Source organism: Lissotriton helveticus, chromosome 7 (assembly GCF_964261635.1).
Source record: "Lissotriton helveticus chromosome 7, aLisHel1.1, whole genome shotgun sequence".
Taxonomy (NCBI): Eukaryota; Metazoa; Chordata; class Amphibia; order Caudata; family Salamandridae; genus Lissotriton; species Lissotriton helveticus.
In genome coordinates this window covers 368,858,024-369,002,202 of record NC_136068.1, presented here as the reverse complement: position 1 = coordinate 369,002,202, position 144,179 = coordinate 368,858,024, and positions in this window count along the sequence as shown.

Here is a 144,179-nt window from a genome sequence, read left to right as displayed (position 1 = left end):
AGAAACAGAACATTCATGCTAGACGGGCTGCGTGAATTGAAACATTTGATGACTTTAAAAATGTGCTAGAGGAAGAAGATGACAAAAAGGTCATGAATTATTTGAAACATTTTACAGGTGATGGAGTGAAAGAAGTGTTAAAGAAAATCTCACATACTGATGTAAAATTGTACCAAAAGGTAAAAGAAGTGTTGAGGAAAGTTCAATCCAATGCTGAATTTCAACAATGCAAGGTATATTTTCAACCAAGCACAACAGATTAGTGAAATAATAGATGAGTTTGTTGAAAGACTCAATGCACTCATTAAACATTGTATGTTTTGTAACTTCACCGACGAAAAAGCCATGTGCCTCAGAGTCATTGATGGTTGCCTTTCAGATTAACACAGTCTATAGAAAATGCTGATGGGTGCTGGAGCAGAAGAACAAGCAAATCAACAAGCTGCTGACATAGAATAGAAACAGCACAAAATGAATCTGCATTGACTGTGAAAAGCAAGCACAAGCATAAACAAGATGCATGTAAGTCGATGGCTTCAAGGAAAACAGAGCTATGCTTCCAGACTAAGGTTGTGGGAAAGAGAACCAGTTCATAGCTATGTGCCAAGCTAATGAAAAATCGAGTGCGTCATGAGGGCAAGAAAGGATGGATGCGAGAAAAGTTCAGAAGCATTCTCGCCACATACCTAAAGCAAAGAAACGACATCAGCTGAAACTAGAAGAAAGCAGGCAAGATCAATCATCTTCAGACTCACTGTACAAAAGTTGTTTGATGTCACTATTGAGTACTAGAGTAGAATATGGGTGATATCTACCAAAGGATGGCATGCACATGTGGGGTAAGCTGTCTGCATACATCACAGTTCAAAGAAAACTCACCTAACAAAGCGACAAACTTAATTTGGACACTGTTCCAAAATCACACAGAAAGTGAACGGTCCCCCAACAGCATTCATCCAGATAGTGGTGCATAAATTAACATCAGGCCTGTGGAAAAGTTTAACAACCTATCCCCAGTATCTCACCTCATGACGGAAACCATGAATGTATATACATGGGCAGTTTCTGAGCCATTGCCAAGCTAATGGTCATTCACGGCGACAATGTGACACAAAAAGACATCATTGCAAGCTACCATTCATGTTCTATAAACGACTTCATCTAGCACCTGTTTGCTCAGTTTTGCCACTGCTGCTGACATAGGGTTGATATCCCTCAACTACAACCTCCGTGCTCTGTCTGAGATCAAGAGCCTATTCTTGAGATTTTTCCATGTCCTGGGAAACCTCAAGAAAATAAAAGTACAGGTTCATATTAATGAGGACATTCCTCCTATAACTCAACGATACCCTAGACCTGCTTTTCAGCTACAAGAATCTGCAGTGAAAGAGTTGGAAGCACTTTTAAAACAAGACCTCATTGAACGCTCCACAGACCTCACACCATGGATTTCGCCCATAGTAGTAGTATCGAAAAAGGACAGTAGCGGAGCACTGCACATTTGTGTTGATGTGCCCAAAGCAAACACAGCAATTGAGAGGGAAAGGCACCCCATTCCACACATAGCGGATATGATCATGCAATTGAAAGGAGCAAAATGTGTTTTCCTGCCTTGACCTGAATACAGGATTTCATCAACTTGATTTGGAGAAGGACTGCAGGTGCATTACTACCTTTGTGACTCATGTTGGTTTGTTCAGAGAAAAGAGACTGACTTTTGGAGTGTCTTCTGCAATTGAGATTTTTCAGAATATTATTTACTGAGCAAACCAACCTGTTACACATGCTTTCAATTATAGTGAAGTCATACTGGTCTTTGGGAAGACACAGAAAGAAAACGACAAGGACCATGCCAGTAACTTGCTGGTGTAGGTGTCCCACTGACCCCTAATGGGAGTTTCACAAAACCAAACTCTTTTCTAAAAATAGAATTTTTCAAAATGCAGCAGAGACATTTTATCTTAAATCAAAATGTTAATTCATCCACTAACAGATCACCAATAAGCTACATTCATATTATTACTAGCACTGATGTTAAGACATATTATAAAAAGTAATCGCTTATATCTCGCAATTGCCTGAAAGAGCCATCTACCCACTGATTTCACCATTGTCATCTCTTTCCCAGTTCTGCCAAATGTTCTTAAACCTCTTATTTGCACCCACTCTTTTAGCATACAAAGTTTCATGCCTGCTAACCTTACACATTTTGTTACACCACTGATCCACAGTTGGAATAGCTACCAACTTCCAATTTGATCAAATTAATAACTTTGCCAATAAAATAGCTCAGAAACAAACTAGTTTTGCTCTGTGGAGAAATTATTTGAGGCTGATGGTGAAAGGAAAAGGGCCCCAAGCAGATTTGGAGTGATTTTTCCCCCTCCGATTCTCAATTTCATTGGATATATTTGTCCAGAATATAAGCATCTGGGACAAGTAAATATTGTATGGAGCCAAACCCCAGGTACCAACCTAAATCTAAAACATCTCGTTTAAACCCACTGTACATCTTCTTGATTTTTTCTGGTGCATAATATATCATCAATATACAATCCAATACCATTATCTTAAAATTAGTTGCACAATTAGCATTCCTGCTAAACTGATATTAATACCATTGCACTAAAGTTGTTACACAACCTGTAGTACAGGCTATTTTATTAATATGGTCAGATGGTAACTTCCAACCTATATTCAGAGGTAAAACTCGATACCAATGTTCAACTCCTGAACGACGGGAGATAAGAAAGGCCTAACAAATCTCATCCATTATTTCATATGTCCACTGAGTAGCAGGAGAAAGCGTGCTGTATTCGGGTATAGCTAAAGAAGAGTGTGGGGTTAATCAATGGCTTCTCCTGCCTTAATGTGGCCATGAAATAAATTGATTGATGTGGAAATAATCCTTAAACCTCTGAAAGTTCGCAGTCGCACAATGGCTAAGTATGGACTGACCGAGGTTTAACAACAGCCCTGAACAGGAGTTGAGTTTTATTTGTGGGTGCAGACAAGGAAGTTAGTATTTTTGCCAAAAAAGATTAAAGCGGTCAGCCACAATTCAGGGGTCTTATATCACGTTATTTTTAGTCATCTTGGAATCTGTAAAAAGGAGACAGGGTAAATTCTGGATACTCTTAGCATATTGTGCAATTTAAGGTTCACCGAAATACCTGAAGGGCATAAAAACGGACAGATCACTGCTAGTCTATTTTCAGATCTTGTACTTAAACATGTCTATCCAGGAGGTTCCGGCTAAAAAAATTAAAATCCCACTAATAGGCGGACACATGGTGTTTCTGTCGTCCAATCTCCTAACGTCAAATATCCACGGATGATACTTGTCAACTTTGGGGACTACTGGAGCAAGAAACGTATTATTTCCCATTCTATAAAAGACAAACTTTATCGGATTCCAGGGGACTTTTCCTTTAAGATCTTTTTCGATATGTCGGCATTTTCCGCGCATCACCCGAAAGAATTTAGAAACCTGATTAGCAACTTTCAGAATATTGGTGCACCAGCAGACACAAAATTAAATGTTATTTTTACGGGATGTCACAGATTTTCCATTTTGTGGACAAGCACAAGACTTCTTGCATTTAATTCAGGAGATGGGTGGGAAGGACGGAAAGGATGGAAGTGGTAGTGCAGGTGGCAGTAACCATTAGCTAAGTCTAAAGAAAAAAGCAATACGTATGATGTCTATTTTGGTGCATAGGAGTAGCTCCCTTTCACTAACCCAACAGGGTTAGGAGTGAAGAGATTCTATACTAGTTTTTTTTCACTTAGTATTGCTATTGCTATTGCCATTGCTATGTACAATTCCTATTCAGTCTCATAACAAACTTAAAATCACCTCCTGTAATCTGAATGGTATAAAAATAGATTACAATTTTAGGGTATACTAGCTTGGCTTAAATCTTTGGAGGCAGATGTGATTTTCATGCAAGAGATGTACTTGAAATAGAAAGCTGCCAGCCTTGTATGCCAGCATATATTCAACATTCGTACTCGCCTAATCTAATGCTTCACACCATGGGGTAGCAGTACTGATCACAGGCACAGTCCAATCTGAAATCATTGGACTAGTGCGAGACCTGGGTGCCAGGTGGATTTGGGTAAAACCCAGCTCGTAATCAAGTTTATATTTAGTAAATTACTATGGACCCATTGAGGTCTTGCCTCTTCCATACAAGATCTTAATTCCTTATTACATCATGCGATGGGCCATTTTATAATAGGGGGACATTTCAAACTAATTCAGAACTTGTCCCACAGCATATCTCCCTTGAATAAGTATCAGAATAAAGCCAAATAAATGTGTGCCCTTCAAGCCTTAACGGATGATTATGCTCTCATTGACACTTGACGGTCGCACCATGTATTAGCGTGACAATAAACATGTTATTCTTAATTATACAGCACTGCTTTACAGATAGACTTTATTTAATATCCCATGCAATCTTACGGGCAAATGATACAATAATAACTAATGCATTTTCTGACCATTTTTAAATCTGTCCAGGCATTGCATTGGTATCACCATTGTCCCAAAGGTCAAGATGGAACTTTAACAAAGCACTATTTACAGATGACTCCTGGGTTAAGCAGGCAAGGAGTAGTTTAGAGGAATTCTTAAACCTTAATTTAGGCTCAGCCTCTGATTTTACAGTATGTGAAGTCTTAAAAGTGCCTTTTAGAAATCAGGGTATATCTTTACAGGCTTCCCAAAGACTAGCGGAAAACACACAGGTACTAAAGTTCATAGCCGATTTGATGAAGCCACAAAAGTGCATGCGCAGGCCCCCAATGAGAGTACACAGATAGCCTTAGCTCAAGCTAAATATCATTTTCGGATATTTTTTATCGCCAAAGGAATAGTGAGTCATACTTCATATCTTGAGAAAAGATGTGAGGAAAATGAATTTATGGGTAAATATTTGGCATGGTCAACCAAACGGAGAGCCAATCCTAATACTATTAAAGCAAGTTGTGATCCTTTGACCAATGCAATTCAATCACAGTCTTTACTGTAGCTCAGACACTTGGAGATCAGTATGCTAAACAGTGGCGGCTCCTCCGCTAAGGCAGAGGAGTGTTGCCTCACTACTCTGCAGCAGTAGAAGAAAGGAAAAATAAAATGTTAATACCGTAATGGAGTTAGCATTTTATTCAGTCCTCCTGCTGCGGCAACTTTGCGTGAGGGGGCGGGGCAGGTCTGCAGAGCAGGGGAGGAGTGGTAGAACCCTTCAAAGGCTGCAATGACTGTTTGGCTGGCCCCCTCTGGCTGCCCAAAACAGTCATGCACACCACTTTCCCTGTTTTCCATGCAGGCTGCATTACAGCTTGCGTGGAGAACATTCTCACCCCTCCAGTCCCTGGCTGAGCGCCGTGTCACAGTGCTCAGACCAATCACAACACTGCATTGCAGCATTGTGATTGGTCTGGGGAGCCTGGCTCTGCTTCCTGTTCCTGGAGTCAGACGGAGGAGTGTTTTTTATTTCATTTAATTTTTTACATTGCAACCCGCGTGTACCCCCACCGGCGCCTGCACTGCCATCCGCGTGCTGTGCTGACTGCCACTGATGATACATTATACTCTGAATCTCAAAACTGTTCTCCTGAGTTTATTGAAGAATGGTTAAAAGATGTCAAGGTACCAACATTGACATCAGAACAAGTCAAATCCATAACCACTTAAATAACGCTGGCAGAAGTAAAGCAGGTGATAAAGTAATTGCCTAATGCCAACGCTAGCATTAAGGATGGTATACCTGTGGCGATATACAATATGTTTTTCTCGCAATTAGCTCCATTCTTTGTTTGCCTACCTATACCTAGCTCCTTTACCAAATCAATCGGGGTCAGTTTTTTAAAGAAAGGTAAATCAGAGATGGATCATAATTCATACCGTCCCATAAGTCTCCAAAGCAGCAATTATAAGCTGTTCACTAATATTATTGCAAACAGGATATCATTTACAGCACGGTCAGTTATTCATATTGACCAAAGCGGTTGCCTTTCTGGGCTGAATATCTACTCAAACACAAACTTTTTGGTGCAGGTGATAGATTTTTTTATCCAACAAGGGTACTAAGGCTGTCGATATAATGTTCAATGCAGAAAAAGCCTTTGATTTTGAAGAATGCAAAGTTTCATATGCATTCTTCCATAAATTCACATTTCCGCCAAGATTTATGCAACTGTTGAAAGCATTATACTCTGGTGCCAAAGCCAGTTTAATCATTAGTAATATTTTGCTTGGGGTGATACCTGTCTGATGGGACATTCATCAGGGGTACCCAATGTCTCCTATATTGTTTGCACTATTTATAGAGCTATTAGCCCGCCTGTTTTGGGAGCACCAGAGCTCAAATTATATGTGGATGATATGGTACAATATCTAGCCACAGATATGGTGAATATTCAGTAAACCTTTGACTAAAATGGCCAAATTTACAGCAATAGGCGGCTAAAAAATTAACCAGGCACAATCGGAAGCCTTATTCTTTAACTGTCTCTCAGATATTCTTCCATCCATTATGAATACAACATTCAAGGCAGGGCGTCCAATTCAAAATGTGGGTGTTAGGGTGAATTATTTGCTCTCAATTATGCTTCCTTATTAACCAAAATTTGCGTACTAATTAAACAATGGGAAAGACTCCACCTCACGTTTATAGAACGGATGTCTCCTATTAAAATGAACATGTTGCCTCTGTTTTAGTTTGCTTTGTCTAAAGTACTGATTAAAATACCTAAATCTGTTTTTGAAGCCATTGATTCAGAATTGTGCGCTTTTATTTGGGAAAAACAACCATGCGCAAAATTTTGGATTCTTCCATTAACGCACGAAGAAGGTGGCTTGGTGCTCCCTCACTTTAAAAGTTATTATAAAGCTGCTTTTTTTAATTGGCTGGTGTCTGCATCCAGTCAGTCACTTAGTGGTGATAATTACTACTTGAACACAAATCCAAACCTATTTTTTTTTTAGGAAATATTCCCTGCTGGGGTAATGACTCCGGCCTCAGACAAGGTGCAAGCACTGTCATCTACTTGCCCTCCCCATATAATGTTACTATGCTGAGATCCTACCTAGGCATGGACAGTTATTGCTCAAGATACATTTGTAATAGTTTTACATTGAGGCCCCCGTTGAGAGTCTTCACAAAGCAAAATGTAGCATTTCAGGGGTCTTCGGAATCCAACCAGAGCTTCAAGGACAATAAACATGCAATTGAGAATGCAACTGAAATGGTCTACCAAAACTACTGTCAATGCAAGCCTGGTCTGGCTAGGGGCAATTTTTGCTCTACACAATGGTCTTCTGAAGGCTCAGAGACCCATTGTAGCCTATGCCAGTCGAAGCCTATCTGAAACGAAGGAGACTCTGGCTGTGTTGTGGGCCTGCAAAAATGCTCATATATTCCTTGTAGTAAGTTCCCTTCAGGGCCCACTTGGTTCTCCCTTATTTTAGCCTAACTGCACGTTTTATGCCACTTTTGCTTTGCACAGTCACACATAGCATGTTTATTTTGTAGTATGATAGTTTTTTCTAGAAATATGCTGTTCATGTTATTATTCAGTTCTTCCTCTTGTGATTGACTCTGAACATTGTGTACAAGGTCAAACAATATTGTTCCCTGTTTTATTATGATCGGTCAGCAACATCTTCTAACGTTTAGACACAACACCGAGGCAAAGCTGCTGTTTTCCAACACAACACTTTTTGTCATATAAACAGAGACTTGCTTTTTGGAAAACAGAGAGGAGGATTCTTGCAGAGGGATAGGTCATGGAATGGGCACCCCAGCCTTGCACAAACTGAGTTTACACTTGCGATGCAGACCACCTAAGTACAAAATGGCAGTTATAGGGGCTGTTTCTAATCCCAGAGAACAGTGATATATTCTTCTGCTCAAGTAGTGAGGGTCTGCTTAGACAAATATATCATTTGCAATGATAGGACTTTTCATTGTACCCAGTTTTCTCATAATGTTAATTACTTTGCTAAGTTGCATATGTTTTCTAATTGCAGCACAGTTGCTCGTAATAGAGCACAATAGTCTCAATAAATATTGTAAGCTTTCCTCATATCTTTTTTTTTGTTTATTATGGGCATGCCTGAGTGGGAAGTGAAAGGTGATGATCTGTTTCCACAGTTTCCTTGTGTTGTGTTCTAGGTTGCCAATTCATCTTTTACTCTGGGAAGGTTAGGAAGACAGTTGGGGCACCATGAGTTAGTCGGATTTGGGCCCATAGGTACTGATGTGGTATGGTGACTCAGTTCGTACATTCTGATGTGCTGTGATCCCAGGCACAGTTCTGTTTCTGAAGATAATCCCTGCAACATGGCAATGTCACTGTTAGTCTGGTACTTATTTAACTGGCATCCTGAGTAGTGCTGGTGCATGTTCATAACAACCCGTACACCTACCACCGGAGACGTTTGTGATGTTACGGATTAATCCTACACAGTATTTTAAGGAGCACCTCATTTTTTCAAACTTGAAATTTAAAAAGGATTACCTACATTTGTGTTAGCCCTTTGTTTCCATTGCTCTTCTGTTCATAGCGCAGGGACAGCATGTCCCTATTGAAGACAATTTCATATCTTCTGTCCATACGCATTTAGCTTTGCATGGACTTTCTAATGCAGTGTGTAACTTTATTTTTGTGTTTGAGGCCCAGGATGTCTATTGCTTTGAAGTCTTTTGAATTAATTTCCAGTCTGTTGATGCTAAAAACAAATACATTTAAAGAATACACAACTGCTAACCCACCACAACAATACAGAGCATACATGCTCCTGGAAATACCACTATCACATTGGGAACATCAAGCTTGGTTCCTCAGTGCCTTTCCACATGTACTTACACCCACACACACATGCCCCCTTAGTAATGAAGAAAGCCACCCAGCCAGCAATAGCTGCTTATACACCATTCCCTAACTTAGCGAATTTCAATGCTCAAGAGCTACAACAATTAAACATTTGTGTATTTAGACTACGTAGAGCCTTGACTCCATATGTTGCATGGACCTTGTTGGCTGTTCCAGCAAGAGTTGGCCTGCCAGGACACGCCCAGTTGCTTGCAGTGCCTACCATAAGTCTGGTAATTGTTCACTCAACTATAGGCAAAATACCCATTAATCGTGAGGAAATTCAATTTTGGATCACCCAAAAATTTGACCAAATTGAAGCCGTATTTTCCCTTATAGGACCACAAAACAAGCACAGAATATTGGCTATATGCTTACCCAATGGAATACAGTCTATACCATATGTCATGCAACTCCGTCAATGGCAATCTTGCCGCAGGAGTTAAAACAAATTGTAAACAAACACGGGCAACTGTTGACCTGGATTTGGGACTGAAACTATGAAAAATGTTCACGTGGAGTTCGTAATGATTCTGTCTAACATTAAAGGCGAAGCTGCTTCTCTGGCTAAACGCCAGCAGCTCGCAATTGTCGCACAAGCTGACCTAGAATGTGAGCTACCTATAATTTTTTCAGATGTCTATACTTCATTAGAATGAAATTAATTTAGGAATCAGACTTACTAAACCACCACATGGCAAACTTAGTTCTACAAAGAATCCAAGCAGAACCCTGAATTTGTTAAAAAAAACAATGGGCCATATCTAAACAAAAACAAAAAGGTAAACCTCAAGGAGGTTCTCCACCACTGGGGCCCTCTGAGAGGGGGCCATAATTTGCGTGATCACATACAAATCAAGGCTCCAGACAGGTATCAGATTTCTGATACTTTTTTTTTGCAGAGTTTTATATAGCGCAAACTAGACCCGAACCAGGTATCAGAGTGCTTACATAGCACCAGTTACGTTACATGAGGACGGACACACATTCATTTTAGGCACGGGGAGATTAAGTGATTTGCCCAGAATCACAGGAGGTTTTTGGCGTCGTTACTGAGACTCAAACCCAGATCCCCAGGTCCTAGGTCGAGCGCCCTAGCCGTTAGGCCAACTCCTCTCCCCATTCCTTTCAGGACTCAACTGACAAACAATATGAGAGAGGAAGAAGTTCTGATTGCAGACAAGAAGTGTATGTCAAACCAAAGAAGGAGTCACAATGCTCATCTGATGTAAAGATAAACAAGGAGGAAAAACCTCCTCAGTTTAGTATTAAATCTCTTCATTGGCTTTTTAGAACACATACACTAACAGCTCTTGACCATATGGCCCCATCCTCTCATTACACTGTAAAATAGTAAGCTCAGACAATAAAAGGAACAGAGCCATGTCTTGCTGTAAAGCCAGCTCGACGGCTGGACATGCTGTAGCTGCAAACAAACTTTATCAAAAACAAAGAAAGTAAAAAACCACTCAAAACCCTCCATCCCTACCCCACCCCCCCCCCCACCTCCCATCCACCACCTCCTCAGTTTAAAACCAATTTCAGAAAAGGAAAGTTGCAGGTATAACCACAAACTGTGCCACAAACACTGAGAACTCTCCTCCTGAACAGGAGTTAGGCATTGGCTCTCCTTTACAGAGCATTAGATGTCACAATAGTGTGCTGGAATCTCCAGGAGTTTCTGGCAGCGAGAGCAACTGATAATTTTACTACAGTTGAAACTCCAGATAGGGGCATAGCCCCTCCACACAGATTATTTGATTTTTACATTCAAATTGAGGGTGCCATACAGTGCACCTTTTAACTAATATTGTGGGAAGTTTTGACATTGTCCTATGACTTCCTATTAGAGGAGGTCAATTGGCTCCCGCCGTAGGTTCAAACATCCTCACATATTGACCCTTCATTTTCTGTGCTTGTCCCTGTTGAAGTCAATCAAACCTAAGCAGCAGAAATGCCTCATGCACAGGCCCTTGCTTTGCATTGCAATCATGTTGGCTGGGGTAAGGGCTCTCCTTATCATATAATTCCCATACAGGTCAGTTCACAAGTGCAACCACAATACCCTATCAAACGAGATGCTAAAGCACCTGTTAGATAAATACTCTCCCAATTGGAGTACTGAAGAGTAATTGACCCCTGTGTCTCTCAAATTAAAAATCCTATTTTCCTGTTTTGAAAGCATCCGTGGTCCATGCAGGTATCAGCGGTGGGCAGTGGGGCCAAGTGGTGGGGATTTCGAGGGACAATGCAGAGGGAATAATAAACAAATAATAAATGTTCCCCCTGCATCGTCCCTCGAAATCCCCGGACGCAGCCCAACTGCTATTACCTGCACAGACTGTGGCTGTTGCATAGTCTTAGATTGCAGATGTTTAAACACAATGAGAAGTGGTAAATTAGCAGTGATAAGTAGGAGCCTGATACTAGTAATAGTGCCACAAACACAAAAAAATGTTCAGCCAAGGCCTCAATAAATTATTCCCTTACTTAAACTTGGGTATCTGGCAGAGAGCAGGCAGGCTCAACTTAGGAGACAGGTGTGCAAAGCATATAAAAACACCAATGCTTTAAGTAAGTAAGACACAATATGAAATATAAATTCCACTCCAATTTATACACATAGTTTATATTTTTATGAACAAATGGTCACCAAAATGAAAATAATTCAATGTAGGGAACTGGAGATATTAATTGTTAAAGAGTTAATACTTTCTAGTAGTTAAAAGCGCAAAGTGCCACTTTGGGACATCTGGGCATTCTTGATTGGGACAAAGTCAACATTTGAGGCCAACCGCGATGGAGCCCTGGTCAGATACACTAAGGAGAAGGCCTCAGTCAAAATTGTACCTTCTCACTTAGAAACTTTTCAGAGCTTTTTCTCTCATCATCTAGCAAGACACTTCCACAGGCAGGATCCACATCAACGTGGTCAGCTTGGCTCAGTGTGATGCTCTAGGCAACTCTTAGAAGTCTCGTCAATGGCTGGAGCTCTGAAGCTTTCATCGAAACGAAAATGAAATCTGCTCCGCGGTTTGACGTTTAACGTTGGCACCTTGACTCTCTACCGGTCAACTTATGGAGCTTTTTACTAAAGTTGCTCCAAACCTCTCCAAACTTCTGGAACGTTTGCCTGAAATTCCTCTTTTGAGTTCAAAGTGTCCAAAACACCATTCCAAGGATCTAGTTGCTCTGAGATGGTCCCTGATATGTGTGGACTAAATTTCCCACAATGCACCTGTTCAATCATTAAATGTCCACTGAATGCACTCCAGATGGGTCCTTCTTGATTGGCACATTGCAGGTGGAGCTCTGTTAACTAGTTGCTTTTAAGGAGTTCACTCCGTAATCATTGTGAAACCAGTCAGAGTCCTCAGGAATGTGCAACAGTTGCAGACCTTCAGAATGTAATCTGTTGGGTGCAGATCAGGGTTCCAGCATGGCAGTCCTTCTTTACCTTGTTGTTTCAGACTGGGATTTGAGTTGCTGGCCAACATTCCCATATTTATTCACAGTTCCTGGGTGTCAAGAAGGGGTGTATCCCAGACCAATGGGGTGCTGGGTGCCACCCTCAGGTATGAGCACTTCCTCCAAAGTATGGTATATTCTTGACCCAGAATACACACATTTTCTAAAATCCTAAATCTTAGAACTCTCTCCTGGAGGTTAAAATCTGGCTAAGCCATCTAACTGGTGTGGCTAAGTTTCGCAAACACTCCCCTGCCAGCCCCTTCTGCTAATCTATTTAAATGGGCTCCTGCCTGGCTGTGGGTGCCAGATATAAGAGCAAGCTTGTGCTGCTCTAAACTGTCTTTGAAGACCAGATTGGCTACTCCACCACATTCTGCCTTTTGCTCTGCAGCTTGCTGTTCTACTCTCAAAAGAAATCCTCTGTTTCTATTCAGGCCACTTCCTGCATCATTAAGACAGCTTGGCTCAGGCAGTCAGATGCTGGTCAATCAGTGAAGGGCTGCTGGAAGGTTGGTTTTTGGCTTACAGAAAAGAAAGTTCTATAACTTATTATCTATGATAGTTATAACAAATCTAACGGTGGCAAGTTGTTGGATTTATGCTATAATTTTGACACTTTAAAGTATAATTTTCGCTCCCTCCTTTCAATAGTTGCACTTAAATAACATATTTCCATGTTAGCCTAGGGAGCTATTGTGCTACAATGGGGAAAAACACATTTGGCAGTTTTTAACTCACCAGGGCAAACACAATATTTTGTATAATGTCCCTGCTTATGGTTACAAGGCACCCCACCCTTGGGGCACCTAAAGGAGACCTTAAGGGTGACTTATATGTAAATATGCGGCAGTTTGAGACTTTAGAAATACCTTTTTTTTTAAAGTCAAATTTGGACATCAATTTCATGTAAAGACAGCCTGAAAAGCGGGCCTGTCTTTAAAATGACAGCAGGCGGCACAGTAGTGCACACTTAACACATTAGGTTTACTGGGCCTCCAGGCCTACATGCCCTATTATATACTAGGGACCACAGCTAGGCTGTCAGTCCCAATTGTAATTAAACTTAATTACCATATACATTGCAATCGAAGCACTGGCCCAAGGTCTGGTAAACAGAGTCCAGGGCGAGTCAGATACCACCAGTATCAATTAAAAAAAGTTGATGATCTTGTCAAAAAGGATGACTTTCTCACACAAACTCTCCCTAAACGACAATTGATGGGACCTAACTTACCTAGTCCCCATCAGCTAAGTGGAAAAACCTGGAGGTCCATTTGCTTTAGCATGTGCAGTCACAGTAAAGTCCATTCCCTGTAGGGAATTAGACCACCTCAACAGTTTAAGCCACCCCCTCATCTGCATGAGCCAGTTTTAGAGGTCTGTGCTCAGTTTGAACATGAGTGGTCTCAAATTCTTCAGTGACCAAACCACAGCAAAGGCTTCCCATTCAATGGCACTCCATCTTTGTTCTCTGTGGACAAGTCACCTGCTGAGGAAGGCACCTGGCTGATCAAGGCCTACTTCATTTACTTGTGCCAACACTTCCCCATTCCTTTGTTCTGATGCATATATCTGAACCACAAAAGTCCTTTGTGTAGTTAGAGGCCAGTAACACTGGTGCTAAACACATAGCATCTTTCAGAGTGCCAAAGGCCTTCTGACACTCTGTAGTCCAATTGACTTTCTTAGGTTGCTTTATAGGAGTGAGTTCTGCTAGGGGAGCCACAATGGTCCCATAGTTTTGAAACAGTCTTCTATAATATCTAATTAGACCAAGAAATGCCCTGACCTATGTTTGGGTTGTAAGAGCTGCCCAATCCAAGATAGCTGGAGAGTTTATACATGGCCTCCACCTACAAGGTGACCCACGTACACCACTGAACTCTGTCCTATTTAGCACTTACTGGCCTTAGTAGTCTGGCATGCCTGTACCACCAGTATCGACCACAAAATGGGGGTGACCAGTGCAAAAAGGATGGTCCCATAGTTTTGAAACAGTCTTCTATAATATCTAGTTAGACCAAGGAATGCCCTGACCTATGTTTGGGTTGTACGGGCTGCCCAATCCAAGATAGCTGGAGAGGTTATACATTGCCTCCACCTACAAGGTGGCCCAGGTACACCACTGAACTCTTCCCTATTTGGCACTTGCTGGCCTTAATAGTATGGCATGCCTGTACCACCAGTACCAACAACAAAATGGGGGTGACCAGTGAAAAAAGGATTACTTTCTCACAAACAGTAATACACCTTTACAATACAAAATACACATAGTATGACACTCATTAATAATACGGTCCATAAAAAAAATACAAAACAACCTTGTATATTTCTAATATTTTTTTTTGCCATATTCTAATGCCTGAAAGCAGAGATTGGATAGCCTTCCCGGCACTTGACTTTCAACGTAATTTTGCATGACTAGCCGCAGGATATAAAAACAGCCCAGGACTGTTTGCTGCCCATATAGTGTCAATTTTACTTGATTTTGATCCATATGCATTGTCCTATGTAGATGATATCTACCAGACAGACGACAAGTTGCACCCCAAATTAACCAGAATAGATTGCATAATATTGGGATTTGCTGAGATTAGCTATAAATTAAATTTTAAGAACTCTAATGTAGCATTTCTAAGTGTCATTTTCTTTGGATATGAACTGATTGATGAGGGGAAGAGTCTTGTCCCTCACTTTTTGAAGAAATGTGCACAACTGCAACCTCTTCAAACTTAAAAAAAGCAATCCCTATTAGGAGTTCTAATTTTGGCAGAACTTGCATTCATGATTATGCACAAAGTACTATATCACATTATGAATTAATATACCCTAATTTGTCCAGTTTCTGGTGGACATCAAAACGTACAGATTGCCTTAGATCCTTACAATCGGACTTACTGCAACATGTCATTTACATACATATGTAAACATCAAAAATGTATTCATCCATGTCATAGCAGGTGCAATTGGATTTACTTATATGATCTTTAACACAGGTGAAACAGTGCCAATTGCATATAAATTGCATTTATATTCCAGTGTGGGAATGCATTTTGCATCAACTGAAAAAAACTGACTGAAGTGAAGATGGCCATTCTTAAAGAGCGCCTACTTGCACAAAGGAAATGCATATATGTAATTACTCCTATTGCAGTCTTAGAGGCTGTCACAAAAGCTAGCATTCCTAATGCTACAACCCTCCATCCTAGATGGATACATTATACAATATCCTTAAAAGCTGGTGATGTAGACTTTGTCTTTGACCCTTCTTTACAGACACAATAGTTTCTCCAATATGAGCATGTCTAGCCCATGCCCAGCACTGTTTTACCTCTTGAACAGTATAAATATATTATTTACACTGACGGTTTAGCCCAGCCTGCTACAGCCACCGAGTCACAATATTCGTCGGTATGCGTCACTGTTCTTGGTGTAATGATGGATGGAAAATTCCAACTACAAAAAACTCACACCCTGTCATTAGGGGACTGTACTGTGCAGTTGGCTGAACTGAAAGCTTCGCTTCTTGCACTAGAACCTACAGATCCTAAATTCCCCACATTTATAATGTGCGATTCATATAACTGTGTACAGTTCTTTAATGATAATTTACATTATTGGCACCAAAATGCATTCAAAGATGCTGAAGGCAACGCAATCAGGCATACAACGCTTTGTGTGAAAGTAGTGGCCCTAGAGACAGGTTGCTACTGACTCAGGTTATTCATAGGTTCAGTCATCAGTGTGTGAGAACACACAGTGTAGGGAATACTCTGGCTGATGAAGCGGCCAAATCTGCACTTTCATCTGCTACTGTTGCTGCAGTTTCTCATTCTAGAATGAGGATAGATAATGACATTTTGTCTGTCGCTAATGCTGCCATTAATGCTATCAAAGACAATACCCCTTTACCTAAGGCTTTTTAATCCAAATAATACCACTTAACATACTGTAACAACCAACATCAGTATTCAGAAAACAGTGAGCACACAAGAAGATGTCCAGATACCAGATGTGGATTTCTTAAGAGGATTTCTCTTTATTGTGTTTTTTCATAAAAACAGAAGACCATAGCAAACGCATTTCATCTCACGAGGAGACTTCTTCAGGGCTTCATGGAGTGAAAAAAGTGTATTTATAAGGACGTTGTAGATTTCAACCAGATATCTGAGAATCCAAGTTTCCGAAGACTTTTATATAGAAGACATTATCAGTAATGGCTTGGTGGCCTGTAGCATGTGTGCTTCTCAAATTCAAATTGTGAACAAAACATTCCTTTTGTAACTATTCCAGGGGTTGGTGATTGTTTGATTCCGAACCAAGACCACAGACTAGCTTTAGTGATAGCTGCTCATGAAGGTGTTGCTCCTGCACATGCAGGTGCGGTGACCACATTCTTGTTGCTACAGCAAAGTTATTGGATAGATGGCCTTACATCAACAGGCCCAAAAATATGTCCTTTGTTGTGACATTTGTCAACATATTAAAGCTTCCATCATGCCACGTCTACCACTGGCACACCTCTTGTTTCCCAACAAGCCTTTCTGCGGCATTTACTTGTACTTACTTGCATTACTGTGGCCTTCTTTTTCTGACACTGCCTTTAAATTTATGTTAGTTGCGGTTGATTCTTGCTCCAGGTTCCTCTGCGATTGGCCATGGCATTCGGCTGATGCTTGCACTGTTATTGAATTATGCAAGTCTTTTTTAGAACATATGCATTCACTCCAATCCACTCAAACCAGGGACCGGCATTCGCTTCAAAAGCATATCGAGATACTATGGCTTTCCTGGGTATAGAGGTGCATTCTTCTTCTACTGATTGAACCGAGGTCAATTCCATTGTGGAGAGCATGAACAGTGACTTAAAGCATTCCTTAACAACTAGAGCATTAGGCGCAGGACGTAGCTGGATCCATCACCCACATGCGGTACAAGAAGACATTTACAATACCCCTTAAAAATCTCTGGGTGGATGGACCCCATAAGAGGTCCATTTTAGCATTAAAATGTGCAGTCCAGACATTGTGGAGGCAGCTACACCCTTTGACATAAACATCTGTGACAACCAATCCAGGTGAGGAGGTGTGCCTCTGCAGAAATCGATGAGAAACCAGAACCTTCCAGCTGAATTTCACAAGTCGGTGAGAAGGTAGTGGTAAACAAAGAGTTTGGCCCACCATCCTAAGCAACGGTGCCAGTCCATTGCCATTAAAGGTACAAGAACTGTAATCTTGCCAAGGCTTCCTGGTTCTAAAGACAATTGCTTTCTCTCCATTTGTCACACCAAGTTACATCATGTGGCTAATTCTAAACAGTAGACCATGAGGAGTCCTTGGTAGCTCCATAACTCCAATCTTTACAATAAACAAAATTCCTCTGCAGCTAGAGAGCACCACCAACGTTGTTTCTCCCCTAGCTGGGGGAGTGGAGAATGAGCTTCAGTAACTTCCAAATCACGCTACAGCTTCTAGCCACATGACTGAAGTGAGTACTGTACTTTCTTCTGCTTCTACTACAGCTGATGCCATTTCTATTAATCCCCCTCTTTTGATTTTTCCTGTCACTGTTAAAAAAAACGTCTTCTGGGTATTATGTGGGTCCAGATGACTTTTCTTCTGACTCTTCTGATAGTTCCTTGGCTTTGCTATTTCTATAGATTGTATTGGTGAATGTTTTCTTTTTGCTTATTAATGGCCATTACCTTCCAAAACACTCTGCCACAGAACTGTTTGACGAGGTGTTGACACCTCATTCATCTTCAAATAAGCTAAAATAAGTCTTGTCCCTAGTGAACATTTCAGCCGTTCCAGTAATTGATAGAATTGTTTGGTAGAAAAAACCTTAAGATATATTCGGGCCTACAGACATTATGCAGGTATCTTCTGTATTTAGGGTTTCTATGGGTGATGTAATTTGACCTGATGATTAAGCTGGTATAATTCTGTTTTTGAGTCAGAGGATCTATACTTAAATTCTGCTAGTTATGGTTAAATGTCCCCTTACCTTCATTATGGCCATCACTTTTTGCATATGGCTAGTGTTCGAAACATACTTTTTAATTAAATGATATTGCCCCACTCCCCCAGAAGAGAGCTAAAAAACATATAGAGATAAATTCACATTTTTTTCTGGATATGATGCCTCCGATCCACAATTATATTATTTCAAGCTAGTCCTTACACCAACAAAGAAACATATGCTTACACATACTTAGCTAATTTGCATCCCAATTAGCTGTTAAAGGCTAGGATTATTGGAAGGATAACATTGACATGAAATCCATTTAGGGTATCAAAGCTTGGCAAGTTCAGGATATGGACACCTTGTTCTAAACCACTCTAATTCCAACCAAATGGTTTTTCTCAATTATACAGTTCAGCAGACCATGGGTCTAAAACAGGTACAAATTTAAGATATGAATGCACCAAAAGGTCCCTCAATTTCTCGATATGACAATCGGCAACATTTGACAAATTATCCGGAATTAACAAAATAGTATTTTGCAAAATGGTACATTAAACTCTACACTTTCAGGTCATCAGGAGTGGTTATTGTGTCCCTGTTAGAAATAAGGGCCTCTAGTTGACAGATGAAGGTCCCTTTGTCCAAGTATGGACCCTTTTTCCTAGTCAGGGTAAGGGAGTTACACCCCTAAAATAACCCTTGCTCAACCCTTTGGTAGCTTGGCACAAGCAGTCAGGCTTATCTCAGAGGCAGTGTGCAAAGTATTTGCACATAACCAATAGTAATCCACTAGCAACAATAGAAACTGACACCACACCAGTTTAGAAAAGTATTCAATACTTTTATCTATCAAAAACAAGACCAAAATGATAAATATCCAAAAGGCAGTTGCTTAAAAATATGCACTTTGCAACAATACAAAATATAAAAATGGAGTTCCTTGAAGTCTGTAGCTCTGTCCGGTGCTAAAGCAGTACTGAAAACAGGATCCAATAGTTCTGCCTGACCGCGACGGTTGGGGGTGTCAGCGGACTCGTAACAGTACCTTTTGTGTTGCGAGCGACACATTGGTGTGGGCCAGTCAGGGCAACCATTGCGGTTGCAATGCGAAATGTCACGGTGCGGCGTGCGGTACCCTCAAGTCACAGTGCAGTCTGCGGCTCGGTAACGGTCGTACAGTGGTGTAGGTGAGACCAGGGCTGTGGTGCGGAGTGAAGGCAGTGCTTGTTGCAATCCTGACAGATCGCAGTGCAGGCGACAGAGCCAGTTGCAGGGAGCTGGCATTGGTAAGTCTGGACTGTGGTGTGGGACGGTGCGGTGCATCATGAGATTTACAAGCCATGCTCCCAAGCCACGATGCGGTCACAGAATTCGCGGGCAGTGTGCAACGACAGTGTTGGTAAGACCAGGATAGCAAAGTGAAACGAGGTGGTACGGAGTGCAGTGTCCACAGGTCATGGTGCAAGCAGCGACTCGGTGGTGGCGGAGATGGTGGTGGTTGTGGTGCGAGATGCAGGCAGTGCTGGTGACAGACTCGGTGTTGGAGTCTGCTGCTTTCTCCCCCTCTGTGGCAACTGAAACCATGGTTCCAGAAGGGGTACCCAGAGGTCGGTTAAGTCTTTGTGGTCACTGAGACTTCTGAAGAGGAGGCAAGCTCAGTATCAAGCAATTGGAGATACTCCGCACACGCAAAGAAAGTTCAGTCCAGTCCTTTCATTGCCCAAGGCAGAAGCAGCAACTGCAGGCCAACCCATTAGAGCAACCACACAGCAAAGGGGCAGTACTTTCCTAGCAGTTCTTCCAGCCCTTCTTCTTGGCAGGTTTCTTGATTCCAGTGAGTTCTAAAGTTCTGAGGTTTGGGCCCCAATATTTATAGTCGATTTCCCTTTGTTCCCTCAGGCAGAGAGACTCTGGGCTCAGTCCAAACTAGTTCCGTCCTCTCTGGCCCAGCTTCCCAGCAGGAGGTGGAGGCAGCGTTGTGTGAGGCAGACCAGGCCAATTCAGGTGCAAGAAAATCTCCTCCCACTTCTCTAAATGTGGCTCGGGTCTATTCAGCCCAGCTCTGACTCATCCAGGAAAGGCAAGAAACACCTCAACCCACAGAGTGGCTGTATACAGTGAATGCACATCCCCAGCTCCTGTCGCTGCAAAGCCAGACAGTCAAGCCACAAAACCAGCAGCGGCACACATGGATGGCTAAGCAAGAAAACTCCAACTTTCTAATAATGGCATTTTCAAACACAGACCATGAAAATCATCTTTACTAAAAGATGCATTGTTACATTCTAAGTCCAGGCATAACAAACTTAATTTCCCTATCTTGTCCTAATAGAAGATATGCTTATAAAGTGTTATAAGCAACCTCCCATTCTATCCTATGGGACAGGTAGCCTTGCCGAGGTGCGAAACGAATTACACTGTAATTCACGACCAGGACATGTCATACACACCAGTACATGTCCTACCTTTAACATACATGACACCCTGCCCACAGGGGTACCTTGGGCCTACCTAAGGGGTGACTTACATGGAAGAAAAGGGAGGATTAGGACCTGGCAAGTAATGCACTTGCCAGGTAGACATGGCTGTTACAAACGATGCGCAGACACTCCAGTGGCATGTCTGAGAACCTTTTTCAGGGCTGCTTGTGTGGGTGGCACAATCAGTGTTGCAGGCCTACTAGCAGCATTTAATTTACAGGCCCAGGCACTCTCAGTGCACTTTACTAGGGCCTTACTAGTGAACCAAATATTCCAATCATGGAAACACCAATCCATAACACAATTTACAACAGGAGCACTTGCACTTTAGCACTGAACAGCAGTGAGAAAGTGTGCAGAGACATGAAACCAGCAAAAACAGTAAAAAACGGGAGGTTAGAAAGCAAAAAGCCAGGGGAAACACATCAAAAGATGCCAGGTCTAACAGTTCAGGAGACACAAAAAGTTGCTATGCTTGTTTTCTTTATTTCTACACTGGGGTTTGAGGTAAGGAGACCGAACTCCTGCTATTCCCACTCTCAGCATTCAGGTATTGTTACCACCTATTCAGTGGGGAAATTGTGCCAACAATGAATGGGATATTCCACACTGTCTGCAGTAAAACATTATCTTCTCCTCCTATTGGAAAACATGGACCTATCTGATTTCTTGTTGCTGCATTCCAAAAGATTTATTTATGCCAAATATAAGGAAATTTAGAAATTATCACAAATGGATGCTGTTGCATGTTTGAGACAAATTGATCCAGATAATTTGGATAAAGTGCTCGCTAATGTTGATAATAGTATTAATATATTGTCTTCACAACTTTACAATTAGAATGCCATTGTGTCATCTGTTTCTGATATCATGCAAAGTGACGTGTCTTCATTGTATCATGGGCAAAGTCAGTTTAGAGCTATCATTTAGTTAAGCTGGACACTTCAAATTCTTAAGAATGGGCAAGTCCTTCAGCGTTACCTTAATTCTTTACAGCTATTCTTACATTTTTATTTCCATTAATTCCCTGTTGAAATGTGTGGGCTCCTCTTGAGCAGCCTTTCGGCATGTGTGTTCTGATCCTGTCTGATCGATTGAAGAATTTTGAGAAAGAGGATGAATCAAATTGGCCTGACGAACTCCTTATAGGGGATGAAACGTGTTTGCTGGTTTTTTTTTAAGTGTGATGAAATTGGATACTTAATAAAAAGAAATGTATGGAAAAAGACACCAACGTCTGGAAATTAATTGAAAAATGAAATATAGAAAGTAATTGAAAACCAAAGAATGATTACAGATCCATGCAATTTAAATTGGAAACTTCAGTGTGAACAAGGAAATTAGGTTGCCCTCCTAATATTGTGAAAATATCGCAATAGACACATGATTGATCAGTGAATGCTGAAAGGTTTTGAGACACAGACGCAGCTAGGAAAAAGAAGAGGAAAACGTATGCATACCAGAGTCGCCATGCCCAACATTGGGTATTGGTTAAACAGAAACAAAGATGGCAAACAGACACTCCTTTTGCCACTGATCCTTTAGAGGTTGTGGCTTGCAAGGGACAAATGGTGAGAGCACATCGTCCTGGACAATCCATCACTCCAGACACATCACATTTTAAACACCTACCGGTATACCTGTCAACTACTGAAACCACTTGTGAGGCGACTGTTCCAACAGGTTTGGCTAAAGCGTCTGAGCCTATGTCTCCCCCCCCACAGCCCCAGGGACCACCACCTCCCTGGGGCTAAGTTGTATGTTGGAGGGGGGTCATGCTGTCCCCCTCATGGAGGCATACATGGCCCTGGGGATGCCATCCCCAGGGCTGTCCTGCTATGTCCCGGTGTGCACACCCCGGGACATTGCCTACAGGCTCCCCCCATGGTCCCCAACAAAAGTGACTGCGTGTCCTGGTGGGCCAAGGGCACTCAGAACGGAGTCTGTGCCCTTGAGATTGGGTCCCCAGGACCAAATTTAGACCAGGGAGGGGGCGCAATCCCCCAGCCCATCTCTTAATGACTGGATCCCAGGGGACTGTGTCTCTGGGGCTGATATTGGCCTAGGGAGGGAGCCAAACAGCCCCCTCCCCTATATTTAAAAACAAATTAAAGAAAAGGCTGGGTCCACCACCAATCAATAAGGCCTGACCCCGGCAGTTGTGGTCCATCGACTCAAAATTGGTCCAGGGAAGGGGGTGGCCACGTGGCCTCAATTTCCTAATAAAACAAAAAACTAAGCACAAAAAATACCACCTGGAGATGTTGCTGGAAGCTCTGCTCCTTTCGCTACCACTCTGCAAAGGGCCTCCTGGTGCACTACTGGTTGGGGTATGAAGTTACCTTTGCTGCTAATGGTCCTTGGAGGCCAGGAAACCCTCCTGTTATGTCCAGTAAGTCCCACACAGTTGAATTGCTGAGAGGTCCTTTGAGGCCACGCCCCCTTTTTCCATTAGTGTGCAAATGCGCCTTCTGGTGCACTACTGGTGCATGATGTTTACTTTACTCCTGAGGGTCCTTGGGGGAAAACTATCCCGCCTGTTACTCCAGTAGGTCCCACACAGATGGATTGCTAGAAGGTTGTTGTAGGCCATGCCCCCTTCCTCCACCACTCTGCACATGCACCTCCTGGCGCACTACTGGTTGGGTGAAGAAGTCCACTTAAATCCTTAGGCCCCAGGAGGCAAGGGAATGTCATACCCCCATCAGAAGTGCACCAAGAGGTGTGTTTGCAGAGTGGTGAAGAAAGGTGGTGCAGCCTCAATCACCTCTCAGCAATCCCACTGTGTGGGACTTACTGGAGGTAACATGAGGTCTTGTTGGCCCCTGAGGACCCTTAGCAGCCAAGGGGATTTCATCCCCCAACGAGTGGCACACCAGGAGGCCCAATTGCAGAGTGGTGGAGTAAGGGGGTAGGGCCTGCTGGGTCGTGTCAGTAGCATTTTCTTTTTTGTTTAAATTATAAAGGAAGGAAAGTCATTTTTCATAAAACATCGGAAAGGGGCCCTGGGTACCCTATCCCCTTGGGCTTGGTCACAATACTGGGTGCCCTAGTCCCACCCAGGGTACCCAGTCATTTTTGAAGGAACCGCAGTGGGAGCCTGAAGGCCCCATGACCCCTGATGGCTCCCTAAATCCTGCAGGAGCCAGCATAGGCTTTTGGACAGAGGGAGCTGCTGAACATGCAGTTCTGCTCTGCTTTGTGCAAGTGAGAGCATTTTATAGTGCTTCCACTAAGCCATAGCAAGCCACAATGTCCCGGTGGAGGGCACCCCGGGACATTGCAGGATTTGGCCTGGGGGGTGGTGGTGGTGTTCTGGGTCAATATTGGCTCCAGGATATAGGCGGCAGCACTCCATTTTTTTATTTAACCCTCAGGAGGTGGTGGTCCCTGGGGCTGTGGGGAAGGAGCATGGCCCCCCACATTCTTCCTGGTTAAAGCCCCGGGTAGGTGGCAGTCCCCAAGGCTAAGGAGGTCTGCACACTTTTCAAATTTAAACTCCCAGGGAGGTGGTGTCCCCAAGGCTGCTGGAGGGTAGCACGCCCCCCTAAACTCAATATAAAGGCTGAAAGGGGTCCGCATGACCCCCCACATTTTTTAAATGAAAGCCCCAAATAGGTGATGGCCTCAGTGCTGCAGGGGAGTACTTGAGACCCCCAGCATTCTTTTAGCATCAAATCCTAGGGAGGTGGCAGTTCCCAGGGCGTCCAGGAGGCTCCCCAATTATAATTAAAAAATGTGCCCGGGAGGTGGTGGTCCCTAGGCCAATATTCAGCCACAGGAAAGGGAGCCTCTGCACCCCCCTCCATTTTTAAAGAAATCCCCAAAGGCCCTGGCCCATCCACAGGGAGGATAATGAACAAAGTGGGGGAGCCCAATCTTCTTTTTTTCATTTTTGGCCGTGTCCGCAGTTCCTGCCAAACATTTTTTTGTAATGCTTTTTAGTGGACTGTAGGGTTAGGGGGTCAGGGTGTTTTTACCCTACCCACTTTTCAATCATTTTACACTTTTTATGGGACTCAGATCAACTGAGTCCCAAGATGGCTGCCAATACATCCTGGTTCAAACGTTGGCAGCCAATCAAATTTCAGTAGCATATCAGTTGGATTTTGGGCTAATAGATATCTTTAATTTTTAAACCTAAAAGTTTCAGAAACTAGTTAACGAATTTACACCAAATTAAAAAAAACACGCTTTCTGGACCAACATATAGCTCTCTGCGATTCAAAAAAATTGAAAAATCCCCTATAGACATAACATGGGAAAAACACATTTTGGAACGCCCCCCTTTTTACCCGGTCTCCTCTTGACAGATCACCTCGAAACTTTCAACATAGCTGCTGAAGCAAAAATTGGATTTTTTTTCAATTCCATGAAGATTCGTCAAGCGGCGCCAAAGATATTGGTAAAACAAAAAACACTTTTCATATGGAAACTTTGGACCTTACTATAATTACCTACTGGTGCCTACTGGTGCCTGCCAGTAGGATATATAGCCACAATGAATGCACTAATCACTGTGGACCTTTTTATAAATGATGGCGAGTTTGCGGCACCCACTCTGGGTTAATACTGGCAACTACTAAAACCACAAGTCCCATACTGCATAGGCGCTACCAAGCGGATCGTGACTACTTAAGACACGTGAGCAGGAGACTGTGAGGCAAGCCGGAAATGAACCGCAATCGGCCACAACACCCAAGAAGAAGGAGCGGACAGCTATGAAACGCGTCGGTGAAAGGCTGTTAATCACGGATGAAATGCTACCTTCAAAAAAGCAATAAAGGATGCGTGCATACCTGCTGTTGTGGAGTGCTTCTTTGCTGCAGAGCATCTTGGAACACAAAAATAACGCGACGGCTTCGGTCGCGAAAGGAGCACCGCCCAGCTAATTAGGAAGGAGTTTTGGAGGAGTGGGACTTTTTCAGCAGGAACCTTTCCAGTTGTAAAGACGGCGCAGCAGCGCTTTACACTATGAAGGCAGCAGATCATACCGGGGCACACTGGAGTGCCTTAAAGCCACAATGAATGCACTAATCACTGTGGACCTTTTTATAAATGATGGCGAGTTTGCGGCACCCACTGTGGGTTAATACTGGCAACTACTAAAACCACAAGTCCCATACTGCATAGGAGCTACCAAGCGGATCGTGACTACTTAAGACACGTGAGCAGGAGACTGTGAGGCAAGCCGGAAATGAACCGCAATCGGCCACAACACCCAAGAAGAAGGAGCGGACAGCTCTGAAACGCGTCGGTGAAAGGCTGTTAATCACGGATGAAATGCTACCTTCAAAAAAGCAATAAAGGATGCGTGCATACCTGCTGTTGTGGAGTGCTTCTTTGCTGCAGAGCATCTTGGAACACACACACATATATATATATATATATATATATATATATATATATATATATATATATATATATATATATATATATATATATATATATATATATATATATATATATATATATATATATATATATATATATATATATAAATGTATATATAACGGTAGGAGCTCTCTTGGCAGGTGAACATATAGTGCATCTCCTACACTACAGCCGCTTCAAGGACCCAAAGAAATAGCCTCGGATTAGGGTGGCGGTCCCCTTATATATATATATATATATATATATATATATATATATATATATATATATTAACTCTGGGTGTAGTTGACATAGTCGCGCTACGTGAAGCTATGCAAAGATGTTCTTGCACTGCGTGAGCTACGTGTAGCTTCGTGAGCATGCGTAGTTGGTTGTCGCGATGCGTTTTTCTTGTTCGGGAGCGCGTTGTGCGTGTTCGGAGCGCTGTCTGCGTGCTCGGGGATAGTATCTTGCAAACTTACCATTGCGGTCGCCTATGGGCGCGGCCATCTAGTTTTTCAATTGTCCCGCCCGCTCACAATGTCTTATATCTTGTTCCGGGTCGCGTATAGCATGTTCGCAATGCGCATGTCATGTTCGGGAACGCGATTTACTTGTTTGCGGCGATTACTGTGTGCTCACAGGGAAATATAGCGCAAACTTACTCACGCGGTCCCGATGGGCGCAGCTATCTTGTTTTTCACTCTATGCTATGGTTCTATGCCTAGTTTTCTATCCTTAGTTTTTTACACTGTTTTTCTGGCTTTTTTTATTTATCATCTATCTCTCTCTGTCCCTAAGTTAATATTTTGCATTATATTTCAACTTTTACTGTGTTTTTTTACTTTTCTACTGTTTTATATTAATTCTTTCCTTAAGCTCCTACTTCTTCCCCCTAACTTTATTTTTTCCTTCTAACTTTTCTTTTCCGCCTCCTACACACCCCAGAACCATGGCGAAGGGTAGCAGCAGCACTAGCATTGGCTCCAAGGGCAAGGTGTCTACGCCCAAGAGCCACCTGCCTTGCGGCAGAATGCACCCTGCAGGGGTGCAGGCCTGGCAGCTTTTTGGCAAGGCGGAGGTGGCCGCTCTTGTTTTTTTTATCCAGCGCCACCTCCCCTTGACCTTGGCAGCAGGCGGCAGACCAGGCTCCGGGTACCCTACACAGGAGCGTCACCGTCGGTGGGCAAAGGTGCGCTGGGCAGTGTTTCGCTGCTCAGGGGTCTGGCGCATCCATAACCAGCTGGCCCACCAGTGGTCAGACATTCTGGACTGGGAGCAGGACCTGTTGGTCGTGGGACTTGGTGAGTAGCTAATATATTAATATATAGTAGTATAAGTATTGTGTATAATTTTTTGACGAATACGAAGATTACTGTTGCTTTCATTTACATTGCAGTTAAATTACCTTTCAAAATCTTCTGTGATTGTAGGACACAGGTGCTCGGCGCTACACTTACTTGTTTGCAACTTTGCGCTAGCTTGGGACGATTAATGTAAGAGTTTACTTTAGAGAACTGAAGTTAGGTAATGCTATTGCTAGAGCGAATCGTGTCCTTCCATTGTCCTCCTGTGAAATAGTGGTGGATGGATACTAGGTTTAGTTAGTATTAGTTCAAAAAAATGTTACAGTCTGCGTGACGCCTCCTCTGTCACTGAGTGCTGCTTACCCCAGTCCTCCATAGAACCTTTTGTAGTTTATTTAGTGAGTGGTAGGCTTAGCAGTGTCAGTCAGTAGCAGAACAACATCAGACGCAACCAACCAACAATTTGGTGTATGCACACATTTATGCATGTGTCCTCCATCTCATCTATGCATTTTTGAAGGCAAAATAAATGGAAATGCAGACTTTACTGAACAATTGGCCCATCTGGAATAGGTGGTCTAGGCTTTGTTAGTATTCTGGAATCAGAATGTTTATGGAACATTGGATTAGTGTTCATGAATAAGTACACAGTCTGTGAATACTGCAAGCCAGTAGTCGATCTGATTAGATAGGTCAATTTTATTGCAATTGTTGTTACCTAAAATGAGCTTTTAAAAAAAAATGATTTATTTGTTCACAGCGCTCATTAATGATTGTCTCTTTCTTTATTATATCGTACATGATCAGCAACACCCAGGGGCAAGACGACGGAGTCCGAGTCGGCAGGACAACCACCAGAGGACCGCTGATCTACCGAGGGCCCTGCTGCTGGCCCCAGTAAGTCCTCCAGTGGTTAATATTATCAATTATATTTCCCTAACTTTTACTGCACCTTATTTTTTCCGAACTATTCATTATGGTTCCACTTCCTAATTCTATTTTTTATAAAAGCTTCTTTGACCTTGACTATCTGTTTCCAAATTCTGGTCAACAAGAGAATCACCTTCCGTCTCCTCACCCACGCACACAAAGCCCTACACAACCAAGGCCCAGGATACCTCAACAGCCGCCTCAACTTCTACGCCCCCACACGCCAGCTTCGATCGACCGGCCACGCCCTCGCCTCCGTCCCCCGCATCCGAAGAGCCACCACGGGAGAAAGATCCTTCTCCTACCTGGCCGCCAAGACTTGGAACTCCCTCCCGACCCACCTCTGCCTGACCCAGGACCACCTTGCCTTCAGGAAGCAGCTCAAGACCTGGCTGTTCGAGCAGTAGCGGACCCCCCTTCCCCTAGCGCCTTGAGACCCTCCGGGTGAGTAGTGCGCTATATAAATGCTTTGATTGATTGATTGATTGATTGATTGATTGGTCATCCCTGCCTCTAAGTTCCTTCTAACTGCCTCTGTTATGACTCTCTGTATTACTACTATTAGTCTGTCTGTAGCTAAGCTTGACCAGTTGGCCACTTTTTATTTAAGTTTTTCTTTTGAATAAAACTCAGATTGACCAATAGTTCTAGCCACTGGGTCCTGTCCTTTGGGTTGTCCTCTTTAATCTTGATGCTTTGACAATTTCCACCAACCAATTGCCTAACCAGATATTTGACTAGTATTTTTGTTAGGCTAGTACATACTATTACTGTTGTGGGGGTTCTGCACAGCCACATACAGAAAATAGGATGTTGGTGATGGAAGGTTGAACCTTAATCACTCCTCAGTCAGAACCCACAATCCCCTGATCGACGAGCTATAGTGTCTCATTAGACCTCAACTCCCACACGAAGATACCCAATGATTACACAACCCAGAACATAACACCCTTTCACTCACTCACTCACTCGTGTAAGTCCACCCCACCACACCAAATACCACAGAGTCTATGTGTAAGTTCAAAATGTTTATTTATTTTCAAATAACAAGCTCTGTACGTTGTTGTATGAAATTACTATAGCCAGCTCCAACAGCAAAATGCATAAGATTAAAACAGTAAACATTTGTTACAAGTGCATGATAGAAGGCAAAAGATCTGTGTGAATTCTGGGAGACCCCTCACTGTAGAACATAGAAATACTGTTTACATGCATCATAAGCTCTGCAAATCTCTGGTTTGTAGAAGGGAATCTTCCGCCTAATATGAGAAAAATGGTGCACGTTAGACAGTATTATGCAATTATTCAAGCATTTTGCAGTCATGCCACAAAGTGTAACATGTTATGGCTTAGCAATATGGACTAACTGAACTCCATGAAAAAAGTGGCTTATTTTTCGACCTCTTGTACACAACACTCATGTGGCCTCAAAGGTGTCTTACTGCACAACAAGCTGTGAGGGAACATGCGCAAAAGAGTAGACATGAATCTAAAATGGTTACATGGCTCAGGCTAAATTTCCAAAGAGTAGAGTAGGACTAAAGATGACCCTAGGGACCATAACACTACTAATATCTACTGACTCTACTCTAGTACCCGATTTGGACTAGTGATGATGTATGTTGTACATGTTGATGTTGTACTATTAACTGTTTTTTCAATCTTCCTAGTGAAAACAAATAGGGGGAGGTGTACAGGCATCTAAAAATGTGTAATTTTTTTTCTTGGCACACTACCAGTACCAACCACCATTGGTGCCTTTCCAGAAGGGGCAGGAGCTAGGGCACCTGCATGAGCTACAGGAGGGGAACCAGCAGCAGTGGCGGACAGTGGTAAGTTATATTCATTACTTATTGGCATTTTACTACAAGCTGGAAGGGTGTTGACTTCACTCACTGTACTGTGAGACTTTAAGTATGAAGTTGTGGTGAACATTATACACCGGTTGAATAAGACACCCTTTACTTAGCATTAGCAATGCATTAGCAATAGCATTACCAGCGTGAGTTGAGTAACCTATGGCTTCTTCTATCTGACTCAGCTGTGAAAGTTTTATGGAGAAGACTAAAAGTCAGATCAGATGACCTTGATGGATGTGTTGAACAAAAAGGGAAAGAAGGGTTTAAGGAGGAAGGACAGGCGAGATGTGATATGACTGACAGAGAAGGATATGTTGGAATAGGTGGCTGATAGGAATCAGATCAGATGCATGGGTTGTTGAAGGATGGCTTGATTGTGAAAGAAGATGCCTGCCTGGGTGGGCGACACAGTATGGGTGGATACTAGATAGATAGCAAGAAGAATCATCACCCGGGCTTATGGGTCAAACTCAAAGCCAAGGCAAGCAAGCAAGGAGTGGACCCATGGGTGGTTGTTAGTGAAACCAACTAAGGTTGATGCAATGCGTGCAACAAAATTTGTTTTATTTATTTATATGTTTACTTACCAGTAATTGTCCGCAATCCATAGTTTACCACCCGCGAGCACTCCCACCACTGACCGCTACTGTACTGACCTTATGTCGTCGTTCCATATATAAGCAATGATCATTGGATCAGATATATAATATTAATCTGCCTTTTTGTAGTATCCAGGGCAGAGTGAAAGTGAATTGAGCAATTACCCTTCATGTAACAGAGAGAGTATGGCCAGTGCCACCCGTAATAGAAAAATACGAGCTTCCCCACCTGCAGACAGTAGTAAATAAAAGTAACGGGAGTCTGCATTATGACTCGTATGTTTGTTTTGGGTGCAAGCCTAGCTGACTGAGCTGGCATGCCGGCTACAACAAGGTTATGTAATTTAGCTAAACTAGAGATAAGAAAAAATTGCTGTTCTGTGCACTGGAGTCCATACTAGTGCTAGTATAATTCCTGAAAAACTCCTACAAATGTTAGAGGCCGATGAAATGGGGAGGATAGATACTTACCACAAATGTTATGTATTGCGCTTGCTAGTGCTACTGTGCCACTATGTGTTGAATTAATTTTGTGTTACTGTTTTGCTAAGACTATTGGTTACAATTCTTTTCTTTCTTGATATAGATCATCCTTCCCATCAAAAACCATCCCAGAAGGAGTTGGCAGCCAGGGCCTGGCGCCGGAAACTGGAGGCCACCTGCCAAGAGTACCGTCCGCTGGTGGCTCAGGCGGAGGAGAAGGAGGCGGAGGCGGCAGTAGCTGCAGCCTCCTCCAATGCCCCAGGTCCCAGCCAGGCCCTGCCTCCAGTGGTATGGTGCCGCGGCCAGGCAGCTGCCCACCGCCGCACATTTGCAAGGAGGTGCCACTTCTAATGCCGAATGAACTGGAGGGTGTGTGTTGAATTTGACTCTGTGGCTGTGCAGTACCACTACCTACTTCTGCTGAGGTGGTGCTTGTGCTGGATGTAGGACGCTGCCGGCCCTTTGCTAATGTAAATATGGAAGCTGGAGGTCGTGTTGGTGTTACCTGTGTTGGAGGTATGCGTGCTACATCCCTAGTCAAAGCCATTCTGGATAGAGTAATAATGTTGGTCTCCATGTCCTTGGGGCTGGGAGTGATGTTCCTGATGACTGGCTCATCATCATTATCCTGCTGTTCTACATCGACCTTCATAAGTCTAAGGCTTTCTGGAACCTTCCTTTTCCCTAGCCTGGGCTTGGGATGTGTCTCCCTCTCATGCTCAGGTTGTTGTGGCTCCCAAGTGAGATCTAGATCATCAGAAGGGGAGCTTGGCAAATAACTCAATGGACTAACCCTCCTTTTCCTTGCTGGGGATTTGGAAGACAATGGATCTACTGAATAAGTGGCTTCCTCTTCTTCTTACTCTGCATGAGGCTCAATTTCCTGAACTGCCCCTACTTCAGGAGGACCAACAACTACTATTGCAGGCGGTGGTTGCGGCTGTTGTTGTTCACCACTTATCTGCTGTGTTCCTTCCTGTGTTGATTGTGTACTACTTTGAGATAGGTCATGCTCAGCATCTCTGCTTTCTACCATTAGGCTGGCTACCTCTTCCACACTCATCTGCTTGGGCCTGGGTTGGTGGGTTGGGCTCACTGATGTGGATGTGCTGCCCCCAGCTTGCCCCCGGACACCGCTGCTGCAGACGTAATTTTTGGTTTCCTAAAAAAGGTGTTGGGGGAACACCAGACTTAAGGGTCACTTCCTTCTTCTGTTCCTTCTTCTCAGCAACTTTCTTGGAGGACCTGGTACCTGCTTTCTTTGGGCCCATCTTCTTCAGATGTCAGCAGCACTCAGTTGCACAAGTTTCAGAGATGTCTGGTCAGGTCACACCACACGTCACGTCGCGTACAACAGCAGGACGCCTGTCTGGCAGTACAACGGGCGATGATGACAGACACCTCCTCCTCAGTATTTTGAGCACCTAAAAGCAAAAAAGCCAGAAGAACATCAGTCAAACGTGGAATTTGTTTTGCTTTAATTTTAATTATTACTAGTGTACTGTGTACATTCAGGAAGAGTAAGAATAGCAAAGAACCAAAATACAAATGTAGTGGAACCTGTGAGGCCTTAATTTGTGTATCATGTGGGATGGATGCAGCATCAGGGCCCTGCAGTTGGCAATTGGGATAGAAGCAGTAAGAAAAGAGGAACAATGGAAAGGCACGCAGGCCTATGAGGCAAAAACAGCACACTACTAAAACTACCACCCCAAATGGCCCCCAGCCACATGGTCACTCATTACAGGCACAAGGGCAAGGCCTAGAAAACAATGAACTCAAGTATGCCGATATCACTATATGGCCAGGCAAAGGATTCCTGTTACACAGCACAGCTTTAATGCAAAAAAGAAAATCTGCATGGCTGAAAAGGTTGGAAAGTCACACAACAACACATACACATGCAACAAAGGCATTTATTTAACACACACCCAAAAAGTTAACTACATCCCAAAAACCACTTTTTGGAATTAAATCCAATGCCATCCATGCCCTAAATTATGTTTAAATTCAACAGACAACATAGAAACAGTTGCTTCAATCATCCCTGATGAGTACTTCTGGGAGTCTGGGCCTACTGGCAGACTAGGCCACAAGTTTGGAGGCCTATGGCAATAGCAAAATGCTTGGCTTCACAAAATGGCCGCCACCCACACGGTCAGCCCACCCACAATAACAAGAAAGTACATACAAATGACCGGAACAGGAAGTTGGAGTCTCTGGGGAACTTCCTTCCTCTTTTTAAAAACAATTTTTTAAAAATGACTCCATGCTCCAAAAACTACAGCCAAATGACAAACTGGAGATTTTGTTTAGCAAAATGAACAAAATCATAATTTTCGAGGTTTTATGCCGCTCGGGAGATATTGTTTGCCAGATTGCAAATTCGCCCTGTTCGGCATCGCGATCTGTACAAAAAGTCGTTATCGCATGCGCAAACACGCAGATTAAGCACGCAAAGAAGACAAAAATTGTAAGTCCGCGTTGTGTTGCAATTCAATCCAATGCCATCCATGATGTTAAACTTGAAATTCAACAGACACCACAGAAACATGGCTGGACCCATGGGTACCTCTGGGCCTACTGGCTGAAATTTCAAAGAAATACAACTAGGCCCCTACTGAAAGTACAGGCTACCCACAACAATAATTTTTAAAAAAATGATTGAAAACCCAGAAAACTGTAGGTAAAAAAAACCCAATCAAACAAACATGTACACCAATTCTCCAACTTACTTGTAAAATAAAATCTGAAATCCAAAAGACCTCAATAAATCCAATCCAATGATATGATGCATCAGACATACACAAAAAGTGATCCTTCCAGCTCCAAATCCAAATGAAAGTAAACAGCACATTGACAAAGCACTGGGAGGAGCCTGCTGGACAGGAACAGGAAGTTGGAGACTCAGGGGCACTTCTTTCCTCTTGAAAAAAAGAGTAGAAAAAAACGACTCCTTGCACAAAAGACTACAGCCAAATCACAATCTAAGGAGTTTTTCCTGAGCAAAATGATCATTTTCGAGAAGGTTTTTCTTTGCCAGATTGTAGTTTCTGCATGTTCGGGAGCGCAATGTTTCCAACACTGCCGCCGGAAGGAAGATAGCTCATCCGAATGACGTGTTCGCATTCACACAGTCTCGCCGGATCATGCGGGCGGATTCCAAACCTCGTGGCGCACGCGAACGGATAGAAAATCGAGTCGGCAAACGCAGAATCACGCTAAGTCGTTACAGTGCCCGCCAAAATGCATATTGAGCGTGTGAGGAAGAAAAACCACTACGCTACGCTGTACATTGCGTAGTATTCGGCAATTTCACGCTCTACGTGAACCTCGAAGTTGCCGAAACTTCGAAAACTCCGCGGTCGCCAGTAGGTAGTTGTGGTTAGGACCTATTATTCATAGGAAATCCGCAACATTCTATTTGGAATAACTTTGGTGCCAGTTGACGAATCTTCGCAAAATTTTCAAAACTGGTGGGGCGCTCTGGTCTGCTCATATCCTAAATGTCTTGGGGTGATTCGTCAAGCGGGGTCCGAGAAAAAAGAGGGGTCTCAAAACATGTTTTCCCCATGCAATTTCCATTAAGAACCTTTAATCGCAGCTACAGCCCGAATTGCTGAACGGAATTACACCAAATTTGGCAAAGAGGTAGCCCTTGGTTCAGAGTCATGCCTTTTGGTTAAATGGTGTAAATCTGTTTAGTAGTTTCTGAGAAAATCAAAAGTAAAACCATAGTGATATCTATGGCCGCGAAGAATCCACGCATCCTATGCGCACCCTGCACGCACCCTTCCGATCACGAGCTGCATGCTAATTGGCTGTTAACACTCCAAACCAGGAAATGTTAGCAGCCATTTGGTGCCTTGGTAGAATTGAGGCTAAAGAAATCAGCTCAACAAGTGTGCAAAACGTATAAAGGGGGCAGTGTAGAAATACCCTGACCCTCCAGACCTGCTCTGGGTTCCAAACTGCAAAATGCGTGCAGGGTGCCCGGATCCTGCCGTAAAAAAATAAAAATAAAACGAAGCGCAGGCTCCTGTGCTTCTTTAATAATTAGCTCCCGGGGGGCCAAATCCCGGAGGGGAAAATATTAAATTTGATGGGGGGCCTATAGACGCCCCCCAGCCCCGGGGACCGCCAGCCCCCGGGGCTACAAAATAAATGGGTGTGGGGCTCAAAGGCCACCCCCCCAGAAAAATACATGAGTGTGGGGCTCAAAGGCCCCCCAGTCCTGGGGTCCGCTAGCCCCAGGGCTATCAAAAATGCGTGGGGTGGCTTAAAGGCCCATCCAAGCCCTGGGGACCACCACCGCCCAGGGCTTTGTTGGTTGTGGGAGGGGGGCCACGTGGCCCCCCTTCTGGAGCCATTGAGGGCCCTGGGGACGCTACCCCCAAGGGCCAGCTCCTGCAGTGTCCCGGGATACCCACCCCGGGACACTGCTGTTTTCTATGGCAGGGTGGGAGCTGAGGCTCCCGCCCTATCATAGCAAACTTGGTTTGGATTTTTAAAGAGAGAGCAGGGAGACGTGCTCTGTCTTTCAGAATGCAAACCATATTGCTTTTCCACACGGGGAGCTGCATGTCAGCAGCTCCCCATGTGGAAAAGCAATGCTGGCTCCCGAAGGACGTGGGGAGTCAGCTGGGACAGTGGGGGCATTGGGGCTCCCCCCACGGTCCACAATGTTGTATTTAGGCGCCGGGAGATGGGGTCCCCAGGGAGAATAGAAATTAGTGATAGGTGCTAGATATTTTTTTTATGGTCAAATTTGGAGTCGCTCACCCAGCGCAGTGCTCAGCGCGGCTCCCTGGTGTGCACACGCTAGGTGCACGACCGTTATCACGGTGAATGCACGACTGCTATCGCATTGGGTGCACGTCTCCAAGCAACAAAAAAAAGTTATATTTTTCAGATATACATCAAGCTTATGTGTTTAGATCTTGGGTGCCTCAAAAAAGAGCTGTTGTGTTTATTGAGAGATTTTGGTACCTATTAGTAAGTACCTACGTAGAGTCTAAAGTTGATGAGGAAGACTCTGTTACCCTCATCTGTAAAATGTACACCATCTCTCCTATAGATGCCATCCATATTGAAATGCAGATTGTTGTGGTAAATGGACCCCATCTTATAATCTCGGAGAGCAGCAGAAACAGCTTTATTGACATGTTTTCTAACTTTCTCAATCTGTGGACAAAATTGATTGGATCAGTTCCATTTTTGCCTTTGACATATGTGACAATAGACAGAGGCAGTTTGGGGGAAAAGTGACATCAATTCTCCAAAGGTGTCCTTCATAAGCATTTCCAGACCTGCCCCAGTCAAATTACCTAGGTCATTGCCACCACAGTGCACAATTATGAGGTCAGGGTGCTGGAGATGCAAAAAGGATTTAACCAATGGCATCAATTTGTGCCACTTTAAATCTCTCTTTCCAATCCATTTAATGTCTACATTTGGCAAAGCTAGTTCTTTGCCAATGCCTCTATTTTCCAAATACCTTTGGCTCCAGAAAATATAGCTGTGTCCCACAATCCATACTCTAAGCATCTTGAAAGGAGGTCTGGATGCACTCAGAAGGTGTCTGTATGTGAAATGGCAGTTTGAAAACTAAACTCTTTTCTAAAATGTGGATAAGATGCAGTTTTGAAAAAAGGAAAGGAATGATTGGTTGTTTGAGAACATTCTAGACTGAAAAGTAGGGTGCATGTTTCTGTTTTTTAAAAGCATGTTTCTCATTGGTTAACAAAAACTGAAAGAAACATTACATAGCATAAGCTGATATTTCGAAAAGTCAAGCACACTTGCTGTTTGGATTAGCAACATTGTGTGCTGAACTTGTGACCTGTGTGCTCAATGAACTGTTACTATGGAAACAGACAGTAAGCAGATTGGGGTTAGGGTTCACACTTATGTCAATTTGAAAGGGTTGAAATGTGTAACCAATAGAAATGTGTGTTAGCTTTTGAATTAATGTGGGAAGCAATGTGATTTGAAATTTACATATATGTGTGTGCAGAATGAGAGGGAAAGCTTGCGGTTTTTTGGTTTTGCTAAGAGCGGTGCAGTACAGAGATTCTGAATCAGAAAATCTGATGAGTGACTGACATACTTCTTAATCTACAAATCAATTCGAAAGGTGAGTTATTAGTTTGTGAGGGGTTGTATGTGGTGCCTTTGTTTTGAGTAAAAGTAATGTGTTTCTCCTGATGGAATGTGAAAAAAGATGCCTGCCTGGGTGGGCGACACAGTATGGGTGGATACTAGATAGATAGCAAGAAGAATCATCAGCCGGGCTTATGGGTCAAACTCAAAGTCAAGGCAAGCAAGGAAGGAGTGGACCCATGCGTGGTTGTTGGTGAAACCAACTAAGATTGATGCAGTGCGTGCAACAAAATTTGTTTTATTTATGTATATGTTTACTTACCAGTAATTGTGCGCAATCCATAGTTTACCACCCGCGAGCACTCCCACCACTGACCGCTACTGTACTGACCTTATGTCGTCCTTCCATATATAAGCAATGATCATTGGATCAGATATATAATATTAATCTGCCTTTTTGTAGTAGCCAGGGCAGAGAGAAAGTGAACTGAGCAATTGCCCTTCATGTAACAGAGAGAGTATGGCCAGTGCCACCCGTAATAGAAAAATACGAGCTTCCCCACCTGCAGACGGTAGTAAATAAAAATAACGGGAGTCTGCTTTATGACTCGTATGTTTGTCTTGGGTACAAGCCTAGCTGACTGAGCTGGCATGCCAGCTACAACAAGGTTATGTAATTTAGCTAAACTAGAGATAAGAAAAAGACTGTTGTTCTGTGCACTGGAGTCCCTTGTAGTGCTAGCATAATTCCTAAAAAACTCCAACAAATGTTAGAGGCCGATGAAATGGGGAGGATAGATACTTACCACAAATGTTATGTACTGCACTTGCTAGTGCTACTGTGTCACTATGTGTTAAATTAATTTTGTGTTACTGTTTTGCTAAGAGTATTGGTTACAATTCTTTTTCTTTCTTGATATAGATCATCCTTCCCATGAAAAACCATCGCCGAAGGAGTTGGCAGCCAGGGCCCGGCGCCGGAAACTGGAGGCCACCTGCCAAGAGTACCGTCCGCTGGTGGCTCAGGCGGAGGAGGAGAAGGAGGTGGAGGCGGCAGTAGCTGCAGCTTCCTCCAATGCCCCGGGGCCCAGCCAGGCCCTGCCTCCAGTGATATGGTGCCGCAGCCAGGCAGCTGCCCACCACCGCACATTTGCAAGGTGGTGCCACTTCTAATGCCGGATGAACTGGAGGGTGTGTGTTGAATTTGACTCTGTGGCTGTGTAGTACCACTACCTACTTCTGCTGAGGTGGTGCTTGTGCTGGATGTAGGACGCTGCCGGCCCTTTGCTAATGTAAATATGGAAGCTGGAGGTCGTGTTGGTGTTACCTGTGTTGGAGGTATGCGTTCTACATCCCTAGTCGAAGCCATTCTGGATAGGGTAATAATCTTGGTCTCCATGTCCTCGGGGCTGGGAGTGATGTTCCTGATGACTGGCTCGTCATCATTGTCCTGCTGTTCTACAACGACCTTCATAAGTCTAAGGCTTTCTGGAACCTTCCTTTTTCCTAGCCTGGGCTTGGGATGTGTCTCCCTCTCATGCTCAGGTTGTTGCGGCTCCCAAATGAGATCTAGATCATCAGAAGGGGAGCTTGGCAAAGAACTCAATGGACTAACCCTCCTTTTCCTTGCTGGAGATTTGGAAGACAATGGATCTCCTGAATAAGTGGCTTCCTCTTCTTCTTACTCTGCATGAGGCTCAATTTCCTGAACTGCCCCTACTTCAGGAGGAGCAACAACTACTATTGCAGACGGTGGTTGCTGCTGTTGTTGTTCACCACTTATCTGCTGTGTTCCCTCCTGCGTTGATTGTGTACTACTTTGAGATAGGTCATGCTCAGCATCTCTGCTTTCCACCATTAGGCTGGCTACCTCTTCCACACTCATCTGCTTGGGCCTGGGTTGGTGGGTTGGGCTCACTGATGCGGAGGTGCTGCCCCCAGCTTGCCCCCCGGACACCGCTGCTGCAGACGTAATTTTTGGTTTCCCAAAAAAGGTGTTGTGGGGAACACCAGACTTAAGGGTCACTTCCTTCTTCTGTTCCTTCTTCTCAGCAACTTTCTTGGTCTTGAAGGACCTGGTACCTGCTTTCTTTGGGCCCATCTTCTTCAGATGTCAGCAGCACTCAGTTGCACAAGTGTCAGAGATGTCTGGTCAGGTCACACCACACGTCACGTCGCGTACAACAGCAGGACGCCTGTCTGGCAGTACAACGGGCGATGATGACAGACACCTCCTCCTCAGTATTTTGTGCACCTAAAAGCAAAAAAGCCTGAAGAACATCAGTCAAACGTGGAATTTGTTTTGCTTTAATTTTAATTACTACTAGTGTACTGTGTACATTCAGGAAGAGTAAGAATACAAAGAACCAAAATACAAATGTAGTGGAACCTGTGTTCCCTTAATTTGTGTATCATGCGGGATGGATGCAGCATCAGGACCCTGCAGCTGGCAATTGGGATAGAAGCAGTAAGAAAAGAGGAACAATGGAAAGGCACACAGGCCTATGTGGCAAAAACAGCACACTACTAAAACTACCACCACAAAATGGTCCCCAGCCACATGGTCACCCATTACAGGCACAAGGGCAAGGCCCAGAAAACAATGAACTCAAGTAGGCCTATATCACTATGTGGCCAGGCAAAGGATTCCTGTTACACAGCACAGCTTTAATGCAAAAAAGAAAATCTGCATGGCTGAAAAGGTTGGAAAGTCACACAACAACACATACACATGCAACAAAGGCATTTATTTAACACACACCCAAAAACTTAACTACATCCCAAAAACCACTTTTTGGAATTAAATCCAATGCCATCCATGCCCTAAATTATGTTTAAATTCAACAGACAACATAAAAACAGTTGCTTCAAGCACCCCTGATGAGTACCTCTGGGAGTCTGGGCCTACTGGCAGACTAGGCCACAGAGGCCTATGGCAATAGCAAAATGCTTGGCTTCACAAAATGGCCGCCACCCACACGGTCAGCCCACCCACAATAACAAGAAAGTACATACAAATGACAGGAACAGGAAGTTGGAGTCTCTGGGGAACTTCCTTCCTCTTTTAAAATTATTTTTTTTTTTTTAAATGACTCCATGCTCCAAAAACTACAGCCAAATGACAAACTGGGCATTTTTTTTAGCAAAATGAACAAAATCATAATTTTCGAGGTTTTATGCAGCTCGAGAGATATTGTTTGCCGGATTGCAAATTCGGCGTGTTCGGCATCGCGAACTTTACAAAAAGTCGTTATCGCATGTGCGAACACGCAGATTAAGCACGCAAAGAAGACAAAAACTGTAAGTCCGCGTTGTGTTGCAATTCAATCCAATGCCATCCATGACGTTAAACTTGAAATTCAACAGACACCACAGAAACATGGCTGGATCCATGGGTACCTCTGGGCCTACTGGCTGAAATTTCAAAGAAATACAACTAGGCCCCTACTGAAAGTACAGGCCACCCACAACAATAATTTTAAAAAAATGATTGAAAACCCAGAAAACTGTAGGTAAAAAAAACCCAATCAAACAAACATGTACACCAATTCTCCAACTTACTTGTAAAAAAAAATCTCAAATCCAAAAGTCCTCAATAAATCCAATCCAATGATATGATGCATCAGACATACACAAAAAGTGATCCTTCCAGCTCCAAATCCAAATGAAAGTGAACAGCACATGGACAAAGCACTGGGAGGAGCCTGCAGGACAGGAACAGGAAGTTGGAGACTCAGGGGCACTTCCTTCCTCTTGAAAAAAAGAGTAGAAAAAAAGGACTCCTTGCACAAAAGACTACAGCCAAATCACAATCCAAGGAGTTTTTCTGAGCAACATGATCATTTTCGAGAAGGTTTTTCTTTGCCAGATTGTAGTTTCTGCATGTTCGGGAGCTCAATGTTTCCAACACTGCCGCCGGAAGGAAGATAGCGCGTCCGAATGACGTGTTCGCATTCACAAAATCTCGCCGGATCATGCGGGTGGATTCCAAACCTCGTGGCGCACGCAAACGGATAGAAAATCGAGTCAGCAAACGCAGAATCACGCTAAGTCGTTACCGTGCCTGCGAGAATGCATATTGAGCGTGCGAGGAAGAAAAACAACTACGCTACGCTGTAGATTGCATAGTATTCAGCAATTTCGCGCTCTACGTGAACCTCAAAGTTGCCGAAACTTCGGAAACTCCGCGGTCGCCAGTAGGTAGTTGTGGTTAGGACCTATTATTCATAGGAAATCCGCAACATTCTATTTGGAATAACTTTGGTGCCAGTTGACGAATCTTCGCAAAATTTTCAAAACTGGTGGGGCGCTCTGGTCTGCTCATATCCTAAATGTCTTGGGGTGATTCGTCAAGCGGGGTCCGAGAAAAAAGAGGGGTCTCAAAACATGTTTTCCAAATGCAATTTCCATTAAGAACCTTTAATCGCAGCTACAGCCCGAACTGCTGAACGGAATTAAACCAAATTTGGCAAAGAGGTAGCCCTTGGTTCAGAGTCATGCCTTTTGGTTAAATGGTGTAAATCCGTTTAGTAGTTTCTGAGAAAATCAAAAGTAAAACCATAGTGATATCTATGGCCACGAAGAATCCACGCATCCTATGCGCACCCTGCACGCATCCTTCCGATCACGAGCTGCATGCTAATTGGCTGTCAACATTCCAAACCAGGAAATGTTAGCAGACATTTGGTGCCTTGGTAGAATTGAGGCTGAAGAAATCAGCTCAACAAGTATGCAAAACGTATAAGGGGGGCAGTGTAGAAATACCCTGACCCTCCAGACCTGCTCCGGGGTCCAAACTGCAAAATGCGTGAAGGGTGCCCGGATCCTGCCGTAAAAAAAAAATAAAAATGAAGCGCAGGCTCCTGTGCTTCTTTAATAATTAGTCCCCGGGGCGCCGAATCCCGGGGGTGAAAATATTAAATTTGATGGGGGGCCCACAGACGGCCCACAGACGCCCCCCAGCCCTGGGGACCGCCAGCCCACGGGGCTAGAAAATAAATGGGTGGGGGGATCAAAGGCCACCCCCCCAGCAAAATACATGGGTGTGGGACTCAAAGGCCCCCCAGTCCTGGGGTCCGCTAGCCCCAGGGCTATCAAAAAATGGGTGGGGTGGCTCAAAGGCCCATCCAAGCCCTGGGGACTACCACCGCCCAGGGCTTTGTTGGTTGTGGGAGGGGGCCACGTGGCCCCCCTCCTGGAGCCATTGAGGGCCCTGGGGACGCCACCCCCAAGGGCCAGCTCCTGCAGGGTCCCGGGATACCCACCCCGGGACACTGCTGTTTTCTATGGCAGGGTGGGAGCTGAGGCTCCCGCCCTATCATAGCAAACTTGGTTTGGATTTTTAAAGAGAGAGCAGGGAAACGTGCACTGTCTTTCAGAATGCAAACCATATTGCTTTTCCACACGGGGAGCTGCATGTCAGCAGCTCCCCGTGTAGACAAGCAATGCTGGCTCCCGAAGGACGTGGGGAGTCAGCTGGGACAGTGTGGGCATTGGGGCTTCCCCCACGGTCCCCAGTGTTGTATTTAGGCCCCGGGAGATGGGGTCCCCAGGGAGAATAGAAATTAGTGATAGGTGCTAATTATTTTTTTTACGGTCAAATTTGTAGTCGCTCACCCAGCGCAGCGCTCAGCGCGGCTCCCTGGTGTGCACATGCTGGGTGCACGACCGCTATCACGGTGAGTGCACGACGACTGCTATCGCATTGGGTGCACGACTCCAAGCAACAAAAAAAAGTTATATTTTTCAGATATACATCAAGCTTATGTGTTTAGATCTTGGGTGCCTCAAAAAAGAGCTCTTGTGCTTATTGAGAGATTTTGGTACCTATTAGTAAGTACCTACGTAGAGTCTAAAGTTGATGAGGAAGACTCTGTTACCCTCATCTGTAAAATGTACACCATCTCTCCTATAGATGCCATCCATATTGAAATGCAGATTGTTGTGGTAAATGGACCCCATCTTATAATCTCGGAGAGCAGCAGAAACAGCTTTATTGACATGTTTTCTAACTTTCTCAATCTGTGGACAAAATTGATTGGATCAGTTCCATTTTTGCCTTTGACATATGTTACAATAGACAAAGGCAGTTTGGGGGAAAAGTGACATCAATTCTCCAAAGGTGTCCTTCATAAGCATTTCCAGACCTGCCCCAGTCAAATTACCTAGGTCCTTGCCACCACAGTGCACAATTATGAGGTCAGGGTGCTGGAGAAGCAAAAAGGATTTAACCAATGGCATCAATTGGTGCCACTTTAAATTTCTCTTTCCAATCCATTTAATGTCTACATTTGGCAAAGCTAGGTCTTTGTCAATGCCTCTATTTTCCAAATACCTTTAGCTCCAGAAAATATAGCTGTGTCCCACAATCCATACTCTAAGCATCTTGAAAGGAGGTCTGGATGCACTCAGAAGGTGTCTGTATGTGAAATGGCAGTTTGAAAACTAAACTTTTTCTAAAATGTGGATAAGATGCAGTTTTGAAAAAAGGAAAGAAATGATTGGTTGTTTGAGAACATTCTAGACTGAAAAGTAGGGTGCATGTTTCTGTTTTTTAAAAGCATGTTTCTTATTGGTTAACAAAAACTTAAAGAAACATTACATAGGATAAGCTGATATTTCGAAAAGTCAAGCACACTTGCTGTTTGGATTAGCAACATTGTGTGCTGAACTTGTGACCTGTGTGCTCAATGAACTGTTACTATGGAAACAGGCAGTAAGCAGATTGGGGTTAGGGTTCACACTTATGTCAATTTGAAAGGGTTGAAATGTGTAACCAATAGAAATGTGTGTTAGCTTTTGAATTAATGTGGGAAGCAATGTGATTTGAAATTTACATATATGTGTGTGCAGAATGAGAGGGAAAGCTTGCGGTTTTTTGGTTTTGCTAAGAGCAGTGCAGTACAGAGATTCTGAATCAGAAAATCTGGTGAGTGACTGACATACTTCCTAATCTACAAATCAATTCGAAAGGTGAGTTATTAGTTTGTGAGGGGTTGTATGTGGTGCCTTTGTTTTTAATAAGAGTAATGTGTTTCTCCTGCTGGAATGTGAAAGAAGATGCCTGCCTGGGTGGGCGACACAGTATGGGTGGATACTAGATAGATAGCAAGAAGAATCATCAGCCGGGCTTATGGGTCAAACTCAAAGCCAAGGCAAGCAAGGAAGGAGTGGACCCATGCTTGGTTGTTAGTGAAACCAACTAAGATTGATGCAGTGCGTGCAACAAAATTTGTTTTATTCATGTATATGTTTACTTACCAGTAATTGTGCGCAATCCATAGTTTACCACCCGCGAGCACTCCCACCACTGACCGCTACTGTACTGACCTTATGTCGTCGTTCCATATATAAGCAATGATCATTGGATCAGATATATAATATTAATCTGCCTTTTTGTAGTAGCCAGGGCAGAGTGAAAGTGAATTGAGCAATTGCCCTTCATGTAACAGAGAGAGTATGGCCAGTGCCAACCGTAATAGAAAAATATGAGCTTCCCCACCTGCAGACAGTAGTAAATAAAAATAACGGGAGTCTGCGTTATGACTCGTATGTTTGTCTTGGGTGCAAGCCTAGCTGACTGAGCTGGCATGCCGGCTACAACAAGGTTATGTAATTTAGCTAAACTAGAGATAAGAAAAAGACTGTTGTTCTATGCACTGGAGTCCCCACTAGTGCTAGTATAATTCCTAAAAAACTCCAACAAATGTTAGAGGCCGATGAAATGGGGAGGATAGATACTTACCACAAATGTTATGTACTGCACTTGCTAGTGCTACTGTGTCACTATGTGTTGAATTAATTTTGTGTTACTGTTTTGCTAAGAGTATTGGTTACAATTCTTTTTCTTTCTTGATATAGATCATCGTTCCCGTGAAAAACCATCGCCGAAGGAGTTGGCAGCCAGGGCCCGGCGCCGGAAACTGGAGGCCACCTGCCAAGAGTACCGTCCGCTGGTGGCTCAGGCGGAGGAGGAGAAGGAGGCGGAGGCGGCAGTAGCTGCAGCCTCCTCCAATGCCCCGGGGCCCAGCCAGGCCCTGCCTCCAGTGATATGGTGCCGCGGCCAGGCAGCTGCCCACCGCCGCACATTTGCAAGGAGGTGCCACTTCTAATGCCGGATGAACTGGAGGGTGTGTGTTGAATTTGACTCTGTGGCTGTGTAGTACCACTACCTACTTCTGCTGAGGTGGTGCTTGTGCTGGATGTAGGACGCTGCCGGCCCTTTGCTAATGTAAATATGGAAGCTGGAGGTCGTGTTGGTGTTACCTGTGTTGGAGGTATGCGTTCTACATCCCTAGTCAAAGCCATTCTGGATAGGGTAATAATCTTGGTCTCCATGTCCTTGGGGCTGGGAGTGATGTTCCTGATGACTGGCTCGTCATCATTATCCTGCTGTTCTACAACGACCTTCATAAGTCTAAGGCTTTCTGGAACCTTCCTTTTTTCTAGCCTGGGCTTGGGATGTGTCTCCCTCTCATGCTCAGTTTGTTGTGGCTCCCAAATGAGATCTAGATCATCAGAAGGGGAGCTTGGCAAAGAACTCAATGGACTAACCCTCCTTTTCCTTGCTGGAGATTTGGAAGACAATGGATCTCCTGAATAAGTGGCTTCCTCTTCTTCTTACTCTGCATGAGGCTCAATTTCCTGAACTGCCCCTACTTCAGGAGGAACAACAACTACTATTGCAGACGGTGGTTGCTGCTGTTGTTGTTCACCACTTATCTGCTGTGTTCCCTCCTGCGTTGATTGTGTACTACTTTGAGATAGGTCATGCTCAGCATCTCTGCTTTCCACCATTAGGCTGGCTACCTCTTCTACACTCATCTGCTTGGGCCTGGGTTGGTGGGTTGGGCTCACTGATGCGGAGGTGCTGCCCCCAGCTTACCCCCCGGACACCGCTGCTGCAGACATAATTTTTGGTTTCCCAAAAAAAGGTGTTGGGGGAACACCAGACTTAAGGGTCACATTCTTCTTCTGTTCCTTCTTCTCAGCAACTTTCTTGGTCTTGGAGGACCTGGTACCTGCTTTCTTTGGGCCCATCTTCTTTAGATGTCAGCAGCACTCAGTTGCACAAGTGTCAGAGATGTCTGGTCAGGTCACAGCACACGTCACGTCGCGTACAACAGCAGGATGCCTGTCTGGCAGTACAACGGGCGATGATGACAGACACCTCCTCCTCAGTATTTTGTGCACCGAAAAGCAAAAAAGCCTGAAGAACATCAGTCAAACGTGGAATTTGTTTCGCTTTAATTTTAATTACTACTAGTGTACTGTGTACATTCAGGAAGAGTAAGAATACAAAGAACCAAAATACAAATGTAGTGGAACCTGTGTGCCCTTAATTTGTGTATCATGTGAGATGGATGCAGCATCAGGACCCTGCAGCTGGCAATTGGAATAGAAGCAGTAAGAAAAGAGGAACAATGGAAAGGCACGCAGGCCTATGTGGCAAAAACAGCACACTACTAAAACTACCACCACAAAATGGTCCCCAGCCACATGGTCACTCATTACAGGCACAAGGGTAAGGCCCAGAAAAAAATGAACTCAAGTAGGCCTATATCACTATGTGGCCAGGCAAAGGATTCCTGTTACACAGCACAGCTTTAATGCAAAAAAGAAAATCTGCATGGCTGAAAAGGTTGGAAAGTCACACAACAACACATACACATGCAACAAAGGCATTTATTTAACACACACCCAAAAAGTTAACTACATCCCAAAAACCACTTTTTGGAATTAAATCCAATGCCATCCATGCCCTAAATTATGTTTAAATTCAACAGACAACATAGAAACAGTTGCTTCAACACCCCTGATGAGTACCTCTGGGAGTCTGGGCCTACTGGCAGACTAGGCCACAGAGGCCTATGGCATTAGCAAAATGCTTGGCTTCACAAAATGGCCGCCACCCACACGGTCAGCCCACCCACAATAACAAGAAAGTACATACACATGACAGGAACAGGAAGTTGGAGTCTCTGGGGAACTTCCTTCCTCTTTTAAAATTATTATTTTTTTTAAAATGACTCCATGCTCCAAAAACTACAGCCAAATGACAAACTGGGGATTTTTTTTAGCAAAATGAACAAAATCATAATTTTCGAGGTTTTATGCAGCTCGAGAGATATCGTTTGCCGGATTGCAAATTCGGCGTGTTCGGCATCGCGAACTTTACAAAAAGTCGTTATCGCGTGCGCGAACACGCAGATTAACCACGCAAAGAAGACAAAAACTGTAAGTCCGCGTTGTGTTGCAATTCAATCCAATGCCATCCATGATGTTAAACTTGAAATTCAACAGACACCACAGAAACAGGGCTGGATCCATGGGTACCTCTGGGCCTACTGGCTGAAATTTCAAAGAAATACAACTAGGCCCCTACTGAAAGTATAGGCCACCCACAACAATAATTTAAAAAAAATGATTGAAAACCCAGAAAACTGTAGGTAAAAAAAACCTAATCAAACAAACATGTACACCAATTCTCCAACTTACTTGTAAAATAAAATCTCAAATCAAAAAGTCCTCAATGAATCCAATCCAATGATATGATGCATCAGACATACACAAAAAGTGATCCTTCCAGCTCCAAATCCAAATGAAAGTGAACAGCACATGGACAAAGCATTGGGAGGAGCCTGCTGGACAGGAACAGGAAGTTGGAGACTCAGGTGCACTTCCTTCCTCTTGAAAAAAAGAGTAGAAAAAAGGACTCCTTGCACAAAAGACTACAGCCAAATCACAATCCAAGGAGTTTTTCTGAGCAAAATGATCATTTTCGAGAAGGTTTTTCTTTGCCAGATTGTAGTTTCTGCATGTTCGGGAGCGCAATGTTTCCAACACTGCCGCCGGAAGGAAGATAGCGCGTCCGAATGACGTGTTTGCATTCACAAAATCTCGCCGGATCATGCGGGTGGATTCCAAACCTCGAGGCGCACGCGAACGGATAGAAAATCGAGTCAGCAAACGCAGAATCACGCTAAGTCGTTACCGTGCCCGCGAGAATGCATATTGAGCGTGCGAGGAAGAAAAACAACTACGCTACGCTGTAGATTGCGTAGTATTCGGCAATTTCGCGCTCTACGTGAACCTCGAAGTTGCCGAAACTTCGGAAACTCCGCGGTCTCCAGTAGGTAGTTGTGGTTAGGACCTATTATTCATAGGAAATCCGCAACATTCTATTTGGAATAACTTTGGTGCCTGTTGACGAATCTTCGCAAAATTTTCAAAACTGGTGGGGCGCTCTGGTCTGCTCATATCTTGAAAGTCTTGGGGTGATTTGTCAAGCGGGGTCTGAGAAAAAATGGGGGTCTTAAAACATGTTTTCCCCATGCAATTTCCATTAGGAACCTTTAATCGCAGCTACAGCCCGAACTGCTGAACGGAATTACACCAAATTTGGCGAAGAGGTAGCCCTTCGTTCAGGGTCATGCCTTTTGGTTAAATGGTGTAAATCCGTTTAGTAGTTGCTGAGAAAATCAAAAGTAAAACCATAGTGATATCTATGGCCGCGAAGAATCAACACATCCTATGCGTACCCTGCACGCATCCTTCCGATCACAAGCTGCATGCTAATTGGCTGTCAACATTCCAAACCAGGAAATGTTAGCAGACATTTGGTGCCTTGGTAGAATTGAGGCTGAAGAAATCAGCTCAACAAGTGTGCAACACGTATAAAGGGGCAGTGTAGAAATACCCTGACCCTCCAGACCTGCTCTGGGGTCCAAACTGCAAAATGCGTGCAGGGTGCCCGGATCCTGCCGTAAAAAAAAAAAAAAAATGAAGCGCAGGCTCCTGTGCTTCTTTAATAATTAGTCCCCGGGGCGCCGAATCCCGGGGGTGAAAATATTAAATTTTATGGGGGGCCCACAGACGCCCCCAGCCCCGGGGACCGTCAGCCCCCGGGGCTACAAAATAAATGGGTGGGGGCTCAAAGGCCACCCCCCAGCAAAATACATGGGTGTGGGACTCAAAGGCCCCCCCGTCCTGGGGTCCGCTAGCCCCAGGGCTGGGTGGGGTGGCTCAAAGGCCCATCCAAGCCCTGGGGACTACCACCACCCAGGGCTTTGTTGGTTGTGGGAGGGGGCCACGTGGCCCCCCTCCTGGAGCAATTGAGGGCCCTGGGGACGCCACTCCCAAGGGCCAGCTCCTGCAGGGTCCCGGGATACCCACCCCGGGACAGTGCTGTGTTCTATGGCAGGGTGGGAGCTGAGGCTCCCGCCCTATCATAGCAAACTTGGTTTGGATTTTTAAAGAGAGAGCAGGGAAACGTGCACTGTCTTTCAGAATGCAAACCATATTGCTTTTCCACAAGGGGAGCTGCATGTCAGCAGCTCCCCGTGTAGAAAAGCAATACTGGCTCCCGAAGGATGTGGGGAGTCAGCTGGGACAGTGTGGGCATTGGGGCTCCCCCCACGGTCCCCAATGTTGTATTTAGGCCCCGGGAGATGGGGGTCCCCAGGGAGAATAGAAATTAGTGATAGGTGCTAAATATTTTTTTTACGGCAAATTTGTAGTCGCTCACCCAGCGCAGCGCTCAGCGCGGCTCCCTGGTGTGCACATGCTGGGTGCACGACTGCTATCACGGTGAATGCACGACTGCTATCGCATTGGGTGCACAACTCCAAGCAACAAAAAAGTTATATTTTTCAGATATACATCAAGCTTATGTGTTTAGATCTTGGGTGCCTCAAAAAAGAGCTCTTGTGCTTATTGAGAGATTTTGGTACCTATTAGTAAGTACCTACGTAGAGTCTAAAGTTGATGAGGAAGACTCTGTTACCCTCATCTGTAAAATGTACACCATCTCTCCTATAGATGCCATCCATATTGAAATGCAGATTGTTGTGGTAAATGGACCCCATCTTATAATCTTGGAGAGAAGCAGAAACAGCTTTATTGACATATTTTCTAGCTTTGTCAATCTGTGGACAAAATTGATTGGATCAGTTCCATTTCTGCCTTTGACATATGTTAGAATAGACAAAGGCAGTTTGGGGGAAAAGTGACGTCAATTCTCCAAAGGTGTCCTTCATAAGCATTTCCAGACCTGCCCCAGTCAAATTACCTAGGTCATTGCCACCACAGTGCACAATTATGAGGTCAGGGTGCTGGAGATGCAAAAAGGATTTAACCAATGGCATCAATTGGTGCCACTTTAAATCTCTCTTTCCAATCCATTTAATGTCTACATTTGGCAAAGCTAGGTCTTTGTCAATGCCTCTATTTTGCGCATACCCTTGGCTCCTGAAAATATAGCTGTGTCCCACAATCCATACTCTAAGCATCTTGAAAGGAGGTCTGGATGCACTCAGAAGGTGTCTGTATGTGAAATGGCAGTTTGAAATCTAAGCTTTTTCTAAAATGTGGATAAGATGCAGTTTTGAAAAAAGAAAAGAAATGATTGGTTGTTTGAGAACATTCTAGACTGAAAAGTAGGGTGCATGTTTCTGTTTATAAAAGCATGTTTCTTATTGGTTAACAAAAACTGAAAGAAACATTACATAGGATAAGCTGATATTTCGAAAAGTCAAGCACACTTGCTGTTTGGATTAGCAACATTGTGTGCTGAACTTGTGACTGTTACTATGGTAACAGGCAGTAAGCAGATTGGGGTTAGGGTTCACACTTATGTCAATTTGAAAGGGTGGAAATGTGTAACCAATAGAAACCAATAGAAATATGTGTTAGCCTTTGAATTAATGTGGGAAGCAATGTGATTTGAAATTTACATATATGTGTGTGCAGAATGAGAGGGAAAGCTTGCCGTTTTTTGGTTTTGCTAAGAGCAGTGCAGTACAGAGATTCTGAATCAGAAAATCTGGTGAGTGACTGACATACTTCTTAATCTACAAATCAATTCGAAAGGTGAGTTATTAGTTTTTGAGGGGTTGTATGTGGTACCTTTGTCTCTAATAAGAGTAATGTGTTCATCCTGCTGGAATATGAAAGAAGATACCTGCCTGGGTGGGCGACACAGTGTGGGTGGATACTAGATAGATAGCAAGAAGAATCATCAGCCGGGCTTATATGTCAAACTCAAAGCCAAGGCAAGCAAGGAAGGAGTGGACCCATGGATGGTGTTTGGTGAAACCAACTAAGGTTGATGCAGTGCGTGCAACAAAATGTGTTTTATTTATTTATATGTTTACTTACCAGTAATTGTCCGCAATCCATAGTTTACCACCCGCGAGCACTCCCACTGACCGCTACTGTACTGACCTTATGTCGTCGTTCCATATATAAGCAATGATCATTGGATCAGATATATAATATTAATCTGCCTTTTTGTAGCATCCAGGGCAGAGTGAAAGTGAATTGAGCAATTGCCCTTCATGTAACAGAGAGCGTATGGCCGGTGCCACCCGTAATAGAAAAATACGAGCTTCCCCACCTGCAGACAGTAGTAAATAAAAGTAACGGGAGTCTGCGTTATGACTCATATGTTTGTCTTGGGTGCAAGCCTAGCTGACTGAGCTGGCATGCCGGCTACAACAAGGTTATGTAATTTAGCTAAACTAGAGATAAGAAAAAGACTGTTGTTCTGTGCACTGGAGTCCATACTAGTGCTAGTATAATTCCTGAAAAACTCCAACAAATGTTAGAGGCCGATGAAATGGGGAGGATAGATACTTACCACAAATGTTATGTACTGCGCTTGCTAGTGCTACTGTGCCACTATGTGTTGAATTAATTTTTAAGCATGGGCGCAAAATTCGTTCCGCTTGCGGATTTTGCGGATTTTCGGCAAATTCGCGATCCGCGAATTTGCCGAAAATTCGCGAATCCGCGAGCGGAAGGGATCCGGGGGGCAAAAATTCAAGCTTCAAGCTTGTAACTATTTTAGAACGGCGCCGGCAAGCTGCCAGCACCATTCTAAAATAGTTACTAAGTTAGCTTCAACAGGAAGCACTAATAGATATTTTATCTATTAGTGCTTCCTGATGAAGCTAACTTAGTAACTATTTTAGAATGGCGCTGGCAGCTTGCCGGCGCCATTCTAAAATAAAACAGGAGTGGGGCAGAGGGCAGAAGGTCACAGAGTGGGGCAGAGGGCAGAAGGGCACAGCAACGAGTGGGGCAGAGGGCAGAATGGCACAAAAACGAGTGGGGCACGGGGCACAAGGGCACAACAACTAGTGGGGCAGAGGGCAGAATGGCACAAAAACGAGTGGGGCAAGGGGCACAAGGGCACAACAACGATTGGGGCAGAGGGTAGAATGGCACAAAAACGAGTGGGGCAAGGGGCACAAGGGCATAACAGCGAGTAGGGCAAAGGGCAGAATGGCACAAAAACGAGTGGGGCAAGGGGCACAAGGGCACAACAACGAGTGGGGCAGAGGGCAGAATGGCACAAAAACGAGTGGGGCAAGGGGCACAAGAGCACAACAACGATTGGGGCAGAGAGCAGAATGGCACAAAAACGAGTGGGGCAAGGGGCACAAGGGCACAACAACGAGCAGGGCAGAGGGCAGAATGGCACAAAAGCGAGTGGGGCAAGGGGCACAAGGGCACAACAACGAGTGGGGCAAAGGGCAGAATGGCACAAAAACGAGTGGTGCAAGGGGCACAAGGGCACAACAACGAGTGGGGCAGAGGGCAGAATGGCACAAAAATGAGTGGGGCAGAGGGAAGAATGGCACAAAAATGAGTGGGGCAAGGGGCACAAGGGCACAACAACGAGTGGGTCAGAGGGCAGAATGGCACAAAAACGAGTGGGGCAAGGGGCACAAGGGCACAACAACGAGAGGGGCAGAGGGCAGAAGGGCACAAAAAAAACAAGAGGGTGGCAGTGATGAACCAGAGGGTGCATCGCGGTCTCGCACAAAAAAAACCCCACGAACAGGCAAAGCACCCCGCGAACACGCCAAGAGCCCCGCGAACACGCAAAAATAAAAAAATCTGCAAATTCGCACAAATTCGCGAATTTGGCGGATCGCAAATTCGCAAATCCGCAAATTCGCGGATCGCGAATTCGCAAAATTCGCCTATGCTTATTAATTTTGTGTTACTGGTTTGCTAAGAGTATTGGTTACAATTCTTTTTCTTTCTTGATATAGATCATCCTTCCCATGAAAAACCATCGCAGAAGGAGTTGGCAACCAGGGCCCGGCGCCGGAAACTGGAGGCCACCTGCCAAGAGTACCGTTCGCTGGTGGCTCAGGCGGAGGAGGAGAAGGAGGCGGAGGCGGCAGTAGCTGCAGCCTACTCCAGTGCCCCTGGTCCCAGTCAGGCCCTGCTTCCAGTGGTATGGTGCCACGGCCAGGCAGCTGCCCACCGCTGCACATTTGCAAGGAGGTGTCACTTCTAATGCCGGATGAACTGGAGGGTGTGTGTTGAATTTGACTCTGTGGCTGTGCAGTACCACTACCTACTTCTGCTGAGGTGGTGGTTGTGCTGGATGTAGGACGCTGCAGGCCCTTTACTAATGTAAATATGGAAGCTGGAGGTCGTGTTGGTGTTACCTGTGTTGGAGGTATGCGTGCTACACCCCTAGTCGAAGCCATTCTGGATAGAGTAATAATGTTGGTCTCCATGTCCTCAGGGCTGGGAGTGATGTTCCTGATGACTGGCTCATCATCATTATCCTGCTGTTCTACATCGACCTTCATAAGTCTAAGGCTTTCTGGAACCTTCCTTTTCCCTAGCCTGGGCTTGGGATGTGTCTCCCTCTCATGCTCAGGTTGTTGTGGCTCCCAAGTGAGATCTAGATCATCAGAAGGGGAGCTTGGCAAAGAACTCAATGGACTAACCCTCCTTTTCCTTGCTGGGGATTTGGAAGACAATGGATCTCCTGAATAAGTGGCTTCCTCTTCTTACTCTGCATGAGGCTCAATTTCCTGAACTGCCCCTACTTCAGGAGGAACAACAACTACTATTGCAGGTGGTGGTTGCGGCTGTTGTTGTTCACCACTTATCTGCTATGTTCCATCCTGCGTTGATTGTGTACTACTTTGAGATAGGTCATGCTCAGCATCTCTGCTTTCCACCATTAGTCTGGCTACCTCTTCCACACTCATCTGCTTGGGCCTGGGTTGGTAGGTTGGGCTCACTGATGCAGAGGTGCTGCCCCCAGCTTGCCCCCCGGACACCGCTGCAGCAGACATAATTTTTGGTTTCCCAAAAAAGGTGTTGGGGGAAACACCAGACTTAAGGGTCACTTCCTTCTTCTGTTCCTTCTTCTCAGCAACTTTCTTGGTCTTGGAGGACCTGGTTCCTGCTTTCTTTGGGCCCATCTTCTTCAGATGTCAGCAGCACTCAGTTGCACACGTTTCAGAGATGTCTGGTCAGGTCACACCACACGTCACGTCGCGTACAACAGCAGGACGCCTGTCTGGCAGTACAACGGGCGATGATGACAGACACCTCCTCCTCAGTATTTTGTGCACCTAAAAGCAAAAAAGCCTGAAGAACATCAGTCAAACTTGGAATTTGTTTTGCTTTAATTTTAATTACTACTAGTGTACTGTGTACATTCAGGAAGAGTACGAATAGCAAAGAAAGAAAATACAAATGTAGTGGAACCTGTGTGGCCTTAATTTGTGTATCATGCGGGATGGATGCAGCATCAGGGCCCTGCAGCTGGCAATTGGGATAGAAGCAGTAAGAAAAGAGGAACAATTGAAAGGCACGCAGGCCTATGTGGCAATAACAGCACACTACTAAAACTACCACCACAGAATTGCCCCAGCCACATGGTCACTCATTACAGGCACAAGGGCAAGGCCCAGAAAACAATTAACTCAAGTAGGCCTATATCACTATATGGCCAGGCAAAGGATTCCTGTTACACAGCACAGCTTTAATGCAAAAAAGAAAATCTGCATGGCTGAAATGGTTGGAAAGTCACACAACAACACATACACATGCAACAAAGGCATTAATTTAACACACACCCAAAAAGTTAACTACATCCCAAAAAACACTTTTTGTAATTAAATCCAATGCCATCCATGCCCTAAATTATTTTAAATTCAACTGACAACATAGAAACAGTTGCTTCAAGTATCCCTGATGAGTACCTCTGGGAGTCTGGGCCTACTAGCAGACTAGACCACAAGTTTGGAGGCCTATGGCAATAGCAAAATGTTTGGCTTCACAAAATGGCCGCCACCCACACGGTCAGCCCACCCACAATAACAAGAAAGTACATACAAATGACAGGAACAGGAAGTTGGAGTCTCTGGGAAACTGCCTTCCTCTTTTAAAAAAAATAATTTAAAAAAAATGACTCCATGCTCCAAAAACTACAGCCACATGACAAACTGGGGATTTTTTTGTGCAAAATGAACAAAATCATAATTTTCGAGGTTTTATGCAGCTCGAAAAATATTGTTTGCCAGATTGCAAATTTGGCGTGTTCGGCATCGCGATCTGTACAAAAAGTCATTATCGTCTGCGCGAACACGCAGATTAAGCACGCAAAGAAAACAAAAACTGTAAGTCCGTTGTGTTGCAATTCAATCCAATGCCATCCATGATGTTAAACTTGAAATTCAACAGACACCACAGAAACATGGCTGGACCCATGGGTACCTCTGGGACTACTGGCTGAAATTTCAAAGAAATACAACTAGGCCCCTACTAAAATTACAGGCCACCCACATCAATAATTTTTTTAAAAATGATTGAAAACCCAGAAAACTGTAGGTAAAAAGAAACCAATCAAACAAACATGTACACCAATTCTCCAACTTACTTGTAAAATAAAATCTCAAATCCAAAAGTCCTCAATAAATCCAATCCAATGATATGATGCATCAGACATACACAAAAAGTGATCCTTCCAGCTCCAAATCCAAATGAAAGTGAACAGCACATGGACAAAGCACTGGGAGGAGCCTGCTGGACAGGAACAGGAAGTTGGAGACTCAGGGGCACTTCCTTCCTCTTGAAAAAAAGAGTAGAAAAAAAGGACTCCTTGTTCAAAAGACTACAGCAAAATCACAACCTAAGGAGTTTTTCTGAGCAACATGATCATTTTCAAGAAATGTTTTTCTTTGCCAGATTGTAGTTTCTGCATGTTCGGGAGCGCAATGTTTCCAACACTGCCACCGGAAGGAAGATAGCGCGTCTGAATGACGTGTTCGCATTCACACAGTCTCGCCGGATCATGCGGGCGGATTCGTGGCGCACGCGAACGGATAGAAACTCGAGTCGGCAAACGCAGAATCACGCTAAGTCGTTACCGTGCCCGCGAGAATGCATATTGAGCATGCGAGGAAGAAAAACAACTACGCTACGCTGTAGATTGCGTAGTATTCGGCAATTTCGTGCTCTACATGAACCTTGAAGTTGCCGAAACTTCGGAGACTCCGCGGTCGCCAGTAGGTAGTTGTGGTTAGGACCTATTATTCATAGGAAATCCGCAACATTCTATTTGGAATAACTTTGGTGCCAGTTAACGAATCGTCGCAAAATTTTCAAAACTGGTGGGGCGCTCTGGTCTGCTCATATCTTAAAAGTCTTGCGGTGATTCGTCAAGCGGGGTCCGAGAAAAAAGGGGGTCTCAAAACATGTTTTCCCCATGCAATTTCCCATAAGAACCTTTAATCGCAGCTACAGCCCGAACTGCTGAACGGAATTACACCAAATTTGGCAAAGAGGTAGTCCTTGGTTCAGAGTCATGCCTTTTGGTTAAATGGTGTAAATCCGTTTAGTAGTTGCTGGGAAAATCAAAAGTAAAACCATACTGTTATCTATGGCCGCAAAGAATCCACGCATCCTATGCGCACCCTGCACGCACCCTTCCGATCACGAGCTGCATGCTAATTGGCTGTCAACTGGCTGTCAACACTCCAAACCAGGAAATGTTAGCAGCCATTTGGTGCCTTGGTAGAATTGAGGCTGAAGAAATCAGCTCAACAAGTGTGCAAAACGTATAAAGGGGGCAGTTTAGAAATACCCTGACCCTCCAGACCTGCTCTGGGGTCCAAACTGCAAAATGCGTGCAGGGTGCACCGATCCTGCCGTAAAAAAAAAAAACAAAGCGCAGGATCCTGTGCTTCTTTAGTAATTAGCCCCCGGGGGTGAAAATATTAAATTTGATGGGGGGCCCACAGACGCCCCCCAGCCCCGGGGACCGCCAGCCCCCGGGGCTACAAAATAAATGGGTGGGGGGCTCAAAGGCCACCCCCCAGCAAAATACATGGGTGTGGGGCTCAAAGGCCCCCCAGTCCTGGGGTCCGCTAGCCCCAGGGCTATCAAAAAAGGGGTGGGGTGGCTCAAAGGCCCATCCAAGCCCTGGGGACCACCACCCCCCAGGGCTTTGTTGGTTGTGGGAGGGGGGCCACGTGGCCCCCCTCCTGGAGCGATTAAGGGCCCTGGGGACACCACCCCCAAGGGCCAGCTCCTGCAGTGTCCCGGAGAGCTGCATGTCATCAGCTCCCCATGTGGAAAAGCAATGCTGGCTCCCAAAGGACGTGAGGGGTCAGCTGGGACAGTGGGGGCATTGGGGCTCCCCCCACGGTCCCCAATGTTGTATTTAGGCCCGGGGTATGGGGTCCCCAGGGAGAATAGAAATTAGTGATAGGTGTTAATTATCTTTTTTTACTTTCAAATTTGGAGTCGCTCACCCAGCGAAGCGCTCAGCACGGCTCCCTGGTGTGCACACGCTGGGTGCACGACTGCTATCACGGTGAGTGCACGACTGCTATCGCATTGGGTGCACGACTCCAAGCAACAAAAAAAAGTTATATTTTTCAGATATACATCAAGCTTATGTGTTTAGATCTTGGGTGCAAAAAAGAGCCGTTGTGTTTATTGAGAGATTTTGGTACCTATTAGTAAATACCTACGTAGAATCTAAAGTTGATGAGGAAGACTCTGTTACCCTCATCTGTAAAATGTACACCATCTCTCCTATAGATGCCATCCATATTGAAATGCAGATTGTTGTGTTAAATGGACCCCATCTTTTAATCTCGGAGAGAAGCAGAAACAGCTTTATTGACATGTTTACTAGCTTTCTCAATCTGTGGACAAAATTGATTGGATCAGTTCCATTTCTGCCTTTGACATATGTTGGAATAGACAAAGGCAGTTTGGGGGAAAAGTGACATCAATTCTCCAAAGGTGTCCTTCATAAGCATTTCCAGACCTGCCCCAGTCAAATTGCCAAGTCATTGCCACCACAGTGCACAATTATGAGGTCAGGGTGCTGGAGATGCAAAAAGGATTTAACCAATGGCATCAATTGGTGCCACTTTAAATCTCTCTTTCCAATCCATTTAATGTCTACATTTGGCAAAGCTAGATCTTTGTCAATGCCTCTATTTTCCACATACCTTTGGCTCCAGAAAATATAGCTGTGTCCCACAATCCATACTCTAAGCATCTTGAAAGGAGGTATGGATGCACTCAGAAGGTGTCTTTATGTGAAATGGCAGTTTGAAAACTAAGCTTTTTCTAAAATGTGGATAAGATGCAGTTTTGAAAAAAGGAAAGAAATGATTGGTTGTTTGAGAACATTCTAGACTGAAAAGTAGGGTGCATGTTTCTGTTTTTTAAAAGCATGTTTATTATTGGTTAACAAAACCTTAAAGGAACATTACATAGGATAAGCTGATATTTCGAAAAGTCAAGCACACTTGCTGTTTGGATTAGCAATATTGTGTGCTGAACTTGTGACCTGTGTGCTCAGTTGAGTGTTCCATGAACTGTTACTATGGTAACAGGCAGTAAACAGATTGGGATTAGGGTTCACACTTATGTCAATTTGAAAGGGTTGAAATGTGTAACCAATAGAAATGTGTGTTAGCTTTTGAATTAATGTGGGAAGCAATATAATTTGAAATGTACATATATGTGTGTGCAGAATGAGAGGGAAAGCTTGCCGCTGTTTGGTTTTGCTAAGAGCAGTGCAGTACAGAGATTCTGAATAAGAAAATCTGGTGAGTGACTGGCATACTTCTTAATCTAGGAATCAATTCGAAAGGTGAATTATTCGTTTGTGAGGGGTTGTATGTGGTGCCTTTGTTTTTAATAAGAGTAATGTGTTTCTCCTGCTAAAGTGCAGGGAGTAGTCCTGCTTGTCTAGAATCACATTGTGAGTCTGTCTGCATTTGGGCACCCATTGTGAGAGAAGCATTTGGTAACTTCATGTGTTTACTGACAGATAACCACTTTAAAACCTGTCATGTTATCAAGTTTTAGTAGCACTGGAAGACAGTTATTGCTTATGCATTTGCAAAATTAGCGAGGACTTCAGACTAAAGTGCAGTACTGAAATATGTGGAATGTGTGCAGTCACCTTATCCCTTCCAGACTAGTAAATGTGTTTTAGTAAAGTCCAAGGGATAGTGGTGCTTGTCTAGAATCGCACTGTGAGTCTGTGTGCATTTGGGAACCATTGTCAGAGAAGCATTTGGGTACTTCATGTATTTGCAGACACATAACTGCTTGAAAACCTATCCTGTTCTCAAGTTTTGGTAGAATTAGAAACCAGTCATTGTTTATGTATTTGCGAAATGAGACAGGCTTCAACACTAAAGTGCAGCACTGAAATATGTGGAATGTGTGCAGTCACCTTATCCCTTCCTCATTAGTAAATGTGTTTTGGTAAAGCCCAAGGGATAGTGTTGCTTGTCTAGAATCACACTGTGAGTCTGTGTGCATTTGGGAACCATTGTGAGAGAAGCATTTGGGTATTTCATGTCTTTGCAGATACATAACTGCTTAAAAACCGATCGTGTTCTCAGTTTTTGCTAGAATTAGAAACCAGTCATTGTTTATGTATTTGCAAAATGAGTCAGGCTTTCACACTAAAATGCAGTACTTAAATATGTGGAATGTGTGCAGTCACCTTATCTCTTCCAGATTAGTAAATGTGTTTTGGTAAAGTCCAAGGGATAGTGGCTTGTCTATAATCACACTGTGAGTCTGTGTGCATTTGGGAACCATTGTGACAGAAGCATTTGGGTACTTCATGTATTTGCAGACACATAACTGCTTAAAAACCTGTTCTGTTCTCAAGTTTTGGTAGAATTAGAAACTAGTCATTGCTTATGTATTTTCACAATGAGTCAGGGTTCCACACAAAGTGCAGTACTGAAATATGTGGAATGTGTGCAGTTACCTTACCCCTTCCAGACTAGTGAATAGTGTTGCTTATCTAGTCTGTGTGCATTTGGGCAACCATAGTGAGAGAAGCATTTGGTAATTTCACCCAGTGTCTCTCCTTGTACTACTCTAATCATTCAGTCAGTATCCAAGTACTCATGCAGTGATTCAGGGCTTAGCACATGGACTGCTACAATCTCTAATGCAATTCCCCAGTCATTATCCATACACCCTGTTTCTGCTCATGCACTCCTTTAGTGACCCTTTCAGCACCATGTACTAATCCATTCACTGAAGTAAAACTCAACCAATTATCAATTCACCCAGTTTCTCTCCTTGTACTACTCTAATCATTCAGTCAGTATCCAATACTCATGCAGTGAGCCAGGGCTTAGCACATGGACTGCTTGAAACTCCTACGCCTTATGCATGAAGTCTTCTAACCACCTACATACTTGTGTTTCAGGCCTACAATTCCCCAGTCAGTATATATACACTGTTACAAACACCTTGTTACTCCGCTTGCACTCCTCTAGTGACCCTTTCAGCTCCATGTACTAATCTATTCACTGCACTAAAACACAACCAATTATAAATTCTCCCAGTGTCTCTCCTTGTGGTACTCTAATCATTCAGTCATTATCCAAGTAGTCATGCAGCGAGCCAGGCTTTAAGACATGGACTGCTTGAAACTCCTATGCACTATGCATGTAGTCCTCTAACCACCTACACACTTGAGTTTCAGGCCTACAATTCCACAGTCAATATCCATACACTACTGCAAACACCCTGTTACTCCCCTTGCATTCCTATATAGTTATGTATACACCTTGAATTACAATTTCAATTAGTGATGACAAAAGAAGGTGGTTAAATGGTTTTTATATAAAATGTGATTGTATAGTAATAGAAAAGTCTAATTTATAAATGTATCAAATACATTTATTTATGTTTATTTTTTACAGATATTGTTTATAATCATTAAAATAAAGTTATCATGCCTGAAAAATCAAGAAAGAGAAAAGGACAGCTAAAGGACAATTATTTGAAGAAAATTCAACAAGTAGTGGATGACCAACATCATGTGGGTAAAAAGAAAGAATCTTCCAGTAAGACAACAAAGGAATTCATTAAAAAACGTTCAAAGCCCAGAAACAGTGTGCAGAATGTGCAAACTACTGAGAATGGTTCAACCAGAAAAAAGAATATGGTTAACAGGAAAGGAAAACAAGAAAATGTATATTCTAAAGATTCAATGTATGGTAAAAGAAGGCAAAATCAGTATAAAGAAATCCGTAAAAAAAAAATAATAATAGAGTGGTTCTTAATTTGCTCAAAGATGTGAAAAAAATATAGAAAAAGAGCACTATTTTATAAAAAGAAGAAGCATATTGAATGCATTGTTCAAAAGGCTTATGAAGTAAAAAGGAAACTATTAATTTTAGTTTTAAACAGAATTCGATCACTAGATAAACCAATCCATTTAATGAAGGCCAAAAGTAAGAGGAAAAGAGTAATTAACAGAACACATTTTTGTGATTTTTTTGGGTGAATGGAAACACAGTACAAGTTCAAAGCCTTTCTTTAAAGAAGAGAGTTATTTTCAGACCAATGATTTATTGCATGCAGTTGATACCAATGGTCGAGCTTATGAAGTTAGAAATGGTTGTCCAATTGATAAGAGAAAATGGTTCCCAGAAATGCAGAAGAAGTGTTAGCTAATGAAGTTCTAGGCAGACATCCTAAAGCCCCAGTGAACACTTGGGATTGCAGTAGTATTTGTAGTGTACAACAAGAATTTATTTATATTTTATGCAATTTCTTACGAGAATATAGTAAAAAAAAGTGTTAAACAAAAGATTAAGATATTGCAAAGACTAGACCCTTGCAGAGTAAGAAAAAGTACTGGTTTGCAAGGTCATTCTCTGGCTTGTCTTTCTAGAAAAATATGTCAAAGTGTTTTGACCATTTCAGGATGTTAGCAGTACATCATTCTCAAATGCGGAAATTAGTCAGAAGATTGTATTATGCAAAAAGTCCAGCATTAATGTAAATGAGTTTAACAGTGCTCTTTTGCGTGGATCAGTATCAGATGTGAAGAAGGTTTGTGATGAAATTGAGTTTTGTTACTTTGGTCCTGAACAAGAGAATGCAACAACTGATACATTAATAAAAGAAAATAATGAAGAGAATGTGAAACATAGTAGTACAAAAAATTTAAAAAACAAATTACAAAGTTTAAGGTATTTTCAGGTGAAAGGTCGATTTATTCTAGGATTTGTTGTCGGCGAACTCACTATAAAAATCAGACTAGGACTGTTGGTCTGTATTTAAAAAGTGAAAGAGAAAATAATGATGAGTGGAAGGAATTTGCAATATATATGTTGGTAGAGAATTGTTTTGATTTGGGTTCTGAGCAGCGTATTTGTAAATATTGTTATAACAAATTAGACGAGAATAAAATGCTCACTAGAGCTGTCCATAATAACTATTCCTCCAGAACTAATTGATTTAAATACCTATGAGTCTATTCTCATTCAATGTGTGCACCCATTTCAGGCTATTGTAAAACAGTTAAATTGCCTACTTCAGATTTACAGAGAGGATTAAAAGGAAGAGTTGTATATTTACCTCTAGATTTAAATAAAAATATTGAAACTATTGGTGTAGAGAGTGCAGAAAATGAACCACTAGTTATTCTAGTTAATGGCATTCCTACTAAGAGTAAGAAAATCTGGCAAGAATTAGTGGATGTTAGGAAAGTGCAAAAGGCAACATTGTATCTGATAAAAAACAATGAGTACTATAAAAATGTGTATGTGGGAGAAGAAGAAATACTTTTAGCAGAAGATACTGTAACGTCAAGTGGACAAATTGAAAAAGTGGACATGTCCAGAAGTGAAGAAATCTATGAACATTACAGTGTACATCCACTTCATTCAAAAGAAGTGATGGGGAATACTATTGAGTTTTTCCAAATGAAAAAAGCAAAGGGAAGTCCCATGAGTGTATGAGAAGGAAGCTTGTAAGCTCGTTGTTTTCTGCAGTTGTTCCCAACAGGGAAAGGAGGACGATATGATGAACGACCTGTGCAGATTCCGGCATCTGAATATCGGACAACAAGATTGTATGCAGAAGATCCAAGATTTCGACAATGTATCCCATGTGTATTTTGTTTGAGAATGACTTGTCTGGACTTTCATATGCAGTCAATCACATATTGCAGGAGTACATCTGCAATACGTTTCTGCAAAGGTATTTAGGGATAAAGTACACCAGAGAGATGATCATTTAGAATCTCAGCTGATTAATCTGATGGCATGTCAGCATGGCACTAATGAGTATTGGTACCGTCATCATGGAGAACTTAAATGTATGCTAAGGAGTTTAGGAACTCTTACATTGTTCCTTACCCTAAGCTGAGCATGGGCGTAAAATCCATTCCGTTCATGGAATTTGCGGATTTTCTGCAATTTCGCGGTCCGCGAATCTCGCGAAATTGCAGAAAAATCAGCGAAATCGCGTTTGGGACGGATTTTCAAAAACGGAAGTACATGAAGCACTTACAGGGTTATAGCAGGTGCCCAAGTTGAAGCTAATTTCTTTGTAACCATTGACAAAATGGTTACAAAGAAATCAACTTCAACTTGGGCATTAGCTGTAACCCTGTAAGTGCTACCTGAGCGGTGCCTCCAGAGTTGTTGCCTACTTGCAACTATTCTCTGACCCTGCTCTGACACTCGAAGCAGGGTCAGAGAATAGTTATAAGTATGGCACATTGCTCCAGGCTGTCACAAAAATTAAACCACAGCAGGAAGCACCTACAGATGAGGAAGAAGGTGCCAGACTTGAAGCTCAAATTCAGTAACACATTAACCAGTCCCCGGTTGAGGCTGGGCAGGTGTGCTTTCTTCCTATAATCTACAGTGGTGAACCAGAGGGTGCTGTGATGAACCAGAAGGTGCAGTTGTGAACCAGAGGGTGCTGTGATGAACCAGAGGGTGGCAGTGGTGAACCAGAGGGTGGCAGTGGTGAACCAGAGGGTGCTGTGATGAACCAGAGGGTGGCAGTGATGAACCAGAGGGTGGCAGTGATGAACCAGAGGGTGACAGTGGTGATCCAGAGGGTGGCAGTGATGAACCAGAGGGTGTCAGTGGTGAACCAGAGGGTGGCAGTGGTGAACCAGAGGGTGCTGTGATGACCCAGAGGGTGGCAGTGATGAACCAGAGGGTGACAGTGATGAACCAGAGGGTGGCAGTGGTGAACCAGAGGGTGGCAGTGATATGATTTGATTTGATTTTGGATTTGTAGAGCGCGTAGCTACCCAAGGGCGTCCCAGCGCTGTTGTATCAGCATGAAATGCTCCTGGGGGGGAATTATTGGGGGAAGAGCCAGGTCTTCAATAGCCTGCGGAATGGCAGCAGGTTGGTTTCTTTACGGATGCTGAGGGGGAGGCTATTCCAGAGCTTAGGGGCGTTGTATGCGAAGCGACGCCCACCCGTGCGCGCTCTTCTTATTCTGGGGATGCTGGCAAGGAAAAGGGAATCTGACCTAAGCTGTCTAGTGGATTTGTGGGGTTTGATGAGTGGTTTTAGTATGGAAGGGCCTTTAATTGTAGGATTTTGTGGGAGATGCACAGGGTTTTAAAGGCGATGCGCTCTTGAATGGGGAGCCAGTGGAGAGCTTTGAGGGAGGGTTTAGCTGAGCATCTGGATTTCGTCCCCGTGAGGAGTCTTGCTGCGGCATTCTGAGCGTGCTGGAGTTTTTTGATGACAGCTACTGGGGCGCCCAGGTGCAGGGTGTTCCCGTAATCCAATCTAGAGATAATGAGGCCCTGGATAAGAATTTTTCTAGACTGGGGGGGATAAGAGGGATGATCTTGCGGGCAGTTCGCATGAGACCAAAGCATGTGCCGGCTGTCTTTCTCGCTTGGGCTCTGAAGCTGAGGTCCTGGTCAAGCCAGATGCCTAAGCTCTTGATTTCATTTTTTGGTATAGGGGGGGAGCCCATGCTGGGTGGCCAGGCGAGAGACTTGGGGAGTTTGTGCGGGTCACCTAGGAGCATAATCTCTGACTTCTCGCCGTTGAGTTTGAGGCGGGAGTCGCCCATCCATTTAGATATGCTCTGCAGGCAGGAGACCAGATTCTCCATGGACTGGTCGGACTGATTGATGGAGACGACTAGTTGGGTGTCGTCGGCGTACATGACCACCTTTATGCCGAATGGTGAGACTATGTCGTCTAAGGGGGCCATGTAAATGTTAAAGCGCGTGGGGCTCGGGGACGATCCCTGGGGAACCCCACATTGAAGGGGAAGGGCTTTGGAATGACCGTGACTATCGGCCACTTGGAAGGTCCTATGCTCTAAGAACGATTTCAACCAGGCCAGGGCGATCCCAGTGATTCCAGTTTTGTGAAGACGGTGGAGGAGGATGGTATGGTCCACCGTGTCAAAGGCGGCGCTCAGGTCCAGGAGGATCACTGCCACTGATCCCCCTGCGTCCAAGATGGATCTAGTCTCCTCTGTCACGGCCAGGAGGGCGGTATTGGTCCCCTGTCCTGGTCTGAACTCTGCCTGGGAGTGGCGAAGGAGGTTGTGGATCTCTAAAAAGGTGGATAGCTGTTCATTCACGATTTTTTCCGCCGCTTTGCTGATGCCTGGAAGGAGGGAAATAGGTCTAAAGTTGGAGGGGTCCGTGGGATCTAGGTGGGGTTTCTTGAGGAGGGCGCGTACTATCGCACTTTTCCAGTTGGCGGGAACTATCCCTCGGGAGAGGGAGGCATTAATCAGCCTGGTTAGGAGGGGGGATATTGTAGGGGCGACTAATTTCAATTTGCTCATGGGCGCTGGATCGGCCGGGGACCCGCTCTTCACTTGGTTGAGGGTGGCCACCAACATCTCAATGGAAATGGGGGAGAAGGCGTCCAGGAAGGGGGTGTCTCTGTCAGGCGCTGACCGGGCTCAGCAGTATCTGAAGCGCCTACCTGGAATTGATCACAGCAATTGGAACTACGACTCCCAGAATGTCTGTAGGGGAGGGGCAACGTCTATTTCATCCAGCAGCGCACGGGCGGAGGTGCGCGTAATCTGTTGTAGCTCCAGTTCTCCTTCGTATCGAGTCTCAAGCGACTTGCGTGGAGGCTCTCTTTCTGATTCTGCCTTGGAGTTCTTCTTCGGATCCTCTCGGCGCGCTGGGTCAGCGCGTCTCCTGAGACTCCTTCGTGTGTTCCTCGGAGCTCCAGTGGTGACTCATTAGGGACTGTTAGGAGGGTTGTGTTCACCGTTCAACTTTGCCTGGTTCAGTGAGGATGCCGATACCTTCGCGCTGAAGGAAGCGCTTATCGGCATATACATTTCTGGTTGGGAATTGCGTTGACGTAAACGCTCCCGACGGTAGCAGTGTTTTGTTTCATTTAGACTGTCCGCGCTGAGGGAAGCGCTTTGGTTCAAGGGTCCATGGCTGAGTTGGAAGGTACTCTTTCCGTGGTCAGGAAAAGACTGTATTTTCCACTGGATGATTATTTCGGAATTGATCTGCTTTCATGCACACTGAAGGAAAAGACAACTGATATTGGATTATTGAATACTTATTGGAGTATGCCACTCCCTGCATTGGACCCTGAGTTTATTATTTTCCCGTTACCTCGAGTTTGAACTTTTACTCGATATTCCATTTCCTTGTGGGCTTGTTTCTAAGGCAACTTTTGGATGAGGAAAAAGACAATATTCGTTGGAGCAGAAATTATATACTTTGGATGTTTGTTTGCCGGGTATGTATGCTTGTTGTACTCTTCTCGTTTTGGTGATGTGGATGTGTGTCGAGAGGTCTCTGTAATATTGTGGTTTATCGTTGTAGGAATGCTTTGAAGACAGAAGCTGATTTCCCACGTGATTTATGTTATACTGCAGAATCCCTCGGATAGTGGACAGGTACTAGCGAGCTTTAGCGAGAATATATGAGAGTAGTAAGGTTAACAGAATTTGTATTAAAACTGTGTTCTTTTTGTTGCAGGTATCTCACTTCCAAGGGTCCTCCCCTCACATACTTTTTTCCCTCGCCTGACTACCTTACTACTCTGAGTTTAATCATCCAGAGTTGGGGGAGTCTGGAGGTGGACCCTTTTTTGGCATCACACGGAAACAGAGGAGTGGCCTTGACGTTGACAGAATTACGCGCCCAAGAAATACACGCTCCTCTGGTTTTGTGTCATGCTTAAAAATGGCGTCTTTAGATGATGTTCTGCAAGCACTTGTACTAGTACAACAGGAGTTGGCGGCTTCCAAGGCTGAGACCGCAGCTCTTAGAGAGAAAGTTGCTAGACAGGCTAGAAACCCATTTGACGCTACTCAGGGGTCTTCCCAGATACAGGTCAATGTGCCCCCGCCTATTCCGTTGGCCAGTCCAGAACGTTTTACGGGCGACCCATCCAAGATACAAACGTTCCTCACTCAGATCCTGTTACACTTTTCCTGTAAGCCCGCCTCGTTCCCCACTAACCATTCCCGAGTTGCTTTCACTATCTCGTATATGACCGGGGATGCGGTCAATTGGGCAGTACCCTTGGTTAAATACGATGATCCAATCCTGTCTGATTGGGACTCCTTTCGTAGGGAGTTTGAGAGGGTTTTCGATAGGCGTGCCACCACTATGTCCGCTGACAGAGAATTACTAGAGCTAAAACAAGGGAAACAGGACTTGGTAGCCTATATGACTAATTTCAACAGGTTGATCGCAGAAACCACGTGGCCCGAAGAAAAAAGAATGTCGTTATATTACCAGGGCTTAAGAGACGACATGAAGGATGTTCTAGCTCAAATAGACCCCCAGCCCAGAACATACACGGATTTAATGAATCTTACGTTGCGTCTCGATCACAGATTAGAAGAAAGGAGGGGTGAAAGGACGTTCGGTCAGGTGGAGAGGACAGAGAAGGGTATTCGACCCTCGTCCTCCTCCTCTGATCAGAAAAATGAGCCTATGGAAATAGGAGCTGTAAGAGCCCCATTGACCAGAGCTGTGAGGGAGAGCCGCCGAGCATTGGGGTTATGCATGTATTGCGGTAAGAAAGGCCATTTTGTGAGGGACTGCCCCACAAAACCCAAGAAGTCAGGTATGTCTTACCATAACAAGAAGGTGGCGGTTACTACTGTGCCTCCTCCGAGTTCGGATAGTTCCCAAGCGGTGGCAGAAGGAACCTCAGACCAAACAACTGGGTTGAGAATTCCGTCTTTGGCCGGTTCTGATGTTACTCCATCCGTTTCAGACATTATTATACAAATGTGTCTCACGGATAACAAGAGAGCTCATGACATAGAAGTTATGGTTGATTCGGGAGCTACCGGTAACTTTATCGATAGCGGGTTAGTCCAACGTTTAGAGTTACAGCGGGTACCTAGGTGCACTCCTGAGAGAGTTTTGGCAGTGGATGGGAAGCCCCTGATATCAGGTCCTATACCAGAGGTCACAGAAGAGGTAGCACTGGTCAGAAAGGGGGAAGATACCATGCACACCGAAAGGATAACCTTAAATATCATTGAAGCACCACAATATGAGGTGATACTGGGAATGCCCTGGTTATGGAAACATAACCCCAGGATAGACTGGACTCAAAAGACCTTAAGTTTTGAGTCGGAACACTGCTTACACGCATGTGTTCAACCTTTAAGTTCTCATGTAATTGCATTGACACAAATCTATCAAGTAGCCACCACTGCGGAAAAAGAGACTGTGTTACCCAGAGAGTATTCTGAGTTTAGAGATGTATTCAGTGAGACTAAGGCTGAGAAACTACCCCCTCACAGGGACTACGATTGTCAAATCGACCTGCTACCTGGGGCCGTGTTGCCTTCCTGTAGAGTATACGCGTTGTCCGAACCAGAGACACAACACCTACAAGAATACCTTGAACATTATGTGGACATTGGATTTATAAGACCTTCTCGCTCACCGGCAGCCTCGCCTTTGTTCTTCATCAAAAAGGCGAATGGCGAGTTGAGAACGTGCCTTGATTATAGGGTTTTGAATCAGATCACGGTGCGGAACCGCTACCCTCTTCCACTCATCCCAGTCTTTTTGGATCAGGTGAGAGAAGCAGTCATTTACACCCGACTAGATTTGAGAGGGGCTTATCACCTGGTCCGGATACGAGAAGGAGATGAGTGGAAGACGGCTTTCAAAACACGAAATGGCCTTTTTGAATACCTAGTGATGTCGTTTGGGCTTTGCAATGCCCCTGCGGCTTTTCAGTTCTTCTTGAACGATGTGCTGAAGAGTTGTGTTGACAAGTTTGTGGTCGTCTACATCGATGACATTTTAATATACTCCCAAACACAGAAAGTCACAGTAGTCAGGTCAAACAGGTATTGCAGAAACTGAAGGAGAATGGTTTGTTCTGCAAGTTGAGCAAGTGCGAATTTCATGTGCAACAAGTGGAGTTCCTGGGCGTGATTTTGAGTCCCTCTGGGTTATGTATGGCAGAAAGGAAAGTGCAGGCGGTGCAAGAATGGCCTACCCCAAAGAATGTAAAAGATGTGCAGTGCTTTCTAGGGTTTTCGAACTACTATAGGAGGTTCATTGCCCATTTCTCTCAAATAGTCTCCCCCTTAACACGTCTGTTAAGAAAAGGGCTTCCTTTCTGTTGGACTCCAGAAGCAATGAGCGCTTTTGAAATCCTCAAAAAGGCGTTCACTTCGGCACCCATCCTTCGACATCCACAAATTGAGGTGCCTTTCGTGGTGGAAGCAGATGCTTCAGTTTTTGCTATGGGAGCGGTGTTATCCCAGCGTGATCGCTTTTCAGGACAGTTACATCCCGTAGCATTTTTGTCCAAAAAGTTGAGTCCGGCCGAACTGAATTATACGGTGGCTGAAAAGGAGTTGCTGGTCATCAAAAAGGCTTTTGAAGAATGGCGACATTACTTATGGGGGGCCAAACATCCAGTAACGGTATACATGGACCACCGTAATCTACAATTTATGAAAATAGCTCGACATCTCACACAGCGTCAAATGCGATGGATGCTTTTCTTCGCGGAGTTCGACTTCGTAGTAACCTTCAGACCAGGGTCCGATAATAGAAAAGCAGACGCTCTATCCAGACAGGAGGATGTGCTTATGATACGAACAACGGCTCCCGAAGCCATCATATCACCTGAGAAGGTGATGTGCTCCCTTACTATGGAGACTTTTCTGGAAGAGGTAAAAAACCAGAGGAACGCAGATGAGTGGAAGCAATGGGTCAGTTCCAGTGCGAGTCAACAAAAAGAGAGGTAGGGTAGACCGGGCACTCTTACTCCCCACTCTAACTAGAAAAATAACAACAAAAGAGTGCTACTAGATGGAAAAAAGGTAGCTGAGCACAAGAAGTCAACAACACCAATTAGGTGTGTTTAGAAAGCCCTCACTCACCGACCTAGTCGGTGACATGCTTCATCATCGGGCCCCACTGGGTGTGACCGAATGTCACCCCAGTGTGCTTCAACGCCAGATTTACTGCGGAGCGGGTAATGTGAAGATGTGAAGGCTAGGTGAAAGATTTACGTGAGTAGAGTGGTGTGGTGTCTTAAAAATGTCTTGTGTGTATCAAAAATTGATTTAATGGTTGATCACCAAGGACATATTAAAAAATGTGTTGGTAAACAAGGTCAACTAAATTGGATGGCCTGTTTCCAATAACATTACGTGAGCGGTCAACATGTTTCTGCCAATGTTGGTGTAGTTAACCTGGCATTCGTCAGGACCTAAAGTGATTAAACCTCGGCGGTATGGGCACGCTAAGGCCCACCCTACCAAGGGACGTGAAAGTAAAAATATATCTGTCGAAGTGCACTGAAAAGGTGGCTTCACCGATTAAAAAACGGGAGGCGCAACCCTTCTGGTCTCTGAATAAGAGACTCAAAAATTAGATGAACTTGGAAGGAGAGAAAATATCACCCCATAGACTGCGGGAGGGGGGTGACGGCGTATTTGGCACATCGCCCACGACGCCAGGCACCCGTGTGTAAACCTGACCAGCCCTCAAGACCGCGTGAGTGGAGGCTGTCAGCTGGCTGGTCCATGCACCCGTGTCTAGTTTGTGCCACGGGTGGGAGGGTGCCTGGGTTGGAGGGCTGTGAGTGGCTTCGGTGGTGATCCGGTGATTTAGAAGGATCAGGTGGTGATCTGTCCAGGGGATGGGGAGGGGTGTTGATGTGGTGAGTTCCGGGATATTAGAGAAGATAGGGTCCAAGAGATGGCCCTTGATGTGAGTGGGGTGGAGATTTTTCAAGGAGAGGCTGAGTGCGGCTAGATCTTCTTTGAGGTCTACAGCTATTTTGTTCCCTGGGTCGTCAGAGTGAATATTCAGATCTCCTAACACTGTGAAGTTGGAGGAGAGACAGGCTAGAGAGGTAGCTGTATCCACTAGTGAATTAGGGAACTGTCCAAGTGGGCCTGGGGGTCGATAGACCAACAGTCCCGACAGAGTTTTCTCCGGGGAAAGGTGTATGGAGAAGTGGATGTTTTCACAGTCGAGGATTGGTCTGTCCATGAACTGGCAGGAGAGGTGGGCTTTGGTGATAATTGCTATGCCACCTCCTGGCCCTAATGGTCTGTCTAGGTGTTTAATTAGGTAACCCGGGGGTAGAGCTTGGACTATGTCTGGGTCTGAGGCTGAGTTGATCCAGGTTTCCGTAAGGAACAGCACCTCGATATCATTGTCCAGTATGAGAAGGTTGATCTCGGTACTGTGTTTGGGGATGGATCTGCAGTTGAACAGGGCCATTTTGATTGTGCTGGTTTTGGGGGAGGAGTGAGGGGTGACTGTATGAGCAATGGTTGCATTTATTTTGACGGTCCTCGGGTGAGATTGTATGGAGACAGAGGTCAGGGGTACTATTCCTGAGTTGCCGAAGTGTGCCTGCAGAGTAACTGATGGGTGTCGAGCTGGGGGGTGCAGGGGGACAGGGCCCATGGCCCGTCCTGGTGCGGACGGGCACAGACGGGCTTACCTGAGGCGCGCCCGCAGCGCGCGTTCGCTGCACGTCCGGGCGAGGCACATTATTTTAAAGGGGGAGGGAGGGGCATGGCCTCAGGGCAGTGGGCGTGGCCTGGCTTCCCGTGTAATGGCGGCAAATTTGTTCTCTGACCCGCAGCAGCGCTTAGATCGGCTGCGCGGGGAGAACTGAGCAAGTTAAGGAGGGGGAATGCCCAGGGGAAGGTGATACACACAGGTAAAAACAATTCTATCGGATTTCAATTATTAAAAAAAAGAGCGTTCCTCCCGGCTTCCGCCTCAGGAGATAGGTTTCAGGCTAATGCGGGTTTTTACTTCAACGAGGCTCAAGTAGCGAGAAAAAGGGGCGTGGCCTCAGGGCAGTGGGCGTGGCCTGGCTTCCTGTGTAATGGCGGCAAATTTGTTCTCTGACCCGCAGCAGCGCTTAGATCGGCTGCGCGGGGAGAACTGAGCAAGTTAAGGAGGGGGAGTGCCCAGTGGAAGGTGATACACACAGGTAAAAACAATTCTATTAGATTTCAATTATTAAAAAAAAGAGCGTTCCTCCCGGCTTCCGCCTCAGGAGATAGGTTTCAGGCTAATGATGAACCAGAGGGTGGCAGTGGTGAACCAGAGGGTGGCAGTGATGAACCAGAGGGTGGCAGTGATGAACCAGATGGTGGCAGGGGTGAGCCAGAGGGTGGCAGTGGTGAACCAGAGGGTGGCAGTGGTGAACCAGAGGGTGGCAGTGGTGAACCACAGGGTGGCAGTGATGAGCCAGAGGGTGGCAGTGATGAACCAGAGGGTGGCAGTGGTGAACCAGAGGGTGGCAGTGATGAACCAGAGGGTGGCAGTGATGGACCAGAGGGTGACAGTGGCGAACCAGAGGGTGCTGTGATGAACCAGATGGTGGCAGGGGTGCACCGGATGGTGGCAGTGATGAACCAGAGGGTGGCAGTGGTGAACCAGAGGGTGGCAGTGGTGAACCAGAGGGTGGCAGTGATGAACCAGAGGGTGGCAGTGATGAACCAGAGGGTGGCAGTGGTGAACCAGAGGGTGGCAGTGATGAACCAGAGGGTGGCAGTGATGGACCAGAGGGTGACAGTGGTGAACCAGAGGGTGGCAGTGGTGAACCAGCGGGTGCTGTGATGAACCAGAGGGTGACAGTGGTGAACCAGAGGGTGGCAGTGGTGAACCAGAGGGTGGCAGTGATGAACCAGAGGGTGGCAGTGATGAACCAGAGGGTGGCAGGGGTGAACCAGAACATGCTGTGATGAGCCAGAGGGTGGCAGTGATGAACCAGAGGGTGGCAGTGGTGAACCAGAGGGTGTCAGTGAAGAACCAGAGGGTGACAGTGATGATCCAGAGGGTGTCAGTGGTGAACCAGAGGGTGGTGGTGATAAACTAGAGGGTGGCAGTGATGAACCAGAGGGTGGCAGTGGTGAACCAGAGGGTGCTGTGATGAACCAGAGGGTGGCAGTGGTGAACCAGAGGGTGACAGTGATGATCCAGAGGGTGGCAGTGGTGAACCAGAGGGTGGTGTTGATGAACTAGAGGGTGGCAGTGATGAACCAGAGGGTGGCAGTGGTGAACCAGAGGGTGCAGTGATGAACCAGAGGGTGGCAGTGGTGAACCAGAGGGAGCTCTGATGAACCAGAGGGTGGCAGTGATGAACCAGAGGGTGGCAGTGGTGAACCAGAGGGTCCTGTGATGAACCAGAGGATGACAGTGATCAACCAGAGGCTGGCAGCCGTGAACCAGAGGGTGGCAGTGATGAACCAGAGGGTGGCAGTGATGAAACAGAGGGTGGCACTGGTGAATCAGAGGGTGCTGTGATGAACCAGAGGGTGGCAGCTATGAACCAGAGGGTGACAGTGATGATCCAGAGGGTGGCAGTGGCAAACCAGAGGGTGGCAGTAATGAACCAGAGGGTGGCAGTGATGATCCAGAGGGTGGCAGTGGCGAACCAGAGGGTGGCAGTAATGAAACAGAGGGTGGCAGTGATGAACCGGAGGGTGGCAGTGATGAACCAGAGGTTGGCAGTGGTGAACCAGAGGGTGTTGTGATGAACCAGAGGGTGACAGTGATGAACCACAGGGTGGCAGTGGTGAACCAGAGGGTGGCAGTGATGAACTAGAGGGTGGCAGTGATGAACCAGAGGGTGACAGTGATGAACCAGAGGGTGGCAGTGGTGAACCAAAGGGTGGTAGTGATGAACCAGAGGGTAGCAGTGGTGAACCAGAGGGTGGCAGTGATGAACCAGAGGGTGGCAGTGATGAACCAGAGTGTGGCACTGCTGAACTGCCGGGAGCCCTGTGGGTGTGAGCCCCTGCGCTGCTGAGCTGCCCAGGGGATGTGAGCCCACGCGCTACTGAACTGCCCCGGGGCCCAGTGGGTGTGAGCTCTCGTGCTGCTGAACTGCCCCGGAGCCCTCTCAGTGTGAAAATCATTTGCACTCAATTGCCTGGGAGCCCTCTGGGTGTGAGAACACATTGTGCTAAGTGTCCCCCTGCCCCAAGTACATATATAGCCGTACCGCACAGCACCATTATGCTCTTGCACCATGAAGTCTGGTGCCTGGATGCTCCTGATCTGGGTAGGTGGTACCACCGTCTGGTGCAGTCAAAATGTAAAGTCATAACTTGCTACACAGCACCAATAAACACGTGTCCCCCCGGGCACCGGTATGCACATGTACCAGGCGTGGAGCACCCGCATGCCACTGCACCCTACTGCCCAGCGCCAGCATATGCCTGTACGGAGCAGTTTAGTATGAGATGGGACATTGTCCAGCAGCAGCAGCTGCATGCGCCTGAACCCACTGAGCAGGATCAGAATGGCTTTGTACCAACACGCGCAGCAGAGCTATCTTGGACATCTGAAGGATTCTGGGGTCCTGTGCCAAACGTACTTTTGCATCCATGAGTTTCCCGTGCACCATCCCCGTGTAGCACCTGTGACCAGGAGGCTGCTTTCTCCTCATCTGCTGCTCTGCTCGGTCTCTGACCCTTTACAAACAAGATGCATGTGAACTCGCATAGAAACCCCGCCCGTTTGGCCCCATCCACCACACACTAGCGGTATGCAACATCTCCCCGCCCGTCCCCACTATAATGGCCAGCTCAATTAAGGGAACTCGGCGCCTATTGGCGCGCTGGCAAAGTTACAGGCACACGTGGTCACATATTTGTGCAAATGGCAAAAAAAACCACGAGTTTGCGGGAAAATTCACGAACTCGCGGATTTTTTTGCAATTTCGCACTAATTTGCGGACGTAAAATTCACAAATTTCGCCCATACTTACTGAATACATTTGGGATGATTTACTTGAATTTCTTCGGGAGGCAAATTCGAATATAAAACATTGAATACAAGACACCTGGAGAATTGTGCTCTTTAGAGCCTGTTAATGTATGCAGGTATTTCAATCATAGATTTGAAACTATGATGTCTTTTATCTGCAATAAAAAAATCCTCCTCTTGGAGAAGTTGTGGATTTCTTTTGGAGAAAGGAGTATCAAGCAAGAGGTGCTCCTCATATACATATGCTGATATGGATCAAGGATGCCCCCAAATTTGGAACAGATTTGGATGATAATGTTTTGTCTTTTATTGAAGAATATGCCACATGTGCTATACTCAAAAGCACAGAAGAAAACAATTTAAGACAACAAGTCTTACGATTCCAAAGCCATCGATGTGGAAAATACTGTCGACGAAAGTACAAGTCTAAGGAAAAGTTTTATACCAAATGTCGTTTTGGATTTCCACGTCCTGTGATATCCAAAGGAAGAGTAAATAGTTTTACCTCAGCTATGCAACATACCATCACAAGAAAGTCTCCAAAAAATACCTACAATTTGAGAAGAAGCAAAAAATCAAAATACATAAATGATTACAATCCGGTTATTCTGTCAATGTGGAATGCTAACATGGACATTCAGTACGTTGCAGAGAATTCCATTTCTGTTGCTCGATATGTAATGTCCTAATTACAAAATCAGAAAAGACAGAATTGAAAGAAATGTGGGAAAAGATTTCTCACGAGAAGAGTCTAAGTAAGAAATTATACAGTTTCAGTTTGAAGATGTTATCCCTTCGAGAAATCGGAGCGTATGAATGCTCAGATCGTTTATCATCTGTAAGTCTATACTCCAAATCTAGAAAAATCATTTGGGAGAGTCTAGGACTTGCTGCAAGGCGAAATCGAGTACTTAAATCTGTACAAGAAATCAAATATTTAGCAGAAAAAGATCCGGAAAGTACAGATATTGTGAAAACAAATATGTTGGACACATATTATCCAAATAGAAGTCATCATCCTGAGAGAATATGTCTCTATGAAGTGTTGCAAAACTACACTTTTAAACAGAATACTACAGAAAACATCAATGGTGGAAAATATGCATTGATTGGTGGAACAAAGGAAAGAAAATTGAATGAATCACAGGAAACTGAGTTGCGACACTCGTGATAAAAGGGAATTTTACTCTTTAGCACTTTTGCAACTGTTTAAAGCGTGGCATTCAGAATAGGAATTACATTTTTTTCAGAGCTATGAAGATTCCTTCAATGCTTGTAAAGATAACATAGAATGTACTGTTTTTGCAAATGATGTGAAAATGTTGAACGATGAAATTGATCAAGAAGCTACTATTGCAGCTGAGATTGCTAGAGACAGTTCTCAGACAGTCAAAGTTCTGCTCCACTGAGTCAAGATCCACTAGGACAACCAATTGTTGAAAATGAAGCAACAATCACCATGAATGAGGTGGTAACAGCAATGCGTAAGCTCAAGAAGATATTATGGACTTAGCAAACTAAGAAGAAGAACTAAATATTTAACAAAAAGAAATATATCAGCAAGTGCGACAACAGATTGACCATGGATTTCTTCATGAAAAGAAAGAATGCACATGCACAGCATTTCAACCTATCTGAATGTATGTGAGTGGACAAGCTGGAACAGGAAAAAGTTTCTTAATTAAAGTAATCACCAGTTATCTACAGAAAACAACTGACTCACATTTGTCTTGTGTTGTAACTGCTCCAACTGGGTTAGCAGCACACAACATTAAAGGAATTACATTGCACCGTTTATTTATGCTACCTGTGGAGCATAAAAACAAATTGGAATATCACAAGCTATCTGGAGAACCTCGTTATGAAGTTTCAAGAGTGCTAAAGAAAATGAAACTTCTGATTATTGATGAGGTAAGCATGGCCTCAAACTTAATGCTTGCTTTAGTGCATTTAAGAATGCAGACATTTTTTAAAACACAGTACGATGTCTTATTTGGAGGAAAACATGTCATAGCTTTTGGAGATCTACTGCAACTTACTCCCGTAAAAGGACTACCAGTATTTACTTCTTTATTTCGATTACTGTCCAATTTATTTCCAAATGAAAATATAGTTCCTGAGAAAACATATATGAAAATTGCAGAAAATAAATCTATGTTCTGCTTAATGCCAACACTACGTGAGTGTTCTATATTCAATGTACAACTTTTGAAGCTGGAAAATGAAGAAATAATAAAAATGGAAGCCATTGATAAAATAGAGCATGAAGGAATCACTATTATTTTGACAGAAAAACTGAAAACAAAATTGGATTCTTTAGAAAAATCGATATCTAAAACTGCTGGTTTAGAAAAGAATCGATATACATGTGTAAACTGTCGGGTAATTTTAAGGCATAATTTGGATGTAGAAAAAGGTTTAGTTAATAGAGCAATGGGCAAAGTTGTGGATTATGTTAATTATCAGAATAAAGATGGAATTGAAGTTTTAAAAATTAAATTTGATCAGATTGAAGAAGTAAAACAAATTGGTCGCTGTTCAGTTCATTTTTTGCTTGTTAAAGATTTATATGTTCCTAGAAAACAGTTTCCACTTTCTCAGGCATTTGCAGTGACTATTCATACATCTCAAGGTTTAAGTATAGACAGTAATTTTGTGAACACTGGAAGTACCATGTTTACAGAGGGTATGGCATATGTTGCTTTGTCCCGAGTCAGAATTTTAACTGGTTTGTTTTTGATTGATTTTGATGACACAAAGGTTACTGCAGATGCAAACTGTGTAAAAGAGTATAATAGGTTAAGAAGAGTGTATGCTCCCAATTTAGGTCAATATCCTGTATTTGAAAAGCGTGTGGTAGGTCGAAAAAGAAGGTTTGAGAATATCTGTAGTGAAGGTATAGAGGAGGAAAAAAAACAAGATAGTGTTGTGATTGCAAGCAAAAAGAAAAAGGACACTGTTGAAGAGATTGTTGGTTATCAGTTTGAAAATAGTTCAAGTATCAACTGCTATGCTGATGTAGTGGTTAATGTTGTTTTTTTTCTTGAAAGTTTGAAACAGCAAATTATGGAGAATCGCGAAACAAAATGTGTTCCTTGTTAAATTCTGTTTATGAAAAATTAAGAACTGATCAAAGTAAAATGCAAAGCGTTTCTGATATCCGTAATCTTCTAGATATGTTCCGGCTCTTCAGAATTTACGCAGAATATCCAACAAGATGCTTCTAATGTATATGCTTACCATATTGGAAAATGAAGGCATAGCAATTGAAAATCTTTTTGACCTTTGTTATAAATGGGAACATCAATGTGAAAATTGTATGTTGACATGTAGCAATATCATAGACACTGAAAGATTTATATATTTGACATTACCAGACTGTAAATCAATGTCTTTCAACAAACTAGTTAAAGCAGAAAATCAAAACATGGAGTGTATCCAATGCAAATCAGAAATGTTATCAACATTATTTATAGAAAGATATGGACAGTATATAATTTTAATGATGCAACGTTGCACAGCTGATGAAAGAAAATTGGAAACTTTAATTAAATATTTTGTAGCAAGTCAAGTATCAATATCAGGAAGAACTTTTGTAGCAGTAGCAATTATTTTCAATGATGGTCCTTCTACAACATCTGGACATTACACTGCCTATTTAAAATGTTCTAAAGGATGGACATATTGTAATGATGCTCAATTGCTTTTTAAACAACGTTTACCTAAAGAATTACCAAATTCCTACCTAATATTTTTAAAGCCAAAGTTTTAGGAAAATAATTCAGCCTCTGAGGAATTTATTAATATGTATTAAAATGTTTACTATTGGACAATGTCAATGTAAAGGATTTCAGGAATACTATTTGGCCTAGAGAAAAAGTATTTATTTGAATTAAGGACTTTTTCTTGCACATTCTGTCAGCATATATTTTTAAAGAACATTATTTACAGTGTATGAAAATTTAAAATAATTGTTCATCGTATTATTATTTGAGTTCTTTCATATTCAAGTAAGATTTATTTTTTTAAAACAATCTTATTGATTTTTTTTGTTCGCTGTTATGTGATAAGTTCGATTGAAATCACTGTTTCTAGTGAAATTCAATATATTCTGAGAACAGCAAAAAAGGCAAAGAAAATAATTTATAAAATGTTAAAATTATGCTGTGTGGTAAAAAATATAATATTATATATTATAACTTTATTTTTCTTCTCTTTCACAGATCCTAATTCTAAAATATGAAATTTTCAGAAATGTAAATTACAAAAAAACAACTGAAAAAAAATGTGTAGCGTTTTTTATTTCTATTACTGTGAAGGTAAGATTAACTAAGTATTCATATGCACAATGGGCTGTGTTTGCACACTGGTGAAGAAAGGGGGGATTGACGGAGTAAATATGTGTGGAAAGATGCTCTGTGGGTGTTTCAAGTTACAGGATAAAGTTGCCTTGAATCCTTAGTGTCACTGGGGGCCAACTAACCCGCCAGATATGTGCAGAAAGGGCCAGAGAGTTGCATTGCAGAGAGGTGTAAAATGGGACATGGCTTTGGACCACCTCTCTGCAATGCAGGTGTATGGTGTTCAATAGAGAGACATGGTGGGCTAGTAGGACCCAGGGGCTTTCAGGATTAAAAGAGACTAAATTCCTTAACTTAAAACACATCATCAGTAATGTCATCAGTGATGTCACTGTCCATGTCATAAATGATGTAATATGTGACATCATCAGCAGTGGATTGGTGGCGCGTGAGTTATAGTTAGTACAACTAACTATAACGGAGGAATTTCAATCGTTTTGTATGAGTGAAATGTCCAGCTAACTATAACACCCCGAAACCTATGTTTTTTTCTGTGAATTTATATATATATATATATATATATATATATGTATATGTATATATTACCTACTGGCGATAGCCAGTAGGTATATATAGTTAGGATTTTTTTCCTATGGGATTTTTGAAAATTCTATGTCGAATAACTTTGGCGTTTGAGGACAGAATTGGCTGAAATGTTCAGGAAAATGGAACATTTTGTTTCTGAGCAGCCCCTGAAAATTTGGGGAGGTATCGTCAAGGGGGGGCCGAGAAAAAAGGGGGGTCCCAAAACGTGCTTTTCCCATGCAATTTTCCATAGGGCGGTTGGCCTCACTTTTAGCCCGAACGGCTGAATGGATTTACACCAAACTTGGCAAAATTGTAGGGACTGGTAGCCCGATGTGCCTTTGCTATGTCTCAAGATATATGCTCCAGTGGTTTTTACGAAAATTAACTTTGAAAAATATATATTGGGCTACATTGGGCTATATATATGTTGGAGCCCAAATGTAGCCCAATGTAGCCCAATGTAGCCCAATGTAGCCCAAAGATGGCCACCAGAGACAAAAAAAAACAAAATGTAGCCCAAATATCAGCCAGATGTAGCCCAACTATAGCCCAATGACAGAATGTCCCAGAGTGTTCTAAAGAACAACTAGAGTGCTAACAGTCCTACTTATTACAAAGGTATGGCACACCTGAAGCCATCTTGATTGGAATAAAGTGGTAACTCTTAAAACATTTAATTTAAAAAGGAACAAAATGAGGGGGTTCATTTTGCCATAGAAAGTATGATTAGCGAATATATGACGAAATCCCGCATACCATCAGTCCGCATACCATCAGTCCGCAAAAAAAATCCCGCATGTACTATTAGGCCGCAAATTAAAATAATGAAAACTTTTAGAACGAATATGCCTTTAGCATACACTAAACAACTAAACTACCCTAAACCCTAAAACACTACCCCCAGCATGACCCTACACTACACAAACACTACAACACTACCCTAAACCCTAAAACACTACCCCCAGCATGACCCTACACTACGCAAACACTACAACACTACCCTAAACCCTAAAACACTACCCTCAGCATGACCCTACACTACGCAAACACTACAACACTACCCAAACCCCTAAAACACTACACCCCAGCATGACCCTACACTACGCAAACACTACAACACTACCCTAAACCCTAAAACACTACCCCCAGCATGACCCTACACTACGCAAACACTACAACACAACCCTAAACCCTAAAACACTACCCCCAGCATGACCCTACACTACGCAAACACTACAACACTACCCTAAACCCTAAAACACTACCCCCAGCATGACCCTACACTACGCAAACACTACAACACTACCCTAAACCCTAAAACACTACACCCCAGCGTGACCCTACACTACGCAAACATTACAACACTACCCTAAACCCTAAAACACTACACCCCAGCATGACCCTACACTACGCAAACACTACAACACTACCCAAAACCCTAAAACACTACACCCCAGCATGATCCTACACTACGCAAACACTACAACACTACCCTAAACCCTAAAACACTACCCCCAGCATGACCCTACACTACGCAAACACTACAACACAACCCTAAACCCTAAAACACTACCCCCAGCATGACCCTACACTGCGCAAACACTACAACACTACCCTAAACCCTAAAACACTACACCCCAGCATGACCCTACACTGCGCAAACACTACAACACTACCCTAAACCCTAAAACACTACCCCCAGCATGACCCTACACTACGCAAACACTACAACACTACCCTAAACCCTAAAACACTACCCCCAGCATGACCCTACACTGCGCAAACACTACAACACTACCCAAAACCCTAAAACACTACACCCCAGCATGACCCTACACTGCGCAAACACTACAACACTACCCTAAACCCTAAAACACTACCCCCAGCATGACCCTACACTACGCAAACACTACAACACTACCCTAAACCCTAAAACACTACCCCCAGCATGACCCTACACTACGCAAACACTACAACACTACACAAAACCCTAAAACACTACACCCCAGCATGACCCTACACTGCGCAAACACTACAACACTACCCTAAACCCTAAAACACTACCCCCAGCATGACCCTACACTACGCAAACACTACAACACTACCCTAAACCCTAAAACACTACCCCCAGCATGACCCTACACTACGCAAACACTACAACACTACCCAAAACCCTAAAACACTACCCCCCAGCATGACCCTACACTACCCAAACACTACAACACTACCCAAAACCCTAAAACACTACCCCCAGCATGACCCTACACTACGCAAACACTACAACACAACCCTAAACCCTAAAACACTACACCCCAGCATGACCCTACACTACGCAAACACTACAATACTACCCTTAACCCTAAAACACTACCCCCAGCATGACCCTACACTACGCAAACACTACAACACATCCCTAAACCCTAAAACACTACCCCCAGCATGACCCTACACTGCGCAAACACTACAACACTACCCAAAACCATAAAACACTACACCCCAGCATGACCCTACACTGCGCAAACACTACAACACTACCCTAAACCCTAAAACACTACCCCCAGCATGACCCTACACTACGCAAACACTACAACACTACCCTAAACCCTAAAACACTACCCCCAGCATGACCCTACACTACGCAAACACTACAACACTACACAAAACCCTAAAACACTACACCCCAGCATGACCCTACACTGCGCAAACACTACAACACTACCCTAAACCCTAAAACACTACCCCCAGCATGACCCTACACTACGCAAACACTACAACACTACCCTAAACCCTAAAACACTACCCCCAGCATGACCCTACACTACGCAAACACTACAACACTACCCAAAACCCTAAAACACTACCCCCCAGCATGACCCTACACTACCCAAACACTACAACACTACCCAAAACCCTAAAACACTACCCCCAGCATGACCCTACACTACGCAAACACTACAACACAACCCTAAACCCTAAAACACTACACCCCAGCATGACCCTACACTACGCAAACACTACAACACTACCCTTAACCCTAAAACACTACCCCCAGCATGACCCTACACTACGCAAACACTACAACACATCCCTAAACCCTAAAACACTACCCCCAGCATGACCCTACACTACGCAAACACTACAAGACTACCCTAAACCCTAAAACACTAGCCCCAGCATGACCCTACACTACGCAAACACTACACCACTACCCAAAACCCTAAAACACTAGCCCCAGCATTACCCTACACTACGCAAACACTACAACACAACCCTAAACCCTAAAACACTACCCCCAGCATGACCCTACACTACACAAACACTACAACACAACCCTAAACCCTAAACACTACCCCCAGCATGACCCTACACTAAACAACCACCACAACTCTACACTACACTAACACAACACTACACTACACAACACTACACTACACAATAACTAACCCACGAAAAAATTAACACAAACCCACTTACCTCTCTCGTCATCGTGGTTTTCACAACGCAAATGCATTTACCATACATGCCTTCAAAACGTAATTCTTTGTAAAGGCATGCGTGATAAATGCACATGCGTTTTGAAAAAATGCGGGATAATGGTATGCGAGGTCAATGACCTTGCGGGATAATGGTATGCGGACTGAAAGTCCGCGGGATAAAAAATGCGGGAAAATGGCTGCAAACCATGATTAGCAGCAGACTTCCCTGGTGAGCACTAGCTTTACTACAGTGATCTAATGAGCAACTAGAGTGCTAACATTCAGAATTTATGGCAAATGTGTGACACATCTGAATGCCTTCTTGATAGAACCAAAGTAAACAAGCATTGAAAATGCAATAGATCTCGCCCTCGTTTAAGTTAAAGCCATTCTGTTTGTAATGAGGTGGCTTTTTAGCTTTGCTTTTATTAGTGTTTTTAAAACTTTCATGTAAATAACATGCATATGTATGCATATATGTATATGTATGCATGCATTTATATTTATATAGATATGCAGATTATATATGTTTATATATGTATATTACCTACTGGCGATAGCCAGTGGGTATATATAGTTAGGATTTTTTCTCTATGGGATTTCTGAAAATTCTATGTCTAATAACTTTGGCGTTTGTGGACGGAATTGAAACTTTGAGGAAAATGGCACATTTTGTTTCTGAGCAGCCCCTGAAAATTTGGGGGGGTTTCGTCAAGGGGGGGCCGAGAAAAAAGGGGGGTCCCAAAACGCGTTTTTCCCATTCATTTTTCCATAGGGCGGTTGGACTCACTTTTAGCTCGAATGGCTGAATGGATTTACATGAAACTTGGCAAAATTGTAGATATGGTTTGCCCGACGTGCCTTTGCTATGTCTCAATATATGTGCTCCAGTGGATTTTGAGAAATTAACGTTTAAAAAAATATATATATCTGTGACAGCGCTCCGGTTAGCGCCCGGGTTCGCGTACCTGATGCGTAACGGAACTTCGCGAAGCGAAGCTGATTGGCTCTCCGGTGTCTGTCAACATTCTAAACAGTCCGGAGCGGCCGCCATCTTGTCTCTCGGTAGGATCGAGAGACAAGATGTGGTGAAAAACGAAGGGGGAAATGAAGGAAAGGGGGCAAGGTAGACCCCTCCTGACCCCCTAGGATTGATGAGGGGGATATTAAAGTGCCCCGCGGGGCAAAAAAAAATAAATATATTTTTTTGCGATTTTACGCCGTAGAGGCGCGTCCCGGTACGCGAACCGGGCAGCTCACCGGGCAGCTAACCGGGCAGCTAACCGGCAGCGTAGCTGTCAACATTGTAAACAGTCCGGAGCGGCCGCCATCTTGTCTCTCGGTAGGTTCGAGAGACAAGATGTGGTGAAAAAAGAAGGGGGAAATGAAGGAAAGGGGGCAAGGTAAACCCCTCCTGACCCCCTAGGATTGATGAGGGGGATATTAAAGTCCCCCGCGGGGCAAAAAAAATAAAAAAATTGTTGCGATGTTTCGCGGTAGAGGCGCTTCCCGGTACGCGAACCGGGCAGCTAACCGGCAGCGTAACGGGAGTCCGCCATCTTGTGTTTTTGGAGCGTCCGGTTCGCGTACCGGGTAGCGTCCCGGTAAGCGTAAAAAGGGGAAAACCAAGAGAAACAGTAAACAAATAAATTAAGGGAATAGATTTCCAGCAAACTTGGCAAAATTGTAGGGACTGTTTGTTTGATGTGCCTTTGCAAGGCCTCAAGATATGTGCACGTGTGGATTTTGTCTAATTAAGGTTAAAAAAAATATATATCTGTAAGCGTGCTCCGGCACGCTTACGTTACGGGTTTTGTTTGCGCTGCAGAGCCGATACGTCACGGTTATGCAGCGCGTCATGAGGCGTCTCACGTGGCTACGTGATACGTCACGTAATAAAGAATATATTTTACAGCTATAGATATTAGCTTTTAAAAAACCAATGAAATTCACTGAAAAAACCATAGGTTATAGACCATATATAGTTAGGAATTTGCATTTACAAAACCTTGAAAATTCACTGAAAAAACCATAGGTTAGAGACCATATATAGTTAGCTGGACATTTTATTGACATAAAACCAATGAAATTCCATATATAGTTAGTTGCACTAACTATATATCGCGCACCCGCAATCCACTGCTGATGATGTCACATATTACATCATTCATGACATGGTCAGTGACATCACTGATGACATCACTGATGACATCTCAAATGACATCACTGATGACATCACTGATGACATCTCAAATGACATCACTGATGACATCATGACACACCAATACCAGTTACTACACACGCACTCACTGATTCCTACGTCTACACACACATTCACTCATTCACCCATACAATCACTCATACATACAGTCACTCATTATTACAACACTATCATATGCACTCATACACCTATGCAGACACTCACACACTGCCACTCATCCATGGAGTTACTCACACACCTAGTCAGTCCTGTAAAGAATCAATCACACTTCCATTTCCTCATCTATACAGTTAAACACAGAACACCATACTTCAGTGACATCACTGATGACATCACTGATGACATCTCAAATGACATCACTGATGACATCTCAAATGACATCACTGATGACATCATGACACACCAATACCAGTTACTACATACGCACTCACTGATTCCTACGTCTACACACACATTCACTCATTCACCCATACAATCACTCATACATACAGTCACTCATTATTACAACACTATCATATGCACTCATACACCTAGTCAGTCCTGTGAAGAATCAATAACACTTCGATTTCCTCATCTATACAGTTAAACACAGAACACCATACTTTTTCACACTTATACTAACACATACTTACTCTCTTATACAATCACTGATACAAGTACACATTGATATGCACAGAGTCACACACCTCCCAGCCAGCCACACACACACTCAGTCTTCCATACATCCACTCATTCTTCAATATGTAAAACATATTTAAACTTTACAAAAACACACAGACACTAGATGATGTCATCAGTGATGTCATCAGTGATGTCATTTGAGATGTCATCAGTGATGTCATCAGTGATGTCATTTGAGATGTCATCAGTGATGTCATCAGTGATGTCACTGACCATGTCATGAATGATGTAATATGTGACATCATCAGCAGTGGATTGCGGGTGCGCGATATATAGTTAGTGCAACTAACTATATATGGAATTTCATTGGTTTTATGTCAATAAAATGTCCAGCTAACTATATATGGTCTCTAACCTATGGTTTTTTCAGTGAATATATATATATATATATATATATATATATATATATATATATATATATATATATATGCGCTTGACGCTCCCCGGATGCACCGAACAAACAGCACTCCCAGGAAGAGAAACGGACACCAATCCGGTAAATTCTGCAGCAAAATTTCTTTTTATTTTTTAATTAATGCAGTGTCAAAGGTGCCGCGATCCGACGCGTTTCGGCGATCCTGTCGCCTTGCTCACCAGATAAAAAGCGTTTCTTAGTGCATGTAATTTAAATGAACCAATACCAATCACCGCACTTTTCGTAATAGGTCACATGGTCATCTTACAGAATAATGGATATAGAAAACAGACTTACTCAAGGTTACTTTCACTTTGGTAAATCCATATAACAAATTTAGATAGTAAGTGTTTAAATACAAACAATCTATACATCCAATTTTTGATGTTTACTAGATAATACACATTGCAATATACTTTGAATTTGTTCAAAACCAATCCAAAGGTAATTTCTAAAACTATAAATTTTATGCTAAATATTAAAAACATAACATTCCCTTGCAATCAATAATGTGCGTGTAATAACTGCTTAAATGCATTAATATTTGTGTCATAACAGAGCTATCTAATGTAAACAATTTTTATATTCTATCTATTTGGCCACATGTACAGTAGTAATTCTAACATTCAAAAAGTGCTTAAGTGCTAAAAAGTGCAAAACGTGAATAAAGTGCAATTGTAGTCAAAAATCCAAGATTGTTCCCAGCCGGGAACATCCAAAAATGCTCATTCGAAAGAGAATCAGCGTGTACTAAATGTATTTGTACATATAATTTAAACATAGCTATCCGGTCAGTTTCTTCAAAAAAGTTAATGACATGTAGAGTCTGGCATGACCCCCTACAGGAACCTGTTAACAATGTAGACTAAAAACCACACATTTCTTCATGGTGTATGTTAATTACACTGAGCACCTAAGCGCAGCTACCATAGTTCCCCCAAGTGTACAGCCAAATATTACATGTCTTTATACTGAACTGTTCACATGAAGTTCACCCAAATGGTTACATGGTCCATAGTTCCTCACAGATAATGATACATATCTTCACACATGTTCAGCCCATATGGGCTCTTTGTATCGAGTTCTAAAATATAGCGTGTTTCCAACTGTCGCAGTGCTTTGTCTCTATTTCCGCCTCTTTTATTGATGGGGACACTGTCAATAACAAAATAAGAAAGTACATTGAGATTGTTACCATGTTCTGATTTGACGTGTCTGGCGACAGGATAAGTTTGATCTGAGTTTACAGTGGCTCGCAGATGTTGTAAAATGCGTGATTGCACGGGAAGTTTTGTGCTTCCCACATAGCGAAGACCACATACACAATTTAAAACATATACTGCATATTCCGTTTTACAGTTGAAATTTCCTTTGATCTCACACAACTCATCAGAAAATGCAGTTTTATATGTTTTAGTGTTTGATCCAAACTTACAGGCTCTACAACTGCTACATTTATAGAAACCCTTTTTAGTAGAGAACCATTTATCTTTGTTGAGCAATTCTGGACTGTTTTTGACCAAATCTGATCTCATGGAGTATGCTTTTCGATAAGTGATACTGGGCTTTACCGGTAAGACTCCCCTTAGGACACCGTCTGTTAAGACAATGGACCACTGGGTATTTAAGATTTTCCTTATGGCTTGTGATTGCTTGCTGTATGTAGTAATAAATCTACATTCAGAATTTTCATTTTTACTAACATCTGGGGTTAGCTCAGTTTCAGTGTTGTTTGCAGCCGGTTGTAATAAATAACGTCTATCTTGTTGATTGACTTTTCTTAAGGCTGCTTTAATCTTACCTGCTCCATAACCACGTGATGTTAATCTAGCTATAGCAATCTCTTGAGAGTTTTTCCATGCTTCCTCAGTACTACAAGCCCTCCTGATTCTGAGAAGTTCTCCATATGGAAGACTTTCTATAGTGTGACGCGGATGAAAACTGGATGCATGCAATAACGTGTTGCCTGCAGTTGGTTTTTGGTACAGACTAGTTGTAATCACCTTGTTCTGAATTGCAACCTCTATATCTAGAAAGTTTGAAACAGTGCTGTGTATGTGACTGGTAAAGGCTAAATTGAGATCATTTTTGTTAATGCTTGTCACAAATTCCTTTGCCTGATCCGAATCGCCCTTCCACACAAGAACACATCGTCAATGTACCTCCACATATGGGCAATATGGGTGTCAAATATTGCTTTGTGGTGTGTCCTGAGGACATGCTCCTCCCACCAGCCTACATGTAAACATGCATAGCTGGGGGAGAAGCATGCCCCCATAGCCACCCCTCTCTTTTGTCTATAAATCTTTGCATCAAACAGAAACACATTGTTCAACAAGCATGTGCGAATCATTTCCACAATCATTTTGTTATGCTGGTACATTCCTATGTCCCTCTGCTCAAGATAGTATTTGATTGCTCTCAATCCGTCTTCATGCCTGATACATGTATACAATGCTGTTATATCCAACGTCACAAATATCATGTCATCAGTCCACTTCACAGTACTCAGTTTATTCAGAAAGTCTCTGGAGTCTTTTAAATATGTGGGTAAAGCTGTAACAAAATCCTGCAAATAAAACATATTTGGAAGTATTTTCAAAGCAGCTATTGATGGCAGAGATGATGGGTCTCCCTTGTAATGGGGTCAGTCCTTTATGGACTTTAGGGATCAGGTAAAATAAGGGTAACACTGGATATTCTTTGTATAAAAATTTGTGTTCTTCCTTAGTAATTAAACCTTCCCTTAACCATTTCGATAGATCATTCTTGTAATCAGTATTGATCTTACGTACTGAAATCCCATCACTACGTTCATAACATTCTGTGTCCTCAAGCTGCCTGAAAGCTTCAGCCCTGTATGACTCTTTGTCCCACAGGACAATATTGCCTCCTTTATCTGCGTTGTTAATGACCACTTTATTATTGTCTTTCAATTTTTTCATAAGTTGAAAATACTCCCTTGCTTGACCAGTATGTTTGGGTTTTGATCTGCATACATTCCGGTATAACATTTTTAATTCGTCCGTAATCCTTTCATGGAATATATGTAATGCATCTCGTGGCATGATGGGCACAAAAGTAGATGGAGGTTTAAAGGGACTTTTTCCAGGTAGGGATATCTCTATCCCCTCAATCTGAGCAACCTGTTGTGATCCCAAACTTCCCATACTGTCATCCATTAGACTGTGTAGTGTGGCTAACGTAGGAATAGTACCTGCCGTGAGACCTGTCGATGCTTTAGATTTTAGGGTATTGTCTTTGTTCAAGTTACCACCCTGATTTTTTAACATGAAGAACTTTCGCAGTTTCAATTTGCGAATAAATTTGTAAACATCCACCCTTGTCTGTACAAAGCCAAAGTTACTCTCTGGGCAAAAACTAAGGCCCAATGTTAGCAATTGTTTCTCGGCAGTATTTAAAATAATGTCAGTGAGATTTATAATTGGTTTATCAGTGTTACCTGAATTCACCTCCGCCAATTCTTTTTCTGACGTCCTCTGCCGGTTGTGCTTTGAGCATTTTCGCCGTTGCTTCCGCCGTTTGTTCCTCGCTTGCCTTATTGTTGCGTGCCCCTCGAACGAAGGGACTGTAGTCTTTGTTCCCTTATAAAATCCAACCCGTCAGCATAGGACACAGGCCCAAGTGATGTTAATGAGGAGCTGGACATACTGGATATACTTCCTGAGTCTGAATCTTGACCACTTGTTGTTAGGCTGGTATTTGAACTTAGTTCTTGCCTACTAGTGGTAGGAGGTTGGTCCAACCCATTGGTGCATGATGGTAGTGGATTTGGTCGCATGAGAGCCCGGTGTTTTTTTACAGAGTCATACTTGCGCGCAAAAGTAAAGACTTGCCCTCTCTCGTAATCGTTCTTGTCACGGGCAAACTTCCATATTTTTCTAGTTTTAATGGTATCCTCCAATTTATTTTTTCTGTCCATGATTTCTTTCAACAGTTTTTCTACTGTGGCTTTGTTGTCCGTGGTGGTTATTTTCTCAAGTTCCTGTGTTAATTTAGAAATCTCTAATAAATCTTCCTCACGATCTACTTTAGCATGTCTGATTAATAAACAGACCAAGCCCATAGAAGCATCTAAATTATGTTCTGCCCTTTCTTTTAGTAACAGTGGTTTGGGATTGTCGAAACTGGGCGCCAGCATAATACGCAATCCTCGCGGCACCCGCCCTGCTTCCTGATATTTTTCTAGAGATTAATTTCCCACCACTTGATTAATTCACTTTGATGATGTTTTTCCAATTTCTTCGTCAGGCTCTTGACATCCTCTGGCATCGATGTTGCAATTTCAGTCCTTGACGGGGGATTACTGACTGCCGGTAAATTAGCAAACATATTTTCAGCTGTTCTCTCTCTCAGAGCAAACGCTTCCTCCATTTCGCGGCACCCTTGACCTGACTTCTGTTTGTATTTGCGAACCGCTGTTGAAAAGCGGCTCGTGATTAGTAATGCTGCCGATTACCACCTTTTCACCTGCTGATTTTGCAAAGATTCTCAGAGTCCCGCTTTAACAAAACGTTACACGCAGACCGGCTCGAGTCATCCGACTCACCGGTTCCATGCACGCCAGGGGGCTGACCTGAACTGATTCTCCTTGAGCCTACCTCCGCTTGACTTGTTGGTACCGTCAGCCTCAGAAGAAAAGGGGTCCGTTTGTAAGAGAAGCCAAGTCCTGCTTCTCAAAAATGTGCGCTTGACGCTCCCCGGATGCACCGAACAAACAGCCCTCCCAGGAAGAGGAACGGACACCATTCCGGTAAATTCTGCAGCAAAATTTATTTTTATTTTTTAATTAATGCAGTGTCAAAGGTGCCGCGATCCGACGCGTTTCGGCGATCCTGTCGCCTTGCTCACCAGATTAAAAGCGTTTTCTTAGTGCATGTAATTTAAATGAACCAATACCAATCACCGCACTTTTCGTAATAGGTCACATGGTCATCTTACAGAATAATGGATATAGAAAACAGACTTACTCAAGGTTACTTTCACTTTGGTAAATCCATATAACAAATTTAGATAGTAAGTGTTTAAATACAAACAATCTATACATCCAATTTTTGATGTTTACTAGATAATACACATTGCAATATACTTTGAATTTGTTCAAAACCAATCCAAATGTAATTTCTAAAACTATAAATATTATGCTAAATATTAAAAACATAACATTCCCTTGCAATCAATAATGTGCGTGTAATATATATATATATATATACCTCCCAGGGGCTTTTTAAAAAACATGCGTGGGGCGCTCCTGCCCCCCACGGCGCCCCGGGGACCGCCACCTCCTTCCAGAGCTATTTCTTTAGGCCCTTCATGCTGATGTACTGTAGGAGATGCACTATACTTTTACCCCTCAAGAGAGGTCTTACTAATACAAATATATATATATTCTACTGGCAGGCACCAGTAGGTAGTTGTAGTAATGACCAAAGTTTCCAAAAGAAAAGCTTTTTTGTTTTGCCAATGACTTTGTTAACGCTTGACGAATCTTCATGGAATTAAAAAAAATGTCTTCTTTTTGGTTCAGCAGCAATGTTGAAAGTTTCCAGATGTTCTGTCAAGAGGGGACCGAGAAAAAAGGGGGGTCTCAAAATGTGTTTACCCCATGTTATATCTACAGGGTTTTTTTTTCATTTTTTTATTGGCAGAAAGCTATATGTTGGTCCAGAAAGCATGCTTTTTGTAATTTGGTGTAAATCTGTTAACTAGTTTCAGAAATATTTACGTTAAAAAATTAAAGATACCTGTTAGCCCACAATCCTACTGACATGCTACTGAAATTTGATTGGCTGCCATATTTATATATATATATATATATATATATATTACCTTCTATGTCTAATAACTTTGGCGTTTGTGGACGGAATTGGCTGAAATCTTCAGGAAAATGGAAAAAAAAATTCTGAGCAGCCCCTGAAAATTTGGGGGGGGTTCGTCAAGGGGGGGCCGAGAAAAAAGGGGGGTCCCAAAACACGTTTTTCCCATGTTAATTTCCATAGGGCGGTTGGCCTCACTTTTAGCTCGAACGGCTGAATGGATTTGCACGAAACTTGGCAAAATTGTAGGGACTGGTAGCCCGATGTGCCTTTGCTAGGTCTCAATATATGTGCTCCAGTGGATTTTGAGAAATTAAAGTTCAAAAAAATATATATATCTGTAACAGCGCTCCGGATAGCGCTCCGGTTCGCGTACTTGACGCGTAACGGAACTTCGCGAAGCGAAGCTGATTGGCTCTCCGGTGTCTGTCAACATTCTAAACAGTCCGGAGCGGCCGCCATCTTGTCTCTCGGTAGGATCGAGAGACAAGAGGAGGCCAAAACAAAGGGGGAAATGACCATAAGGGGGCAGAGTAGATCCTCCCTGACCCCCTAGGTTTGATGTGGAGGCTTTAAAAGGGCCCCGCGGGGCAAAAAAAAAAATATATATATATATATTTTCCGGACGCCATCTTGTCTCTCGGTAGGATCGAGAGACAAGAGGAGGCCAAAAAAAAGGGGCAAATGACCATAAGGGGGCATAGTAGATCCTCCCTGATCCCCTAAGTTTGATGTGGAGGCTTTAAAAGTGCCCCGCGGGGCAACAAAAAAAAAAAAAAACAATTCGGACGCCATCTTGTCTCTCGGTAGGATCGAGAGACAAGAGGAGGCCATAACAAAGGGGGAAATGACCATAAGGGGGCATAGTAGATCTTCCCTGACCCCCTAGGTTTGATGTGGAGGCTTTAAAAGGGCCCCGCGGGGCAAGAAAAAAAATAATAATCGTTTTTTTTACGTGGGGAGCGCCCGGTACGCTTTTGTGCAATGGGCGGTGGTAATCTAAATGATGAGGGGGGGGGGCAGCGTTCAAAGCACATCAGCGTGCATAAACACGAAAATGTTTTTATCTACCACGTACTTGACTTATCTCTCTGAGATGCATTCCCTTGTGTCTCGGCAATGGTAGTCTGTTCATTACATAGATCGCTCGAGGGCGGTAGTACAGACCGCGCGTAGGAAAGGGTCAAAAGCCAGGGGTATAGGAGTATGTAACAAGCGAGCCATTTAATTGAAAAAACTAAACGTGACAAACGGTTGCAGGATCAGTGAAGGTTGATTTTATAATTGAAAGTATAACAGGATCAGTTAAAATAAAATCGTCCATACGCACACCATGGGCGAGTATCATGGGTAACATTACTTCGAAGCTTTAATAATACAATAATCAATAATGAAAAATCGACATCAATAGGGTTGTCCGTATGCCCAGTCAGTACCTTTTCCCGCACGCCATGTGCACAAAGACTGCATATATCCCCCATAACGTCAAGGCTAAGTAACTAGAACGTCATAAGGAGTTGCAAGTCGCTCCCATACTGGCGCCATTTTGGTCAAGGCCAGGCAGGTCCAGAGTATAGTTCAATGTCTCCAATAAGTAGCGGCAGGACCAGAATCCCTTTCGGCAGTTCAAAAAGTTCGTTAGCGCCAAGAGAAAGAACAGGCAGCATGAACCATGACTCAAAGGCGAGGGAGGCAAATTCTTCCCTACCGGGTCACGCTGAGGTCCCACCGGAGCTGATCAAGTTGACAGTCTACAGTGTCTCTTAGTAATTCGGACAAAAACTGGCGTCAGCATGAGAGCACTACCATCCTGTGACAATGTTGTGGCCACTTCCGGAGAGCGGGACAGCAGGCGTATCCCTCCGCCGATGCACTGAATCAGCCTCCCTCACGGCACCAGATGTGGATAAGGTGGCGGACACCCGTGGCAGCGGTATATCCATGGGGGATAGTCCAGCAACAGTGGCGGTTGCCCCCATCGGAAGCCACCACCGGAGCGGGTGAGACTCAGCTGGTCGAGCGAGGCACTGTGCCGCAAAAGGGGGCGCAACTGAGCTGGCCGAGTGAAGCGCTGGGGTGCAGCTGAGGAACCTCCACCTGGGGAGGTGGGGGAGGCTCATTCGCACCGCCTCTCCCTCCCAGTGCATCCTACGCCGTCTCCTGGCGCAGGTATATGTGATGGTCGGATAAGGCAATAAGAGGGGGGGGGTCATCAGGAAGGCATTCACCCCCCCCCCAAAAAAAATCTTCAATTAAGTTGAATGGCCGCAAGAGCCCTGATTACACCAGCAGCCCTGTTAATATGATGATCTTGGGAAAAGTTCCTCTGTTGGATTGCAGTGGCTGCAGTGATGGTCTTGGGAAACTGCTTCCGAAAACTCTAAAGGCCACGAAAGCTTGCTATGCTGTTCCTTTGAAAATGCGGTGCTGGGTGATGGAAGTTATTGAAGATTTGGCAGTGGTGTTTTTTGTGGAATTTTGACGCTCTGCCACAGTCCATTGGAGTTCCAGGGTAGACCAGAGTCGTTCTAGTGGACCAGGCCCAAATCCTGGGAGTCGGCCGCCAATTTGAGTGTTCCGCAGCAACAGCCGCTCTTCACCCCGGACACCGGAGCGGGTCCCCGGCCATCCAACCGAGTGGAACGCCAATGGCAGTCATGGTGCAGCTGACTGGGGAGTGAAACGCTAAGGGTCGCCCTGCTGCAGCTGACCGCGGGGACAGGCCTTTGCGCGTGGTGTCGCCCCCGGGCTATTTGCACAACGGTCCTCCACCCCTAGGCCGCCACCTATGCTACCTCAACAGAAACAGCGTCATGCATTTGGTTCGATGTTGCAGCAGGCTGTTATGTAAATAGTTATTGAATAAAAAGTTTTACCATGTTACTTTGCTGGTGTGTTGTATATATTTATAATATTTGCATAGGGTTTGTCGTTATTTTGGGTGGGGTGGGCGGCGGAGTCGAGCTAACTTCTCTTATTTAGTCAGCACATAAATTTACTTACTGGTGCGCATTATTTTGGGTGTACATTTGGGATATCGGTTGGGGTCGGGTTCGTCGTACTGAAATAACCCTTCAAGTTTCTGGTGTAGGCTACTCTCCCATTCACTAGCTCCAGAGAGAGTCGTTCCTAAGTAAGGAAAGTGCTATATTTTTTTTCGTCCTTCACATGCGGATACCATGTTCGGGCTTATTTTTCTCATTCCATTAACCGTTCGATCACCGCCTCAGTCATACAAAAAGCATTTTTTATTGACCCAGTCGTGCGCCACACATACTCATTCAAACCGTACAAATCAGGTCCCATGCTCACATTCATGCCATACAATCTTTCACGCTCCCAGTGATGGTCTGCACTCCATGCAATATCTCATAGCGCTTGTTTATGTCTTTCCCTACATAGAGCACGGTGTGGTCCATGTCCACTCCATTCTTCAGTCGGAACTCCGATGTAACCTACAGAGGAGAAAAGAAAGTGGTGGGCATACAGCATTCAGAGCATGTCAGCGCACGCAAACACGAAAAAGGTTCTACTTATGTATCAGACTAGCTGCAGGAACGTGTGATACAACAGATCTTGGCTATCCCTTTCGCATTATTTTTCTGTGTAACATATCCTCCCCTTTTTATGATGCAAAAAAATGTTTCATTTTGTTTGTCTCTAAATTCGAGTTCCCTCTTCGTGTATTTGTTTCTCAATTAGTCGTATTTTATGGGACAAAATACCACACCTTACATTCGGCAGATACCTTAAGCTACGGTCGACCATTTTCAAATAATTCTGGAAAAAGGGCAGGTGTGACGGATACAAATTTCAATCAATCCAAAATTCAGGCAAAGAGTCTGCATTATCTGTTTTCTATTGTATTCTATTGGGAATAACAGCCACTATTCAAAAACCCAACCAACCTAGACGATTGTTATGACGCTGATTCCATACTTCCTTCGAAAATTGTTTATTGCAAAAATGTCAGTATACAAATACGGGCCTACAACCACGTGGGCCGGCCACGGAGCAAACTGGAATCGTATATGATGAGGGGACATTTACACTGTAGAAAAACGTAACGGGCGGGCTATTAGGTTGCAGGAATTAAGGTGTCTAACAGTTGCGGAATCGGTGGACGTTAATTTTATAATCAAAGTACGACAGGACCAGTTACAATGAAATTATCTAGATATACATTTCCGGGCAAGTACCATGAGTAACGTTAATTCGAATTTTTAATAGTACAGTAATCAATAATACATCAGAACTTAATATCAATATGGATGTCCAAATGTTCAATCAGTACCCGTCCCCGCCCGCCATGTGCTCCAAAACTGCATACATATCTCGTGATATCAAGGCTGAGCAACCAGTACACATCAAGGAGTTGCCAACATGTGGGATACATATTATCCAAATAGAAGCAGTTACCTCGAGAATGTTTGTCTGTATGAGGTTCTACAAAATTACATATTCAAGAGGAACATCAAAGAAGATATTGGTAAAGGAGTGTATGCTGTAATTGGAAGTGAGGGATGTCTGGTCATTTTGGGGAGACCGGGCAGGTCCAGAATATAGTCAAAATGTCTCCACCAAGCAGCGGTCGGACCAGAACCCCTTTGAGTAGTCCAAAAAGTTCAGTTAAATGACAATAGAAGGGACAGGCAACAAGAACCATCAGTCAAAGAGGGGAGGGCAAGTTCTTCCCTACCGGGTCACGTTGGGGCTCCACCGGAACTGATTGAATTGGTAGTCAACAGTGTTTCTGGATGTTTCAGACTGAAGTTGGCGTCAGCATGAGAGCACCACCATTCCGTGGCTACGTCGTGGCTATTCCGCGAGCAATCATGGCAGTCACTCCTCACCGGAAGCCTGCGGGAGTCGGGGGCCCCGGTGACTCTTGTAGAATCTTCAAGGCTGAGGGGACGCTTTCGGGAATGGGGCCCATGCCCTAGCAGTCAAGCGTCCGAGTTCCAGGGTTGCCCAGAGCCATCCTTGCAGGCCAGGCCCAAGTCTGTAGAGGCGACCGCCATTTCGTGAGGTCCGTGGCAGCCGCCTGTCGCTGTTCCTCAAGAGTGGGTGCAATTCAGCCGGATGGCGGGTGAGACGCTGTAGCCGCAAGAGCGGGCGTAACTCAGCTGGCCGAGCGAGGCACTGTACCGCAAGAGCGGGCGTAACTCAGGTGGCCGAGCGAGGCACTGTACCGCAAGAGCGGGCGTAACTCAGGTGGCCGAGCGAGGCACTGTGCCGCAAGAGCGGGCATAACTCAGGTGGCCGAGCGAGGCACTGTGCCGCAAGAGTGGGCGTAAGTCAGCTGGCCGAGCGAGGCACTCTGCCGCAAGAGCGGGCTAAACTCAGCTGGCCGATCGAGGCACTGTGTCGAAAGAGTGGGCGGAACTCAGCTGGCCGATCGAGGCACTGTGTCGCAAGAGTGGGCGGAACTCAGCTGGCCGATCGAGGCACTGTGTCGCAAGAGTGGGTGCAACTCAGCTGGCCGAGCGAGGCACTGTGCCGCAAGAGCGGGCGTAACTCAGGTGGCCGAGCGAGGCACTGTAGGTCTTCCTCTCACAAAGATGAAAGTCAGAGTGAGGAAACAAGGAGGGATTTTCATCATTTGGGACAAAAAAAAAGTTCTAAACCAATGAAAAGTGTTATTTTTAGGTCACATGACCTAGCCTTACCTCATTAGGAAACCAAAAGTGAAATGAACCAATGAAAATTTTTATTAACAAGTCACATGACCTGTTATGCTTACGTTACGCGCTCCGCTCCGCGCTGCGCCCCGGATCGCTTCCGGGAAGCTGTGCTTCGCGCATCGGGTGCGCTAACGCGGCGCGTCATATGACGCATTACGCGACAACGCGATACTACAATAATTCTGGATGTTACAGACTGAAGCTGGCGTCAGCATGAGAGCACCTCGTGGCTACGTCGTGACCGTTCCGCGAGCAATCATGGCAGTCGCTCCCCACCGGAAGTCTGCGGGAGTCGGGGGCCCCGGTGACTCTTGTAGAATCTTCAAGGCTGAGGGGACGCTTTTGGGAATGGGGCCCATGCCCTAGCAGTCAAGCGTCCGAGTTCCAGGGTTGCCCAGAGCCATTCTTGCAGGCCAGGCCCAAGTCTGTGGAGCCGATCGCCATTTCGTGAGCTCCGTGGCAGCCGCCTGTCGCTGTACTGCAAGAGTGGGTGCAATTCAGCCGGATGGCGGGTGAGACGTTGTAATAGCAAGAGCAGGCTGAACTCACCTGGCCGAGAGAGGCACTGTGCCGGAAGAGTGGGCGTAACTTAGCTGCCGAGTGAAGCGCTGGGGTGCAGCTGAGAAACCTCCACCTGGGGAGGTGGGGGAGGCTCGTTCGCGCCGCCTCTCCCTTCCGGTGCACCCCACGCCGTCTCGTGGCGCAGGTAGGCACTGTGCCGGAAGAGTGGGCGTAACTCAGATGCCGAGTTAAGCGCTGGGGTGCAGCTGAGAAACCTCCACCTGGGGAGGTGGGGGAGGCTCGTTCGCGCCGCCTCTTCCTTCCAGTGCACCCCACGCCGTCTCCTGGCGCAGGTATATGTGATGGTCGGACCAGGGCACCGCAGGACGTGTCTTCAGGTCAAACGGATTGTGGGACAAGGTCCAGAATGGAAGATTCACCAAAAGACAAAAAGTTCCGCCGGACCCCGGGAGCCGGCCGCCTATGTCGGGGGCGATCTCAAGCCACAGCAGGGCAACAAGACTTGGGGAGGGGGCAGGAGCCAAGCGCCCCTTCCGAGTCTGCGCCACCACACCGCCCCTCGGGGGCCTCCGTCAAGCGGCTCAGGGAGGCACCGCAGGCAGCGGTTCTTCAGATCAGTGGTCTCACCGGCAAGGCTCCCCTCCGTCAGCAGCGATCGTTGGCGCTGTGGTTTCGGCCGGAGGCCCCGCATAGTCAACGCCCCGGCCTCTCCATCTCGTAGGCCGCAGAGTAGTCGGGGAGAAATCCCGGGAACGGCGGCATGTATTTGGATCGATGTTGCAGCAGGCTGCCATGTAAATAGTTATTTAGTAAAACGTTTTACCCTGTTACTTTGCTGGTGTGTTGTATATATTTATAATATTTGCATAGGGTTTGTCGTTATTTTGGGCGGGGTGGGCGGTGGAGCCGAGCTGTCTTGCAGCCATCATGGCGTCGAGCTCGGTTCCTCTCACTAGTTTCATATTTCTCATGAGGGGTTGTTCCTAATGTTTCTATTTTAGCGAGGTCAAAAAGAGATCCCATTAGTGGCCTACTGATTTTGCTTGATTCCTTTTGTTTTTTCTAACGATTTTTCACTATCTGCAAAGACTAAACAGAGTATTGCGACTATGTACTTGTTTGTAAATAGAGAATGAACCAAAGAGAAGCAATTCCAAAACAGTAAATGCTTGGATAACAATCAATCAAATGGAGAGGGAAGCAGGCATGACGGATTACAACGGGGGCAAAGGCCTGCGTTACCTACTCTTCACTATCTGCAAAGAGAGAATACTCCTAAAAGAAAAGAGGGGAGGGGGGGCAGCGTTCAAAGCACATCAGCGTGCATAAACATGAAAATGTTTTTACCTACCACGTACTTGACATTTTAAAGCTTTTGATATTTGCTAATAAAAAACCATTGAAATTCACTGAAAAAACCATAGGTTATAGACCATATATAGTTAGGAATTAGCATTTACAAAACCTTGAAAATTCACTGAAAAAACCATGGGTTATAGACCATATATAGTTAGGAATTAGCATTTACAAAACCTTATTTTACTCACAAAAAACCATTGAAATTCCATATATAGTTAGTTGCACTAACTATATATCGCGCACCCGCAATCCACTGCTGATTATGTCACATATTACATCATTCATGACATGGTCAGTGACATCACTGATGACATCACTGATGACATCTCAAATGACATCACTGATGACATCACTGATGACATCTCAAATGACATCACTGATGACATCACTGATAACATCTCAAATGACATCACTGATAACATCTCAAATGACATCACTGATGACATCTCAAATGACATCACTGATGACATCTCATTTGACATCAATGGTCACATCACTGATGATATCATTCATGTGACAATACAATGCATCTCCTCACACTTTAATATAACCTCTGTTACACCCAGTGTTAAATACAGAATATAATTTTTTAAACCATTGACACACCAAAACTAGTTACTACATACGCACTCACTGATTCCTACGTCTACACACACATTCACTCATTCACCCATACAATTATTCATACATACAATCACTCATCTTTACAACACTATCATATGCACTCATACACCTATACAGACACTCACACTCTGCCACTCATCCTTGGAGTTACTCACACACCTAGTCAGTCCTGTAAAGAATCAATCACACTTCCATTTTCTAATCTATACAGTTAAACATAGAGTACCTTACATTTTGAAACATATTCTAACACATACTTACTCTCTTATACAATCATTGATACAAGAACACATTGATCTGCACAGAGTCACACATCTCCCAGCCAGCCACACACACACACTCAGTCTCCCTTACAAATACTTGGACAATCAATCAATAACCCATATAGTTACTCATATAGCTACTGATCAACACATGCAGCAGTTTACAGAATAACAGACATAATGATGCACAAATTAAGACAGTTTAGTCACTAACCCATGCATTCAGTGAGACACATTTAATCACTCACTCATACAGTCAGTCACGCACCTACTAAATCCTTCATCCAGACACTTCTACATCTACTCATTCTTCAATATGTAAAACATATTTAAAGTTTACAGAAACACACAGTCGCTGGATGATGTCATCAGTGATGTCATTTGAGATGTCATCAGTGATGTCATCAGTGATGTCACTGACCATGTCATGAATGATGTAATATGTGACATCATCAGCAGTGGATTGCGGGTGCGCGATATATAGTTAGTGCAACTAACTATATATGGAATTTCAATGGTTTTGTGTGAGTAAAATAAGGTTTTGTAAATGCTAATTCCTAACTATATATGGTCTATAACCCATGGTTTTTTCAGTGAATATATATATATATATGCCTCCCTGAGGCTTTTTGAAAAAGATATGCGTGGGGGAGGCTTTTGCACCCCAAGCAGCGCCTGGAACTATCACCTCCTTCCGAGGTTATTCCTTTGGGTCCTTCATGCAGCTGTAGAGTAGGAGGTGCATTATATGTTTACCTGTCGAGAGAGCTCTTGCTGATTAGGCATCAGAAAGTACTCCAGTCGAGTACAGGCATTTCATACAACGCTGGCCTCTTCTTGGTTAAATATGCAGGGCAGGATCCATCCTGGCATGATGCTTGTGTCACAAAAATTGAAGTTCAACAGGAAGCACTTACAGATATAAGGAAAGCAGGTGCCAGAGTTGAAGCTCCACTTCTGTAACGCATTTATCAGCCTAACTTCATGGGCATGGATAAGAAGATGTGCTTTATCCTCATTTCCACAGTGAAAAGATCACTGTAATCCTTGATGGAGGTGGTTGCACCCCTGCTTTTCTCGATTGCAAAACCTCATGCAGTTCCTGTGACCAGTAGGTTCTTTCTCATCATCTGCTGCTGAGACAAGAGATAGTGTGGTGACCTTTTATAACAGTCATGTAAACTTGCAGAGAAGCCCGCCCATTTTGTTCCGCCCCATATACGTTAGCGGGATGCAACATATTTCTGCCCCTTTCCCGGAATAATGGCACAGCTTACTGAAAGCTCTGCAGCGCATTTCCTGCTCGGAGGCAAAGTTACAGACACAAAAGGTCACAGGAGAAATGTATTTGCGACATTCACGCAGATGTAGTGTAGGAGATGCACTATTTGTTTACCCGTCAATAGACCAATTACTGATTAGCCATCAGAAAGTACTGCAGTCAAGTAAAGGTATTGCACACATAGATGGCCTCTTTTTGGCTAAATATTTAGGGAAGGATTAAAAATTGAACCTCAACAGGAAGCACTTACAGATATAAGGAAAGCAGGAGCCCGAGTTGAAGCCCAACACATTTATCAGCCTAACTTCATGATCATGGTCTTGGCTAAGAAGGTAGGCTTTCTCCTCATTTCCACCATTAAATGATCGCTGCAAAACAGGTGATAAAGGTGGGTGCACCCTTGCGTTTCTGGAGCGTGAAACTTCATGTAGTTCTTGTGACCAGGATGTTTGTTCTCGTCATCCGCTGCTGAGACAAGAGACAGTGTGCTGACCTTTTAGAACCTCAAAACACACAAGATGATGGACGCAATGTAACACAATGGCACAACATTCACCCCCAGTCACAGATCTGGGTTTAATCCATCCTTATTTTGCCCACCAAGCCACCCCAGGTCAGACATGGCCATATGTGGGAAGGGTATGCCCATACTTGGGTCCCGTACTCACTAAGCCACTGGAGTCAAGCTATCCTGGGTGAAGACCGCTGATAGCCAGAAACCGGTCCTAGGATGCTTGATTTCAATCCAGGGAAGACATGGCTCTGCAGTTCGGGCTGGACTGTTCCCATTAGGCACAGGGTCAAGACTGAAATGCACATGGCCATGTCTGAACTGGGGTGGCTTGGTGAGCAAAATAACAATGGATTAAACCCATATCTGTGACTGGAGGTGAATGTTTTGCCATTGTACAACATTCCGTTCATCATCTTGTGTGTTTTGCTGTTCACCCTATTTGGGAAGTGTATGCCCAGATGTGGGTAACGTGCTCACTAAGCCACTGGAGTCAATCTATCCTGGCTGAAGATGGCTGATAGCCAGAAACCGGTTCTAGGATACTTGATTCCGGTCCAGGGAAGACATGGCTTCGCAGTTCAGGCTGGACTGTTCCCATGAGGCACAGGGTCAAGACTGATTTGCATATGGCCATGTCTGAACTGGGGTGGCTTGGTGAGCAAAATAATGATGGATTAAACCCAGATCTGTGACTGGGGGTGAATGTTTTGCCATTGTGCAACATTTCGTCCATCAACTTGTGTGTTTTGCTGCTCACCCTATGTGGGAAGGGTATGCCCAGATGTGGGTCCCGTGCTCACTAAGCCACTGGAGTCAAGCAATCCTGGCTGAAGACGGCTGATAGCCAGAAACCGGTCCTAGGATGCTTGATTTTGGTTCAGGGAAGACACGGCTTGGCAGTTCGGACTGGACTGTTCCCATGAGGCATAGGGTCATGACTGATTTGCATATGGCCATGTCTGAACTGGGGTGGCTTGGTGAGCAAAATAACGATGGATTAAACCCAGATCTGTGACTGGGGGTGAATGTTTTGCCATTGTGCAACATTTCGTCCATCATCTTGTGTGTTTTGCTGTTCACCCTATGTGGGAAGGGTATGCCCAGATGTGGGTCCCGTGCTCACTAAGCCACTGGAGTTAAGCTATCCTGGCTGAAGACGGCTGATAGCCAGAAACCAGTCCTAGGATGCTTGATTCCGGTCCAGGAAAGGCATGGCTTGGAAGTTCGGGCTGGACTGTTCCCATGAGGCACAGGGTCAAGACTGATTTGCATATGGCCATGTCTGAACTGGGGTGGCTTGATGAGCAAAATAACGATGGATTAAACCCAGATCTGTGACTGGGGGTGAATGTTTTGCCATTGTGCAATATTTCGTCCATCTTTTTGTGTGTTTTGCTGTTCACCCTATGTGGGAAGGGTATGCCCAGACGTGGGTCCCGTGCTCACTAAGCCACTGGAGTCAAGCTATCCTGGCTGAAGACGGCTGATAGCCAGAAACCGGTCCTAGGATGCTTGATTCCGGTCCAGGGAAGACATGGCTTGGCAGTTCGGGCTGGACTGTTCTCATGAGGCACAGGGTCAAGACTGATTTGCATATGGCCATGTCTGAACTGGGGTGGCTTGGTGAGCAAAATAATGATGGATTAAACCCAGATCTGTGACTGGGGGTGAATGTTTTGCCATTGTGCAACATTTCCTCCATCATCTTGTGTGTTTTGACCATTTATAACAGGCATGTAAACCTGCCGAGAAGCCCCACACGTTTGGCCCTGCGCCATATACATTAGTAGGATGCAACATCTTCCCGCCCTTTTCCCAGATTGATGGATAGATTACTGAACTCCAGTACGTTTCCTGCTCGGTGGCAAAGTTACAGACACACAAGGTCACTGGAGACATTTCTTTGGGTTTTTCACACAGCTGTAGTGTTGGAGCGGCACCATACTGTTTTGCTTCAGGAGAGCACTTACTGATTAGCCATCAGAAAGTACTCCAGACAAATACAGGAATTGCACAAAATGGTGGCCTCTCCTTGGCTAAATAGGCAGTGCAGGATTCATTCTGGCACAATGCTTGTGTCACAAAAATTAAACCCCAACAGGAAGCACTTAGCGATACAAGGAAAGCAGGTGCCCGAGTTGAAGCTCCACGTCTGTAATACACTTATCATCCTAACTTCGAAGAATGGTCATGGCTAAGAAGGTGTGCTTTCTCTTCATTTACACCATGAAAAGATCATTGTAATCCTTGAGGGAGGTGGTTGCACCCTTGCTTATCTCGAGCGCAGAACCCCAGGATGTTCTTTCTCGTCATCTGCTGCTAAGACAAGAGATAGTGTGCTGACCTTTTATAACATGCATGCAAGCTTGAAAAGTAGCCCCGCCCATTTGGCCCCGCCCCATATACATTAGTGGAATGTAACGTCTTCTAGTCCTTTTCCCAGAATGACTGAAAGCCCCCCAGGGGGTTTCCCACTCAGTCGTAAAGTTACAGACACACAAGGTCACTAGAGACATTTCTTCAGGTCCTTCACACAGCTGTAGTGTAGGAGATGCACTATATGTTTACCCGTCGAGAGAACACTTATTGATTAGCCATCAGAAAGTAGTCCAGTCAAGTACAGGTAATGCACAAGACGGTGGCCTCTTCTTGGCTAAATATTTAGGGCAGTATTCATCCTGGCATGATGCTCGTGTCACAAAAATTAAACCTCAACAGGAAACAGTTAAAAATATAAGGAAAGCTGGTGCCAGAGTTCAAGCTCCACCTATTTTAACAAATTTATCAGTCTATCTTCATTGACATGGTCATGCCTAAGAAGGTGGATTTAGGACCAGATCTTTGTACTGGGGTGAATGTATGACATTGTTCTACATTCTGTCCATCAATTGTTCTTTTTACATTTCTCACCCAGAGAGGGACGGGTATGCTCAGACGTGGGTCCCCTGCTCTCGATGCCACTGGAGTCAAGCTATCCTGGCTGATGAAGGGTAAAACCCCAAAACCGGTCCTAGGATGCTTGTTTCCAGTCCAGGGAGGATCTGGCTTGGCAGTTCGGGCTGGACTGTTCCCATTGGTCACAGGGTCAAAATTGATTTGAATATGACTGTGTTCCAACTGGAATGACATAGTGAGCAGAAAATCGATGGGTTTAGGCTTCAAATCTTTGTACTGGGGTGAATGTATGACATTGTTCTGCATTCTGTCCATCAATTGTTCTTTTTGCATTTGTCACCCCGAGTGGGCCGAGTATGCCCAGACATGGGTCCTGTGTCCTCCATGCCACTGGTGTCAAGCAATCCTGGCTGATGAGGGGTGAAACCCTGAAACTGGTCCTAGGATGCTTGTTTCCAGTCCAGGAAGTACCTGGCCTGGCAGTTCCGGCTGGACTGTTCCCATTGGGTGCAGGGTCAAGACTGATTTGCATATGGCTGTATTAAAACTGGACTGGCACGGTGAGCAAACAAATGATGGATTTAGGCCCAGATCTTTGTAATGGGGTGAAGGTATGACATTGTTCTGCATTCTGTCCATCAATCGTTCTTTTTGCATTTGACCTTTTATAACAGGCATGTAAATTGCCAAGAAACCACGCCTGTTTGGCCCCACACCATATACATTAGCGGGATGCAACATTTTCCCGCCCTTTTCGTACAATGATGGACAGCTTACTGAAAGCACCCCATTGTGTTTCCTGCTCGGTGGCAACGTTACAGACACACAAGGTCCCTGGAGATATTTCTTCAGGTCCTTCACGCATCTGTAGTATAGGAGATGCACTATACGTTTGCCCGTTAAGAGAGGACTTACTGATTAGCCATCAGATAGAATTCCAGTTCACAAAAGGGTAACGCCTTCTTAGCTAAGTAGGCAGGGCAGGATTCATTCTGGCATGATGCTAATGTCACAAAAATCAAACCTCAACAGGAAGCACTTACAGATACAAGGAAAGCAGGTGCCCAAGTTGAAACACCACTTCTGTAATGCAGTTATCAGCCTAACTTCGTGGGCATGGTCATGGCTAAAAAGATGTGCTTCCCCCTCATTTCCACCATGAAAAGATCACTGTAATTCTTGATGGAGGTGATTGCATTGTTTCTTTTCTCACACATACAACCTCATGCAGTTCCTGTGACCAGGAGGTTCTTTCTCATCATCTGCTGCTGGGACAAGAGATAGTGTGATAGCGTTTTATAACAGGCATGACAACTTGCAGAGGAGCCCCACCAGTTTGTCCCAGCACCATATACATTTGTGGCATTCAATATGTTCCTTCCCTTTTCCCAGAATGATGAACAGGTGACTGAAAGCCCCCCAGTGTGTTTTCCACTCGGTGGAAAAGTTTCAGACACACAAGGTCACTGGAGACATTTTTTTGGGTCGTTCACATAGCTGTAGTACACTATAGAAAGTACTCCAGTCAAGTACAGTTATTGTAAAAAACTGTGGCCTCTTCTTGGCGAAATAGGCAGAGCAGGAGTCATTGTAGCACAATGCTTGTGTCACAAAACATAAACCTCAACAGGAAGCTCTCTTACAGATATAAGGAAAGCAGGTGCCTGAGTTGAAGTTCCACTTCTATAACTTTGTCAGCCTAATGTGGTTGTGGGCATGGTCATGGCTAATAAGGTGCACTTTCTCCTCATTTCCACTGTGAAAAGATCGCTGTAATCCTTGATGGATGTGGTTGCACCCTTGCTTTTCTCAACTGTGAAACTGCATGCAGTTCCTGTGCCTAGGAGGTTCTTTCTCGTCATAAGCTGCTGAGACAAGAGATAGTGTGCTTTCCTTTCATAACAGGCATGGAAACTTCATAACAAATAAATCTCCCAAGATGGCCACCAGAGACAAAAGAGCCCAATGTAGCACAAATATCACCCAGATGTAGCCCACATGTAGCCCAATGACAGAAGTGTGTAAAACACTTTTTATTTTTTGTGTTTTTGCAGTTTTTTATAGTGCAGACTTGTCAGGTATTGGAGTACTTTACATGAGCATTGGTTACATCATACAAGAACAACTTCATTTTGGTTGTAGACATGGGAGATTAAGTGCTTTGACCAAAATCACAGAATGTCAAGCTGAAGCAGAAACTCCAACCTGGTTCCCAGTTGCAAAGTCTGCAGCTCTGGAAGTAACACCACATCCTCTCCCCTAAGTGCAACATTTAATCAAGTGCTAAACTGGATAAAAACACATAAAGATAAGAAATAATTTAAAAGTGCTTTGTCGCCATTTGAAAACTCAGAAAATATGTCCTCATTTTAGTTCTTTAGAGCACCAACCATAATTTTGGTGCAAATAAGACCCTTTCATCTATGTAATTTCTAAAGGAAATGCTCTAGGTATTACAGTTTTGATTACATCAAGATGATGTCAGGCGATCCGCACTTTTGTAATAAATATAGAATGTCAGCAATCTAGCTGTTCATTAGGATACTGTTGAGAGGCAGAGGCCAGGGGCACGGACTCTGAAAATTGAAGGCAGGTAGAAGGGTGCAGAGGCAACCATTTGATCACACTGGGCAGGCAGGAAGGGCAGTGGCAGCACAACAGACTATGGAGGGCAGTGGAAAGGGGGGCAGGGGCTACAAACCAACAATACAGGACTGGCAAGAGAGGCTGTGGCAATATAATAGACCATTGTGGGCAGAAGGAAGAGGCAGTGGTAGTACAACCATACAACAGACCCGATTCAGCCAGGAAACAGCCAATGTTTTTAAGCCCAAATGGGCTTTATTTGATCTGTCTCCTGTCTACAATCTCCTCTTTTTCAATGTAAATCATAGGGGAAAATCAATACCCCAGTTTTTACTTCAAAATCTCCCTCTTACCAAGTTCAAAAAGTTAGCAAGTATGGTACATTGGATCATGGAAGGCAGGAGGAATTGGGGTAGGGACATGGACTTAGGTAACAGAGGACAGGAGGGACATGGAGAGGTACACCAAACTGACCCTACAGGGCGGGCATCAGGGTTTGCAGCAGCACAATACACCACACAGGGCATACAGGGCAGGAGTGCAGCACAACAATCCATAGAGCGCAATAGGGAGGGGACAGGACCATGCACATGGACAACAGAGAACAGAGGGGAAAGAGGCAATGGTAGCTATCTGATCACAATGGACAGACAGGAGAGAACGCTGCAGCATAACGGACCATAAAGGGCAGGAGGGACGGATCAGGGGCATTACAATTGAAAAGACAAGCTAGGAGGGAGGGAATAGGGGTCTGCACATGGAAACAGAGGACTGGGGGCAAGGGAGCAGGGTAGGAGCAGCAAGATGACCATGGAGGTCAGGCAAGATGGGCACTAGAAGCAAGACACATCATGGAGAGCAACAGTGAGACTATAATGGTATACACCCCTACCATGGAGGGAAGGTGGGAGGGGGTCAGGGGCAGCTAGCTGACCACAGAGGGAAGGTGGGAGGGGCCTTGGCAGCACAGAAGACCATGCATGGCAAGCAGGAGGGTTAGTGGCAGCACAATGGCTATGATGGGCAAGCAGGAGGGTGCAGGGGCATGCACAAAGGACCATGGAGGATAGAAGGGAGTGTCAGGACCTGGACACAGACAAGAAAGCTCAGGGGAATGGGCCTCACAACAGACCAGGCGGGGCAGGCAGGAGGAGCAGTTGCAGCACACTAGATCAGGGAGGGCAGAAGTGTGTGGCACTAAAATGGGCCATGGAAGATAGGAGGAAGGGGATATGGTCATGGAATGTGGAGAGGCAAGGTGGAGGTGGCAGGGGCAGGTTACAGTCATCTGTCGATCCTAGGCAGGTTGGAAGGGAGTGGTATCCCAACAGAACACTCAGAGTAGATAGGAGTGGCAGGTCCATGGAACATGGTGAGCAAAAAGGATGGAGCAGGGGCATGCACACAGACATCGGAGGGCAGGGGGAAGGAGAATAGGGGCAGCAAGCTAAGCACAGAGGCTAAGCAGGAGGTCAATATTGAGGCATAGAATTGGGCAATGGAGGGCAGGAGGAGTAGACTGATGCATCATGCTAAATGGAGGGCAGTGTAGCACATCAGACAATGCATGGCAAGAGGGAGGAGGCTAGTCCATGGATTCAGACAACAGAGGATAGGAAGGAGGTGGATGGGACAGAAAACAAACTGTTCGGAGAAAGCGGGAAGGCCAGTGGCAGAACAACAGCCACACAGGGCTTTAATAAGGGAGCAGGTACATGGACTTGGACAATGGATGGCTAGGAGAAGGGAATGCAGGAGCAGCAAGCTTGGGTGGGGGCAGCACAATGCCCTGCTTCCAACCCCCCACCATCCATTGTGATATGCAACTTACTTAACGTTAAAAAAATATATATACATTTTCTGAAAAAAACAAAGATTACAGGGACGGTATAGTTAGACTCAGATTTCACTCATACACAACCAGTGAAATTGAGCAGTTATAGTTACCTGAGCTGACTATAACTCAGACATTACATCATTCATGACATGGTCAGTTACATCATTCATTACATCACTCATGACATCTCAAATGAGCTGTGAATGGAATGGAACTATAATCGCTAGAACTTTATTTAGGGATAGTGTGTATATTAACACCCCTTTTTTTCTTTTCTTTCGTGTAAGAACCATTTTAATACACAACATGCCCAGATTAATATGACCAACAGCCTTTCACTTTAAAGTAATGTGTAGTCCATTGTTTATGTTGATATTTGCAATCCTAAGTATGTTTATTATGAATAAGTCACGCTGACGAACATACAGGTATGGCAGGCACGGGGCAAGATATGCTGAAATGACATTGTGTGCATATTACCACTTGTTTTCTTTTCTTTATTGTATCAATTCCTGAATTTTCACATTGTGACCAGGCCAATATGGGCGCCAGCTTTTTGGATTAAAGTAATATGTAGTCCTGTGTTAATGCTGGCAACTGGAGGCATGTGTACATTTAAATAAGAATGCTACAATGACGTCTTGTATTGTTATCAAGGTTTGGACGAGCCGAAACTCGTGGATCATGACCGTTGCAGTTTAAATACTTCCAAACTACAACCTGAGTGCTGATTCCTTCCTTGTAAGAGTGAGAGGAGATTAAATACATATATATAAAATTCACTGAAAAAACACATGTTTCAGGGACATTATAGTTAGAAATTAGCATTTAAAAACCTCAGAAATTCACTGAAAAACCACAGGTTTCATGGACGTCATAGCTAGTTGGACATTTCACTCGTGCAGATATCTATGTCTCCGATGTCTGTGTGCATGCCCCTGCTCCATCCTTTTTGCTCACACTGATCTCCTTCCCTTCTCATCTTTAATATTGTTTCACACCTATAGCGCCGGGAAACCTACGGGTAGCTGTGCGCTCAAGAAATTCAATAATAAATAAATAAATAAATAAATAAAACAAGAGAAATTCGGCCATTATAGTTAGTGTTGCTAACTATAACTCGCGCCCCCGCAATGCAGTGCTGATGACGTCACATATTACATCACTCATGACATGGTCAGTGACATCACTGGTGACATAATTGATGACATCTCAAATGACATTACTGATTACATCATTCACGTGATCATCTGATGCACCTCCTCACACCCTAAAATACAGACTACCATTCACGAAACCATAGACACACCACTACTACTACAGCTACAATGTTCTGTGCACTATGCATGCAGACCTCTCATCAGCTATATAGCATTGATACAGTCTTTTAAATACTCAGTTAGTACCAATGCAGTCTAGACATCCTTCTGTCTGTCAAATGCACTTGTCCATTCACCCATCCAGCACTACGTACGTATCCTATCACTCTGCCAATACCTAAGCACTTATAAATTTAGAATGCACTCTCTTTGCAGCACTGAAATTACTCCAGTTATTAGTCACATACTTAAGGAATGGCCTAGCCACTAACCAAAGTACAGGTACAATATTTTGTACACTATGCATGCGGATCTCTAACAAGCTACATACTATTAATACGCTCTTCTAAATACCCAGTTAATACCTATGCAGTGTTGGAATCCTTCTGTCTGTGCCATGTATTTCTCCAATCACCCATCCATCACTATCTATGTATCCTATCAATCCGCCAATACCTAAGCACTTATAAATTCAACATGTACTCTCTTTGCAGCACTGAAATTATTCTAGTTACTAATCATGCACCTAAGAAATGGCCTAGCCAGAAAAACTAGTGCAGCTACAATATTCTGTGCACTATGCATGCAGACCTCTAATCAGCTACATAGCATTGATACAGTCTTTTAAATACTCAGTTAGTACCTAGGTAGTCTAGGAATCCTTCTGTCTGTCCCATGCACTTCTCTATTCAACCATCCAACACTATCTACGTATCCTATCACTCTGCCAATACCTAAGCACTAATAAATTTAGCATGCACTCTCTTTGCATCACTGAAATTACTCCAGTTATTAGTCATATACTTAAGGACTGGCATAGCCACTAACACAAGTGCAGGTACAATATTTTTTACACTATGCATGCAGACCTCTAACCAGCTACATGCTATTGATACGCTCTTCTAAATACCCAGTTAGTACTCATGCAGTGTAGGAGTCGTCCAGTCTGTCCCATGCACTTCTTTAATCACTTATCTACCACTATCTACTTATCCTATCACTCCACAATACGTAAGCACTTATAAAATAAGTGTTCACTCTGTTTGCAGCACTGTCATCATTCCAGTTACTAGTGGTATTCTTATAAAATGACCTAGGCACCAACACAAGTGCACATAAAATATTCTGTGCATAATCCCTACAAATCTCTAAGCAGATACATACTATTGGTCCACTCCATTAAATACCGAAGTAGTACCCATGTAGCATAGGATACCTCCTGTCAGTCTCATCCAATTGTTCAATTACCCATCCAGCACTATGTTCTTATTGTATCAGTCTGCCAATACCTAAGCACTTATGGGACAGAGTTGCAAACACCCTGCAACACCAGTACGTCACTTTTTGCAACGTAGTGATGGTGCCAAACACCCTTCATATTTACAAGGAGAGTAAATGCCACCCTGCTTGGTTTTTCCACTCCTTGTAAATATGACCCCTTCATACACAGAACTTTGCGTTGAAGGGGCGTTCCATAGGTGTTGCTGTGGGTGTTCCCATGCAACACCCATAGAACAAGACACATCTCCAGATTTATGAGAAATCTTGAGATGTGTGTGAATGCTGCACCATCCTAGAGTTGGTGTAGCAAAGCGCAACAAGGAGAACTGTTTTAATTTCTCCTCATTTCTTCCTCTTTCAATGCATGCTGCTTTCCACAGCATACATTGAAAGAGGGAAATGCCTTTACTGATTGTTCTTGTGCAGGAAGGTGTCCCTTCCTGTGCAAAAACAATCCCCGCATGACACAGATATCCTTGCACCATGGTGCAAGGGTGCCTGTGCTACCGCATGGCTGCAGTTGTGCAGCAGTGCAGAGGGAAGCACAGAGTTGCAACATATTCATGTACATATGTCACATCCCTGTGCTTCGGAAGTGCCGCAGTGCAGCTAAAGAGCTTGCAGTGTCACGCTGCAGTACGTCCTCATAAATCTTCACCTATAAATTCACCATACACTACTAATGCATTCTTTCCATCAATCATGCGGTATACATATATTCAACCAAACTTTCACACATTACCTTGCAATTATAGTTCTTTCTTTAACCAGATAAGGTAGTTCTGATAAAAGCTTTTTTTCCTTATTCTTTTTAGTTTTTTTGAACAATTTTGTATTTTTTGTGGTGTTTTTTCAAAAAATGAACAAAAAAAAAGAACAAATAAAACAGGAAACTTTTGGAATTACTTATCATTCCAAAAACAACATAAAAAAATTAACACCAATCGTTGCATTACGCAGCACAAACTGCATCCACCAACTGCTCACTGAAGCATATAAGTTTCTTACACTTCATGCAGTGTTGCTAGAGAAAGGCGAATTCTGGCCTAATGTCCATTGCAGGTGTTCCTGAGGATGCTCCAGATGTACTTGCCACAGCAGGTGAGGGGTTCAAAGCAGCTCGCCTTATTTCCTCCCGAGCAAGATTGAGAGGATGTGTGGTCCAGAGATGCTTGTACATAGAAGCAGTGCCACAAGAGTATTTTTATTCACTGCCTCTTGACAGGACACAGTCACAAATGTTTCACATCACCTTTCTCGCATTTACTTTCTTTTCTCCAGGTGGAAAAGTAAATAATTTCCACATGACAGATTCCGGCCTTTGTAGACGTGGTGCCTCCTGCTAAAATTCTTCTTCAGACGATACTTCTCCTGCCACTGCTGTCCAGATGCCATTTTGTTTGATATTTTTTGAAAAACACAAAAAAAAGGGTTCTTGTAGGAAAAGAGATGTCTCTCTAAATCTGCTCCAACAAGAATGATTAAAATGGGTGGGGTCCTTCAATAGTTACAGTGGGAAATGTTATGAACCGATGAAATCTTTTTTTTTTAGGTCACATGGGATCCGCTCACTCTGCGCTCATGAAGCACACACTCCACGCAACTTCGCAAAAATATATTTAAAAATAATATATGTTTATTATAAGTACAAATATATTATTTTAGGAATATCTTAGATAATCTCTTGCCCTAATATGTATATTAAAGACACATACATATAATTTTTTAACATAAAAAAATTTGCAGGAGTCGCGCACCCAGCCGCCGCAAGCATGTATATGACGTCACGTGGAACCCGCCACCACGCAAGCGTCGCGTACCGTAATGCGCATGTGTCGTGAATGCACGGGAGCAGGAGTCGCGGTCTGGTGTCATACCAATCAGGCTCATCACGTAATATTAAATGTATATGATGTAACTGAAAAACACGCCTCCGTCCCACACCATACGCGGATCCTTTACGACTTTTCTAAAATGGCGGCTAGAATCCGCGCACCCACCGTGATGTGTATGCTTTGGGTGCGTGACTCTGAAAAAACATTGAAAAAACATTTTTTTAAAGAAAATAATATAAATATATTAAAATTTAAAAATAAAACAAAAACAATAAAACAATATTTCAGTTACAATTTTTTGTTATTGTTTTTGCAATTTTCTGAAAAATATGTTATTTAATGAATCAAATATTGATAAATAAACAGTTCAAAAACTTTAGAAAATCAGTACAAACAAATAGGTATAACTACTATTAACATTAAAAAAATTAGCATTTAAAAAAAACCTTTGAAATTCACTGAAAAAACCATAGCTATCAGAGACGTTATAGTTAGAAATTAGGATTTAAAAAAGCTTTGAAATTCACAGAAAAAAATATAGGTTTCAGAGACGTTATTGTTAGAAATTAGCATTTAAAAAACCTTAGACATTCACAGAAAAACCATAGGTTTCAGGGGTGTTATAGTTAGCTGGACATTTCACTCGTACAAAACCATAGAAATTCTTCCGTTATAGTTAGTTCTGCTACCTATAACTTGCCCTCCCGCCAATCACTGCTGATGATGTCACACATTACATCATTCATGACATGGTCAGTGACATCACTGATGACATCACTGATGACATCTCAAATGACATCACTGATGACATCATCCATGTGAGAATCTGATACACCTCAACATACCCTAGTATAACCTTTCATCACTCACTGTATAATACAGAGTACCATATTTGAATTCATTGACAAACCAATACCAGTTACTACATACCCACTCACTGATTCGGAAGTCTACACACACAACTACCCATTCAACAACAGAATCACTTATACATGCAGTCACTAAGTAATAGAACACTATCAAATGCACTTATACACATATATAGACATTGACACATCAGCAGTCATCTTAGTCGGTTATGCAGTCATCCTACTCACTCATGAAAAAAATTAATCACACTTACATTTACTCACTTACACAATTATACACACAACACCTCATTTATTCAAACACACAGTAACTCATAGTTAATATGTTAAAAAATCACCATTACAATTATACACTCATTCATGTTACTCTCACAATCACTGACTCTTACATATACCTATTTATATACACCAACTCTCACATGCAATGCCTTTTATTTTTTTACTTTGTTGAAGATGTACAACTAAAACATATATTCGCTCACCATCACACAAATACATACACTCAGTCACCCAAACAACTGTTTCCACATGCACTCTTAAACCTATACACCTGGTCAATCAACCATTCAGACATCTATGCACAGAGTTACACACATCCCATCCAACCACACACAACCTCAGTGTCCCATACAAATACTCACCCAACTCATCAATAACTAATATACACACTCATCTGGTTAGTGACCAACTGATGCAGCATGTTATAAAACAACAGAGACAGTGATGCACACATTCGTATAGTTTAGTTACTAATCCATGTATTAAGTGAGACACTTTTAATTACTCACTTAAACTGACAGTCAGACAGCTACTAAATCCTCCATCCAGACAGTTATATATCCACTCAATCTACAACACAGATTGGTATATATATAATACATATTTAAATTTCAAACTAAACCACATTCACTGGATGATGCCATCGGTGATGTAATCAGTGATGTCACTGACCATGTCATGAATGCTGTAATATGTGACATCATCAGCAGTGCATTGCGGGCGGGAGAGTTATAGTTAGCAGAACTTACTATAACAGAGGAATTTCTATGGTTTTGTATGAATGAAATTGCCAGCTAACTATAACACCACTGAAACCTATGTTTTTTTCAGTGAATTTCAAAGCTTTTTTAAATGCTAATTTCTAACTATAATGTCTCTGAAACCTATGTTTTTTTCAGTGAATTTATATATATGTATATATATTTTTTTCTCAGACAAAACAAGTGGTTACAAAGGGGTGCTCTGGACAAAGATAAACCTCTCTGATGAGCTATAATGATAGAGAAACAGGGACGTTTGTTTTGTGCTGGACTGCTGGGCCTCTTTTGAGGGAAGGAAATCCTGCTGGGGATGTGTTTTCCTGCCAGTGGGGAACATTCTCTTCCCTTGCCTTGCGCACCTCAGTATGCCTTTATACTCTGGGGGGACTCCAAGTCCCAAAGTGGAACATGGGCTCCATTGCCTCCACACCTGAGTGGGAGGGACTGACCCCACGCTTAAAAGTACCACTTTACACCCACGGTGCGGGTCGTGCCGGGCAAATGCGGGCCCGTCCTTGCCCGTCCTTGCCCGTAAGAGACTGAGCCACCCCCCTAACTTTTGCTGCTAATGGACTCGGACTGTGGCCCTAAAGATACTGTTTGAGACTTTATTTATTCCCCTATACAAGTGTGATATATAGGCTGTGTTTAGTCCTTTACCTTTGGAAGCAAGGTTCAATTTCTGTATTGCCTATCCCCAAGGGTCTCTATCATGAGGAAAAGAAAAGTGACTGAGGCTGGAGTGGACGGTGCCACTAAAAAGATACTTAAAGAACGCTCCCTGCCTTTTGTACCAGATACTGGAGAGGGGGGCTTGTGGAGAGAGGGTGCTTAGTCGCATTGAGACTTTAGTTACTGATTGTCAGGAGTAGCTCACTCCATCAGTCTCACTTCCAGATACTTGCCCCACTGACAACACTTCTAAGCCTCTGACCCCACCTAAGACAGCTGGGTATAGCAGAACTGGTTATGGGAATATCCCCACTTTATTCAAGAAGGCAGCTAAAAACAAACCCCTTCATATTATGTTACCTAAATTACTCCTAGAAATTCCAACAAATTGTAATATTTTGGGTCCATTGAGTAAACTGAGAGAGTGTTCTCCCGAGGATGTTATACCATCTGATCTTCCCCATAGTAAACGATATTCCTATCTTATGGACATCCAGCCCTTAAACGACACATGCAATGGTGAGCATAGGGAACAGCCAAGCATATCTTACCCAGGGCAAAACGTGCTCTCCTCACTAGGCCCAAAAGACAGTGACAAAATCTTACACCATCTTATTCCGACCTTTAAAGGGAAATTGTAGCCCTAAAAAGCTCCATAACGTCCTTGGCAAACCTTGTATCCAAAATCCATCATCTTAAGCTAGATGAATACACCAGACACCTGCTCCCCTCAGTCACGCCTCTATGTGATTTTACTCTCTTTAACTGTGTCCAAGCCTAACCCCGGGCAATGAACTCCGCTCCGCTAGTGGAGTTTGCAGAGATTTGTTAACTATGCATTCTATTATAAACACAGATTGAGGCAAAAACTCTATTCCTCCACGTAGCGGAGTCAGCTACTAAACTGCACCCACACATGCTTTGATAAAGAAACTTTACATGCTAAAAACATATAACCAATTCACAAAAGTGAACTTTGAAAATGAAAAATATCAGGCAATGAGAGAGGAGATGATTTTGGGGTCCCCCCTAACCTAGGGGAAGGATCAAGCAGATGCCTTGAGCACAAAGAGCATATCATGCTGAACGATTCAGTGGTGGTCCCATCCTCTTAGGACACCCCAAGCACCATCATGGGCAAAAATACAACACCAATCCAAGGCCCTGCAAAGCATTATGGGACGAGATTGGCAGTGGGCAGTGAATATTACAGTATCCAATATCAAAATAATTCTACAAAGAGCAGCCGTTCAACTAGTCGTTACTAGGTGTCCCTCACGAGTCAAATGCAAAAGCATTGAAACTATCACATCAAGCTGCAGTGCAACTAGTCGTTGCTAGGTGTCCCTGAAGTCAAATGCTTTTGCATTTGACTCATGAGGGACACCTTGTAATGACTAGTGGAACTGCAGCTTCATGAAAGAGTTTCAATGCTTTTGCATTTGACTCATGAAGGACACGCTGGGGGTGACCAGAGAATGCAAAATGGCTGGACCAGTCTTCCAGATGGCTTTATGAGCTAGGCACATAGCTTTAAAGTGAATCCTGGCCTGAATAGGAAGCCAATGAAGATTCCTCAGAGCTGGTATTGCAGACTGCCATCGCGGTGTCTGGAGAAGCAACCGCGCTGCACAGTACTGTGTTACTTGCAGTTTCTGGAGAGTAGACTGAGGGTCTTCGAGATATAAAGCATTCCCAAAGTCCAGGCGAGAAAGTACCAGGGCCTGTACCATAATACTTCTCACCTGGAAAGGAAGAAGGGAAATGATTTTCTCATTAGTCCATAGCAGGTGGCCCAGAGCTTGGTAGCCTGGTGGTTGAAATCAAGGGAGCTATCAAGCCACATGCCAAGGCTCTTGATCTGTGTCTTTGGAGGTGGGGCAGGACCCAGGCAGGCCGGCCACAAAAGAGTGGAAACATGGGGTGACAGATTGCTCAAGAGCATAATCTCCGTTTTGTCTCCATTGAGCCTAAGGCAGGAGACATCCATCCACTTGGCTACCACCTCTAGGCAAGGGCCTAGGGTGCTAGACGACCCCTCAGCGTGATTTAAAGCTACCACTAGCTGAATGTCATCTGCATAGGTTATAATCTTAATGCCGAATGGATGGACAACCTCCGCCAAAGGACTCATATAGATATTAAAGAGTGTGGGGATCAGGGCAGAGCCCTGTGGAACCCCACAGCTGAGAGGACACCACATCCCCCTCAAAGACCTGAAAATAATGGCCGCTGAGAAAGGAGTGGAACCAAGTCAGAGCTGTGCCCGACACTCCCATACTTTTAAGTTGATCTGCCAAGATGTTATGGTTTAGAGTGTCAAACGCGGCACTGGGGTCCAGAAGAATGATAGCAACCGTTCCTCATTGGTCTAACAGCCTCCTTGCCTCCTCCATTACTGCAAGAAAGGCCGTTTCCGTCCCATGCTGCGGACGAAAGCCTGTCTGAGTATCACATAATAACTTGTTAGATTCCAGATACTCAACCAGGTAGGTATTATTGTGTTTCTCAAGCAGCTTGCTCAGCCAAGGTAGGAGGGAGATTGGGTGATAGTTGGGCAAGTTAGACTGGTCCAAGTTGGGTTTCTTCAGGAGGGCCCTGACCATCGCACATTTCTAAGATGTGGGAACCATACCAGAGGTGATTGAGGAGTACAGAACATCAAGGATAACTGGGCGGATGGAATTGATGGCCAAGGTGTTCCGGAGGAGCAGGATCCAATGGGGAGCCTGACATCACTTTAGAGATGACCCGGTCTAGTGAGTTGTCATCTAGAAGATGGAACTGCTCTAACGAGCATTTAGGCAAAGGAGTGGAACTACTTGTTGTGGTTGCCCTAGTCCTAAGCGTTGGGACAGAAAAGGATGAATAAATGTTTTGAATTTTTTGATAGAAGAATACCGCTAAGTTATTGCATCATGTAAGTGCTCCTTCTGAGGTTGGGAGCTTTTGAGGGAGCGTGGTGAGTGATTTTGCAATCCGGAAGATTTCCTTGGTCTAATTCGCAGCTGTACTGATTTTCTCCTCATAAAAATGTGCTTGGGCAATTTTAATTTCAGATTTATTAAGCCTAATTGCCTTCCTATATTCCACTTTCCTACTTTCCTAAAAATTCTGTCTCCAACTTCTCTCTAGTCTAGGACAGGACTGCTTTAGGTCCCTCAATTTGGAGAACCATGGAGCTGATTTCTGCCTATTTTTATTTTGTATGGGTTCTTTAGGAAGCACTAAATCGAGGGAGCCCTGGATCCAGTTATTAAAGCTAGTACTGGCCAAATTCGGATCAGGGTCACTAGATGCTTTTGTGTCTTCCAGAACTGCCATCCACTCTTTGGAGGAGAGTTTAGTCCATTTCCTACCCCGGTCGTTGTTACTGCCTGGGAAGTTGGCGATGTAAAGGTATCCCAAACTAGAAGGATTAGAAAGTGGTCCGTCCAGGGGAGTGAGGTAGGAGTCCCTACCAGCAAGTTATCTAAGTTGCTAAAAATATGAGGTGTCCTCTAATATGCGTAGGTGAGAAACCTTTTTGTTTAAGTTGAATCGCCAAAAAACTTGAAAGTAGTCCACTGGCTACATGATTGGAGGGGTCATCTAAATGAATGTTAAAGTTGCCAAGCACTGTAAAATTGGCAGACACAAGTGCCATATTGGTGACTTCCTCAGAGAGCTTGGGGTGAAAATGTCCTAGGGCTCCAGGGGGGGCGATAAATCAGCAGACCGGAAACGGTGTTTGTTGGCGAGAACTCCAAAGAGAAGGCCAAGCTTTCACAGTCTGAAGGCGTGGTCGGTAGAGTTCGGCAGTTGAAGGAATCCTTAAAAATAATAGCCAGGGGTCCACCTCTACCAGAGGTGCGATCGGCTCCAATTATTGAGTAGCTCTGCTGGGGAAGGGCCTGGACAATAGCAGGGTCAGTTTCAATCTGGAGCCAGGTCTCCGTTAATAAAAGAGGATCTGACTGAAGTTCTTCTAATACTAATGCTATTTCAACAGAGTGTTTGGGCAATGATCTACAATTTAAAAGGAACATTCTTAATGTTCTACTAACAGGAGTCCTAGAATGTATATTGGGTCGATACTTGAAATTACAATATGAGCAGTGGGCGGAATTGTTAGTAGGGTTCAGTATGTGTAAACATTTGGGCTTAACATCCCTTCTCATTTCACGCAGGTGTTGCGAATTATAAGTTATTGGACCCCCTGTAAAATGGCCAGGGGTTGTGGCCCCTGGACCCGGTGGGGCGCGGACGCGCACAGACGGGCTTGCTTTTGGCGCATCATCGGCACATCCACTGTGCATGGCCACTATGCGCGTCCGCTGCGCGTGTCCCCTGCGCGCGTCCGCTGCACATTAGCGCCATTTGCCCTGAAATAGATTGGATCGCTTGAAGGTCTGGAGTGTCACCCTGCCAAGATGGCCACCCAATAATGGCTCTACCAGGAAGTAATAGGCTTGGTAATCTCCCTCCACACAACCAGCTTAGGAGTTGCTGTAGTGGACTGGGGAGTCGGCGAGCGAATGGCGGCACACAGTGATTGAGAGTAAGGTTCAATTGTGGTTTAACAGTCTTAGTGCAGTTTAAAATCAATTTACAATCTACTTTCAAAGCGCTAACGCAGCAATGCGGGCTGAGTACACTCTGCCTTCTGTTACCTGCCCGTCGGGGCTCTATTGCCCTAAAATAGTCAGGATTGCCTGGAGAGCTGGAGCTAGTGGGGGAGGATCCATGATTCATGGAGAGAGGCCGAAGTTATACCAATCTTTAAGAAAGGGGATAGGTCAATGCCCTCCAACTACCGACCAATTAGCCTCGATTGTGCAAAAAGTCTTCTGCAGTTACTCCTGGCTACAATTCAGGACTGGATGGATGAGAACAACATTATCTCTCCCCTCCAGGCAGGCTTTCGCAGGACTGACACAATCAATCAGGTGTTTCAGCTCTTTACACTATATTGGAAAGTTGTTGTGTTGGGCAAAGGTAGCTTATATCTTGCCTTTATTGACCTAAAAACAGCCTTCAACCTCATCCCAAGGGATTCATTCTGGCGGGTACTCAGGAGCATGGGAATGCCACTAACAATTGTAGATATTTTAATTCGGTTGTACAAGGGAAACTTAGCCTGTGTCAGATGGGGGAACCAGGGACAGACTGCGGAGCCCTCATGATCTAGCCGGGGGGTCAACAGGGTTGTGTTTTAGCTCCCACAATCTTTTCATTGTATGTTAATCAGGTAGCGGACCTTCTGTGCTCCACCCCTGCCAATGCCCCAACCCTGGCGAATAGCAAGGTTCCAACCTTGTTATTCGCAGATGACACTTGACTGATATCTAAAACTCCCATGGGTATTCAGAGATTGTTAAACCAATTTAAGGACTTCTGTGATGAGAGGTTCTTGGTTATTAACATGAACAAAACCAGCTTAATGATGCTGAACCCTCACAAATCCTTCAAGGGTATTTTACTGCTGGACAATGATAAGCTTGAGAGGATCAGCTCATTTGACCTACTTGGGTATCAAGCTGTCCGAGAGCATGGTCTGGAAGAACCATCTAGGAAGGATACTGCTGAAACTCTCACAGCTTACTGGGGCACTGAAGCGTCAATCTTATAATAAAGCAGTGGCTCCTGTCCTTAAACTATACAGCAGCAAGGCTGTGAGTCGTGCCCTATATGGGGCTGAACTGTGGGGCACTGTATCTGTTGGTGACCTTGCAGCTGTGGAAAATAAGTTTCTCCGGAGCTTAATGTCCCTTCCTTTTTACCATGTTTTTTCTGGAATTTTTACTAGATTTACTAGATTTTCTGGTTTTACTGATTTTTTCTGCTGGTTTGGATGTGGTATAAGGTTTTGCTGTAATATTATTGGGGAAATTAAGTTGATGATGTCCCTTATATGAAAATTAAATTAGAGCTTGTTATGTTGTGACATTGTCATACTTTGAAATCCTCTTAGGATTTTAATTCCTTTTGCCATCAATTTCCAATATTTCACTTATCCTAATACACTATTATCTATAGGATATTAACAGCTAATATTATCCATATATTTATTGAATTACAATTTATTGTATGATTGTGTATAGTGGTTATATTTATCTTGGCACTTGCACTTTATTATGGTAAGGCATATTCTAATTTCTAAATATGGATGTATCGAGAATCAATTCTATTCATAGTTTTTAATTGCACTTGTGTGAATGTAGTTGGTTGCACTATCCCCCTTATACTTTGAATGGTATAGACTTTAACATGTTAGATATATAATGAATGACCGCTTGAGATTTGGATACATTGGGCACTTGCCCGAAATTGAGTTTCATTGGTATACAAACTGTGTACATTTATACATTATTAATATTATGCACCTTATTGTATATATATGCCTATTATTGAGACGTTTTTCTTGTAAAATATTGCAAGTGCAGTACTGATGTCTATATTTTCAAGTTGTCTTTACTATAAGTATGTTTTTTATGCCTATGCCAGGTAGGGAGAAGTTGGTGCTCTCTAGCTGCATTAAAAACTCGCTGGTTTTTGGTCTCGTCTTGTGATCATGCTGGGTAAATTTCCCACTGTGGTGTGCCCTATTGTTATGAGCTCTGGCTTCAGATTGCATTTACGCACGACATATGGATTGGAACTAAACTGTTGGAGGGCACACCTGAAGCCATATAATTGAATGTGCATTTCGAATGTCCAGCCGTTAACGCATTTACTTTTAGCAGTTCTCCACATAGTTACAATATATACGGCAAATCTAATGCACTAGTACTATAAGATGGCTCATGCTGTTCTTTTAAAACTCAGCTATTCAAAAGTTATGTGGAAATTGCAGGTAGTCCATTATATTTATTGCTGTGATTTGCAATTTTGTAATTATAATTACTTCTACACACTGTATTTTGCCATTAGCTGAATTCCTTCTATGTCTCTCTCTCTCTCTCCATCTCTCTCTCTCTCTCTCTCTCTCTCTCTCCCTCTCTCTCTCTCTCTATATATATATATTGCCGAACGGAGAACGCCGTCTACGCGTTGCATCTTTCATCGCGTCTGAGCCGGTAAGCCCGCCACCCGTATTTCCGGGCTGTTTAGAAAAGCAACATCAGCGGCAGAGCGTCGTGGAGGGTGGTGTATTTAGCGGTCTCTCGACCGGACTGGGTCTGAGTATATGAAAGGTCTACAAGTTGATAAACACGCACATGAGCATGTTTAATGAAACGGAACGCCGCGCTGCGGCTAAAGATATTTTCAAGAGCCAGAACACACAGAAAACGGCTGCACAGACACCCGTGGTGACGGGCAATGATAAACTATGTGAGAATATGGTCAAATTGGAGAGATTGTATGAACGTGAGGTTCGTAAGTGGTGGGAAGCCACAAGTCTGACCAGTTATATCGAGGAGGGACGGGTACCAAGAGGACTAAGAGTCTACACAGTTCCCTCTTATGAGCATCCGGACCCCCAATTACTCACAGACTGGCAGGAACACACAGCACAGTACTGCGAGGGTACGCTGAAGATTCTTGTGAAATATGCGTGGAGCGACAGGGAGAAGGCCCTGGCTGACATAAAAATCATAGAGGATGAAATTGAAAAAGAAGAAGATACTGCGAGGGTGCAGGACCTGAAAGGATCAATGAAAACGCGCTTGACGAAATATGAGCAGAAAATAAAAACTCGCAAGCAAGAGAAATACGAGCGGGACGAGAATAATTATCGTCAGGGGCGTATACTGACTTTTGCCAAAAAATACGATGCCCCTAGAAAAGCTCTTAGTCAAGGTGCACAGAACTCGCACGCAGCAGCAAATACAAGCGCACCAACATCAGAATCTGACGCAACTGCCAATGAGTCGAGCGATGATCAAGCAGACCCTCTGAGCGACCAAAGAGGTGCAGCTGTCCCTTTTCACACAGAGTTCAAAGTGATAAGGCAAACTTGGCTCAGAGGTGGGAAGACCAAGCCCCCAGAGGCAGGAAAAGGAGAACAAGAAGATTAGGGGGCGGCGGCAAAAGGACGAGGAAGAGGCAAAAGAGCAACCTCGAACTGGAACAGTCGCAACAGGAAGAAGAATTGATGTTCACTGAAGACAGCAGGCCTGCTGCCTTAACTGTTGTGAACCTTACAGACAAACACCTCAATGATACTGAACGTGAACTTTTGGAATTGGGCTTAACATTCTGCCCTAGTAACAACATGGAGTTCACTCAGACTAAAATTGATCTTTTCCGATTTACGAGGAAAATGAAACTTCATAAATACTTCAAAATGAGACCACACACAAAAGATACAACCAAACAGGGGACTAGATTGACAGCTACAGATGCTTTGAGTGGCAGGGACCTGCCAGGATTGGAAGCCATGAACTATTTAAGAATGGAGCAAGAAGGAAATCCTCATAATACCATGAATGAGGATATGGTACAACGAGCCCTGTTACAAGGCATTGAACAAGAAAGGGAAGAAACTCAGTTCAAGCCAAAATCTACCTTTGTTCCTCAATCGCCATGGGACGCGATTGACGCCTTTACAGAGGCTATGACCCTGGATCTGATTAAATACAGGAAGAGAATGACTCCCATTAGCCATAACATCACGGAATCACAAAGGAGAGCCTTGCGAGATCTTATGGGGGACAATAAGATCGTTATAAAGCCCTCTGACAAGGGGGGGAATGTGGTACTGTTAACTAGTGAATATTACCAACAGGAGGCTATGAGACAGCTATCAGACCACAAGTACTACTCTCCAACTACCAGCAAGATCTACGAGGAGAGCATCGTGAACTATGACGAGCTGATTCGGAAATGGTATAATTTACAAAAGCTGGGGAAGGACGAGCATCTATTTCTATGGAGCAATAGCCCCATGATTCCGACGTTCTACCATCTTCCTAAACTCCATAAGAACTCTGTATCACCACCAGGACGCCCCATTGTTGCGTCTATTTATGGACTAACTGAAAACATGTCCAAGTTTGTGGACTCTGTTCTTTTCCCCCTTGTTACTACCCTGGATTCTTATATCCAGGGCACAAAAGACTTTTTGAACACAATTCAAGATATGAGCTGGGAATCCGATTATCTTTTCATGGTGATGGATATCACCAGTCTCTATACTAACATTGACCACCAACATGGCATGAATGATGTCAGACATTTTTTGGATAAGCGCCAATTGCGCTTCACACAGCATAACATCATGATTCTGGATTTTGTACAGTTTTGCTTAAATAATAACATATTTTTGTTTGGTGATCAACTGTACAGGCAAATCTCTGGCACGGCGATGGGCACCTGCTTCGCTCCCAGCTATGCGAACTTGTTCGTTGGCTGGTGGGAGGAGCAGGTGCCCAGGAGCTGGAAGAAGGGACAAGAGCATGGCAGGGTGGTACATTGGTACCGCTACATAGATGATCTTTTCATCGTGTGGCAGGGTACGACTGTAAGTGCAGAAATGTACATTGAGGATTTGAACAACAACTGCTACAATCTACACCTCTCGGGAACAATTAGCCGAGTGGCAGTCGACTATTTGGACCTGAGGGTGTACATTGATGAGGGCCTGGTACATACATCCCTGTACAGAAAAGAAACGGCAGGAAACTCAATTCTATTCACCAAAAGCAGTCACCCACCCAAGCTTATTAGGAGTATCCCTTATGGGGAACTTCTCAGACTCCGTAGAAACAGCACACAAGAACGGGAGTTTGAGAAAGCAGCCCATGAATGTCTGGAACGTTTCCGATTAAGGGGCTATGATGATTCCCTATTACAGAGTACACTTAAGAGAGTCAGAAAGATTCCCAGGATCGAATTGCTGAAAAAGAAACAGACAGAAAATAAGTTTCCAATTAAGACCACCAACACAGAGAATAGTAAATTCAGGATGATAACACCCTATTCTTCTGGAGCCAGTCACCTTAAGGCCATGATGCGTAAAAACTGGCATATCCTACGTACAGACAGCATGTTGAGGGAAGATTTGCCTCCCTATCCTCTAGTGACCTTCAGTAAGTGTAGATCGCTGGGGGATATGTTGGTACATAGCCATTTTAACAAACCCTTCATCAAACCCAATACTCTGAAGGACATGAGTGGGTTTTACCCATGTGGCCGCTGCAAAGCGTGTGCAGCCAGTAAAAGAGTCCTTAGATATGAAAACCAGATGACGGGTAAATCCATGGCTATCCAGAAATTCTTGACCTGCAGTACTGTCTATGGAGTTTATTGTCTGGTATGCCCGTGTGGCCTCCGCTCCATCGGAAGTACCATCAACCAATTGAAATTGAGGGTGCTGGAGCATCTTAGGGCCATTGACAAGGTTGATTCTTCCTACCCGGTAGCTCGCCATTTCTCTGAGTATCACAACACAGATCGCAGCAAATTACAATACTTTGGGCTGGACTGCATACCTAATAACATCAGGGGCGGAGACAGATTAAGGCGACTCAGACGATTAGAATCGAGATATATCATCGATTTAGCGACTAAGTATCCGGGAGGCCTTAACAGCGGGGAGGAAATGGCCGTTCACCTAGGAAAATGATCTACCTAGGGGAGATATCAGTACTTTAGTTGATGCATCTGTTCAACAGTCAATGTTAGACATAAGTCTGTAGTACGATCTCAGAGCAGAAATGTTTATGATATAAGATAATGAATTCTTGAATTTTCACTACTAGTTCACATAGCCTATTTATCACCTTCTGTATATTTACCTCTATAGGTACACATTTATATTGGAGCACTACTGTTCTTCTCTTCTATAGTTCTTCTTTCTTTTTAAAAACCTTTCTTTCCTTTTAACTTTATCCTCCTTCCCCCCCCCCTTTTTTTTTGTTAAATTAATTTACTTTGCTTAATCTTTTCTGTTTCATATAGAAGATAAGAATGTCGGGGTATTTATTTAATCCTGCTTGACAGAGATAAGACGTATTACGGCTGTCGTCTATCTATTTTCTCCTAGACTCTTAAGTTAACATGAAGTAAAGATATATGAGTCTGGTTAGCCATCAAATGTATATACAATTTTCTGTGCAATTTTATGTGTGTATATATATGTATATATTCATTAGTGCATCTGCTCTTTTGATTTTCATGCTGATATAAGCTTCCTTCTTATAACAACAGACTAATAATGAAAGGACCTATGCCGATCAACGGCTAGATGTTGTCACATTATATAATTTGTATAATTATTAATTTTTGTATTTACCACTTGTTTTCCTAACCGATATACGGTTTGATTTCTCTATTGGAAGGGTAATTGTATGTGTTAATGTGCACCTCTTATCCACTACAAGATGGTGCCTATATTAGACCTAGGGTTTGTCCTTCACCTATGTCTGTCACCATGAGGGAGCTTTAAAATCAAATCATGTGCCTAGTGTCATTGACACTGACGAAGGCTGACGCCGAAACGCGTTTGTTGTTTACTTTTCATTTAAATAAACAAGACCGCTGCTAATTTCATCATCCTCGGAGTGCTGTCATTCCTTCGAGGGAAGGGACCTTTTGAGCGTTATATATATATATATATATATATATATATATATATATATATATATATATATATATATATATTACCTACTGGCGGTCACCAGTAGGTAGTTATAGTTAGAACCTAGTTTCCATAGGAAAAGCATTTTTTGATTTGCTAATAACTTTGGCGTTGTTTGACAAATCTTTGTAAAATTCTCCAAAAAAGGATCTATCCAGGTCAGCTCCTATCCTGAAAGTTTGGGGGTGATTAGTCAAGTGGGGGATGAGAAAAAAGGGGTCCCACAAAGTGTGTTCTCCATGTTAATTTCCATAGGAAACTTTAGCCAAGGCTACAGCCCGAACTGCTGAATGGAATTACAGCAAATTTGGCAAAAAGGTAGTGCTTGGTTCATAAAGCAACTTTTTTTTAAATGGTGTAAATCCGTTCAGTAGGTGCTGAGAAATTCAAAAAATAAAAGTCAAAAAATCAATTTTCCATAGGAAACTTTAGCCAAGGCTACAGTCTGAACTGCCGAACGGAATTACACCAAAAATATCAAAAAAGTAGGTTTTCGTTCAGAAAGCGAACTTTTTAAAAATGGTGTAATCTGTTCAGTAGTTGCTGAGAAAATCAAAAAATAAAAATATTGATATCTAGGGGTACGGAGGGCTTGCGAACCCTCCCGACCACAAGCTTCATTATATTTGGCTGCCAACACCCCTCTGGGAGGTGCTAGCACCACCCCAGACAGGCCATAGTGTATTGGGGCAGGGAGGGCTGAATGAAATGAGACACTGCCTGGGACAATAAAGGTGTCCCATGCATAGTCCGGTTCAAACCGGTGCTGGGGCACTCCAGACCCAGCTCTGGTGCAAAACTGGACAAAGGGAAAGGGGTGTAACCACCCCCTTCCCTGGTCCCACCCATAGGAGGGACCTAGCAGGTAATCCAACCCCTCAGATTGGTTTAAAGGTAGGAGCTGAGTCAAGAGACTTTAGATATATCCTGAACTGAAACTTGAAACGAAACTCTGGACCTTCGACATTCTACTTGACCATAGAAGACTGAAGAATCTCCCTTGTGGTCAAGGAGTGACCACCCTGTACCTACAGGCACCATCCAGCAATCTATTGTTTACTTTGTTGATGCTCCCGCTGGAGCCTGAGCACAGTCCAAGAGCCAGACTTCCAGACTTCTCTCACCCCGATCCACAGTCCGTGCAAAGCTGAGACCCGTGGAGGCGATGAGAGACGTGGTACCGGCCATCTTGAAAAGCCTGCTCTTTGCTACTTGTGAAGCTTCTGAGGCACCCTCGAGGTTGTGCATTAGTGATTAAGAAGTTTCAGCCCCGAGCATCAACTGCACCGAAGATCAGCCCTCCACACTCCACGAGCTCTGCGTGGGGCCCTTCTGCATTTTCCTGCTCGACGCGTCTGTCCGGTTACTTGCCCGTTGGCTAGTGCCCTCTGTTATGAAGAACCTTTGAATCTACACTGCCTGCCTGATTGCTCTAGGTGGGCCCCTGATTTCCTGCAAAGGAGAAGCCCCATAGACCTTGCTGGTCTATCCCGAAGCGAATATTTGATTCCTGCATGGGTTGCATTTGCCAAGGCCTGTTGACTCCAATCCGGAAGCCAATGCCGCCAATAGCGAGATCCTTTATGGGACAGTCAGTATCCAGCTCCTGGTTGTCGTTGATGCCTCCTGGTCCGCGTGGCTGCAGAGTCAAGCTTCATGACATCACCTGATTGCTTCACGACATCGCCTGGTTCCATCCTGGTTCCATCCTGGTCACTGGATAGTGACCCAGACTCTGTCCCCTCTGCTTTCAGGTACTCTTCATCCTTGATCCGCCCTTGGATCCACCCGGACACTTCTCTCCTGGTCGCCTGCAGCATCTTTCTTCACGGCTCCATTGGATTCAGCGACGAAACCCGACACACTTTGACACCTATGCACCAGCTTCCTGTGGCTGAGGTAACACAAGTGTTTCAGTACTCCAGTGGGTATTGACTATCCTAGTGTCTAAGTTTCAAGTAGCTTTCTCCTAGTCCATCCGGAAGTGTCCTAAAAGAACTAGTTTCCATTTTTTTTGTTCCCATTCTAACTCTATGGTAACTCGCGTGTGTGTTAAGACACTGCACACGCCTCCCGTGGGTCTCCTGCTTCCTAACTCTTGGTAGTACAGCGTAGCCCCAGCTATTCCCTAGTCCCTTGGCCTATCCTTTGTTCGTGACGTGGTCCTTATACCACTATTGTAGTATATGGTTTTACGTGCCCCTAGGGCTCTACAGTATTTTGTGCAACTTATTGTATGATAATTGAGTATCTTGTTATGTGCTTATGCCTCGGACCTCATAAAGAGTTAAGAGGATTTTGTTAGTAATAAATACATATATATTTTTATATATAACCTGTGTGGTGTCCTTTCACTTGGTATTATAGGGGTTACATATGGTAAAACCGCTGGCTTTACATGCCCTCTTGAGTTTAGCCTAAGACTGCTCTGTCCATGCTACCACTAGGATAGCTGGTCTATAAGGTTGACGTAACAACCATCACCATAAGGGTTGTTTGGACTGATACAGGGCGCCCAGTAGAATAGTGGACATCACATATCAGGCCAACTTCTCACAGCTTCTACCCTGTGATAGCAAACCCTGATTTGCTTCATTGAAGTGAGAGGAGGAAAACCTCTTCTCGCTTCAATAAAGGAAAGGAGAATTGCTTTTGGGCAAGGTAAGCTGCATGTTAACAGGTCTCGTTGCCCAATTTGAAGGCCAGCTTCCGCAGGAGGTGAGGAGCCGGCAGGACCATGGGGGCATTGGGGGATCCCCACGGTCTCCAACAGAGAGGGCGGGCCCCGGGGCATGGGGTCTCTGGGGCCAAAAGTGACCTGGGAATGGGGCTACGCGGCCCCCCTCCCCTTTAAAAAAAAAATAACATTATGTAGATGTGGGCATGCCTCGGGGGATGAGGTCCCCGAAGCAAATGTCAATTAATGAAAGTGAAATGGTTTTTTTTCAAAAAAGTTTGGAGTCGTGACCCTAGCGCGACCCTCGAATTTGAAGACGAAGGGTGCGCGGCTCTCAGCGTGGCCCCCTAGTATGAATACGAAGGGTGAGCAGCTCTCAGCACTGTCCCCTGGTGTGAACGCGCTGGGTGCTTGGCAGTTCGGGCTGGACTGTTCCCATGAGGCACAGGGTCAGACTGATTTGCATATAGCCATGCCTGAACTGGGGTGGCAGAGTGGGCTAAAGAACGGTGATGGATCAAACCCAGATCTTTTGACTGGGTGTGAGTGTTTGATTGGTTCAGATGCTCCGTCCATCACCACCCCCTTTTGTACCTCTTTGGCTGCCATAGGTGTGGCAGAGTATGCTCAGACGTGAGTCCCTTGCTCACTTTGCCTCTGGATTCAACCAAGCCGGGCTGAAGACGGTTGTAATGCCAGAAACCGGTCCTCGGAAGCTTGTTTCTGGTCCAAGGAAGGCATGGCTTGGCAGTTCGGGCTGGACTGTTCCCATGAGGCACAGGGTCAGACTGATTTGCATATAGCCATGTCTGAACTGGGGTGGCAGAGTGGGCTAAAGAATGGTGATGGATCAAACCCAGATCTTTTGACTGGGTGTGAGTGTTTGATTGGTTCAGATGCTCCGTCCATCACCACCCCCTTTTGTACCGCTTTGCCCGCCATAAGTGTGGCAGGGTATGCTCAGACGTGAGTCCCTTGCTCACTTTGCCACTGGATTCAAGCAAGCCGGGCTCAAGACGGCTGTAATGCCAGAAACCGGTCCTCGGAAGCTTGTTTCCGGTCCAGGGAAGGCATGGCTTGGCAGTTCGGGCTGGACTGTTCCCATGAGGAACAGGGTCAGCCTGATTTGCATATAGCCATGTCTGAACTGGGGTGGCAGAGTTGTCTAAAGAACGGTGATGGATCAAACCCGGATCTTTTGACTGGGTGTGAGTGTTTTATTGCTTCAGATGCTCCGTCCATCAACACCCCCTTTTGTACCGCTTTGGCCGCCATAAGTGTGGCAGGATATGCTCAGACGTGAGTCCCTTGCTCACTTTGCCACTGGATTCAAGCAAGCCGGGCTGAAGACGGCTGTAATGCCAGAAACCGGTCCTCGGAAGCTTGTTTCCGGTCCAGGGAAGGCATGGCTTGGCAGTTCGGGCTGGACTGTTCCCATGAGGCACAGGGTCAGACTGATTTGCATATAGCCATGTCTGAACTGGGGTGGCAGAGTGGGCTAAAGAACGGTGATGGATCAAACCCAGATCTTTTGACTGGGTGTGAGTGTTTGATTGGTTCAGATGCTCCGTCCATCACCACCCCCTTTTGTACCGCTTTGGCCGCCATAAGTGTGGCAGGGTATGCTTAGACGTGAGTCCCTTACTCACTTTGCCACTGGATTAAAGCAAGCCGGGCTGAAGACGGCTGTAATGCCAGAAACTGGTCCTCGGAAGCTTGTTTCCGGTCCAGGGAAGGCATGGCTTGGCAGTTCGGGCTGGACTGTTCCCATGAGGAACAGGGTCAGACTGATTTGCATATAGCCATGTCTGATCTGGGGTGGCAGAGTGGGCTAAAGAACGGTGATGGATCAAACCCAGATCTTTAGACTGGGTGTGAGTGTTTGATTGGTTCAGATGCTCCGTCCATCACCACCCCCTTTTGTACTGCTTTGGCCGCCATAAGTGTGGCAGGGTATGCTCAGACGTGAGTCCCTTGCTCACTTTGCCACTGGATTCAAGCAAGCCGGGCTGAAGACGTCTGTAATGCCAGAAACCAGGCCTTGGAAGCTTGGTTCCGGTCCAGGGAAGGCATGGCTTGGCAGTTCAGGCTGGACTGTTCTCATGAGGCACAGGGTCAGACTGATTTGCATATAGCCATGTCTGAACTGGGGTGGCAGAGTGGGCTAAAGAACGGTGATGGATCAAACCCAGATCTTTTGACTGGGTGTGAGTGTTTGATTGGTTCAGATGCTCCGTCCATCACCACCCCCTTTTGTACCGGGTGCGTGGCTCTCAGCACGGCACTCAAATACTTCTCAGGTCTTTAAAACACGGAGGGGCATATTCTCAAGGACACATCGCAGAGTTAACACAACTTTATCACAGGCGAAATTGTGATAAATTTTAATGAACCATTCACAAGCTGGTGCAACAGCCCATATCACCAGTTTACCAGAGATAGCAGCCTCAAAAAACATTGTCACGAATGACCCCGGCAAATATCGCTAATGAGATGCAGAGTAGGAATTTCCGTGCAAAAAGCAGCAAACACACCACTTCGCAACATTCTAAATGGCAGCAAGGTCGGCGAAGAGAACACAAAACTGGCGATAAGGTGCATTAGCACCAGGAAGTTTACACCTGCTCTGACCTGGTGTAAAGTCGGACTACAACCTGCAACATGAAATGGAGCCCAGCCCACAGCCACACCTGAATGACAACAGATGCCATGGAGCCAACGATCATGCAGCTCGGACACCCAACAGTGCCCCGCCAACACCCCCTTGTCCACCATCCCCCTTGACCCCCGATAAACAAATGTGACAACAACCTTCCGAAATCTGGAACGTAACAAATTGGCTGATGTTGCACAATTATAACAATCAAGATGCATGTGAGGTTGGACAAATGAGAATCACAGTCATCTATGGATTTACATATAAAACATTTTATTTAAACAAAACAACAAAATAAAAGTAGGTACAGCCATGGCGTGTCATCCCTCGACAATCTGTGAATCACAGCCTGCAAGACAAAAAGCAAGATAAGATTGTGCATCATTCACCCATCAATGGAGAGAGAGAGAGAGAGAGAAAGAGAGAAAGAGTGAGAGCGGAAGATAGAGAGAAAGAGAAAAAGAGTGAGAGAGAGAGGAAGAGAGAGAGAAAGAGTGTGAGAGACAGGAAGAGAGAGAAAGAGTGAAAGATAGAGATGAAGAGAGAGAGAAAGAGAAAAAGAGTATGAGAGAGGGAAAGGTACAGATGGAGAGGGAGAGGGAGTTCCGACATGGCTGACAAAACCCTCATAGCTCTCCTTTCCACCACCAGTGTGTCTCCAACCATGTGCCGGGATATACTGCAGCCCTGAAGCTCACTCATCTGAAACATAGTATAGAATCAGTAATGGCAGAGTGCATACAACTGCACACGCCTTCATTGCTGTCCCACCCCTACACACCCAGGCTGCTGCACCCCATCCACTCCCGCCTCCCAGAGGTGTCTGCCGGCTCCTGTGCACCCAGGCTGCTGCACCCCATCCACTCCCACCGCCCATAGGTGTCTGTCGGCCCCTGTGCACCCAGGCTGCTGCACACCATCTACTCCCACTGCCCATAGGTGTCTGCCTACCCCTGTGCACCCAGGCTGCAGCACAACATCCACTCCCACTGCCCAGAGGTGACTTCCCGCCCCTGCACACCTAGGCTGGTGCACACCATCCACTCCCACCGCCCAGAGGGTGTCTGCCCGCCCCTGCGCAAGCGCCAATATGTCGCCCTGTGACCCAAGTCCCACAACATGGCCAACATGAAAGGTAGGGGGAATCACTGACCCTACATTCATCCATACTTCCACACATGAAAGATCGTGGACATGACACATCTGTGTGAATATGAATGTTTATTGCACATTCAGTGGTGTGTTGCAGCTGTAGCAATACAGGGCCACACAATGCCCAAATTTCAGTTTTTGGCACATGGAGGCCAACAAATTAGAGCCAAGCTTGTAGTCGGGGGTTAGGTTCCACCAACATATATACTTATCCAATCACTCCGCCAATCTCCAAGCACCTATAAATTCAGTATACACTCTCCTTGCAGTACACTAATTATCCAGTCTCTACCTATGTACTTATACAATGACCCAGACAAAGTTACTTACCCAAAGTCTTCCCACTACCAGAGGTAATATGGTTGGGGCGCTGTCCACAGCACAATGTAATGTGGTAGGGCCCAGGGGCATCATGCATACATAATGAACACACGTACACAGTTAGATAGATAGTGGAACTGGGTACGGGCACGCTCTGCCCCTTTTTATTACTAGGGTCACATATCCAGTGACGTCTGTGCTGGATGCGTGTGGGGTTAGTGCAAGCCAGCCCTCAGGGAATGGTTAGTGCTGGCAACAAGTACAACAGTAATCATTGGATCACACACAGAGATTAAAACATAAAGGGTCTATGACTTGTGCTGCACTAAGGTAGGGGCACCAGATGTGAAATAATACACAAAAGATTATATCGTAAAGGGTCCATGACTTGTGGTGCACTGAGGTAGAGGCAGCAGATCTGAAATCATACACAAAAGAGTCCATTATAAAGGGTCCATGAGTTGTGGTGCACTGAGGTAGGGCCATCAGAAGCATTCAGCGTAAGTGCAGCCAGCGATGATGCGTGGTCCGGGCGGGTCACACTGGTAGTAATATCTGTTGCCTACTGGGCTGCGTCATCTGCAATCGCGACTCGATGTGAATTGTGAGCCCTGCTGTCTGCAGTTTAGATCGAAGGCAGTAGTCAGCACAGGCATCAAGGAATGCTTTTCGTCACTTCCTCTTGACAAAATCCGAGGACATAGAGTACAGTTCATTCTGCAATTAATAAAGCAAGACTAAATTTGACTGCAGTGTAGGTCGGAGGCAGCGGTCAGCAAAGGCCCACAGTTACGTGGCATTGACTTGAGATGCACAGATTGGGAGCATTTGGTCTTCTTAACCGATTATACTCTCTTACACAATTTGCATCGGTACTAATCTTGAATTGTGAGCCCTGCTGACGGCAGTGTAGGCCGGAGGCAGTGGTCAGCACAGAGTTAGTGATACCTGAAGCACTCAGTGTGTTCACAGCCAGTCAGTGTTGATGCGTGGTCCGGGCGGGCCACACTGGTAGCAATGTCTGTTGCCCACTGGGCTGTGTCATCTGCAATCGCGACTCTATCTAAATTGTCAGCTCTGCTGGCCACAGTGTAGACTGGAGGCAGCGGTCAGCAAGGGCCAACAGTCATGTGGCGTTCACTTGTGCTGCACCGAGTTAGTGGCACCTGAATCACTCAGCGTGTATGCAGCCTACGATGATGTGTGGTCCGGGTGGGCCACACTGGTAGAAATGTCTTTTGTCTAATGAATTCTGCCTTAATAAGGCTATGTGGCGATGACTTGTGGTGCAATGAGTTAGTGGCACCTTAAGCCCTCAGCTTGAGTGCAGCCTGCGATGATGCTTGGTCGGAGCGGGCAGCACTGGAAGCAATGTCTGTTGCCTACTGGACTGCGTCATCTGCAATCTCGACTCGGTCTGAATTGTGAGCCCTGCTGTCCGCAGTGTGGGCCGGAGGCTGCGGTCAGCAAGGGCCCACAGCCATGTGGCGTTGAGTTGAGCTGCACAGTTAGTGGCACTAGAAGCATTCAGCGTGTACGCAGCCTGCGATGATGCGTGGGGCGGGCGGGCCGCACTGATAGCAATGTTTTTTCTCTAATAAATTCTGCCTTAATAAGGCAACGTGGTGATGACTTGTGGTGCACTGAGTTAGTGGCACCTGAAGCACTCATTGTGTGCACAGATTGCGATGATGCGTGATCCGGGCAGGCTGCACTGGGAGTAATGTCTGTTGCCTACTAAACTGCGTCATCTGCAATCATGACTTGATCTGAATTGTGAGCCTTGCTTTCCTCAGTGTAGGCCAGAGGCAGCGGTCAGCAATGGCCCACAGCCATGTGGTGTTGAGTTGAGCTGCACAGTTAGTGGCAACAAAAGCATTCAGCGTGTACGCAGCCTGCGATGGTGTGTGGTCTGGGCAGGCCGCACTGGTAGCAATGTCTTTTGTGTAATGAATTCTGCCTTAATAAGGCTAAATGGTAATGACTTGTGGTGCACTGAGTTAGTGGCTCCTTAAGCACTCAGCCTGTGTGCAGCCTGCGATGATGCGTGGTCCGGGCGGGCTGCACTGGGAGCAATGTATGTTGCCTACTGGACTGCATCATCTGCAGTCACGACTTGATCCGAATTGTGAGCCCTGCCGTCCACAGTATAGGCTGGAGGCAGCGCTCAGCAAAGGCCCACAGCCATGTGGCGTTGAGTTAAGCTGCACAGTTATTGGCACCAGAAGCATTCAGTGTGTGTGCAGCCTGCGATGATGAGTGCTCCGGGTGGGCCACACAGGTAGCAACGTCTGTTGCCTACTGGACTGCGTCATCTGCAATTGGGACTCAATCTGAATTGTATGCCCTGCTGTCTGCAGTGTACATCAGAGGCAGTAGTCTGTACAGACATAACTCTGTGGTGCTGTGCTGTTGGGTTCGCAGGGGACCTGTGTCGAGGAGGCCGATGGTCACGGCGGTGGCCTTGTGGTAGGGTGAGGGCCGCCGCTCTGGCATACACGGCGTTCCCATAAGTAGACCACACCCTGAGCCCCTGCCTATTTATTCACACTCCTACGCTGGAGTAGCATATTTTGAACCAACCCACTCTGCTTCTGCTTACAGGGGACGACGACACAGCTACATGACCAAGATCTTCCCCACTTCCTGAGGTAACATGGTTGTGTCCACTGTCCACAACACTACACGCACCAGCAGTATATGTAAACATGGAGAGGTCTGTGGTCTGCATAGTGAGGTCTGTCCAGCACATCACCGCTTCATTTGGCATTGTGTGCGTTGTTATTGATGAGTGACTTGCCTTCTTCACACATTCTTGGTTGCCTCATCTTCCAACATTCAGCTATTGTGAGGCTGAGGGGCCGTGCCGTTTTGGGAAGGTCTACTGTCCTGTTCTGCGCTGCCTCGGTCATAGTAGGGGGGTAATGTAAATGTGCAACGCGGAGTTGTAGTCTTCACTCCTACTGGCCCGTATTTCCTCCAGATAAGACACAACACATCATACATGAGTGGAGCCCTCACCTCCCTCATGCGTGTATAGATATATATGTATCCTATATGCCCCACTTATAAGTAAATGCTGCTACACATGTCCCAAGACAAAATGCACAAAAGGAAAAAATAAAGTAAAGAAACAAATAAGTCTTTGCTGTACCAAGAGTAAGAGATCAAGCTTAAAAATAGTGGCCTAACCATCCTGGTTAAGAAAAAATAAGGAGCCCAGGGTAATGTACTTATCTGCGATTGGAAGTTCTGCAGAGGCATAAATCTCGAAGAGTAACCAAACGGCTACTGACTCAGCAATGCCCGTTGGTAAAAATGCATTCCCAGCTGAGGTTGCTCTTGTCCTGAAGTAATCCTCTAGGAAAATAACTCTCCGAGCCTCACAACGGCTCACTGAATGCGGCAATAAAATAAATAAAGATTTATCCTTCACGCTCTAGCGCGGTAAAGACTGGCAGATCAAAGCACTCAAAACAACAGCTTCGCGCTCCAGCTTGGTGATCTCCGTCGGGGCGAAGTCCTTGAAAAACGGCTTCACGCTTCAGCGCGGTAGCAAGCTTCTGTTCACGGGACCGTCTGCAGGGATCTTCTCGAATTAATGAAAACAACCGGCACGGCTGTTTTCTTTCTTTTCCATGAAAACACAAGTGAAAGTTGACACGGTCGCGCCCCAGAGCTACCTCGCAAACTGCTTCAATCCTTGCGGTGACAACTGTGTCAAGGACCAAGAGAACCACTCCTCTGCGGCAACGACACTCCGAGACCAGGTGACAAGCACCAGGAAGTGGGAGAGAGGTGTTTTGATAGGAAAAAAGAAATAGAGGTAGGACAGGTCATCTATAGGGTTTCTGGGAAATGTAGTCCCACCAAATACCACATGCATACCTCCTATTGCCTAAATGTGACAGGGTGTTGTGGCCTTCTTATGTGTCAGAGCTGCATGATCAGTAGCTCTGTGACATGTGTTGGTCTTCAGATGTTGTTCTGGGCTGGGTTCCCTTTCAAACTGTAGGTAGTCATCCTGCTTTACACCAGTAAAAGAAAGATGTTACATTCTTACTGCTAACGCTGCTTATCACCTGTTTTTGGATTGCATTGCAGATTTGGTTGGTCATTGAAAATATCAGGACGTGGTGTTTTTGTGTTTTTTTGCACTGGAACGCTTACTCTGCATATTATTAGCGTTAGTTGTCGCTCTCATTCATGGCGATGTTTTTTGCAGAAGCTATCACTGGAAAACTGGCAATATCGGCAGTTTTGACCAAATTGAGAATGGGAAGATAATTCTTTTGCCACTTTTGCTGTGCTACAGTGCAGCTAACTCTGTCATAAGTCCTTGAGAATAAGCCCCATTGTTTTTTTGTTTTTTTGTCCAGATTGTTACACCCAGACGCTTAAAAAATAATAGTAATACTTTTTTGTCCCTGGGTTTTTTTTGTGGAATCCCCTTAGCAGGCCTAGGGGGACAAGGTTTTTGTACCCTGCCCACTTTTCTTGTTTTTTCATCTCTTTTATTGTGTTTCCCCTGGAGCTACAACAGAGTCCTAATAAACACAAGGGCTCGTTATAGAGTCACCCTATAAACCAACAGTGGGGACTGATCGTCGAGTTATCGGCACTTTAGCGCAGAAAAAGTGGCGAAAGAATTGTCGGCCGATTCTCAAGTTGATGCACATTGCCCACAGGCTGACGGTACCAACACAGCGAACAATCAACATCCTTCCGCAGACAAATCTGATCGCTATGCTGTACCTGTTGCCCTCTGGTACCTTCTAACTAACAACTGCCAGAGTCGGAGGAGTCTCACAGCCAGCCCTATTAAACCTCCTCACACGTCTTGGACGCATGTCCACAAAAGCAACGTAGGGCCCCTGTATCCACAGCACCCGCTCGTCCAAATTCATAGTATTCCTGCACAACCAACCCCAACCCCAGCCGTTGCTTGACGCCTCTGTACTCCAGATCCAAGTTTGTAGCCACTTAAATGGGGTGCGCCAGGTCATAAAGTCTAGTAGTCAACAGTAGTGGAAAAACAGAACTTTATTAGAAAAACATAAATTAACAACACATATACATCAAACGAGTGACATTCCGAATGGGGAATATCAAAAGGGCAACTTGTGGATCCAAATAACTGCAGATCGTCCTGGAAATCCCCATACTCCACATTCAGAAATCTGTTCGAAAAATGGTGAGAATCGTCAAGTGTTAGTATGGTCACAAACGTAATATGGTACAATGTATGGCACTTGGACAAACCAGAATGCTTACTGGTATGATCAATCCTGCACCAAATTACCGTAACCGAACATGTGGACGTAACCTTCGTCGGAAAGAAAAGGAATGCTGCAACCACACAAACTTCTGTTACTGTCTCATTATGCAGGATTTATCATACCTGTAAGTATCACGGTTTGTTTCAGCTTGATACACCTGCATCTTCATTTCACACACACTGCGCAGGAACAGCTGGATACCAAGCAAGGTTACCACACCATAGCAGGCTTTCTGCACATGTTGGGGGCAATTGACTGCACACATGTACTACTTGTGCCAGCTGTCCACACTGTACACAATCACTGCAACAGAAACCACATGCATTCTAACTATGTGCAGGCAAAACTGGACCACCGTGGCCTGTCCATTAATGTTGTTGCAAACTTCTCAGGCAGTGTTCATGATTCCTACATCTTTCACAAGCATCCTAGCACTAGTCCCCAGACCAGTCCACCGCCCAGCGATAACTGCCCAACCCTGCGCACCCAGACCTCAATCCTCACCTGCTCCCACCAGCGTGTCTCTAAGAGGGTCCACCATGTGCCGGAGCAACATCCTCAGCCGCCGCTGGATTCCCCGGCACAAGCCCTCAGCGCATTCTACTGCACTGCGCCAAGGAATCATCTCTGTGTGGCGTATACGCGGTCCAGCTGAGCTCACAATTCAAATTGGGTCTTGATTGCCAGGATGGTGTATCGAGGCCTGTGCATCATCATTTCAGGCTGCACACCTGCTCAGCTCTGGTAGCACTAACTCAGTGGAACTCAAGTGATTACCACGTGGCGAGAGGCCCGTGTCCGGCAAAGTGCCTCAGCTGCCACCAACTCTGAGTACTTCAAGTCATGGGAGAGAATGGAAATGGCCTCCAGCACTTGTGCCCGGACCTTTTTATTGGCAGGGTGACATGTCCTGTGACACCTAAGCTGCATGGGTGTGGTGTGGATGTAAACGAGCCGTGAGTGAGTGGTTGTGGCATGCTGACAACTAGACCTGTGATCAGCAGATCACTACAGGGAAGACCTGGGACATGTAGCGTTGTTGTTCCTTCCCTGTAAGCGTAAGTGGAGTGGGTTGACTGAAACGTGCATCCTTTACAACTTCATCAATATGGCAGTTTGAATCCACATACTCATCGAGATAGGTACAAAATGGGTGCACGACTCCACTTTTTTCAACAAAAATATATATATTTTAGTGTTTTATGAAAAAAAGAAGACATTATATACTTTTAATAAAAAACACAAAAAATAACAAAAACTATTTTTAGGATATTAAAGTTACAAACTATCACAATTTTTTTTTTAAATTACTGAAAAAAACATAGGTTTAATGAACATTATAATTAGAAATTAGCATTTAAAAAGCTTTTGAAATTCACAAAACACATAGGTTTCAGGGATGTTATAGTTAGTAATTAGCATTTAAAAAACCTTAGAAATTCATTGAAAAAACCATGGGGGATATTAGCAAGAACCTCGTTAATATTATCATCGTTTTAGCGGCAGGAAACTGCTGCTAAAACGGCGATAATGGGCTTGCTAATATGCGTTATAGAATTTCAATCGAAGCCCAGGTTAGATGTCCTGCACATCTAACCTGGTCTTCTATTGGAATTCGATAATGCATATTAGCAAGCCCATTGTTAGACCTGTCCCCAGGCATTTTGCTTACTTAATTTATTTTTGTTGGACTTGGGAATCTGTGCACTTTACCACTGCTGACCACTGAAAAAGTGCTTTTACTCACTTCTTAAAACATGGTAAAGCTGGTCTACACCTGATTAGAACATTACATTTTTTATAGGTCCCTAATAAAGTGGTACAACATGTACCTAGGACCTGTAATTCAAAATTCAAATTTCAAAAATTCAAAATTCCCTAGGGCCTGTAAATTAAATGTTGCTAATGTGCCCAAAGAACTCATTGTGCCGCCCACATATGTAGCCTTTTAAAACATGTCTCAGGCCAGCCATTGCAGCCTTTATGCAGTTCTAAACTGCCCATTCGACCTGGCAAAGTAAACCTTTTGCTAGGCCTAAAACTATTTTTTGAATAAACATAAGGCACCCCTAAAGTAGACATTATAATTAGAAATTAGCATTTAAAAAGCTTTTGAAATTCACAAAACACATAGGTTTCAGGGATGTTATAGTTAGTAATTAGCATTTAAAAAACCTTAGAAATTCATTGAAAAAACCATGGGGGATATTAGCAAGAACCTCGTTAATATTATCATCGTTTTAGCGGCAGGAAACTGCTGCTAAAACGGCGATAATGGGCTTGCTAATATGCGTTATAGAATTTCAATCGAAGCCCAGGTTAGATGTCCTGCACATCTAACCTGGTCTTCTATTGGAATTCGATAATGCATATTAGCAAGCCCATTGTTAGACCTGTCCCCCAGGCATTTTGCTTACTTAATTTATTTTTGTTGTACTTGGGAATCTGTGCACTTTACCACTGCTGACCACTGAAAAAGTGCTTTTACTCACTTCTTAAAACATGGTAAAGCTGGTCTACACCTGATTAGAACATTACATTTTTTATAGGTCCCTAATAAAGTGGTACAACATGTACCTAGGACCTGTAATTCAAAATTCAAATTTCAAAAATTCAAAATTCCCTAGGGCCTGTAAAT